Here is a 144179-nt window from a genome sequence, read left to right on the forward strand (position 1 = left end):
TAAGGCTTTAGCAGGCAACATAGGATCTTAAGCGTCTTAGTTTTAACATTCACAAAATATCCATTAATTTAAGTGAGAATGCTGAATTTACCACCTTTTGGAATATATACTAAGAATTTACTGTAGTGTAAATAATTTACTCCATACTTTGTGAAAGTAAGTGTAGTAGAAACTTATATTTAGCCTCTAATTTCTAAGCTAAAACAGCAATATTCTTCTCTGGTGTAATATATTTTCCAGTCATGTGATGAAGAGAAGCATTTTTTTCAGCTGAGCTCATTTAAAGTTCAAAAGATAAATATATCACAATGACAAATTGCAAAATGCTATTCATACATTTAGGTAAAAATGGTTCCCTCATTTGTTTGTATTTCACATAAACTGTATTACTGTGATTTCCAAAGAAAATACAGTACAAAATAATTCTGATTAAAAATACAAGTGTTGTTAATGGACCAAAGCAGAAATTTATCTTAGCTTGTGGGGGGGGGGGGGGGGGATGTAGAAACTAAGTATACTGTCTTTGGGTGAAATTAATTCCAGCAGAAAATTATATCCTAATCTCCAGCCCAGGGCCCTACAAGGGTGGGATAAGAGTGGAATACCTAGCGCAGGGTTTTCTGCATCTGTTCTGTTCTGTTTCTGTTCTCGGGGGAAGAGAACTTCTCCACATGGGAAAGAGGGCTGAATTTACAGCACTAACAGGCTGTTTCAAGACAATGAGAAATTGAAAGAAATTTGAGAGCAAATTTGCCCCACTCTTGTGACTCCATAGTGCGTCTGGGAGGACGCCCAGCCTGCTGTGAGCATCAACTGGTTTATCTGATGGGCTGTGACGTATTGATGGGCACAAAATCAGTCCATGCCTGTCTGTTTGCCACTTAAATGCATCCTCTACATGTAGAGCAACAGGCAAGAGTCAGACACCCACTGCACCAGGGCTACTGATTTCAATTTTGTCCTGGAAGAGGCATTTCTCAGTTACCTCCTCCTAAGTTCTAGCCGTACATTAGGACGCTGTGCCTTTTGGAGTGTTTTGGTTAAAGCTTATGGTTTGGCAAATGACGCTTTTCCTGCTTTTTCCTTAGATCACTTATTTATCCATATAACCTGCTGGAGGCCGTACAGAGAACGTGCAGGTCTTCAGCAGGCAATGAGCTTTTGGTATAATGAGTAAGGACTTTCAGATGCTGCCTTAGTTTAGTCTCCGTGCAGCTTACCGTTGACTGACACGTATGACTCAGGTCAAAGGATCTACACTTAGAGTACAAGTAAAAATGAGTAAATGTGACAACAATAAACCTGATCTGTAAAATTATATAGCAACAGAAGTTGAATGAGTGATATATTGGTAGAATATCTATAGTAGAGTAACATGGTGGGATCAGAAATACTACTTATCACACATAGAAGGTAATGAACTGGAGGTCTATAATGTCAGTGCTCAATTATTTTTATCACTTTTATGTTATCAGTTCAGAAATCCCTTACGGAATTGGCACACCCTGATTTCTCTTTCCAAGCAATTCTAAACACCCTGTCTTGCTTCCAACACACATGCATGTTCTCACTTTCTCACACACACAAAGGATTCTATAACAACAGGACCATTATAGAGAATGATCTAAAACATGTGGACTGCAGCCAATATTTAGATATGGTATAGTAAATTCTGGAAGGTATAAAAAGGAAATAACTGAACTCATTGCAGAGAAAAATGAGCCAGTCTTAAGTAGTTTTAATCACTGAGTTTCACATAAAGCCACAAGGGTAAGGGAGAAGAGAAATCCAATTCCGCAGGGATTTGGAATGGGAGTTGTTTAGCATTTTTGTAAGAACCCTTCAGGAGACTAACAAAAACCATTTAAGCAAACATATAAACATGTTTACCAAGCCTTATGACAACTGTGATTTGACAACCTTACCATGCATCCCCGCAGCTCAACCTGAGCTAAAGGGTAGTCAGTATGGAGCTGCTCCTTCCTTCCACAGACAGCTGTCACACCTGCTTTGCAGGCAGTTCAGTTACTGTGCCCACTCCCTTTGTCCAAAGGGAACTCTGGGAGCGAGAAACAGCCATCACACCACTTATCAGGAATGAAGGAAGAGTGAGCCACTTCCTTTCCCCTTTCTCAAAATACTCAGCTGTATCCAAGTTTCTGCCAAATCAGTTTTGCTCAACATCCCAACACCCTGAGCTAAGCTCTAGTGCTCACCACTACAGCTGGGAGGCTATGGATTGCATCTCCTCTGGGTCTGCCCCTTTGCCATTTCCCTGGGCGGGTATGTCGAGCCTCAGTAGATATTCATAGGCACATGCAGTTGCCCAGAATTCTGCAAATAGCTGTGTTCTGTATTTGCATAAGATGTCATGCGTGAATTGAAACCTGCTTGTCATTAATCAGAGGATTTAGTGAGCTGGAGTTTTTCACTGAGATTTTTGCTGAGCCTAGGTTTCAACATTTTCACACTCGCAAACTGCACTTAAGAAAACCTGACTGCCAGCATCCGTCTGATAAATAGTGGTTCAAAAGTGTAACAAATGCCAAACAACACTTCCATGTTTTAGTTAGTGTTGGACATGGATGTAGAAGAAGGATAGAGAGGGGCTTTATAGAAGTATTAGTCTTACTCAGCAGAGGGTGAAACACCCATTTCACCAGCCTGTTTCATAACTGCTTCCTAAAGTACATGGAAATAAGTGGGACTGATTCTGCCAACTCTGTTCATTCAAAATAGAACTTTACTCCCTCAGAGTCTTCATGGTGCTGCTCTGCACAAATAAGACTTTACTTGTTAAGTGGGGAAAAAAGCAAAATTTCTAGTGAACCGTAACTCCGGCCATAAATTAAAGAACTGGATCTGCATAAAGAAATTAAAACAAAAAACAAATTACAAAGTTTCCACACGTGAAATTTGAAAGCACAGATTTTAAATTTCTGAGTGTATGAATCAATGAAAAGACACTAACAGAAAATTGGCTCTTCCAACACACATCTTCAAGTCCAGAGCTAGTAAGAACTAATGAGCAGAGGCATTTCTATGGGCGTGAGAGGAACACCAGTTTGCTGAGATGAAGTACTGAGTACTTAATACAGAAATACAAAAAGGACCTTCTGGACTGAAAGAAATCCCATTATGAATGGTGACAGCATGGGTGCACAGCTTTTGAGTTGCAGTGGAAGCATGTTTTGTCCCATTAGGTGGCTGTGTTGCATTTTGAAGCAGTTTCTAGGTTGGAGAATTGTTACCAAATAATCCCACGTGGACTGATTCCACTGCAGCTGCACCAGAGTTAGCAACAATGGGAACCTTAGTATAGACAGCTTTCAGTTCCAGCAGCCGTTTTCAGCACTGTATCAGTTAACCCTGCTCTGAGGAGGGTTAATTGACACAGTACTGCAAATGGCTGACTAGATGAAAACTCATATATTATGCCTCCCAACATCTCTAACAATTGTGCAGCTGCATTCATATTGGCAGTGGTGGGAATTTGGAGGAGGGAAGAAATTCCCCAGTGCAGACAAAGCCTGAGAGTGAGCCTTAATACTCTTTTCCGGGCCTTTTTTGTCAGTCACAGTCATGCTTCCCTAAAACATTCTCAGAGCCATCTCCAGGTTGCTGATTATGAAGCAACAGCCACTGTTGGTCCCACCAGCTGGGTGAAAAGAATGGAAGAATGGTGATACACCCTAGCCCATCTCATAGGTGCATGCAAGGTTCATGTGTCTGCTTTTCTCCTCTCTCTTGTATCCCCACAGGCAGCACGTTCTAAAAGAACCAGGGAAAATCACAAATTAACTTTTCCCACAAATGTAGACAATGTTTGCAAGATGTACTTCTCCTGCACTCACTGGTTCTTTAGCAGCAGAGTATCAGGATTCCCAGGTCCCTGAGTACCCACTGCAGCCTTTAACTACATAAATATCTTTGGCCTCTCTGGTTGGCTACAGAAGTGAAATACCCACTCAAAATACAACCTTTCAGGCATGGCAGCCTGTAGCCCTGTTAGGCCAAGGCTGTTCCTCTAAGGAGTTTTCTGAGGCAGTGCAGAGCTGTAAGCTTCTTGAAATATGAAGGAAATAGTCAAAAAAATTCTTCTGAATTTTATCATCTGCTCTCCCATTCCTGGCAAGAGATCTCTTTCAGAGTTAAAAATTTGCTGCTTCCCCTGAGCTAAGGCCTTAAACTTACTATCACTGCCTCTTTTGAGTAGTTTGCACTCCATGAGAACTAAAGTGGAGAAAACAGGACCCGGTAGAGCAGAACAGAGGGGTGTCCTGACTCTGCCCTCCCATGTACACAGTGAGCGGGCATTATAAAGTTGGGGACACGCTTCCTCTCGCACAGTTGGCATCACAGAGCTTCAGTAGCAACTTGAAAAAAAATAAAGAATTCTCTCCTTGTGTGAAAGCACTACCAGCTGAGACCATCTGAGCTCACTGAGACTGGTGGAGTTAGCTGTTCTTATGTATGGGTAATGTTAGGTTGCTATCTATAGGTGACATATCCCTGTGACCATACAGCATGTTTTCTTCTGCATCCCTGGGCTTTAGAGAAAGGAAACAGATGAAGAATTGAGCAAGGGAAGCTATTTATTGCTGCTATTTATAAACTCCAAGGCCTAGTTCACCTGTAATTTTCTGTCTTTCTAAAAGATACTTTCCTGGATCCTTGGTTCTTTGTTCTGATGCAAAATTTTACTGCTGCTATTAAAATGCACAATTTAAAAAATCTCCTCTGGGAAGAGAGGCCAGTTAAACCTCTACAAGCCATCACACTGATTACAGAATAACAAATGGCCTCTTTATAAGTGTTCTGGATTTGGTAGCAAAATCTGCACATTATTTTTCATTGTCTTCTTCCTAATTTTCTAGGAAGTTCCTCTGATTTCTTTGGAAATGCCCTGAGTTTAAGACTCCTGGAGACTAGAAATCAGGCCAGATTTTAGGTCTATAAATTTCCTATATTATTTTGAATGGTTCCAGAAAACAAAAAAATAAAACCACTGACAATTAATACTTCTGTTAATAGACCAAAGCTTAAATCCTAGGCCAAAGCTGGTGAAAAGTAGGTCATGTCTACTCCAGTGACTTTGCAGTAGTTCCTTTGATTAATCATAAAGTTGTATTCACTGGTGTTTGCACTGAATATTGTGCAAATACAGCTATACTGTCAGAGAATGGATTAGAACAGTGGTAGGAACAGCTACCACATCTCTTTTGGGAAGGAACATGGAAAAAAATGAAGAGATGTTTCTGGCTCCTTAGCTTCCATCATCCACTTGAGGAAGTCAGGCTTTAGGGGTTCTGGATGTCATGTTGCTTACCTGGCTTAAGGTACTCTGTATATAAATGACATAAGAACAAGTTTTTTAATGAGTCTAGACAGCTCTGTAACCACAGGGTTGCCATAAGGAATATCACTATCAAGGAACTGATTTATTGCCCAAGAACCTTTGGTTAAGGAGGGAATCAGGATAGTTTCAAATAACTGAAAGACCCATAGTTGTTTAGATCTTGCATACTGATTCTTATGATGGTGAATCTGTAGTCAGACTGTAGAGAGACCCAAACTCTGTTGTGCTGGACACAGTGCAAGCATCAAGGCTTTTTTTGTCCAGAACATCTTTCAAACAGTGAGCTTAGGAATACTGATCTCATGTGAAAATTATTTGCTTATGGCTGTATGTAAAAAGTCTTTGAACTATAGCATTTTTACTGGAACTGCTCAAGGGAAGACTAGTGGTACAATTAATAGCCCATACAGGATGATTCTGTAGAGATAGATGTTTTGGAGCAAGAGGCTTTTACCAGTTGTATGTAACACTTTCTTCCAGAGAAATGGACATATGAATATGCTTTAAAGAGATTAATGGATGTTATAAAAGTTATGTGCTGCTGCACTTTAAACTAATGGCTTTACAACCTCCATTGGAACCCCGATGGCATACAGCAGCTTATTCTTTTGATGTATAGAATAAATGTAGGGCTCTATGGACTTCTTCATGGTGTGATGAGAACTGAATATTTTACAAAAGGCAGTGGAACTACAAGGCTTTTCTGATAGCTGTTAGATCGAACAGGTGGACTGTGTCCATCTTCCATAGCTGGTTGGTTTTGGGGATGGGAGTGAAGCAGGCTTTGGGATTCTTGTGATTGGATTAAGAACACTATGGCAATATTTTCAGCCTTAAGAAGTGTTCTAGGATTACTCTTTCTTTAGTCCATCTGTCTGCAGTGTACTTTTTCTATTCTATAGAAAATAACTCAGCTGTCTCCTCAGCACAGTCCTTGCTGGTCAATGACTGCATGTGTTCGATTGTAGTAACTTTCTGTCTGTTTCCTTATCTATCAGTAGACATCAGAATTCATAAGGTGTCAAGAAAACTGGCTGTATTTCGACAGCTTGCACAAGAAGTGTTGCAGCAGTATCTCTGCCCTCTTCAGTATTATATACGATAATGCAACTTTTCTTTCTGAGCGCTCTCCTGCGCTTGTCCAGCCCCGAGTAGGGGAGAAAGGATGTCACCAGAGAGGGTGGCTGTCAGACAAAAGTGCGAGACCTTGTGGGAGGAGTGGGGCTGGAGGAAATGCCCAAGTTGCACATGAAACCCAGGTGTGAACATTTTTTGAGAGGGACGCACAGACAGGGGGGTGCTGCCTGGCCCTTGTGGCCATCTCCTTGTGGCCACAGTGGAGCGCCTGACCACGGCTTGCACGGGAGCGGACCGAACACCGGCGGCGGGAGAGGGCTGTGCTGGACATCCTGCCTGCGGGCTCTGGGAAGAGGCGCAGCCTGCGGCCCCGCCATGCTCGTAGGAAGAACAATGTCGGGGCAGGGCTCTCCGCAAGGTCATTCCTCGTGCCGTCACCCTCCCAGCAGGACAGCTCCGACCCGCTGTCGGGTTATACCGCCCACATCTTACCGCAGTGGCGGCCGTCTCGAGAGGCGCCCAGCCCGTGCCGCGATGGCAGCGCCCGCCCGGCCGGCCAGGGAGCCGCGCGGCCGGAGCGCGGCGGGCGCGTCCCGGGGCGGCCCTGGCCCGGCCGCCTTTGTTCGGCGGGGCGCGCACGTGCAGCGGCCGCGCAGCCCCGCGCGGTGGCCGCGGGCGCGTGCGGGACGGCGAGCGGCGGGCCCGGCCTGGCCCTTTAAAGCCGCGGTGGCGGCGCGGCCGGGCCGGTGAGGGACACGTGAGGCGGCGGCGCGCTCCGCCGCCGCTGCCCCGGCTGCCGTGCTGCTCGTGTTTTATCTGGCCGACCGCCAGCCCCCCATCGCCGCGTTTTCGCTCTGCCTCCTCCTCTCTCTCTCTCTCTTTTTTTTTTTCTTTCTTTTTTTTTTTTTCCTATTTTCCCCCAACAGCCCCCTCCTGGTTTTTCCACCCACGGGTAAAGGTGGCTTTTCTTTTCCTTCGTTTTTGTTGTTGGTTTTGGGGTTTTTTCCCCTTCTTTAACCCTCATCCTAGTTTAGTCCGTGGGCAGGACTCGCATAATATTTCCAGTCCCAGGAGCTCGCATCACAGACACGAACCCAGGACCGCCCCCCCCCCTTTTTTTTTCCTTTCCAATCTCCCAAATCGTTTTATTATTATTATTTTTAAATGATCGCTCCTTTTGCGCGCTGCTCCCGCTGCTGCCGAAATCCCCGTCTTCCCAGGGTGCATGCTTCTGGCAAGATTGTGCAGTGTTCTCAGTCCATTTTCAGTGTGTCTTATCTTAATTTGTCCTGATCCGATCTAAGCGCGATAGCCACCACTTGCTTTCAATTTGTAGGACTTTTTTTCCTCTTCTTAGTTTGCTCCCGACTACCCTCGGACTATTTCCCTCTCTCCTTGCATTTCCAGGGCTGCAATTTACTCTGCCTTTCCTTTTTTCTTTTTTTTTTTTTTTTTTTTTAAACCTCTGCGCTTTTGAATTGCTTCATGTTACTAACCATTCCTAAATTGTAAGAGAGATTCATTCCCCCTCCTCTTCCACCACCACCAACACCACTACCACCATCACCTCCTCCTCCTCCTCCTCCCCTTCTCTTCTCCTTTTTGGCAGCACCAGGACGTCCGGTGTGGTGGTGGCAGCGAGCAGCAAAAGCAGCAAGAGCTCGTTTTGATTCCCCCCCTTCAAGGTGCTTTGGAGAGACTGGTTTCAGGCTGAGCAGCAGAAGTCACGATGAGTGCACAAGGTGAGGGACCCGGTCAGCCTTCCACTGCTGCCCAGGAGCAACCTGCAACCGCAGAGCCTCAGAAGAGAGGACGAGGCAGACCCAGGAAACAACCACAAGTCAGTATCGTATAGATACGTAGAGCCGCAGATCTATAGTGTTATAGGCATGTACATGTACGTATTATGCTGCAAGGAGTCCTGGCGACGGGGCGGTGGGGGCTTTGTTGTGCGCTGCTTCCCGGCGAGGTGGTGCAGAGGCGTAGCGAGGGGCTCCGTCGGGCACCCCGGCGGGGGGGACCCCGGAGCGACGGGGCGCAGCCTGCCCGTGGCTGAACCGCGAAGCTTCCTCGGGACTTTCACTATTGTGCAGGGAGCGAGCTGGGGCTTTTCAATGTAAATGGGGAACATGGAGCAGCGCGGCTCCGACCAACCAGCGCTCGCTGGGTCATTTCGAGCTGATTTTGAAATTGCGAAAGCGAGGAGCAGGGAACGGGGCTCTCCTGTCTCCCTCCTCTCTGAGCCCTCGCTATATCTCAATCTGTGTGCGCGCGTGTGTGTGCATGTGTCGGGTCCCACCGGGCGCTGCTGCCGCCTCCGATCTTGACCAGCCCAGCCCCTGAACTGCCCCTAGATGCTGGGGCTGGGGGAGAGGAGGGTGACTAGAAAGTCGCATAGGGTTTGGTGTTTTTTTCGTCTTTTTCCTCCCCCCCACCCCCGGATTCCCCCCCTTCCCCACCTCCCCCCCTCGCCCCCCTCATCGTATGGAGAGAGGTGCCCCCGTTGCTGATGGAGGTGGGGGAGGTAGCCGGAGGGGGCTTGCCCTGTATTTGCAACACCTTTTGCCTTTGCTTCGGCGTTTACCCGAGGCAGGTCGAGGCGACGGGAACGCTGCCGTGTCTGGACGCGGGGAGCGTAGCCCTGTGCTCCTTTCCACCCACACCCACAGTCTCCACCTGGGCCCCGAAAGGGGCGCGCTGGGCTCCCCTTTTTGACTTGCAAGATCTGAATTCGCGCTAAGGTTGCTAGATCCGTGTGTTATTCCCACCCCCACCCCCCTTCCCTTCCTTTCCCGAAGTGCCATTGTCGCATCGCCTGGAGCTGCCCAGCCGCGCTCAGGCCCTACCGCCGGGCGAGGGGCCCGGGGGGGCCCTCCGCGCTCTGCAGCCCCTCCGCCGGCGCCGCCGAAGGAGGATTTTGCCTGCGGATGCAACCAATTAATCCCGCAGCTCGGCGGGGGCAGCGCGGAGCCGCCCGCAGCCTTTTCCCTGCCTCCCTCGGAAGTCACGATTGAGAAGTAGGGCTGTCCGTGGAGCTCATTTTAGAGCGAGCGTCCGCGGGCTTTAAACGTGTTTACTTCCCATTCATTTGGCATCAGCCCCACTGCCACGAGAGCCTTCGAGGGGCTCGAAACATGGGGAGAGCTGAGCAGTAGAGCCCCGAGCCGGGTGAAACCCGGCTGCTTTGCTTCCTTCCCCTCCCCCGCCCCGATATGGTCCTGTAAATTTCACAGAAAGTACTTTTTTTTGGGAAGCCATAAAAGCAGAGCCCCCCGTTACCTCGCTCTGCCCCTGGTGACACTCACTGCATCGGTCCAGTAACTGCGGGCTCTGCACCCCTTCTGCTTCACCCCCTGATTGCCCTCGACCAGCCCCGGCAGCCAGCGCCCACCGACCCTGCTGGCTTGTGCCCGGGATTCTTTTTCTTTTTCTTTTTCTTTTTCTTTTTCTTTTTCTTTTTCTTTTTCTTTTTCTTTTTCTTTTTCTTTTTCTTTTTCTTTTTCTTTTTCTTTTGTCTATTTTCTGTTTTCTATTTTCTTTTTTTTTTTCCCTTAATTTTTTTTCCTCCTGTAGCATTTGAATGGGTGGAAGTGAAAGAAAAACGCGTCTCCTTCAACGTGCTCAGCCCAGATGTGCAGTGCCTGCGGGGCTCGCCACTGAGCTGCAGCACTTGGGGAGTCCCCTTGCCAGCCTCCCCTTAACCTACCCGGGAATTATGAAAGCTGAAGGGCTTTAAACTGGTTTAAGTTAACAAACTGCACTTAATTAGTTCTACTGCATCCTGTAATATGAATGAAATGTATAATATTCAAGACTAGAAGAGTTTTATAGTGTTTATGATTCACTGAATAAATATTTGGAATCTGAATTCATAGTAATTCATACCCAGTTTTAAGAACTGGCTATTTACTGGCAGGCAAAGGAACTAGTTAAGAAAATAGTTAAAATCATCAGTGTTGACTCATTTTAGAATTGGGGTTTTGTTTCAGATTTTTCTTTGGTTGAGTTTTTTTGTCTTACAAGTGTTCTATTTGAAGAAAAGTTTAAATTTGCATGTTAATACAAATCAGTTTTCTTTAGAATAGGTGTGAATATAATGCCGACTGCAGAACAACAAAAAAAAATTTCCCCCCTTGAGAGAGAAGTAGTCTCATCTTACTTTACAATATTCTGGTAGTAACTTTTTTCTCCAAAAAAGCTTGTGCTAGAAACTACATGTGATAATTGTATCTTGCTATAATGCAATGCAATTGAAATTAAATGGGTAACTGTGTTATTTTTTAAATAACTGCTCTTATATGAGGGAAATCATAGCCATCTTTAAAAAATGTGTTTCCTGCTATAACTTACGTGTTAGAATATTCACACTTTACCAAGTTTTTCTATGCAATTGCAAGAGAAGTTAAACTCATTTACTGTGCAAAACATATCTTTTCCTCTATCTGTAGTTGCTAAATTTTTTATGTTGCATTATTTATATTATGTTATTTAATGACACTGTTAATTCCTATGTTTTAAGCAACTTCTCAGTTCAGTTTATCCTTTGTAACATCTGGGTTAGTTGTAGCCTCTTGCCACAAAAGCATGTTTTCCTGTATTTAGGAACCAACTGGTGAACCATCTCCTAAAAGACCAAGAGGAAGACCCAAAGGAAGCAAAAACAAGAGTCCCTCTAAAGCAGCTCAGAAGGTGAGATTATTAAAGAGAAAAAATTGCTAATGCTGTTTTTTTATCAGCTGGTAGCAAAAAATCCAGTAATTTAGGCTGTGAAGTGTGGGATTGGAACTCTTTTAATAATGGAAGCTTCATAAAGCATGAATTTCATGAATTTTTTAAAATTGGAGTTAACATCAAGACCCTAAGTAAAGAACCTATAAGGGCATCTTTTTTAGTAGTCTACAGATTAGTGAAATAACAATGTATTTCACAACAAACCATGAGATGTCCTGTATCTAGTAAGGAAGTCAGTGTTAAGGATATTATTTTCTTCATTAAGATTTTTGGAAGAAGAAGATTAATTTCTTGCCCACTTAACAGTTGTTACTACTACAGACCAAATCTGTATATTAAAGCTAAGTGCTTTGTCAAACATAAGTTAATTAGGAGTAAATCTAATTATGTGTTGATGGAAATAAGTGCATATATTGAAATTTACAGCTTTAAAATGTGATGGTAAAGTAAACTTCCAGTTACAGTAAAAGCCTGTTATATCTTGTTTAGTAATCAGTTTCAAAGAGACTTTTACTTGAAGTGCTTTTAGTCTTCTGAACCACTGTTTCTGCTTGGTGATGGGACCAGACTTTATTCTGGTGGTTCTGATTGCCTTCAGCCACAGAAGAAGCTCCCTGAAGTCACTGCATTTAGTGCATGGACTTGACATCACAAATACAACATGAAAATTTGACTAGATTTTATTTGAATTGGGGAAAGCACCCCATTAAAAAGCTGAGTTATCAAGGCAAATCACGCATACCTTTCTGTAGGAAATATTTTAGTGAAGGCAAATTGTTGTGTATGGGCTTAAAAACAAATATGGGAGATTTGTTTATGTTGTTGGTTGTACAGCAGTTAGCACTAGTTTAGGGGTACTAAAGCTTACAAAATCTGGTAGTGAACTGTAGTCCTAAAGTGTATCAGTATCTTTTAAGGAGGTGCGTGACAAAACGTGTGGAAGGTATTTGTGTCCTCATCTAATTATGGCTCATTTTTCAGTATGCCTATGGTACTGACCATATTAAGTTTGATAGTTTTCAGTGTTATAAATTACTATAGCAACTACTGATAAATATTAAATCATTGAAAGGTGTCTATGGTTTCATGTCTGTTTTGTTTAAAGTGTTTTCAACATTTGTTTGAGGTACTTTTCCAACTGTCAATTAAATTCAAAAATTAGTTGGTTTTTTTTTTTCACTTTATGGGCTGGGAAAAAAGCAGCATGTTCTGTCAAGAAATCCATGAATTAGTAAAAAATGCTTTACAGGTTTAGTATTAAAAATCTTTCAAAGCCATTCTGCAAGGTAACATTCTGCATTACCTTGCAGAATGTTAAATGTTGATTTTTTTTTCTTTATACAGTTGTTGATTTTCTTTTCTTTATACAGTAAAAGCATTCTTCAGATTCATGTTAAAATAGTTTATATGTCACTCTTCAAAAGAGAGGGAGAAGTTTTTTATTAGTCTAGCAAATCCAAATGTGAGCTTTAGTATTTTAAATATTGCTCCTAGGAGTGTTTGCTTTCCTAGGAAAACATTTGCAGTAAGATAAAATTTTAAGTAATTTATAGAAATGTTTTTAAAAGATGCCTCTGCAAGGAGTATTGCCATTGTTTCATTTAAGTGATTTGGAAATGAGTATAAATGGAAAATAATTTTAAAACATTAATATATGTGTAGGTTTATCGAACCAAGAGTTTTCCAGATGATTCTGGTACAAAGTTCAGCTTTCCCAGTCTCATTTACTAATTGAGTAATTTAATTGTAACATTTTGATTTTCAGAATGCATCAAGTTGCTGCTCTACTTAAAGCTTTTGGGTGTTGCTAATGTAAAAAATTGACCAAAGACCACGTGTCTTTTTTTATAATAGAAAAAAACCCTTTGAGGGGTATGTAATTACAAGTCTTACTGGTTTCTAGGTTTATAGATAAAGTATGTAAGTGATAAATCCTCTAAAACATAAAACACTTAAAAGGCCTCACTAGAAGAACAAGACTGGTATCACATTTCAAATAAATATTTCAGCCCTTTTTCCAAATTGATAATTAGCCCTCTCTAAAATAGTTCAGCTTTTCACCAGGTATCTCAAAGTATCTTTTAATGTAATATTATTTTCAGTATTTTTTCTAACTCTTATATGGATGAGAATGTTTTGGCACTGAATGAAGAAAGCTTCATTTGGTGGTGAGGGTATCACTTCTAAAAAGAATGAACTAACTATATGTTCAGTTTTGTGGTACACATATTTACACATACATATGCATACATGCATTCATTAAGACTTGCTCCAGCCTGTCTCAACTCCCAGAGAGAGCTCTGGGTATCTTAGCTTAAGCCCCTCTCCATGTGAACCTGGGCACTATACACCCAGCTGGAATGGGCTGGAATTCCTATAGAATAGTTCGTGCCCTGTGTGTTTCAAAGGGAGCTCATTGAAATGCTCCAGAGTGTTCACAACATGTTAGATAAACGGCGACCAGGAGAACCCACCGAGCAGCCATGAGAAGGCACTCATGATTAATTGATTGGGTGTTCTCTTGCAAAGCATTGCACATCACAATTAAAAATGTATTGCACAAACTGGCAGTGAGTTAAAAATACTCCAGAACTGGGGCTTTGTTTTGTTATACGTCAAAAAGGAAATACCCTTAAATCACTTGATGGAAAATTTTCCCTGGAATTGTGGTTGTGTTGAATATTTAAAATTTCTTGGTTCACAGAATTTTTTTAAACTTTTTAGTTTGGTTTTTATTTTTTTTTTAATTTTTATTTTAGCTTTAAGAGCTTGTGTTTGGTCTTAGTAAACTGGCCTTGGGGCATCGAAAACAAACTGTGCTTGTTAGGAAATTAGCAATGTGAAACTTGACAATGCATACAAAATGTTGCAAAACTAACTGAACAGCTAATAATGTGGCAATTACTCTAATTTTGGGTAATATGCTTTCTTTTTTCCTTAAAGCCTTGCATATCACACATGCCTAAGTTTTTATAAACTAGACACAAGAAATAAAATGTGTTTTATAGAAGACCTAACCATTTCTTCATTGTTTAATTTTCACAAACAGGAGGAACACAATGTGTTACCAGATAGATAAGAAGAGGTAGAGACAAAAAAGTCCTGATCACCTTGCACTTGAGTCCCCACAATTAGGTTGTTACTATGTAGTCTGCATCTTTAAACAAGTTTTTCTGTCATTAATTTAAAATATTTTTTTAAAAATAGCAAAGTGTGGATTTGGTTTGGGGTTTTTTTGCTCCCTAAAGAACAACTGTTTTTTCAGGAAATCATAGTGGGGACTCTTCCTTTTTAATTTCCTGGGTGTTTTGTGGTTGAATTTTATTTGTTTGGTGAGCTCTGTTCCCAGCCCATCACATTTCCTTTTTATTTATTTATTTATTTATTTATTTATTTATCTATTTATTTATTTATTTTCTATAGTTTGGCTTGACAAAAATACCATGTAGGCATAAATACTTTCCTGTTTGGGAGCAGGAAACACATTTGTGACATTAGAAAAAAGAGTAGTAGCTACTATATAATTGCCAGTAAAGGAATTGTCAGGGGATGTCCCGGGAATATACAATGGTCAAAATTCTTTAGTAAAATTTCCCTTCAGCTAAAATATGTTGAGTTTTGTTGTAGTTATTGGTATAGTGAGATTCACTGAAAATACCTACAGAGCTTGATGCATCATCCTCTGAAAACTAGAGCTTGTGATCCTGAGTGTGACTACCCTTGCTATTGTCTCTACCTTAGATGGCCAGGTTGGTATGTAGAAAGGCATGCTCCTGGGTTAAGCAGTCCAAAGGTAAAAGAAAAAAACAAAAAACAAACCAGAAAAATGCATGTGATCAGGACTCTGCCCTGAATTGGGTTACAAAAATCTAGTTGGCTTCTCCATGCTTCATTCATTTTCATCAACACCAGTCATTACAAATTTAAAGGGAAAACAAGATTAAATCTATCAAGTGATTGTAGCATGGTTATTGCATTGGAAAAATAAGAGACCTCAAAATCAAATGTTTTCACCAAGATAGGAAAAGCAGAAGATTTTTGTTTAGCATTAAAATGGATAAAACAGGACATAGAAAGTGTGATGGTTTTGTACTTAGTCAATGCCTAAGGTTTATTTAGGAGTATTTTTTGACTAAATAACTATGTGGTTTTTTTGAGAGGGACACATTCCTGGGCTAGGTCTTTTGACTCTGTTTGACATCAGTGATCTTCCTCCTGAGAACTATCACTTATTTTTCCTGGCTTACAGCTCTGACACATTTTATCTGAGATCTCCAGCAGATCATTTTGCAAAGTAGATTGAATTCTTCAAATTTGGATTCTGTTGCATTTGAGGTCTTACTTGACAATACATAGATGCCCACAGAGCACTTTATAGCCATTCAATTATTTATATTTGTCTTGTCTTGTTAATTGCTTTCAGTGGTACAGCCTTGGTTTCTGGCTGGGTACAGCACAATTTTGCAATAAGGAGGCAGAGATCATGGCCAGTCAAGTCCTAGAGTTGCTGAGAGAAGCTGTTTGGAAGCAGGGTTTGATGGCACTATGGTACAGGGCTTAAGTGGATTGCAAATTTTCTGGGGACTGTTAGCTCACTTCCAGATAGCAGTGACTGAATTATGATCTTTCTCACCTGTGATAAATAAAAATAACTTCCCATATAGATCATGCTTTTAAGTGTTAGTAAGTTTAGTTCTGTTCTTCAAACAGACATAGCAAAAATGGTGTGCTCATATTATTAATGAAATACACTTAGTGTTTGATAACATACCTGACCCCTGTTTAAGCTTTGGTGATTTCATGTTTTAGCTGTAAAAAGCAAGGTCATGCCTCATAGCATAGTAGCACCAAATGTTAACAAACCCCCTGACCAAACACCACCTCTGGGTGGCCTGGAGCTCTGTCAGGATTTGCCCCTAGCTTCAGAGGCAACACTTCAATTAAAGCCAAGAGCCAACAGTCTGGAGTGTTTCTGCTAGTGCAAAAACATGTTCAAGAGGAAAGGCAATGTCTTAGTGCTTTCATGGAAAACCAGTTTATTACCTATCTTATACACAATGCAACATTTCTTCAAGGCTTCAATTAAAATAAAGTCTTAAGCTGTTGGAGAAAGTACAGCAATTTGCTAAAATTCAGTATTTTAGCAAAATGCAGGCTGAAAAAAGAGGGAAGGAGTGGAATATTTTCCTGAACTTCTTGTATTATCATTACCACTGTGCTGCTACTGCTCCTTTTGTTTGTTCTCGAAGTGTTTTGTCTTTCTCTTCTCTTGAAAAGGAGATTAAAACTTCTACTTTGGAGGTTCTTGTCATTCATTTTCTGCAGTTTAATCTGTGAAAACCTTGCTATTTACTTACAGAATCTCTCTCTACCAAAACATCACCTTTGGCATGCCTGGCTGTTTGCTCAGCTCACCTCTGGGAATGATTTGGTTTTGATAAGAGCTATGGAGATGTTTTTCTTCTAACATGAGGTGGAAGTCATATACTGCAGGAATATAGTGCCTTTGAATCTGCAAGGTCCCGAAGCACTTGACAAACCATTACCCAAACTTGCCAGCAGGAACACTGGCCACTTCTGACATGGACCTTTGGCGGTGGTAGACCTCAGCACTGCTGAGCTGCACGGGAAGCAGCCACCCTGTGGGACAGTTTATGGCAGGAAGCAAAGATTAGTTATTCAAAGAAATCTCTCATGTTCATTATAATTTGTAGCTAAAATTTGTGTCAGGTTTGTATGGACTTTAGTTATTAGACCAAAGTCGTTTTGCATTCAAAAAGTTAATTATTTTTTAAATAGAGTTTTGGAAAAGGATCTTTCCTTAGATGCAGTAATACACACAAGAAAATAAATAGCCTTAGTGCTCTGATAACATGTGGAGTGTTGATTTGTTAAGACCAATTATAACTGATATTTCTTTTTAAGATTTATGCCCTGTGTTTCATGAAGTAAATGTAGAAGCAGGGAGCTACAGCTTATCAACACTAAACCATATCTGGTTTTTTGCATCCTTCAGGTTACAAGGTATAAAGAAATTGAATGCTTAAAGGAAACAAAACTCTGAAATAGACAGCCACAGGATATAGTAAATGCACTTTAACAAGTATTCTCTTAAGAGGGTTTCACCTTACATGTAACACCGGTAAAAACTATTAAAGCTCAAGTTTACTCTTTTAACAAGTCTGAGTGATAATTTTGCCCTTCAGGAGTGTGAATTTTATTTTTCACAGCTTTCTTATTGTGAGGTATTTATTTCAAAGTAATTGCATTTAACTCACAGGGCAGGTTTTTTTTGTAAAGATTCCTCCACTAGTTCCTCAGCTCAAGTTCTCTTTTAGAGAGATCCGATTTACACAGCATTGGGTTACAGTATATGTTACAGTGATTGACCAGCAAGTGATTTATTTAATGGCACAGTTGATTTCTGAGGGCAAATCAAATACTCATACAGTTAACTGGGAGGGGGGGAACCAAAGGAACACAATTCATGTGTACTAAAAGTCTTTTTTCTTGGGGACGTCGTATCTGGCAAGTCCTGCCCTGACTACAGGTGGTGGCAAAATCCTGAGTATAGCAGGATTATTTACCTGGTGAAGTGTATGGATGAGCATAGCCTAGCTAGAGAGAATAACCTGGAATTTATATTTTAAACTCTGTAAGTTTTTTAGTGTACTACATAAGTACTGTTATTAGTAGTAGTATTCACAATGTCATGCAGTGGAATTAGTGGAAGAGCCTATGAAAGGACCCATATTTCCTTTAAGCTGAGCTCCAGGAGCAACTGTTGGGCTTGCAAAAACATAGCTGTCACTTCTAGGGCCTCTTCCACTTTGTTTCCTTAAACCTAAAAAAGGGAAGGTGTGTTTTGGGCCTTGAAAGGTTTACTTATAGCCTAAAGGTGTGCTTTTACGTGGAAAACTTCATGTGAAAAGTAGAGAAATTGTTTCCCAATAAGAACACAGACATGTTCATGGTGATACTCTGTCCTAATTAATTTAATGCGTGAACATGAGACTAAAAAGTGAATTGTAGCTGCTGTAAACTGCTTTGATCAAACTTGAAACAGCTGTACTTTTAATTTAGTATCTTCAAGTACTTTTTGATGGCATGTGAAAGACTAGATTTGATGTTCTTGGAGATTCTCAGGTTGCCCAGTTGCCCTATGTCCCCACCGTCAGCCGGCATGTTGGATGGCTGGCCAGGGCAGCCCCGGCTCTGCAGAGGGCTTTGGGCAGCAGGGGCTGTGTGGGCACACTCCTCCATGCCCCTGACACAGTGTGGCTCTGCAGAGGGCCCTGGGCAGCAGGGGCTGTGTGGGCACACTCCTCCATGCCCCTGACACAGTGTGGCTCTGCAGAGGGCTTTGGGCAGCAGGGGCTGTGTGGGCACACTCCTCCATGCCCCTGACACAGTGTGGCTCTGCAGAGGGCTTTGGGCAGCAGGGGCTGTGTGGGCACACTCCTCCATGCCCCTGACACAGTGTGGCTCTGCAGAGGGCCCTGGGCAGTAGGGGCTATGTGGGCACACTCCTCCATGCCCCTGACAAAGCGTGGGTCAGGGCTGGGGACACCCTTGGGTGCAGGTGAGGCACTGCCTAGGAAATGCCAGGAAAAGCAGCATAGTCCCACATTCTGCCAAAAAACACACAGCTTAGCTGGGGGGCCTGGTGCCACCCAAGAGGTATGATGGTAGCTAATGTTACAGGAAAGGAGTTCCTAGTTACTGAGGCTGTTAAGTAATGCTGAGGTATAAAATATGTTGTGTTTCTTTTACAGAAAGCAGAAGCCACTGGTGAAAAGCGACCTAGAGGCCGGCCCAGAAAGTGGGTAGGTATTTCAGTTCCAGATTTATTTGCTGTGTTATAAAGCATGTTATAAAGTCCATTCCTTTAGAGAACAGTAATTTCATTTGTAAGAAAAGCATCGATCTTCTGTGTCTCTTTGTTCTGGTGGATTGACTAAAGGGTTAAGAGAGCAAAGAGTTGATCACTGCTTCCTACCTTTAGACTCTGGTAGTTTGCTCAACACACTTTACAATTGAATGAGTGAATATTTATGCCTATCTTATCAGCATGAAAAGAGCCTCAACTCTTCCTTCAAAAGAGAGTAACAATGAGATAACTTGTTCAGTAATTGAGTAACAAAGGTTATAAAGGGGCACTATGGGACATCAGGGGGTGATAAGACTCAGATGTAGGGTGCACGAGATAAAGTTTGAAAACCAAAATGCTTTTGTTCTACATTGCCTGGAGACATGCATATTTCCTTAAATCCAGTGAGAAAGAGCACAGATGATCAGCAGGGTACTTGCATTTAGAACTTAGTTTTTCCACTCACAGTCATTTTCATGCCTCATATATTTGTAGTGACTGGTAATATATTTCCATGTTTCCTGACCCCATTTAGTCTTTAGAAGTGTCTATCAGAAGTGTGTTTTTATTCTTCAGCAATGGAAGTATTTCATTCTTAGGTACTTGAAATGTTGTATTCTCACTGATGTTTACAGCTAATGAGCGTGGTGCACCTCTCATCTGCATGTTTTTCACTTGTGTAAGGGCTTTCATATGGGGTGTCACTGGGAATATGGGATTGAATATTAGATGATAAAAAGGTGTGGCTGTGTGCTTCATCACAAGTTAACATTTCTGATTTCCCTTTTCCAGTTACCTTTCCCTGCTCAACATTTTTCCTTAAACTTCTGTTTCAAATCCACCCCAACCATCTCAATTTCAAACCCTTATTTCACTCTGCATTCTCTTTCCTCCTGTCAGTCCTGTTATTTCCCACTCAATTTTGTTCAGTTCTTTTGCATAACTGTTAAAAGAGTTGTAAAAGTATACGCTTGCAAAAGCTCAAACAGCACAAGAAGGTACTGAAAACTCCAGCTGAGGTTCCCCAGAGTATTAGCCACTAAACACAGGGAAGCTGGCTTTAGCAGTCCCTTTAAGAACTAGTTCTATTGCATTTTCCAGTGGATGTTCCACAGGATATTTCTGTGGAGAAAACAGACTGATGCATACTAGATGAGTGGTTTATACCTGTAGTTTTTAAGTCAGGCACTTTTCAGATACAGGAGGAAGCTTACTGCCATTAAAAAAGTGGCTTTTTGAAACGTATCTATGCTGGTGATCTTCTCATAAGCAGCTTGGGGAAGGGAAATGCCAGATGCAGTAAAACATGGGTCAGTTTCTGTCTGCTTCCTCCCGTCTGGCTTGAACCTTGCATATCTGGACACTGAGTGTTGCTTGCTTGATCCTCACCTTGGGTGCAATCCCTGGGAAACAGCAAAAATACTTGGTTTATGAGAGTAATTAATTTATAACAGTCAAGCCATCCCCTCTGAGTTAGGAATGTGTGACAGATGAACAGGGATGGTTGAAGAGTTTGGGGAAGAGGGAAAAGGCAGCAGCCTGACATGTTAAAAAGGTTTTCTCTTCCAAGTACTCATGGTCAGAAACTAAGGTGAGTTTTCAGTGAAAAGGGCTAATACAGCACTTTTGGCACCTTGTAGGCTAGAATGTTTCCCTTCTATGTGTGGGGTTCGGCTGTTTGTCTCTGTCCCCACACACGCTTAAGATGGTTCTGGCAGGCTGCGTCTCAAAAGATGAGTCTGGACTCCAGGGTTTTTCGGTCTTCAGAATTGTTTATTATATCTTATCTATAAAGTCCCTTCTCTGCCCGACTGGGATCTGACCAGCACGGCAGCCAAAGGCACTCTGGCCACCCCCAAGGCGGGCACGTCTTTTATACCAAAAACTACGTATATCATATTTACTTTTTATCCTCAATACCTATCACCCTCGTCACCGGATACACTCTCACCCCAGACCAATCCTCAAGTGCCAGCACCACACCAGAAGATGGATGACAAGAAGAAGAAAGAAGAGTCTTGTGACATGCCTTGTTTCCTCCATCTTGTCTCCATAACCCCCCTGTACCGAAACCCCAAAATCTGTAATTTACCCTATAACTACGTTTTCCCTTCACCATTCACACCCAGGTAATTCCCACAGGTTCCATCTCCTCATACATTGGTGGCACATCCCTAGATGGATCAAAATCAAGCCACCAAGTGCTTTTGGCAACATTCCAAGACCCCCGAGCCCCCCACGGGTTCTCTCGGTAGCTCTGGACATCAGGAGTGATGTGCTGGGTTCCCACATCTATGTTTGTATTTTTATGGGGAAGAAAGAATAGGCAGTATCAGTGGAGCATTCAGTATGGAATGGGCTATTTGTCAAGTCAAGAATCTGATTTTCAGAAGTGGGAATTACTGAAATGGGTTGTATGCATTACTTTATCATGAGACCAATACTTTTGACAGTTTCACTCATTTTTTTTAACTTAATGCATATTTTGCATATTGGTATTACTTTGCTGTTGCAGCCGTTGAAAGCATAGTCTTTTTACTTCATTATTCCTATGATAGGATTGCTTCTTGTAATTTTTAGAGATAATTCTCCAGATCTGCAGCTTGCATTGAGATAATGGCATGTTTGATTCTCATGGTCTGAAGAATTTTCCCCCTTCTCTTTTTTTTCTCTTTCCAGTTTAACTTAAGTTCACAGGCTCCTTCTAGCTTGTAGTTGAAATCAGGGGAGGAGGTTGCCTGAAAGCAACAGCATCATCCTTTTTGTTTAGACCTCCAACATGTAGTTAGAAAATGTCCCTTTTTATCACCCATGTTTCAGTTTAATCCTAATGATGATATTCTTCCCCAATCCAATTTATTTATATGTCAGGCCTTACTGATGATGGTTTAGTATCTGTGCAAGTAAGGAGCGTGTAGGGTTTTTTTCTTGGAGAGGGCAGAATTCTACATTTTCATAAGTTTATAACCTTTTTTTGGGAGTCTAGAGGTTCTGTGTCATATGTTGTTCATCAAATTGTAAAGTATTATTTCTGCTGTTTCCTTCAGTATGCACATGCAGACACATACGAGCTAACAGACCACTGTAGAATTCTGGTAGCTGGTCTTTCTGCTGGTTCAAATTAAGTATTTAATGTTTGTGATTCACAGTGTATTTATTTATATATTATTTTTTAGAAGAGAAGTAAATCTTATTTGACTAGTATAAAACTGAGAGAGGGAGGGAGAGCCCGAGTGAAGAGTGCAAGAAGCCCAGTTTATCACAAGCATATGAGACATCAGATGATCTTTTTAATGGCATAATATGTACTTTGCAAAGCTGTCAGGGGAAAGAAGGAGGACCCTTGTCAATAGAATAGATGGTAAAGATTCAATAAAACCTTCTGAAAATAAAATATTCAGCTACATAGAAAAGCTTTCTAAATGTGGAGGGCTAATTGAATGAAAGTCTGAAGATAAGAAGGTCAGGCAGGTGGGAAATGAATGTAGCTGAAATCAGAAACACAGTGCTTACTGCTCTAAAACTCACCTTCACTGTAGGTTGCTGCACACGTGTGAACACATTGAAGGCTGTGAGTCTATTACCTATTAACCCTCTTCATGGGGGCCTCAGTACTCCTTAATTTTAGATGTTTTATTGCACAGACTTATTCTAAGCTCCTTGGATGCATCTGCATTAATGTGTTAGGTCAAATCAGGAGTATGCTTTAGGAATGCATCTCCTAATTTTCCCCACTTACTGTATGTGTTGTGTAGCAGTCCCAGAGATCATTGGTTGGACTCCTTGCAAATGAAACCAAATTGGAAGATGTGCTGTAGAAGTGAAGTCTGTGAGACATTCAAGCCACAGGACTAGGCTAGAGTGAAATAAAAACCTTTTGAAAGGTGTGTGGTTTGGACCTTAGGTCCTCAGCACCATCCTGTGGTCCATGTTGTAGACATAGCCTTTGATGCTTAAAAAAAGCCTATGAAGCAACCTGTTTTTTATTAGCAGAATTATTTTATGTAGCACAGGCATAAAGTCAAATTCACATTCACAGGAGTCAGTGAAAGGTTTGTCATTAACTTCATCAGGGCCACGTGTTTGCTATTGAGGTCGGATGCTGCTGCTCATGGACTCAGAGACTGTTTTGCTCATGGCTTCATGTAGCCCTTTGTAAAGATCTATCAAAGGTTTTTTTTATTTTATTTATTTCATTTGTGTATGCCTATAATTTGACTGAAAGGAAGGGACTGAAGGTTTATGAGTAGAGCAGAGGACTAAGTGATCAATTGTTTTGCTGTTTGTTCCAAAGAACTGCACTGGAAAGCCCTGGAAATTTCATAGTCTTCTAGTGCTCTCAGGCATCAGTTTAATGGAGGAATCTGAAATCCAGTTTTGAAGTTGATGCAGAAAAGGGTATTTGTTTTTTATTTCCATTGGTTCTGTCGAGTCTTTAGGAAGAATTATTTTGCATTTCAAAATTGTTTGACTTCAACCACGGACTCTCTGCATAGCATGGCAAAGTTGTTCCAGGGAAACAGTCCAGAGCTTTTTACAGCCTTGAGCAGGACTTTGGTGAGGAGAAGAGATGGCTCATTCCTTGCCTTATAGCTGTTTTAAAAGATGGATAGATGCAGTTCTAGAATTTGCATTATTGAAAGAGCAGAAGATAGTTGGTGACCATCTGAACAGGGACATGCAGGATGCATGTGAAGCATCTGCTTGTGTGTCTCATCACCAAAGCTTAAGTAAGAACTGTGACCTGTTTAGAAAACTTCCAACAATTTTGGTTTTTTTCTAGACAGTATAGAGAGCACATTTCAGTTTGGTAGGAGTTAAGAGATAATAAGAAATTAATTTCCTTAAGCGGATTTTTAATCTGATCCTAGTTGTGATCATCTAGACAAGCTGAGAGGGTAGGGGCTGTTCGGCCTGGAGAAGGCTTTAGACAGACCATAGAGCAGCATCCCTGTAACCAGAGAGGGCTGCAAGAGAAATGGAGATGGACTTTTTACAAGGATCTGTAGTGATAGGACAAGGGGAAATGGCTTTAAACTGGAAGAGAGTGGTTTAGGTTAGAAGTTTTGTCTCATATGAAGTCATGGTCTAAGAGATGCTTAAATTCATGCAGTCTTAGTCACTGGGTGACAGAGAGAAAGAAGAATGTTCTGTGATCATAGTCCATCCTGCTCCAAAGAAGGCTTTGTTATAGCAGTGGTGAATTCTCAGCTGGAGATATTAATCTTTTAATGCTATGGAAGACAACCTAGACAATAAAATAAAACACATAATTGGCTGTTAGATAACAAAAGGTTAATGTGAGACTTTCCCACACTCTCTGATGTGGTGCTTACCAGTGTATCCTTAAGCTAGGCTAGAGATTCTGCTGTTAAGAGAACGTGTGTTTGTTTAAATTAAGTATTACCGGTCCATTTGGAGCAAGACATGGCTGAGATAAAATTTATATTTTGTATATTGGATGATGAGTGAAAAGGTTACTATTTATGTAATTACAGAAGATAGCACTGATAAAAATTCTGTTTCTTGTTCTTGGAAGAGTAACATAATTTCAGTTATTTTGAGTCTTTATGACTTTTGACTGCTGTATCTGTGGTGTTACTGCCTCATGTGAAGCACATCGTGAAAATTTACACAAGCTGCGGTTACTTTAATCTTCCAAACAACCTTTGCTTCCTTCTGGAGGTCATAGGTACTATTTTATAACTTGGTAATATAAAATACCTTCTTTCACCTGAGAGTGTTCATTGTTTCAGTGGTCTAAAGAGCCTGAAGGGGCTTTTATAATTATGAAAAAAGGACTATTGACCTCTCTGTAAAATTCCTAAAATTAGGAAGTGGATTGAGGACATGAATGAAAAGCCTTAAAGTCTTTATACCTATACACATAGTTTCCAGTTCAGATGACCTGTAAAATAAATTCTCTCTCAAAACATGAACATTTGAAAAAAAAAACCAGTGGTTGTTAAACTTTTCTTCTGTGAATAACAGATGCTCTTTTTTTTCTTTTGCCAGTTTTTGGTTGTTTGCTTTTTTTTTGCTTTTCAACATTTCAGGAAAGGAATAAAATCATCTTACATACTTGTACCAAATGCATTAAAAAAATCCCTAAAAATATATTCTGTCTCCTCAGTGTTCAGAGAGGTATGTGTCTTCATTTCTTTAGACATTTGTCTAAGCAAATAGTGTCCTTCCTTGGAATTTCAGAGTCCTCTTCTTTGTTGGTAAAAATGGATGTGGTAACATTTATTTGAGAGAGACCACAACAGAAAATTTAGCCATGATATTTGTTTTCTAATATGCATTTATATTAGCAAACTGTTATTTCACTCATTCTCTAATTCAACTTCTTTTAAGGTATATTAAAAGATATCAGCTAAAAAAGAATTTTGATTTCATCTGACATTTCAGACTGCTTAAGGGAAAATCTTTTCTTCTATTTGGGGTCCAAAGAGGAACTTCTATTGGGTAAAAAAATGCACCAGGTAAAATTAGAGCATCTCTAAGGAAAGGCAAACTGAAATTCTTAGCAATTCCCTTTTTATGATCTCAGATAACAGGTGTTCAAGAACTTTAAAAGTCAGTTTTCTGCTTGGCTGTGTACTTTGGCTTTAGATGCCCCGCTGCCCATTTTACGTATGAGCAAACTGAGCACTGAGGTTGTTTGTGGCAAGACCTGGAGGCGTTTTTATGCCTGCAATGTTTGAATTCTTAGGGTTTTTTACTAGCACAGTTATCAGCAACCATGCATCCAAATACCTGACAGAAAATCAGGTAAAGAAAAGTGCAGGCACTCATTCTTGGTCCTGCATTTCCATTTTCACCATTGAAAATGTTATGAAAGCAGAAAGAGAAGCTGGGCCTCACCTCCATTGAAAGTGTACTCCACAAGGTTAATTGCCTTGCCCAAGGAAATCTGTAGGAGAGCCAGGAATAGAACTCGGATTTCCTGGCAGCCTGCCCCATGCCTTCAGCTCAAGGCCATCCTCCTCCAGTAAAGCTTGCTTGAGCGTACATTGGATGAGGCAGGAAAGGAAACATTTCACTTTTCATTCCTGTATTTGAAACCAACAGATGTTTTTTTACCTGTTCTATAAATTCAGGTGTGACAATTTCAGTATCTCTGGTGAGCAGTGAGGAGTAGGAGTAAGATATTTAAAAAGTGGATGTATCATCCCTACAGATATTTGAAAGACATGTAGATGTGGACCTTAGGGCCATGGTCTAGTGGTGGGCTTGGCAGTGCTGGGTTAATGGTTGAACTTGATGGTCTTGGAATTCTTTTCCAACTGAAATGATTCTGTGATCATGTGATTCCATATACTGGATAGAATGAAGAGATTCTGGACTGAAGGGTTTTGAACCAATCCTACATACAAGCCTGAAGGATATTTGATGCATAATGATGATATTTTTTCATCTTTGTACCTTGATTACTTAGAAGTCCAGTACTGATTGATTAAATGACATACATTGTCACAAAAATGAGGTGTCTGGTTCCTTGAATATTTGGAATATTGTCACTCTCCTTTTGAGGATTAGCCAGTCTGAGTCATAGCTGTTGGACAGGGCCATTCCCAGTCACCTCATCTAGAAGCAGATGAGTCACTTCATCTATTTCCATTCCTTGTCCTCTTGAAAGGTAGTGCTGCAGATGGAATGAAAACCCATGTTTTAATGTGTGATCCAGAAGAGAAGGTCAGAGTCAAGACTCCTAGGTTTTCTTAAAATTTTTGACTAATTGTGCCTCTCCTTCAACACAATTTAATTTAATTTAATTTAAATCTGTTTTATACTGGAAGCCCCCATAGTGCAGTAGCCCTACAGGAAGATGTCAAATTTTTTCTCTGCAAGAAAAAGCCATCTTATAAATGGCACTCAGTCCCTGTGTGGGTAAGTTTACTCCTGTCAATTAAGAGTTACCATAATAATTAAAGGCAGGTAATACTTTTAGCTTTATTCTGCATTCTGTACAGATCCAAGCAGGCAGTTTGGATGCCAAAGGAATGCAGGGTTGATCCTCTTCGGGAAGAGTTTGGGAGAGACTGATACTGTGATAATTGATATTTGGAGATTATTTTCAGGTGTTTGAATGAAAGTCATTATATGCTTTTAAGTGCAAGTATTGTTATTTCCACTTCCTTAATCCTGACTCTAAGCCTCACTTCAGATTACAGTTCAGTGTTACATTTTAGGTATGAGGCTAGATTTTTAACAAGAAGGTGGGCTTCCTCCATTAAATAGCAGCAAAATATCCACACCAGGAATCGTCTTCTAATTCTGTAGCACACAACACTTAGTGAGGAAAATTATTTTTTTTTCTTTTCTGTTTTGAATTTCTTTTGTGCTAGTTCCCATTTAAAATATACATGAAGCATAGTTTACTACAGCGTTTACAAGTCCCTGAGTGAGATACTCATCAGACTGCAAAGGAAAACCAAAATAAAAATAGATGGACAAGACCCTGACATTTGAAAATTGTGGCTCCATAAACTGAATTGCCTAAATAGTCAGATTGGGATATGTTGTTTGATGATTTAAAGATGCAGTAGTGACACTTCTGCTAGAAGAGGAAGAATTATCTTTTCAGGTCCAAGAGAATCCAGATATTTTCAGTCTTGAGGGAAAATGGGAAACATGGAGGCCTGGGAGGATGACAGTCTGAATGAAAAAGCTCTATGTTGAGATGCATGTAATTGTGGAGTGGAGGCTGATAATGCTGACAATACTGTTTGTTTTGCATTTCTGTGTTCTCTCTGTTCAGAATGGTTCTGGTTGCACAGAAGATGCTAAGGAGCCGTGCTGTTACTCTAGGCTGTTCATGGGATATGATTTCCTTTTTTGCAATACAGTGAAACAAGGAGGCTGCTTCTTGGTTGTTTTGATGTTGCAGTGATTTCATTTCAGGAAGGAAATCTTGCTTCTGCTCAAGGGCAGCCACCAGCCACCCTGTGCTGATGGGAGGGGAATGTGGATTTATCTCTCAAATGCAGGCATCTCTGGGTTTCATCCTTTTTCTTTCATGGCATAACATTGCAGGGAATCCATTACACCCAAGATACAGCCTATGTCATTAGGGTTTTAGGTTCTATCATCCATTCCCTTCCAGGACAGGCTCCTAGAATATTTAAAAAGTCTATGTAGCATCTCCAGAGATATTTAAGAAAGATATAGATGTAGTCCTTAGGGACATAGTTTAGTGGTGGACTTGGCAGTGCAGTATTAATGGTTGGATTCGAGGACAGAAGTCTTTTCCATCCTAAATGTTAAAAACTGGCCTTAATTAGTATACTCAAAAATTGCGTGGCTTCTTCTCTGAATGGCATTTCAGCTTCAAGAGAAGGGTTGGAGAACGCTTCTCATCCAGGAGAACACAGGAGCTTGTGATTAGGACAGTTATATGGGAGGTGTGGATTTAAATCTTCATCACATTTGCTAATAGATAGACCCCCTGTGAATGGTCTTGCTCAGAGATGCTGATGCCCAGGCTGGACCTGAGCACTGTGAATGGTGCTGTGCTCTGTCCTGGTAATTCACAGCTCTGAAGGCTTCCAGGGATGGAGCTAGATTTTGGATGGCTGTTGGCTGAAACTTGAAACGGAGTGGCGTTTTTGTGGGGAGGCAAGGCTAGCTGCCTTAGATTACCAGTTTTGCACATGTTCACCTAATTAAACAGAGAGGGCTTGAAGGTTAGTAAGAAAATACTAGGCAACAGAGGAACTTCCAGAGATAGCTGCAGAGAATATATAGATCAATCCCCACTCTAGTGAAATCTCCACATAGATAAGATGTTATTTGTGTGTTTTATAGCACTGATGTTAGAATTTTGCTGGCAACAACTTGCTGCAATCTATTTGGATGTGATATTAATTCCTTCTCTTGCCAGTTGAAAGTGTATTCCCTGTTATCGTTGTAGGTATTGTAGAGTTTCAGGGGTTTTTTTGGCAGCTCAGTTATATATTTTTATGAGTGCTATTTCCATAGCAGTTTTGGGAGCCTAGTAATGAATAATGTATGTCTTTATTCTGCTTTTTCTTTTCAATTCTTTAAAATGAACTCTCTATTTTAAGTTTGTTTTATTCTAGTCCTTCAATCCTGACAAGTGTTGAACTGTGGAACTGCAGGGTCAGGCTTCGGTGTTACTTATTATGATTTAAACAATAGTACTGATAAGTTAAATTTGATTGTATATCTGTGTTGGTGCCAGTGGGAATGGCACTTGGTCCGCAGAGGTTGGTTTGCTTTGATTAAAGGTTGCTTGCCAATGGTGGCAGTCTCCATTTTGGACACTCAAAGATAATGAGTGAATTGGCACAATTTAGGGTTTTTACATCCTGTCTGTTCTGAATAACTGCTGAGAGCTTAAAAACAGTCAGACTGTTTGTTTCTGTATGGAGCAGAATTCATGACTTTACCTAATATATTACCGAAATCCATTTTGACTGTTATCAATTATCCTAATAACAATTGGAGCCTTTTACAAGATGCAATAGGAACACATATGTGAGCTTCAATGTTATGATCTTTTAAAAATTGCATTGTGTTGACATATTGTTTGGGTTTCCTTAGTATTTACAGAGCACCCATTCAGGCTATGGCTGCTTCTCCTGCTTTGTTTCCTGTTAATGATGCTACATGCCTTGAGAAATCTGCTTGGGGACCTTCCTTCCACATTCAACTGTTTACTTGGGTTTTGAAAATTACACACTTGACAAAGTGTATACAGTACTTGGATCAAAGTATTGAATATGTAGAGGGGACAAGGTGCCCTCTGCCATGGCATGCACTGTTGCATTCATTAACTTTCATTAACATTCATAAACTATTTGGAGTTGTTAGAGGTGTATCAAGTTTTCAAGGTACTTCTGCAAGCTTCCCATTCAAGTCAAGAGTGACTATTCAAGCAATTGTTTCATTAAGCTTTATACATAAGTCTCATTGAGGTAGGTAGACTGAAAAAATGGTCTACCAGTAAGATATGATGCCCCTGGTCTTGTAGATTGAATATGTATCCCGGAGATGTGTGATGAAATATTAGGTTTGTTGAGGTCAGTGGCCAAACTCCTAATGAAATCACTTGCCTGGATTTCAGCCCTTTTCCCTCTGCCACTAATGTGGTACATGACTGTGTCTGCTCCTTGGTTACAAGCTCTATAAATTGTGTCAGTAGCCCTGTTTGCACAAAACTCAAGTAATTTGAGGCAGACCATTTGTACGTGTTCAACAGAAACTTTATGGTGACTTACATAACAAGCACTATTTGATCAAATCTATGAATACAATAAATTTATTATTAATGTCAGCTAAGTTTTGAGCAGTCACTGCAGGAATAACAGGTGGACTGGACTTGTACAGACATACACACAGAAGATTTTTTTTTTACTTTTTTAATTATAAAGCAAATTGTATGCCACATGAACAGTAATACTTCTTAAAAGGATAATTTCTTTCTTCTTTAATAATTTCTGTGAACTGTTTGAAAAGTGAAATATGGACAGATCTGTACTGTAACCTTCATCTAATTTTTTAAAGATATTTAAGATGTAGTTTTGAAAATGCCTGAATTATCTTGCTTTTTCTGCATGCATAACTTTCATTAAGAGCTGTGGTCCTAGGTAGATACATACTGAGGGCATATTAGTCACTGAAAGAAATTCCTTTTAAGGTGAGTCTGTGTAAAGTTGTGCCTCCACTGAAGTGAATCCAATAGCAAGACTCCAGCTTACTTGGTTGAAGTCAGGATTTCTCTCTCCAAAGGCTTGTAAATGGTGATATATAAATTGGAAACCCTTTCTTAGTTATGATAACAAAAAAACACCTATTATGATTTTGAGTAAGGGAAAGAATTTGCCCTTTAATCTGCACAATATTTTGAAGGAGAAGGTTTTGCACATTGTACTTTGTTTAAACTAGAACAAATCCTTTAGGTAAAGACAATATCCACTGTGCAGAGAACAACAAAGAAAATGATGCTACAGCTGAAGTTCACACATGAGCACAGAAATGTTTCAAAATTATATTCTTAATAATAATTTTGCTCCAAGCAGAAAGGTGCTTTGTCTTTCACTGCTAATTTCAGGAAGTAGGTCTCAGAACCTTTGCAGGCAAACCAGATGCAACTGCTTTCCAAGCAAGCGGTTGTTAATTCAATTGTGCCAAATCACAAAAAAGGCTATTTACGGGAGAAGTTAGAGTTGACATGATATTTTTGCTTAATTATAAATCACTGTGGGTTTCTTTGCATGGTTAAAACTTCAAATAGTAATTAAGTAATGTCCCAGAACAAGTTTTGTGCATTGCAAAGCTCCATACACCTTTCTTCACATCCCTGAAACCATTATCTTGAGTGTATAATAAATGAGAAGCAGAACTCTAGTGATTTATTTAGCTTTCCCATTTTTTTTATGTGTTGGTTTTCCAAAAAGCTTTTAGTGACCTTGAACAAAAAAAAAAAAAAAAAAAAAAAAAAAAAAAGTGGAGGAATTTTGCCTTTTTTTCTCACTTCTGTGAGCATTCTAGACACTTTGCACAAGTATAGAAGCATGGGTGAACATAGCTGTATCCATTTTGTGTTTGTCTTCTCTGGGTAAACATTTGAATCCATAGCTTGCCTTCCCTCTTCATAAATGTCATGGATAGAAACTTTGAAAAAGTTCTCCTGTTCAGTAATTCAAACTTGATAAGGCTGTTGAAAAATTGGAAAAGGCGTTTATTTAATTTAAAAAAAAATGTGTGATGGTTTATTTGGAAGGTATCTAACAAAATAAATGTCTAATCCAAGACTAACTATGAGAATATGAGAAATATGAGAAATTGCAGGTAACCTTTAAGAAAATCAAACAGTAAAGAGTAGCAGACAGGCAGAAAGAAGGAACAAAGAGCCCAAGTCTCCATAAGACCTAGAGTAATGGGGAATTGTCACTTTTGGATTCTTAGATTGAATTTGATCTCACCAGCTGTCTGCTCAGTTGTGTCCAAGGTGCTGGTCTCAGAGTTTTCAGTCCAGGATAATTGAGTTTCTAAGTTACCCATTTCTTATTTTGCATGCTGTCATAGCCCCTCTGCCGCTTGCGGTCTAGGAAACTGAAAGGAAAAATAATTTTTCTTCTTTCAGAAACAAAGGTAATATGTAAAGCTCTTTTGTTTACAGCAGTTAGGCTCTGTATATCAAAGCTCAGGGTAACTCTCTTAGTACCTGGGTTAGATGCAGTTTAGGAGGTTAACATTCCTCTTTTTGGATTCTGTTGCTCAGCCAGATACCTGGGGATCTCCCAGTAACTAGTTCATTATGGTTATCTTGCTTTATTGGAGACAGAATAGCCAGACCCCAGAGACAAAAGCCATGTCAGCTTGAGGGGGAGGGCAGAATCATGGGAAGTTTGAAGGTAGCTCAAAATCACTTCATTTCCTTCATATCCTGTCTTGAGCTTATGTCTGATTTTGCACTTCCAGAGAGTGCAAAGAGTTGGACCCACAACTTGTGATTTAAACTGCTGCTGACATCAAGATTGAATTTGGGTGGCAACACATCAGCACCATGGATGACTTGTGAATAAAACAGAAATTTTAAGGGACATTTTCATACTTGGCTTGAGTGAAAAGTAGAGAATATTATTTGTGCAGATGGAAATGTCCATGCCACTGAGGTGCAGTGTTGTCTTTGCTAATCTCAGATATATTTGTGTTTGAGTGTGAATTTTCTCCTTTGCACAGTGGTTCTCCTTTAGCCAGTCTGTCGGTGAAGTCATAACCCCACAGCTGACCTCATAGTCTGTAATCATGGAAAGTATTGCAATCTCACAAATACAGTCTCTGAATGATGGGAAAATGAGCTGTAAGACAGGAAGTTGCTGTTTAAACTCGAACCAATGGCAATTATCAGAAAGAGAGAAAGCAATAAGACAGTTCTGTAGGGCCAAACTGATTTTTGGAGTAGTACTGCTGAAGGCACTTGAGTTACCCCAGGGAGGAACTTACCCCCTGTGTCTGGAATGACTTGATGGCAAGCATAGAGGAAGTGAATTTATGCTCCAGTTTAATACATTGGAAGGTTTTCCCTTGTCTGAAAGTCTTTCTTTATCTCTGAATTTCCTGGCTTTTGTGGATTTATATTAGATCTTTATTGTTATTTCAGTGTACTTTTTCTGGTGTTTGATGTCTTTTGAGTTGTTTTTACAGATATGTATTTAATGAAAGAAAAAGCTGTCTTCCATTAAGGAGGTTGCAAAGCTTTCATGAACACCGAATAGCTACCAAATGCAAGGTGTCTCCTTTTTTCAGATTTGTGGCTGTTTCTTGTGTGGCTGAAACATTTATTTCAATAAGAAGGTGCAAGATGTTCCTAAAGAACATTTTAGCACCTCTTTTCCAAGGCTAAATATTACTGCAATTTACTTTTTTTACCAGAGGATTGCCTCACCAACTTTATATGCAGAGTGTTTGTAACCTCTTAAAATTAGTGATCAGCAGCATAAATAGAACATCAATACATTGTGCTTGCCAAACCTTGACAAATAATTATTTGTAAGACATGGAAAAATGGAATAAGTTACGTGTTGTACCTATATGCAATTTTCTCACCCTTATTCAGAAGATACCAGAATTCCCTGTCAGTCAGGCCATGGGGAGTGGAGGCTTTGGAGGATGCCAAGTGAATGAAGGGTGTTATTTGCGCACAAGCCAAATTCTCAACAGAAACAGAACTTGGTTTTCCCTCGCTTGCATGGTCTCCTGAGTCCATGGCATTTCCCCAGCTGTGTCATGGTGTAAGAGAACAAGGTCACGGGCCACAGGTTTTGGCAAGGGGAATTCCCATGTATTGAGGAAAGGAAATCCACCACAGGGGGTGGGGGTAATGAGGGGACATACTCTGTAGAGAGGCTGAGGAATCTCCCTCCTTGAAGAAAGGCCAACCTGATCGCTGATTTAGAAGTCAGCCTAGCTTTGAGAAGAAGGTTTGATGAGATAAGCACCAGGCACTTTTCATACCAAAGTGTAGATGCTTTTGTGCTATACCTATCAATGTATTTGAGCCTGTTGTATCTCAAATATTTTGATGACTGAAAACACCACCAAGGTGTACTTCTTTCTTCACCAGTAGTGAAGTGGCAGGCATTTGAGCTTTGATTAGTTACCAGTTTTCTTTTGTGGAAGATCAATCCTGGAATGAATAGTAGAGTTGCCCCAGCTTTGCTTTAGCTGCCCATCTCACTTAGTGCTAAGTGAAAGGAGGAGGACTATGAACCTTAATTCTGGAAAATCCTGGTGAGAGCCAGCTGGCATCCCAGTACTGTGTGTGCTCTTGCTTCTGAGAGGAAGAGATTTTTCCTCATTATTAAACGGATTTTTACCCCTTGTGCTGAGAATCCACTGCTCTTTGTCTTAAACAAAGGTGAAGGGCAATCTCATCTGTGTTTCTGATGTGTTACATAGAAAAGCAAAACCAGGGACAAAAATCTGTCCAAGCACCCTGTGCTTGTGTGCTCCTGGCAGTCTCACAGGAGGCGGAAGAACAGGGGGCAGCCCATGGAGGGACTGTGAAAATGGGAAAACAGCATGGATCTGTGCCTGCACAGCCCATACTGATCACGCATGTAGCCACAGCCTCTCTGCTCTGACCTCACCTGCTACAGCTGACTGAGGGATCTGCCATTCCACTGCTGCAAATGGCTACTGCCAGACTGGGACAGGGAGGTTGCAGAGGTCAGTGGTCTGATGGCAAAGGTCCTTCCTCAGGCCATAGCAGGCAAAAGTTTCATCTGAAAGCTTACGTCTGTACTTCCATGTTGACCTTGCAGCTGGCCACCTTGGCCATATCCTGTGACTTACTGCACCCATGTGACTTGCCAAAGAGAGACAGTTCACCAGTCTGAGAATTAGGGTGTTTCATGGAGAAGATGTGTGGGGACCAGTTGCTCTGATGGAAGCTGGAGCTGGTAGGCACCACAAGGAGCTGGTTTTAATTTGGTCTAAAGTCCATCAAGAAGCTTATTTTTACTACTTGGCCAAATGCATTGTTTTCCAGGGGAAAACATTATCCATCCATAGATTAGCCACAGAATAGTTGTTTTTTTCTCTTTCTTAAAAGAGAGAGAAGCATAAGGTTCACAGTAGTTTGAAATTAAGGTCCTGTGTTCTGTATCTTATCAAAATGTAGCAAACATATTCCTAGGCAGTAGATTTTCCAAATATTGCCCCTGGACCAAAAGTCATGAAGGAGAATTCTTCTGTCCCTAGTCTGTGTCAGCACTGTGTGAACATATGTCATAGATCAGGTCTGGAGGAAAGTTTTTGTTTTCCCTTTTTTTTTATTTCTGTGCATACTTGCAGTAAAACCTTTTTAACAGTTCATCTGTTCAACTTGTTTATTCCCTGCTTGCAGTTTTACTAATCCTTATTTTTTGTGACATCATAATGATTTCCACAGCAACCAATTGTGAGATTGCAAACAAAGGGTTATGACTTCAGGTGCAGAATGAACAGACAAACTCTTAAGAAACAGGTTTTCAGACAAATGAGCCTATTAATAAAGAATAAGAGGGTTGGGTAAAAATCCCCTAACAGATGATGTGCAGTACCAACAGAGGTGATTCAAGCTCAACCATTGTTAGGATTTCCTGTGAGACTATAGTGTTGTTTAAAGGCCATAAAAACACATGAATCTGCAAGAAATTATTTTTTCATCTCTTTAGAAATGCACAGTCAAGTTGCTATTTAAAGCTGCTGTGTTTCTCAGAACAAAGTTACCTCTTGACTGTGTGTTGTTTCAAAAAAACACAAGCTCCTAAGTGATAACTAATGTTGAAAAAGGCACTATTGATTCTTCAAGGACTTTATTCTGTGTGTGATCCATGTATAGGTGAGTTTCTTGCAAAAGCTTCCTCAGATTATCAGCAGCAAACATTTCTGTTGAACTGCACTGCATTCACAATTGGAATGAAGGGACATGGTGAAGGAACTCTATTAGCAATTTTATGCTTGACCATGTTTCCTACATCCAACTTCACTTTTGGATTTACAGCTTTTCTTCCAGTTCTGCTGCTTAGTGGGACTCATAAACCCCACTTGAAAGAGCAAAGAGTGCTTCTCAGTGTTGAGGACTGTCCCTCATGTTCCCACCAAGCAGACAGATTTTTAATTCCTCCCCAATACAGTGGACCTGTTAGTTTAAACAAGACAGGAGATGCAGGAGTCTATAACAACCAAGTAGTTTCTGGGCTTATGCTTTTATGTTCGTATCCCCATAGTCCTTGTTCTCCTTCCTGGCTTCTGACAGAGATGGAAACCTGTCTGTGTCCGTGCTTTGGCCTTGATTCAAGACTCTCTGCAGAATTCATGGCCTCAGCTCAGTTCAGACAGGTACCTGTTACCCTTCAACCGCTTCATCTCCCTGTGGGATCAGTCTTCTCCCCCCATCCTGTCTCTGGGCATTTTTATCAAAATGCACCTGAAAAGAAATAGCAAGTTTGTGGAGATTGCATTGAATGGGCAGCATATCCTGTGTGGAACTTTCCTCTTTCCAGGCTTTTTCTTCAGCATCTTCACATATCAGACCTTGAATTTATTGACATGTCGATTAATAAAGTTTCAGTAGGTCTTGCTTTATTTAAGTGTGTTTGTGTTCTTCTGACATCCTTGTCTTACCCTTGTTTCCCTCTTCAGTTAACAACAGGAGGGATTTCTGTGTGGGCCACTTGTTCTAACTCTAAATACTTTCCAAATTTCCTTTCCCTTATAGTTTCCCACAGGCACTATTTCTTAGTTTCTCTAAAATATTTCCCCTAGGATTTGTCTCTTTTTTCCCCCTAGCATTTCAAAGTTTGGACAGGGATTCTCTGCTTCCTGGAGTTTTAATAATTACATCCTCTGTGCCCAGCCATGGCCTGTTAATGGAGTCATGCGCACTGGGTTTCTTACAGGCATTTTCTGTTTGCTGCTCCCAAGAGCACAGAAAGTCTTCTCACAACTGGTATTGGAGTAAGAACAACAAATGCCTTGGGCTTTTCCTGAGCACTAGAAGTGGCTGGGAGGGGCTGCTAAATCTTGATTTCTCCATCCTGAGGAAACAACCATGTAGGTTTGCTCTTCATTTTGATGAGATGAGATGAGAACAGTCATTCTGGGGAGTGGGATGTATTGTGCATAACATTAAAATCATATTTCTTGCGTAAACCTTACAGTTTTTTGTCAAGATGATACCTTTTCCCTTTTGAACAGTGAGGCATTTTTGGTAGCTTTGTCCCCAGTACAGTTTCTTCATGTGCTTGAAAATTAAGTTTGTATTAAGGTGAATGTACTAGATTATTCCAGACATACTGACAGCTTTTCAGAGATGTGGAGTATTTTCAGTTTGTTTGGGTGACATTCAGCAAACTGGGATAGGTTTGCAGAGGTTAATTTCTTTTCTCAATGAGTAGTGAGTCAAGATAAGAGGTGATCCCTTGAATTGTCTCTATGTTCTGAATATAAAGCCATACCACAAAGAAATTATGAGATTAGTTGTGAGGTTCTTGTTCTGTTTTTCTGCCCCCTGATACCTATCATGTTTTCCGTTTTGTCTTCTGGGCCAGGTCTTCCAGCCTGATGCAGGTTGCTGAAGGCCTCTCTTTGCAGCTCTCTAAATACCCTGCTTTACCCTGCTTTCCCAAGGAGCCTTGTAGACAAAAGAGCAAATCCTTTCACTTTGGGAGGAAAGGTACAATATATATAATCAACAGCTGGTGTCTGCTGAGGTTTTTGTAGGCTAGAAAGAACAAAGTGGATTAAAAAAAAACCCTGTTGCATTTATCAGATACCTAGAAAACCCACTGTTGTGGGTGGATAAATGCAAACACACACTCTTCACATTCCTGGTGCAGAAGCGCTCTGAAATCCTGCTGCAATTCTTGTGAAGTCACCCACCTTTATACACACTGAGCCATATTCAAGTCGTGTGTGTGGGTGGTTATTTTAGTCTCAGTTTCACAGTAACTGTACCTGGAATGATTACACCAGCAACAATGTGAAACATCTTAATGCAAAAGGCAGCAATGGGGGGCAGTCGGCTGGAATCTTCCATACCCCCACCTGCATTGCAGTTGGGGCTTCCCACAGCTGGGAGTACTTAACTCACAGCCTCCAAGTAAGTAGCTTCTGTTTGATTTTAAGCACCAAAATATCTCTGCTAAAATAGAAACTGAATTTCCTGAAGCTTGTGGAGCTAGGATTGGAGACAAACACATTCACTAGGAGGTCTAAGCGTTAAAAAAAATTGAGATGAGTTTAATGTTCTGGGTTTGATTTTTTATTTTTACTCTCTCCTTATCTGATTTTCTTTCTTCAGTGAGTATTTTATTCCATTAGCCTTGGGGAGGAGGACCTGCAGAGACTGATGGGAATGTGTTTTAGTTTTCATTTTTCGTTCAGTTAAATATTCTTCAAATGTTACATATGTAAAACAGCCATGGCTGAGAGTGCCCTATAGTATATTTATGTAACTTGCAAAAATACTTCAAGGGTATATAATACTTCAATACTTTTTGTAACACCTGAATAATGCCTTTGTTTGAGGAAATCGGGAGGTTATGAGTGGCTGTGGTGAGGAGTTGGGTAAGAATCAGTCAGATCTGATAGGGTCATAAAGAAATGGTGAATGAGAAGTCAGAAAGAGATGCCCTTTGTGTGAATTGGATGCCATCTGAGAAAGAACAGATTGACCAGTATGTAGCTTGAGAAGTTTTTTGAAGTGCCTGTATTTGAGCAACTTTTATGCATACAGACACACTCAGACGTTCAAACCAAAGAAGTTCCAAGGCAAACACTTTTTAATATTGATAATAGAAAATATTAATATAACAGAAACATAAAATATTAAATTATGCATAAAAATAAATTTTAATCAATTGTATATAAATAGAAAACACTAAATAATATAGAAACTAGGACTGCAGTTAAAACTTTCCAATTTAATGTTTTTAAGACCAAAAAACTGAAAATTCAGCTTATATTTGGAAAAAGATCCCAAATAAAAAATTAAAAACGTGACAATACATTATTTGCCAAAGCTGAAAAAAATATGTGAACATTTACAGCAGTCAAGGTCATTTGGCTTTGTCTCCTCCTGATGTCCCTTTCCTCACAATAAGAACTTTCGTGACCTTTCTTGTAGAGACTCTGAAATAGTGACCCCTAATACTAAAACCGTTTTTTTTCCATAAGTTATTTTCATTGCAGCTCTGACAGACATCAGTAGGGAGAAAATGTTAGCCTCCCCAATTAAATCACTTGGTTATTTTTCTCTTTTTAATGGTGATATTTTTCTGTCATTTGAATTGTGATTTTTACTCCATCCTGAAACAGCTTATCTTTGAATCTGAAATGCATACAGGGATATCATTTAAAGAGAGCTGGCCAAGCTTCTGACTCCATTTCATCTGATGGATTATGTTTTGTCTGTTGGTGCCCAGCTGTGTGGGGAGTGTGCTCAGGTCTGGAGACTGAGTTTTCTGTGGGTTAGGTTCAACCTGCTGGTTGTGAGAAAGGCATCATTGTTTTGTACCTAGTGATAGCAAAGATACTTGATTTCATATTTCTTACCAAAAAAAGGAGTCCATCGTGCTCCTGGAATCTCATACAACCAAAAAGCATTCATCAATTATTATTTCTGTGTCCGTAGTCACCAAAATGTTGTCCTTCTGAATAGAAAATGATGTGAAATAAATCCTTAAATAATGAAATAAATAAAACAGAATGTTATGTACAAAGTGCAATAAGTGAACTGAATGCACTAAGAGCAATATTTAATGATTTTGCAGACAATCCCACTCTCCCTGCATGCGAGCTCGAGCTGCATTTCATGTGGCATGTCCTACCTGTGCCATTCAGCTCCTTGTGAATTTTCCATTCAGTTCACTGATATATGCACTGGTTTTCTTGAAGTGCTTAGGAAAAGGAAGCTTTGCAGCAACTAATCTCTTTCAGGAAAATAATGATAGTGTAGCACTTTACAAAACAAATATGAAAAGTAAATGTTTGGCAGGGTTAGTGGGAAGAGTTAAGGTTAGGTAGATAATAAAAATTGAACAATGCTGTCTTTTACTTGTTTGCATATTTATAGTACTAATTGCTGCCTCACTTTTATTTTAAAAGTTGCAAGTTGATATGCTGCTTTAAAAGGCATGAACTTATCTTACCAAGTGAATCAGCAGTGATACACTTTTAAGAATACTCGTTAAAGAGTCATTTCCTAGTACCACAAACTGAGGAAGTCATTTGAAATGAGTAACTAGTCGATTTAATAAGTCAGCTAATGTACTCTTGAAAGGAATGGAAATAATTTAATATCAGACTAAAATATTTGATAAAGAACCTATTGTACTTTCATCTCTCAGGCTTGAATCAAGTATTTAAAATTTGTGGAAGTGTTTTCTATGACTTTAGTGTGGTTAATCAGATTTTTGCAAATACATCAAACAGTTAGATTGGTTGATCCTTTACAGCGTGGTTCTTACAGGAGATTATGTAGATAGATGTTAATTTTGACCTTTATTAACACCGATGTCTGTGGTGGTCAGTGAAGATTTGTGAATAGCCATGAGGTGCTGATGTAAAATTGTCGGTTTGCTGTTACTACAGAATGTCTCCTCGTACTAGAATGCAGTTAGCAGAGCTGAGCAGTAAGAGCTGTTTGTTCAGCTAAAGTCTCAAACTTTGATTTTAATATGTTTGACAAGGTCTTTCACAAGAAAACCATTTCCCTTCAGGCAGACTTCCAAGTGGGGTTTTTTTTGTCTCTTTTTAAATGGCATTTGTAGGTCAGACAGAAGTACTGCCAAGCTATCTTAGCCTGTTGCAATTATAATCACCTCCTTCACACAGTAGTAACAGAATTGCGTGTCTTTAAAATATTTTCTAGATGAGTATAACAACAGGAATAGATGCACTTGCAGTAGTGAGTCATAAAATTAATGCAGAAATCCCCCAATGGATGTGTAGTTGCTCTTCAGTACTTCTTTTTCAGTGATCTTTGCAATTTTCTTTCCAAGAGAGGACTTTTGCATATGCTAAATAAGCAGACCTGAAAATTCACTTTCACTGGAAAGTCATTAATGATGGGTTATAGCAGAAATTGATGCAGCTATAGAGTTAAATTTGTTTCTTTAGTATTTTTTTAATACAAGAACAACAGAAAATAAAAAAATACATTCTTTTAAAGTATAATGTATATTACAGTAGCAAAGACAAAATGATTTATTTGTTTCACTACCTTTGCAGGGTTTTTTTCCTTTTGCTGCTATTGGTATTTTTTTTAACAGCAATGGAATTCATGGTGCAAAGATTTTTAATTAAAGTTGGGGTTTTTTTTCACCAGGGGCTTGAGAGTCAATATGCAGACCAGTATCTGGAAAGCTTTTTTGCCTTTGGCTACCTGTCAGATGCTCCCCTAGAAGCGTGCCAGGTTGCTGTGTTGATGCTGCCACAGGTGCAGTCCCACAGGTTCACAGTGGAGGAAGGCATCTACAGCTCTGCCTGAGGCTCTCCTGGTGTTACAGCTGGGGCTTTTCACAGATGTGGAGCCAGATGGCTCCTGCAACCACAGATGCCCCCTTACTCTTACTCTTTCTCAGGTTTGTGATGTCCCAGAGGGTCAATCCTGCGGGCAGTGTGGCATTCTCATCAGGTGCTTTATGAAAGATAATGGACATATTAGGGTTTGTGAACATAAAGATGCCATAGCTTATGGAGACCTGAGTAAATAATGAATGTCTATCATATTTCCCTGCTTCAGTTTCTCCTTAGATTTATGGGGAAAGAGAATGTGATAAGTCTACTGTGTCCTTTCTAGTGCTTCTGTTCTCTTCTGATCAGAGTCACTTTCTTTTTGTTAGTGAATTTCCATCTCAGTTAGTTCAGCAGTGAGACTTCCCCCGCCCCAGGAAAGCATGCTTCTCTTTCCTGCTAAAGGCTCCTTTTTGCATGAGACCTGTCCCTTATTCCCTTATCTTCTTATTTTTAAGAGCTTTTCCCAACACGTAGTTTCTTTGTTATGTTTCTTCTTCAGACCTGTGTTTCTTCCCAGAAACTGGGAAAAAATCTGACTGAGAAGTAAAGTAAGAACGAGAATCTGACAATGATTATGGACTGGTCTGAAAAGTCCATGGACAGTGGAACTAAGCATGTACAAAAAGAAAAGAGGTGAAGAGGAATGTGCTTCCAGAGAAAGAGAGACTGAAAGGATAGACAAAGAAAGAGTTGTGCTCTTCAGACAGTTCAAAACCAGAGGAAAGTGTGTAGAAGTAATCAGTGTAATACTTGGGGTTCCAGAGACTGTGTCTTTGATTAGGAGACTGAGCCCCGGGGTATGTAGATAGGATGGTAAAATAAGATTGAATGGGAAAGGTTTAGTGTGAGAAGGATGAGAAGAGAAAATGCAGGGGTAGCATAGGAAAGGCATCACAGAAAGAAAAAGAGGAAAAAACAGGTGGATGAAAAGGAAAGAGGAAACAGACACTAAGGAAAAATGGAAAGAAAGATAGACTGTAATCTACTGTACAACATCAAAGAAAGGAAAAGTGGAACAAAGCCAGAGAGGATAAGAAAAAGCAAGAGATTACATTATACAAAAGAGATTATAATACATTATAATGCAAGAGATTGCATTTTACAAAAATATGTTAGAAAATCATTGGGCTTTCCTGGAGTCAGGGGACTAGAAGAAGTGAGGTGTCTTCCATAGTGCAAACTTGTTTTGTGACACTAAGGAAACAGAATGAGGAAGAGAAGCTCAAAGGAGGGACAGATTAAATTACAATTTGAAAGACATAAAAAATGCAAAATTCTAGAGGAAGCCTTATAATTTATGAGTAAAGCTCACACAATTCTTGTGTTTATACTTGTGCATTTGAATGGAGATTGAGTGAAGCTATCCACTGTTTAAGATTATTTGTGTGGGAAGCTGTACTGAGCAATCCTGAAGACAATGCTCACTGCCTGACCAGGAGCTCAGTGTGGTCAACAGAATTGTCCCACTCTACACTGGCTTGTTTCCAGAGCCTCTGACCACTCAGCCCAAAAGGCAAATGCAGAATTTTTGCCATTACAATTTGGCAAGTGTTTCTGAAGCAAAGGAAGTAGTCATGAGCATGTTTTGCCCACTGACCCACCCTCTGACTAAATTGTTGGTGTAGGAGGAGAACTCTATATAATAGCAATGAGACAGAATATTTCTGCTATTAGTGTCTCTGGTTAAGGGGTAAAGGAAATAACTCAGAACTTGTTCAAGCATCGTCACCCAGCAAACCACACATGAGTGTCATTCTGGGAGTGTTTAGATGGCATTCCTATCTTAGGTACTCAAGAGTGCCACATACTTCTGTCCCTTAATAATACCAGCTAGAAAGGCTGACTAAGAGTCTAGATACTATTCTCCAGTTTTAGTTTGTTTCCTTCCCTTTCAATAGAGATGAGTTGATTCTTTATTATGTGTTTAATCCTAATGGATACCAGATAAGCAACAATTGTAAGCAAGTTTAGGTCTCTGTAACTAATCAACAGTTGTTAAAGTGCTGTCATTCCTTGACCATATCTGGTATGCTGTGAGTCTCTACCGTCGTGGTTTGATCAGTGAGTTACTCTTCATGGTCTTTTCTGAAAGAAAACTGTATCTGTGTTTTCACATACAAGCCCTCCACCCACTTGTGCCATATGTTCCATTTAAAGTTCCAGGACAGGAAGTATAGTAGAGATACCCTTCATTTTAATTAAGTGCTTTACATTGAGTCAGACTTTCAGTTTTCCAGTTCCAGCATTCCACAGATGAGACTTTGCGTTAAAGAAATTAAAGAGAGCTTTGCTTCTCTGTTCAAGTGTTGATTCTGTAATTTCCTTTCATTACTATCCAAGGCAAAACCAGGCAAAATGCCTTTTGTCTTTTGTGGATTTTTATTCTCATGGAATGATTTGTAGACACAGTTTAATGTTTTAAAATAATCTAGAGGTCAGTGTTACTCTGACCTTCTGTTGGCAAAGGTGCTAAGTTCTATGAGCAGAAGCCAGGATATGATTAGATGTAGAGAAGGATTTGCATAAGATTTCTTAGCTGCAGCAAGCTGCAATACCTCTGATAAGGTATTAAATTTTATACTAATTGAGGATTCCAGCATGGTGCACTCATTATTCAAAAACAGTGTTGGTTTTCATGTTTTGGGATTTTTTACAAGTTGGAATAAATCATCAGAAAACTGAAGAGCAGCAATGCTGAGATCTACCAAAATTGTAGTAGGTGCTACTGGCAGGGTCATTAGTCAGTTCCCATAACCAAACCTCATCTTTTTAGGAGTCTTGATGTCCGTGCAAGGCATTATGTCATGTGCAGCCCAAATATCCTGTAGAAGGAAGACTGTAACAGAATGTATATGTCTATATATCTGACATATATGACTACATTTGTCTCTGACATATATGACTACATTTGTCTATCTTGCATGCTCTTTGCTTTTTATTTTTTAATCTACAGAATATAAAGACCTGACAATGATTGGCCAGAGCTTATGATGCTGTTGAAATTGCCAGGAGTTTAAAGGGAGTAACTCAGAGTAGCATTTGTCCCAGACTCTTGGTTTTCAAACCTCACGGACTTAGAAGAAGCGGAGGCTGCATGTTCATTCAGTTTTACATGCAAGAGACTTCATGCAGTGAAGAACAAATAGGCAAATGGATCTTAGGTACATTTGCCTGGCTTTTATTTTTTAGTCCATAGCTTTGAAAAGGCCAAGCCTAAAGTAATATTTATCATAACATAACATTTACAGCTTCATTAAACATAGCCAATAGTTAACAATTATGAACCTAGCCTTTGCCGCTTTGGATATGATACCTCTACTTTTCTTTTAGTCCTGCTGAGGATGCTTTTAGGTACAATTAAAAACACATTTCTGGTATGATTTTTAAAAATGGCCTTCCTTTTTCTTTGCCTCCAAATTTACTTCAGGGAATAATTGTGTTTGCCATTTATGGTACTTAGAATATGAAGTACCTGATCACATCTACAAATTACACAATTAAACATATAAGAACTAGAAAATGAACCCCTGAAATAGTCCTCACAGGTACTCCTGGAAGCAGAATTCCAACCAAAGAATTTATTAGGTCATAGTCTTTGAGTAACAGCAAAAAGCCCAAAGACACTAAATTAATTTTGTTGCAAAAGTTATTGCCACAGTCTGTGCTAGGTGAACGATGATACAAATATTTGACTATTATAGAAAAGCAATGACATAAAATGGTGATTAATAGTATTGACAAAAACTACAGTTGTTTAGAAAATAGGTATCTTAATGAAACTAATGGTATTAATTAAAGGTGATGGATAAATGGCTTCTGAAACAGTATTTTGCAGGGAAGCAAAAATTTGATCATGGCTAGAAGAACCGCAGGTTGTTCCACACTGCTCCAGTTGTTGAAGGGTAGATTTAAATACTGGCTCTGGAGACTTTTCTCTGAAATCCTCAAAAATGTGTACTTGAACCAAGAAATTGTGTCCATGAGGAGCTGAATTTGATGCCATGGGCTTATTTAATGGAATGCAGTCAACCAGCGTTTAAAGCCCAGCAATACTCAGTCACTCTTCATTTCAGTCACTCTGCATGTGAATGCACAATTCCTGAGCAAGGAGCATTTTATTTGTCCTTTGGAAAAGGAACCTCAAATTCTCTTACATAAAAAGACCATATATAAAATTCTTACAGTCGTAGTTATACTGGGCAAAGATGTCCTACCAGATCATCCCTGTTCTTCTACTTCACTCTAATTTCTCCATTGTCATATCTGAGTTCATAAGTAGGTACAACATAACACTGAGGTTAAAAGGAAGGGTCAGTAGGGTGAAGTGACTTTCACTCAGCAAGAAGACTGCTTACAGACATCTTAAGTGTTCCAAGTATGTACCAACTATCAAAATTACTTTAGAAGGATTATGAAGAGGTTGCCTTTTTAAGGAGAAGTAGTAAGCTTTTCTTGGAAAGGAATTGAGTGTCACAAACCTGTTGGAATTCTCTGAGAGAAAACCATAAGTATATGGCTCAGGATGGTTCAACAATGGGATGTGTCTTGTTTTCCAAAACAGTCAATTTCAGTGCTATTCATGGAGTGCCTAAAAGGAATTAAATGGTCAGGGAATGAGAGAGAAGGTCCCGTCCTGGGATATTTTGACAGTGGAGGAGAGATACCTTTATATTTCCAGCAGGACTTGTGATGGGATATATGCTGCTCAGAATTATTGATATTGAAACAAATAATGCAAAGTTATGCATTGATGATGCTAAAAAAATCAGTTAATACTTAAATAGATAGTGAGCAGATGAAGAAGGAACTCCTGGTACTGAAAAGCCTGGCAATGCAGTGGCAGGCAATGCTTTGTGTTGTGTTCAAGGGGATGAGAAGCATCTCTGGCTTGCAGAGGGGAGCCCTGAGGCAGCTATTGCCAAACAGGAAAGAGAACTTGGAGTCATGATGAGTAGTTCTTGCAAAATGTCAGTTTTGTGATGGCACTGGTCAGAAGAAGGAATAAAATACTAGCAGTAGTTACAAAAGGGTAAGAGGACAAAATGTCATCTATACTTCTGGAATAGGTAACTCAGTGGCCCACTTAGATTTTAAATGGATATGAACTCTCCATAAAATAATGAATCTGAAGAAGTGCAGATGAATGTTAGATTGTTCAAAGGTACAGATTTATTTCACCACAAGGGGAGATAAGCAGACTGAGTCTTCTCATCTGAAAATAGGAGAGAAACTAAGAAGAAATAGGACCTAGACCTGTACATCTAATTAATTCTGTATAGAACATGAATGGAAAATAATTATTTTTTCGTATTCTGAAATATAACAGCTAGAAGACCAACAGAAATTATTTAGGTAAAACAAGCAAAAAGAAGGTTTTTCTCACACAACACCTTTAAATTGTTGAGCTTATCATAGAGTTCCTTATGTCAGATGTGTAAATTGGCTTACAAATCTGTTAGACAAATTAAAAGAAATAGGTAAGATACAGAAAAAGGATTTTTACAGGCCTTGTACAGAAAGTGTTTTTGAACTCAGTGGACTTAATGCCATCTCCCACTTTAAAAATGCAGGAAATATCATTCCATATTTGCTTTGTGTTTTTTCCTCAGCAACCATTATTAGCTGCTGTCTGAGTTGGCACCACTCTAGAAATAGATTTCTATTCTGACTCACTGCTCTTAAGGTCTAAATTTTTAGTTCAGTATGTGTCTATGTTATAGTTAATATTTAAATAATAAGAAATTTCATCTGAAATAGTATTTCTAACATATCCTACAGTAAAGAATATGTGTTTTGATGGCTATAAAGTATCTTGGACCCCCATATTGGAGTTGTATCTCCCAACTTTGATATCTTTTTACATGACACAAATCAAGATTATAATTTCTATTGTATGCAGAGAAACTGTAGTTATTTCTGTGTGCTTTTTGCCTGTTCTTTATCTGCTTTAGATATGCCAGTATATGGTAGTGTGCTGTTGGAGAAGTTTTCTGAGCACTGAATGAAAATATTAGTATTTTTAATAAACATGAGTATAGGATGATTTATCCTTGAACAGCACATCTTCAATTCCATAGAAGTGTATCTATACCTCTTTTTCCATTATCCTACATATATATGCACCCACATTTATGTGTCGGTGAGAAAGAACAACCCTTGCTTAGCACACTGCAAATAAGTTCTGTAGGTGGAAAGTTTTTGCATTAATACTCAAACATTTCCAAATGTTCAGTGTTAGATAAAAATAGTAGTAAAGTGTACATTGAAAGACTTGTGGACATGGTGAATTTTAGGTATCATTTCAGTAGAAATTAAGCTGGGATTCACTGAGTTTCATCCCAATAGCATGAGGTATGGTGTAATAAATACAGGCATAGCAAGAAAATACCTACTGCACTGCTGTCTTTTATGGTTGGACTCAATGATCTTAAAGGTTTTTTCCAACCTAAATGATTCTATGACTTTATTCTTCCTCTCACAAAAACAAAGAAAGAAGAAATCAAAAACCCGCCCCAAAACCAATATGTGGGTCCCCAGGCAGATAGGGTGGTGAGATATCTCTGGCATTTCTCTGGGATATCTCTCCTCCAGGCATTACAGAGAGGGCAGCAGCAACTTCCTTGCAGAGGCTGAATCCTGCTGGCATCAGGGATGGCAGGAAAGGATTGCTTAGAGCATGTTCTGCAGAAGGGCACAGTTAGTGTCCCCACCTGATAGGAAGGTTGGGCTTCTTTCCTTTTTCTCTGGTTTATGTCAGTGGAAAGTTGCATGAATTAGAGATGTTTTCTAACATATTCTACCAGGCCCTTTATGCCATATAGCATTTGAAAACATAGTCTTTACCTACTGCAGTAAAGTCTGAGCACTTCTATAAAGGTTTGTGGCCGAAACTGGAATAGATACAAGGCAGTAATATCTATTTCTATAGTAAGCAAAAAATATGTTCACTGTTTTGCTGAGAGGAGTATAGAAAACCTTAAGTACAACAAGGAACAGCATTGAAATCTATCAGTCCTCCTACCTACAGAGTCCTTCCTCCTGCATCAACTTCTGCATTGTAATAATGAAATCTTTTGAACAGTGATTTGTGTAACTGAGCACATGCGAAGGTAGATTTATGTAGTATTTTACAAAGGTTCCAGATAAAGTTGGGGGAGCAGTTGCACATTTTTTAAAATATGTTTATAATCAGGTTAATTCAAGACTTAAAAACATTGCCAAACACTGCAGTGCCTGCCTATGTCATGTTCATGTAGCTCAATGGTGGTTTAATTTCCCCATTTTTTACTTCCTTGGAGAATAGCAGATGTTTTGTGGACATAAAAATCTATCAAGTGCCCAGATCTGCTCCGAGTTCTTTGCAGGGACAGTGTGATGACAGTGATTCCATTTTCACCACAAAATTCTACTCCAATTCCAGTTTAGGTCCAGTTACTGCAGCTGTCAGAAGGGAAACCAGATCCTTCAGGCTTCTGTCTCCTTGGCTGAAGGGGACAGCTTAACAGCAGGAAGACTGTGTTAGCATTTGACAGATCTTGGGTTTCCCAAAACAACTGGAATGTTGTGACGAGCAATTTAGACAAGCTCAGGGCAAAGGTGTGTTGCTGCAAAACTAATTTAGCTTTGCTTAAAAAGCAAGGTAACCATAAAAAAAAATTAATCATGAGATTATATATTCTTCATGCTTAACAGGAGTCTTGAAAACTCTGGTAACTCAGTGAAACAGTCACAGGGTGTAATTTTTTTTCTGGTTAATCTCTGTAGACCTATAAAGAGATCAAGACAAAACCTTCATACCTGTCTCCAGTTTTGCCTTATCTGCCCTGCCTTCTACAGATTGAACTTTTGGGGAAGCCAGGGGTCCCAAGGAAAGGTTGCAGTTGAGCAGATATTTTACAGGGATGGACAGAGACTTGGTGTGTGGCAGTTCCCGTGCATATGTTTCCAAAATGTGCTGTGCTCTGTACAGTCACAGGAAAGGGTTGTGATCAACAAGCCACAGGAGAAAAGACACGAAAGGAATCAGTCAGCCCCAGGTTTCAAGCCATTGCTATATAGTTTATGCCATGTTTGGGCCAAAGTTATGTGACTGACGCAAGGAAGTTGAGACAGCAACAGGCTTCTTCCTTCAGCAGTGGGCTGAAAGGGCGTACTGGATTTTTAGGATGCACAGCTCCATGAGTTGTAAATGGCAAAGTCAGGGTGACTTTGCATATGTTGCATGACCTCAGACAAACAGGAATTACTAACCCAAACAGCTGTAGGTGTAAAGTGAATTTCAGGTGATGAATCTAACAGAGCAGTGCTCTTTGGCCAGGAGGGAAGATGATTATGGGTAGGATGCATTTAGGGAATCTGACAAATCAGTAGTGGCACAGAGAAAGGGAAATGTTTATTCATTCTTATGGTAGCAGAACTATGAGTCATTTAATGAAAATAGTACCTATTAGGACTGAAAGAAACAAAAAAACATGGTGTGTCATATAAGGCATATTGAAACACATTATGTTGCAGAAACTTTAAGTTTTTATGGAAATTCAAAGATTAGTTGGATAGGTTCAAAGAATGTGATTTTTGTCTTGGGCTGTTCAGTACCACAGCTTAGGTTCAGGAAGTCTCAGAGCCCTAAATATCTGAAAACTGAGGTACCATCATGGGAAATGCCACTATGTGCTCATCATACTCATATGCTCTTCCTTACCTTGCCCCCATTTCAGAAGGGATACTGGCCTTGATAGTGTAACAGAAAGGCCTGTTCTCATCTTTTTAAGAAAGAGGTAGTGGAGAAAAAATAGTATTTGAGATCCAAACTATGATGCAGACATTTTACTAGTGACAGGATACTAGTAACCAGCTAAACAAGGCATTACTGTAACTGAGGGGATCAAGCATACCATATTACCAGCCACTCATTTTCATTATGAGAGACCTTTGCAGCCCTTCTCCAACTGTTTGGAAGCTCTGTGAGGTCCCTGAGCTCCAGGTGCTTGGTACAGTCAGTTGTCAGTGAAGGAAATCCATCTGAGAGCAGAGTGATTTCAAACTGGCAACAAGCAGGATTCCATTATTCATCCCCCTTCCCCTCAGATGAAAGTACTTATTTAGGTGATGGAAAATTAGTTTCTCCCTTAAGAGATGCCACAAAATGAGTACATGATAAACTGCATACCAAATTTTGTTAAATGTTACTTTGGAGTTGTAATTTTGCTAGGTGGTCAGTTGACATTTTTTGACACCATTTCAGAAGGGGAAAGAGGCAATTACCCATACTGCATATTTTGTTTATAATAAAAATGTGCATTCATTTGCTATGCAAATATTTATTTAAGTAAGATACTGCAGCAGAATTGCCCATGTTAGGTGCAGGAGGTAATGCTCATGTTAGGAGGTTACTTATTACAATTCAACCCCAGCCTATGACATCTGGTTTTGTGTCATTTGGAGCCTTTCTTGAGCTGGGAGGTTTGTGCCAAGCTGAGAGTAGAGGATGCCAAAGAGCATCTCTGCTTGTAATATGTGTTAAGACGTTGTGCAGTTGATGTGAAACGGATTAACATACTGCCTGCTAGCTAAAATGCCCTCACTATTCTTCAAGCTAGATATAGAAAAAGAAGGGATTTAATAGAAAGCTGGGGCTAACTTCAGGGGAGTTTAGGCTCTTTTTATCTTTATGTGGTGTAGGTTACCAATTAAGTAAGGTCTGAATTACAGCTAAAAGACAAAAGGGAATTGAGTACTATAAAATTATATGTTTTACTTGAAAGGGCTCTATGTTTTTGTAATTTCCATTTAGCTGGGCTAGCGGACTGTAGAGCAAATAGAGCCACTGAAGGAACATAAAATATAAATGTATAGTGATAATGTACAAACTATGTTCCTTGGTTATTCTCTTTTTTGCCCTTTAGTTGTAATTTCTCTTAAAACATCAAAAGCTCTCCTGTGTAAACCCTATAAATGTAATTTCGAAAGGTACCTTGGTGCCTTTTGTATGTAATTTCTGTACAGAAGTTCTTCTCAAAAAGAGCATATTCACCAGTCTTCATAAAAATGGCTGAAAATCATAGGAGACCTAAAGGGGAGCTGCATTTATATTCACCTTCAGGATTTTGAACTTTTCCTTTAGAAATAATTTAATGGTGATGTATTTTAATGTTTTCATATATGCATTTGGCTCCAGCATCTGAGGGTTTAAGAAACTCACCAAGTACCAGGTAATCACCAAGTGCAGGACCAAACATGGAATTTAGTGCATCAGTCTTTCAAGGTAGCAGCTCCCAACTGTTCCTCTATCAGCCTTCATTGCCACCCTCTCCTCTTCGGCACCCTGTACACTCCCAGCCAGAGCTGTTGCCTTCATAACCTACCTTGCTGGCCCCTGTAGCACAGCCTTTCCTCTCTTCCTCCATTCTGTGCCTCTTACCAAGTCCCACCAAGGCAGCACAGAGCTCAGCCTGATCATGAAAGGAAATGAGCTTGAGCTCTGTGCCATGTCTCACCCCCGTTGTTGCTACACCTCACCCATCAGAAATGCTGCATTTCTGGAATGATGATTTAGATTGGCATATCCAGCAGTATTCTTATTCATGAGTGTTTCCAGCTTAGATCTGTGCCTGCAAGTACTACTCCACTGCAAGTGGCAAGGTGAATGTCAGAAGGAAACAATTCCCATTCTGCTGGAATAATTTTTACATGGGAATCTCTGTAGGGGACATTTTCCTGACCCATACAACATGCACAGCAGACTGCAGTAGATCCAAATAAGCCACATCAACCCAGCATGTAAATTACTTACTTGAATGCTTTGGTATGTTGTACAAAATGTGAATTTAGGGCAGGGATCTTTTTTAGGGGGTGGGGGGAACATATGTGTGCTTCTTCAGATTTGTGCAAGTCCCTCTGTTAAAGGTGGAAGACAAAGTCCTGCTTCAACCAAAGCCATTTTAAGAGGTGAGCAGTAGGTAGGAGCCACACACAGTGCCACTGTCCCCATTTGTTAGGAAAAATACAGTAATCCAGAGCCATACTAAGATTTCTTATTACAGAGATGTCACAGCCTTCTCAGTACTCTGCAGCCCATTCACTGGTGCATTATCAGTTACTTGCACAAGTAGTAAAAGTTCATCTGAAGAACATTGGGCTTCATCAGGCAGATAAATTTCTTCATCCTTACCGTGTTTCTTTTGCACTAGATGGCAAGTACAGCCAAATTAGACCTAGCAAATCCAGCCAAGTCTGGTTGCCATAGGCTAATAGCAGGAGATACAGTGGTGGTTTCTTTTCTGAGGATACATAGGCAAGACAGGGATGCACAGATATAGTGTGCCTGCTGCAGCTGGCATCCCAATGGTATGTATATGGTGGGGCAGGGTAATCTATATGAAACAATCATACTTTATTCAGTGTCAGGCATCATGTGAATTCTGGTGAGAAGGCATGTTGTTCAAGCAAGGAACAGAGACATCTGCATCCTTGCACACCCTGAATATGCACCTCCTAAACTGCCTTTTTATGACTGAATTTGTTGGTCATCATTCTTTTTTTTCCCCATCAGGCTAGTTGACTAGGAGATCAGTGTTTCTTTATAAAAATGGAAGATACATACTAAAAAGCAACTAGATACAGTAACTTCAGGGTTTTTTTACAAAACTTTAGTATGATCTTAAGAGAGTCAATCATTTTTGAATGTAGTTTAAAAAAAAATTTACTCCCTGGCTGACAGCTGTGTGCACCAAGTTGTGTTCAGTGAGGCAATTGTAAACTTGCATGTAGGGGTTTATAATGGAAACTGCAACTCTGCCTTCAGCAAGGCTGTGTAGACACACCACTGTAATTTTGATTTTATTAGATGCTCAGTCAGTTATTCCTGGTAGTAAAAGCAAAGAGCATGAAGCATTTTAGCATTACATGTACTACTAATATCCAGGATTCTTGGCAGGTGAATATCTGAAAGGGAGAACTAGAAATAGAGGCTCTAAGCTGTTTGAATTCCCTCCTTGCACCATGTTTGTGAAGTGATTTATTGGAGTTGCAGCCTATAGACCATACATCACCTTCCTGGTTGGCTTTGTTGGCACCTTGTCACATTCTTTCGGGCTTGAGGAATTCATTGTTCTTGTTTGAACTGATAAGAACAAAAAAGGATTTTCTGCCGAGACCTTGGGAAAGGCAGAGGGGGAGGAATGTTGACATGAAACAGCAGGGCTGCACTTTCCCAAGCCTTTCAGCCGGCCCAGCAGCCTGCATTTTTCCCTGGCTGAGGAGCCCGGGTGGAGGTGTGATAAGCACCATTTCCTCACTGCTACTGCCCAAAAGCATAGCCCTGGGGTAGGATTCCAAGCTGCTGCTGCCCAAAAATGTGGCCCTGGGGTAGGAACTCCTCAAAATGAATCTCTCAGAGCAGCAGGAGATCAGATTACCAGGATGAATGTGTAGCATAGAGTGTGGCTTAATATCACAGAATGGGTCAGGTTGGAAGGGATCACAGTGGGTCATCTGGTCCAACCTCCCTGCTCATTTGTCGTTGTTATTATTATTACAAAGAGAGCTGATATTATTTCAAGGACAGCCTCTGTAGGGCTTTCTTTTATCCTTTCAACAAGACAGCTTTAGGAGGCTTCACAAGTACCTGGAAGGTGTAATACAAACAAAACACTCCTCTGTGCACATAGCAGGAAAAAAGCTTTGGAGCAGATGATTATCTGCTCTGGGAAAATTTTGGGTTTAATTGGTACTTCTGCATCTCCCTGCTCATCAGTACTAATACAGTTAATACTGGCACATCCTTGTAAGTCTCAAGCCCTTGTGGTGACATTTTGTGCTTTCAGGATGAGTAAGGAAACAAATCTTTTTCATAATGTTGAGGAAAATGGAAAGAAACCACCAAAAGTTAAGCTAGAGTTTTCATCCAGGATAGTGACCCCAGGAGAGTGACACATACTGTGTCTGTGCTTGTTCAAAGCCTGTTAGAAACAAAGCAGTGCTCTCAATAACCACAACATGTTCTACCTTCAAGATGACGTAGCCAGGCTCTTCTCAGTGGTTCTGAGCCACATAGGACAAGATACAACAGGCAGAAACTGATGCACAGAAGTTGCAGCTGAACATGAGAAAGAGCTTCTTCACTCTGCAGGTGACTGAGCACTGGAAGAGATTGCCCTTGCTGGAGATATTCAAGAACTGTCTGGAGGCAGTCCTGTGCAGTGTGCTCTGCTTGAGCAGGGAGGCTGGATCAGATGACCACTGTGGTCCCTTCCAGCCTCACCCATACTGTAAATTCTGTTATAGCTCAGATATTAAGGCTGATCTAACAGTGCTTTTCAGAAAATACAATTTGTGTGATACATTGGATGCTCTGGGGGATTTTTTCATTTTTAAGAGCAGGCTTGTGTCTTAGCAGACCTAGCAGTCTTGCCTCTGCACATCTTTGTGTGGACACAACGCCAGAAGAGATGAATTATGATTTTAACTAGCTTCTGTCACCCAAGGAGGCAGCTCTCACTAGTCAGGGCACTGTGGGGAGCACTGAGTATGAGCATCCTCCCCAATGCTGTTATCACAGGAGGGTGGGGGAGAAATGAGGCAGGGAGGAGAGAGCAGGTTGATGTTGACAGGACAGAAGGGAAAGTGGTGAGGGATGTTGAGGTGGCGATGGTGGAAAGCCAAGATCCTATGATAGGCAAAAAAGCAATGGCAGTGTCCTGGTAGAAGCAGGTTAGGAAGCATCAGTGTACAGTGCAAGGGCTGGCTGTCCAGCTTTCAAGTTCTCAGTCCAGAAGGTGTACTTTGTGTGCTTTAGTTTTTATCATGGGTAAAATAGGAATGGTGACTCTGTAAACTTTCACTTTACTAAATATTTTGGCATCTTTAGATGAAAAGCCAACCGTTTATTTTACTAGCATGCGGTACATAGAGGAAAACCTTTCTGTCTGGGAAAGCTGCCTTCTAGGGGTACAGATCAGTTCCTTTGGGGTTGGATATGTAAAGCCATATCTACCTGTTGCTTAGATCACAGCAATGAAATCTATCATTTAACGTTCAGGATCTTTTATTGCCTAAGAGGGGTTTGCATTTTGACTTTATTACCAGAGGTGGCTACAGAGATTATATACAAGGATAAAATACACGAGGTGTAAATGGAGAAGTGCCAGTGTTGTGTGGATGTGCCTGTGTATATGTGTAAGCCTGTCTTTGTATACATGAAGCAGCTTTATACAGGACAAAGATTGAGACAACCTTGTTGGGTTTTTTAAGTCAGTGTTGGCAGGTCTAATAAAAAGTCTTTTTCTGCCTGCAAATCTTGCCTTGCTCATAATTTGAGCTGGTCACATTCACCATGCATTTCAAACACAGTTTGTTAAGAGATGCTCTTCTCTTGGCAGCCTGGCACCTTCTTGATGTCACTTGAACAGGTATATCCATTTAACAATGGTTGCCAGAGTATTTTACACTAATTTGAAGGTGGATGGAGTTTGTGGTGCAAATGTTCCCTTGCACTGGGCTTACAGTAAAATGCTGCAAGGATTGCATCTCTGATCTCACATGAGTATTCCTCCTGAAGTGGGGGCTGCTGGCTCAGGCACTGCCTTTGTGGGTGTTCTTAATGATTTTCTCTTCAAATGACCCCATGCTGTCATCTTTTTCTCCAAGTCCAGCTCCTCTGACATTCACATTGGCAAGCTTGCCAGCTTTGAGCTTTGCCTTTTCCCCGGCTTGGAAGCTGCCCTGCCTTCCAGCACTGAGCTCACTGACAGTGTATCACTGCTCTCTGCTGGAGAAGCACTCAGCTGGGCCGGGCCTCTCTGGGTCTCCAGCTGTTTGTCAGGAATGCAGGTGTGATGGCCAAACCGATAACCTCTGAGCCTTCAAGGGCAAACTTAACATACAGCTTATTTCTGCTCCTCCTGCAGCACAGTTTAGGGTCTCTGTTTTATATACAGGCTGGAGACAAGAGTTTTCAGAAAGATGAGAGAGATAAATAGGGTGATACTAGGTGAACACAAACATCTGTGGTCACACAGACTGGCTCCTTGGGAGTGCACTCTAATAGATACTAGTGTCATTTTCACAGCTTTCTGCTCTAGCCTGGAGTATAATTCCCAGATCTTGGTGCATATAATGATCCATCTGTGAAATGTTTCTTCAGGTCAGATGGAATGACCAGTTAGGAGAGTGTTTTTCTACTCAAGGGGCACAGTAAGCATGAGGTCCTAAGAGTTCATGTTGAAGGAGACTCACTTTGGTCATCTTAATCCAATTTTGGTTGTTGTGGAAGTTACTCTGGCTGTTGCATTGAGGCATTTTTCAAAGACACGGGACAATGATCAGATCTTCCCCACAAAATGAGAATTATTTAAAATAGTGCCTCTCATTTGAGCCCACACATGTTCACATCTATATTGTGTACATGCACACATGATACATCTTCTAATTTCATATACTTTTGTAGCTCTGGCATCTTCTTTCCTGGGAAACCACTGAAGCATAAATTATAAAAAGGCAGCTTTACAACAGCTTTAAAGTGCTTTTATATTCTGCAGCATTCCATGTGAATTATTGCTGTGCTGTCAAAGAAAACAAAAACATTTGGGAAGGACTGTTTATTTTACAGTGGTTGACCAAAAGTATGCTAGTGGTTATAAAAAAATGTAGACAGCTAACAATGGGAGGTGCCATTGCCTGATTCTGTAACCCATTCACAAACCTTTGACACTGATTTTAGATCACTAGAGAAAGAACTAGGGGCTTCCCACAGGAAAACACACACACTTACAAATAACTCATGTTATGAAAAAAACACTCCACTCTCCCCTCTGTCAGTCCACCCTGACTGTTCTTCCCCACCTGCCCACATAGCCAAGCAAAAAGCATGAGATTTCTATATGTGTAGCGAAGCCTTTTTTTCAGCCGGCTATTTCTTTGGAGTGGTTTCCACTACAACAAAGTAGTAGTAGAGATGTGTATTTGAATTTGTCTTGTCTTTCAGAGAAACCTTTTTATTAAGGTGGTACCACTTCTTGTGCTGTAGGGTACCATTTCCTTTGATTAGACTCCCTGTGTGTTGAGCTCCCCTACAAATTATTGCATGCAAGTTGAATGTAAGTTGGAGTCTGTAAGATATTTTGCTTCTTGTTAGAAATAAGGCATGTGATTCCAGTCTGCTCATACTAGAAAGTGAGTGGTAGAACAGAAGGCAGCCCAAAGGATGACCAAAGAGACTGCCATATGAGTGGCTGCCCTGTGAGGAATGACTGGGTCAGCTGAGACTCTTGCGCCTGGAAGAGATTTAAAAGAGTCTACAAAGTCATGAGAGGCAGGAAGAGTTCTGGTAGGGATTGGCTCTTGACTAGTTTTTCTAAAACTGGAGTGAGTAGAATCAAATAAAATCAGCAGTAGCCTGTTCCAGAAAAAGCAGAGATAGAGTCCCTGAATCAGCCATCTTGCTTTGCTTGGTCCCAGTGTAAATGTTGGGGTGGGCAGAGAATCCTTTAAAGCAAACAATAACAGTCATAGTCATAGTCACGGTCATAAGAATAATAACAATCATAATCTTAAGAAAAGTTTATTAAAAAAAAAAACAACCCTGCAAGTATTTCTTGCAAAGTGGTTAAAAATTCAGCCTTGGTCTGCATTACTTTTTAGCTACCGATACCCTGCAGGACACCAAAAATGAGAGAGAGAAAGAAAACTGTTAATATCGTCCACCCTCTGCCCTACTCGGTGCAGGTTCCATGCAGTTGCTAATGAAGATCTGGTGATGAAAAAACTATGTGAATCCTAGTGAACCTACTTTTCATAAATGTGCTGGGATTACTGTGTCACTACTGTTGACACATTTCCTTTCCCTGTAGGTGCACACTCTTCCCCATGCATTTCTGCAGTGCATGTTTAGTTGGTCTGAATAGTCCTTCAGTCATGCCTCTTATATGGAATTTTTTTTTAAAATTGAGGTGGGGACTGTCTGCGAGCTCACTAGCAGCTGATCAGTCCTTTAGCCCTCTATTTATTACCCTAGTAAATTAAAAGTGCCAGAGGCTGTACAGTATTACCTTGCATGGCTACATAATTAAAGCTGCCTTCCCTGACCAGAGGGAAATAAGCCTGCAAAAGCCTGCTGCTGTTTGCCAAAAGGAACTTTAGTCAATGGGAGAGAGAGAGAAATGTTTTGTGCTTGGTCTTTTTGCTGCTTATATTAGAATCATGCACTGCTATTTCTATCTGTTTTGCCAATTGGCATCTATCCACCTTTTCTATGCATGCTCAAACAGCCAGGAACACTACGGCAGGAGAGGAAGCCCCTTCTCATATGTTGCTGACTGAGCTGCCAATGGCTTGTATTTGTAGTGGATCCAGCAACAAAACAAAGCACAAAGCAACCCCATCACATCAGCTGTGTGTGCTAGCAAATAGGTTCATTGGATAATTTTGGAGCAGATTCCCAGACCTTCCCTTCCACTTTAGTTGAAGCAAAGGCATTAAATTTATTTAATGCCCAAAGCAAAAGTGGCATGTTTCACTACACTTGAATAGCTATTTTGTTAGACAAAAAACTCCAACACAACAAAGCAGACAAACAAACAAAAAACACCAGAAGGAAAACCCTGAGGTGCTTACTACTCAAATGTAGGTGGAGATGAATGAACTTAATCTGAACAGATCATGTTGATTAGATGGTTTAATTGAGCTTTGGTGCAGTAGAAAACTAGATATCTCTTCTGACCAGGAAATGGTAAACCATCTTATAAACAGCCTGTCATGAGAGAATCTTAGTCATTGACTTGCATGTGCAAATGGCATATACACTTCTGTGTCTCATGCCGAGTTACAGCCTCAACAGAAATAGTTTTACAGGGACTGAATAATAGTTGGGAGGAATAGAGGGGGTAGAGAATCAAGAAAAACAGCCAAGTAATTGAAAACATCCTCCAGAGATGTAGCCAAGAAATGACATTTGGGATGCTGAATGTGAGCTGGCAAGATGAAAACAATTCCTGCCACAAAGACTTTTTGTCAAGATAGTCATGATTTTGGGACGGGTTGATTTGACAGGATACACTTGCTGATAGAAACAGGCTTGTCCTAGCCTTCCCCATTGGTAATGGGATTTATTGATGCTGGAACTGAATTCTGCTCTGGATATCTCACTGAAAACTAATCTTTCAGGTTTTTTTCCATCCACTCATTCTGAACTATCAAATTGTGTGATCACCATGGGAGTCAAGGTGCTGTACCCTGTGCTAACCCTGTAGAACCACTGGCAAGCTTTAGTTCACAGTCTCAGATCAGTCTATTAAGAATGATAGAAGGGAATATTTTTAACATAAATAGTATGATCTTGTTGTGGTTGGACACTTTTATTTCCAGAATCTGTTGGTACCTACAAATACTGCTTACTCTCATTAAGACAGAGGTAGCAGTGGGGCTGTTTTCAGCTTTGTAAAAACTCTAGAATAGGGTAAAGTAATGTAGTTACTTTTACTTTTTAATGTAGTTAGGGAAAGTTAATAGTCATTTTTTTTAAATGAACTGACCCACATTTTTAATAGTTTCCTTTTCTTCTGAATTCACTGATATTTTTGTTTTTGGTCCTCTGGACCATTCATTGGAGAAGTACTTCTTAAAAAGTGAAAAATGGAGTATCTTCTGCATGTACCATATTTCTGATGTGTAAATCCTTTGGACATTATATAAAGGAGAATGCTCTTGTTCCATATAGGAAATTAGGCATCAGAAAGTGAATTGGTGGCATATCCCTGTGCTACATTCCCTGCCTGGAATAAACTTTGCTGTTTCTGTTACCTGTAAATGTGTTTCAGGAGTTTATGTTTTGTTATAAAACACATACTGTATTTTCCTATTGTTTGCAAGAAAAACAATGTATTTTGAAAAGTTTTATCCCTTAGCTGAGAGATTATTGTGAAGGCATTTCAGAAACTAGCAGCACATTTTGTCAAAGATTGTTCCTTTTCTTATGTGCTGAACCAGCGGTTTCTGCCTCGGCTCTGTACTAAGAAATACTTTGAAAATGGAAAATCTAGTCAATGGGCTGCTCATGTTACAGAAAAAGAGCAAGAGTTGACCCCAGGCGTTTCACATGTTCTTATTCAGTATCTTTTCTCTGCAAAGCCAGTTGGAGCTGTGATCATTTCTGTGTGTTATTTCATAGAGAAAACTCAGCAAAGGAGTGGAAGCTGGGGTTGGTTTTGCCTGTTGGCTGACCTGCGGTAGCCAGCCACATGTGTGCAATTGGCTTGCTGCAGATGGAAGGCAAATGGCATCACTTAAACTGCTATCAGTGGGCCAACATGTGGGCAGTAACTTGACTGTGTGCCTGCAATTCCTGTTTTGAACTGACCCAGAGGCAGTCTGCTGGTAGTAAAGACCTACCTGAGAAACATTTGTCAGGGAAAGTTTAAGATACGGGTTTGTGATTTGGGTATTACATTTAATTAAAAAGATTACGGTATGGGAACAGGCTTAGAAAAAATGGGATTGTTAGCATAGCTGCAACGACTGGGGAAGGTGGACATTCACTTATGGGATGTCCCCAAGCCAAGGGTATCTGGGTGTGGGACCACTGCATACAAGAACAAAACACTGGAGCTCTGAGATTCCAGAGTTTAATATCCTTTGGTGTGCTTTTCCTTCCTTGCTTTTATGGACAATGAACAAACCTGGGAGAATCATATAAGTCTAGATTTACTGTTCAGGTTTTAAATCTCATATTCTTTATGGCACAAGGTAGGCTGTAAAAGTTCAAAGTTTCAGCTCTGTGAATCAGGGCAGAATAATTTGGGGAAAAAAAAAAGCAGCTAATTCAGCATTACTGAACTAGAACATTTTCGTTACCTTAAAGCAAGTAAAATTATCCAAAATTAGCAAATCTTTTACTGTGGACCAGCATTCATCTTCCAATCATTTTCCAGTCATTTAGGAGCAAGCTGGTAATCTGTAAGGCCCAGTGGAGATGCTTTCAGTTGTGCCATAAACCTTTTATGATCCTGAATCTCCAGTTTTGCTCATATGCCTGGTGTTCCGGGCTGTCTCTGTCATTCTTCGGATGAAAAGGAAATATTTTCTCTAAGATGTGCATTGATTTTTGAACTGGTAGATAATACCAGCACATTATTTGAAAGGCACTGAAAGGCAGGGTTCTTTTGTCCCAAAGCTCTGCATTAAGGAGTTCATAGATTTTCCTTTTTTTTTTTTTTTTTTTTTTTTTTTGTTTTTTTTTTTTTTACCGGGAGTATTCACTGTATTCTTTTTGCTGTAGTTACTCAATAGCACTTAGTGGATACATTCAGCTGATGATGACTTTGTGTGCTACCTTTTTTTTCTTTGCTTAAAATCCAATTTCAGGATTGTATTGTCAATCCTTACTGCAGTTCCTGGATGCATTATGCATAGAATCAATGCCAGTAGCAAAAACCCTAGAGAAGGACACAGAACCTCTCATTCATCTCTGCAGCTGAGGTAAAAACCTTTGTTAAAGGCACAAGTTTTTCAGCTGGTGGCTAGCCAGCTCAGGTGAGGTTGTGGGAGATGCGCTTGCACCTTGCTGAGGGGGCTTGCTGTTCTTGGAAGGTACCCTCAACTCTCAGTGACAGGGTTGACAGCTTTTGGAGATGAAGGAAAAGATGTCTTTGGATCTGCAAATTTCTGTACATGTCTACTGCTTGTTGAAGCATCCAGAAGCTCATGCACTTTACTTGCAGCATGCTCCCTCTCCTTCACAAGTGAAATGTATTTATTCTTGTCTCAGCTGTAAGCATGAACTTGGCACACATAACAGCATTACAAGATAGCCTCTTTTCTGTCCTCTGGCAGAGTGAAATGATATGACCTATACGCTCACGTTCGTCAGACTCGTCTCAGATAATACCTATCTTCCCACTCTCCCATTCACTGTAGACTGGGTTCTGATGGTACAGAAAAATAGCTCACAGTAGAGTTAGGCAGCCTGGCTTGAAGCAGGGCTGTACTGGTGGCTGCAGGATGGACAGATGAAGAGTGTATCTCTGAGTGGGTGAGAGGATGTGCTGCTTGGCCACCTCACAGTGCAGGTTGCAGTGTCCAGCCAGCTTCATACATCTTCATTTCCCTCTCTCCCTTCATTTCAACCTCTTCCTTGCTCCTTTTCTCCTTCTTGACTTACTCCACCATCTATTTATTTAGCTAATCTGTTACTACAGGTTCTCTAACTCTAGCTGCTCTTGCTTGTGTCCTCACAGGAGAAAGAGGAAGGAGGGAGGGAGGGAGGGAGGGAGGGAGTCCCATCTCTCCAGCTGACACTCGCCTCCAAGGTTTTGGCTGGAGGACAGCCACTGCTGGCAGCAGTCTGGGAGGAACTCACAGTGGTAGCAGAAGAAAAGAATTTGGCAGGGAGGTGAACCGCATGATTGTGATTCATCCTGCACTCTTGAAATGTGGCAGGAGGGGTAGGAAAGGCTTCGTGTGCCAGCGCTGAGAGCAGAGATACTCACATTCAAACATCACATTCTTTTTATAGTAAGGCATGTCTCATAGGAAAAATATTGAACTTGGCCTTCCAGGATGAAGAAAATAGGCCTAACTGTGGTTTTACTATTTGAGTCACTCACTTAATCAGTTACTGGTTGCATGTAGGAAACCTTCTATTAGGCTGACTTGGAAAAATTGTTTTTCATTAATTAATGGTGACATTGAGCTGTTTTTCAGTTTGCTCAAAACTGCTTTCATTTGTAGGCTCCCTTGTGCAAAAACACTCCTAATGTATCATGGTTCAGAATAGTAATCACCTTAATCCAGTCACTTGATATAGCTGCCTTCTAGATAAGGCTCTAGTTTTTATCAGGAGTTAGAAGAGGTGGACAAAGTTTTATGGGAATCATGATGACTTGTGGACCTGATTTTTCTACCTTTCCTCATATGAGATAGCCCCTTAGCCCTGGGTTGCATGTGTGTCCCATTCACATACCACGTAGGAATGAAAGCAGCAGAAGATGTCATTTAACGTGCATGGAAGTGCAGGGTGGTGGTTTGAAGATCATGTAATAAATCAGTTCCAGTACAGCTTAAAAATTCTGGCTTTCATTTTGTAGGCCACATTTTTGTGAAAATCCAGCATAACAAGACCATCTCCTTAGCCTTATTTTGGCCCAGCTCCTCTTTCCAGCAGGAGGTGGTTACAAATGCAGCTGTGGCAGTGCAGTTCAGCTGAGGAGCACCGCTCTGCACAGATCCCACACACTCACGAGGCCCACATTGGCTTAAAGGGTGATTGCTTCCCATGCACCATAAATCTGTGTTTGCATCCAAAAATGTGGAGGCCACAGTGTATGGAAGTTCCTTTTCCTCTGTGAGTGTGTTTATTACAGATTTATATTGATGGCAGCAGTGTACACAGCCACAAATGTCTATTATATTCAAGCTTTCCTAACTCAGTCCCTGTTTCCTGCTGAAGGTGAGAGAAGGTATATGAATGAGGGGTGAAATTACAGCTGAACTTTCTAATTGTGTTAGTACAGGAGAATTTTAAGAAATAGAGCAAGACCTTTTGTGTTCAGAGCTACCTCTGCCCTTTCTTTACCAGTTCACTTTATGTTAAGTTCACATTTTCTCCCCCTACAAAAAACCAGTAAATGTGTGCCTATATATCTCCCTTTGTTTACGACGGATATTTGAAAGGAAGGTCAGAAGTGCTTTGATTCTTGAAAAAAGCCAGCCAGTTTCAGTTACACAGAACTTTCAAAGTGTATACAAAAACACAAATGCTGGTAACTGTTATTTCAGGCCTCAGGCTTAGACATGATAAATTAACACTGTCCAGATTTCATTTTGGAAGCAGTGCCTACTCCTGCACAGACATTCATATCCTGATGAACTCTGGGGCAGCTCAGAGGGGCAATCACCACATCCTCTGTCTGACCCTGATGGTGACTGCTTCCTCCTGCCTCCCACGCTGGGCTGAGCAGATGAGTCTGGGTGCGAACACCAGCCACAGCTATGAAAGCTAAGCCAATGTCAAGTTCAGCTCTGCAAGAGTATTATAGGACCAGATACTTCTTCATCTTGTCCTCCTTCCCCTCTGCCCTCTCCCTGTTTCCCTGTGACAGAAGAGGAAGAAAATTCTGATGTTTACAGTAAGGGTTTCAGAGGTTCCCAGTGCATTTTAGGAGTGGTACCACTGTCTTTGAGGCTTTGAAGAACCCTACTGTGAAGCACCTCTGATAAACCATAGTCCTCTCCATGGTATCATACCAATTTGACACCACTGTTTTAATTGGAATAATTCCTTTTCAATTCTAAGTCTAAACCAGGAGGCAATGCTGAGCCATAGTCAGAAAGAGGCAGTAATATCTTGGCCATTCCACTCTCCTCTGTAAATGTTTTTGCTTTTTGTTTGTTGGACAAACATCCTTTCTATTTAACTTGTTGTGGGCTCTGGTTGCTTTGCCAAAAGACTGGAGGAGAAGCATGGACATGAGCAGAACCTAACTCCTTAAGGAGGAGTTAGGAGTTAGTTTCTTCTGTCAAAGAAACTGAATCAATTCCAGAAATCATGGGGTGCAAAAATGCCTCCACTCCTATCCACTTCTCTTTTCACCTGTACCAGTTTCTGAATTTAGGCTGGTCGGTTATTTCTTGATTCAATTCTTTTTCCACTACAGGATTTAATGTCTTAGGACTTAATAGTTGTTTGCAGTGGTAAATTGCTCCACCTTTGAAAGGAGAGTTCAAAAGCTTCTGAACCAAATTCCCTCTTTAAACAGCCCAACTCTGTACCAAAAATCACTGGCATGTTATTCCCTGTGTTTGCCGTGATTCACCCATCAGCCACCTCATGCAGGGTGGTTTCACATTGTTCCTGCCCGAGCCTCTGTCACCTCTTGTGCCAGAGCTTGTACTTCTGGCTGAGCCGAGGCATCTGAGTAGTCAAGGTGTCTGCAGAAGTTTTAACACAGGTTTTTTGGACTGACATACTACTGCAAACATCTGTCTGTGCCTTTAGGTTTCTAACATATCTTTAAATGGCCTGTGTGTGTATGTCTTCCCACAGACACTGAGGAAGTCTGTGGTAGAGAAGGAGCTTGTCCTGGGTGGAGGGACCCTGACCATGCAGAACAAAGAGCAGATCTCTATGTCCTCGTTCATGGACTTTTTTGAAGGGAGCTTGAATCATCAGCTAGTAAAAAGAACATGTGTGAGATGATGTCACCCTGGCTTCAGAGGAAGAGCCCTGGGCTTCATACTGCTCCGTGGCAGCGTGACAAGTCAGGCTTCTAGTGACAGTCATTTACCCTGCTAGCCTGGACTTTAATGGATTATGGCTGAAGTTGTGACAGTCTGTTTGGTGGAAAACAAACAATCAAATAAACAGCCAAACAGATCTGTAGTTTTAGGAGGCTACTTGAAAATGTCAGCCATCTGCTAGGCAGAGGCTCAATAAATCAAGGTTGCAGGAGGAGGTTAGTGCTCACACGTGTGCGCCTGTGTTCTGCAGGCTTTGCATACTTCTCCAATGACCAGTTTTCTAAGTTGATACTTATTTTGCAGAAGATGCTTCTAGGATTTACGCAGCTGGTGGCAATTAGAGGACTATGCTGGGGAGATTATCTCTTGATTTGTTTCTTTTTTCTCTATAGCCAGCTGTCTAACGTTGGAAGGTGCTGAATAGCTGCACTTCCCATTGCATTTGATTTTCACTGGAGGTGTTGTATACCTTTGCTACAGGAATGATATATCTTCAGATCTGTCGTTTTACTCAGTGTCTTCATTAATGTTGTGTCTGTGGTGGAACAACCTTCCAGGCTGTCTGCTTTTAAGCCATTTTTGTTCTCAAGGCCCCATTCTCAGAGCAGCTCACCGATGACAGCAGTGTGGTGTCCTACTCTCAGAGGAATCCCATTGAAGAAAACAGGCCAGCATGAATGAGCGTGAGAGACTCCAGCACTCCTTTTCCTGTGGATAAGGAGATACTGTCCCAAGTTTGCAGTCAGTTACAGAGGCAGTGTTCCCGCTGATGCTGGGGTAAGCTGGAGCTCCCTAACCAGCTCCCTTGGGGGGATATTCAGGAGAGAGCAGAATCTAGGGTTAGCAAAAAGCTTTGGTTGCTTTCATTCAGTAAAAAACAAATGAGAAGAGCTCTTCTAACATGACTGGGTTTTTTTTACACATGACTGCAGAATGTGGTGGTGCTGTGCACAGCCTGGCTTGATTTGAACACCCAGGTCTTTATCCCTTCACTGCCACTGCACTGCCATATGGATATAAACCCCCCAGCAAAAGCTCATTTAAAACAAAGAGGAAAATGAACAGCATTTGCAGAGCAATAGAGGAAGCACCTTTGGAAACAATTTGCTCTCATTTTGAAAATATTAGAGTATCAGCCTCCAAAGTTGCAAATAATACTTTTGTTCGATTTCAGATGCACAGACACAAACAAGTGTAGCATGTGCCCACTTACAGAGCCCACTTCCATCTGCATGAATATTCCTTCCCTCCTCCATCATCACAGCAAATTCTTTAATGCAGGACATAAAAGCAATGAACGGTGTTTATGAGGAAGTATATTGTGTTTAAGGCACATTGTGGGGAAAAAAGGCATTAGGATTGTTCAGAGCATAGGAAGTAAGGAGGGAGGAAATTGTGATTGTTGAATGTGTTTGTGTGAGGATTACATGCAGTTTATGCAATTCAAGATTTCAGAAGCAGATAAGGTCTTTTAAATCGGCCATAAAATTTGTATCTGATTTTTCACACCAAAAAAATAACAAAAAATGGTTTTGTTTTCTCTGGAGGAAAACAGGCTGAAGGAGGCATAGGGCCAAATTCTGATCTCACTTTCGCTGGTGTTCAGTAAAATTGTTGGAAATATGCTGGATTTACACTGATGTAAGTGAGATTAGAACCTTGCCAGTGGCAGACAGAAAGTTGTCTCTGTACATCTAGTATGGTTTGGGGCTATTTTAATACAAAAACTTTGTTGCTGTAATGTAGTTGAAAAGGTCATGGTGAGCAAATACAGACAAATGTTATATAACAATTTGCAGCTTTAATATAATTTTGCTGATATTTGGCGGAGTTCTTTGGATCACTGTATAATTTTGCTGGTTTAAATGTGTTTCTTATGAACAAGTTTTTAACTTAAGAGAATAAAAGGCATCCACCGGGTGAGTCTGAAATGAATCAACACCCACATGTCATATCCCTTTCATTTGCTAAGTGGATGCTTGTCTTGTCTGATCTTGTGGATTTAATTTCTGCCAGGATGTGTTTATACTCTTAAAATGAATCTATCCAAGCAAATCTTTCGTTCCACAGCACAGTCTTAGCTGCCCCTGCATAGCTTATAGGTGATTCATATTTGTTTGGCACAGACAAGGGACATCCCACAAGATGAGATGAATCAGAGAGGAGGCCTCAATGTACCTTCTCCACTGACTGTAGGCCCATTCTGCTGTTTGAGTGCATTTATTTTATTTTACAGGCTAAATCTGAGGTCGGATTCTGTACTTCTGTAAGCCTGGCAGAGATCCTTTTATTGCAGTGGATCTGTAGCAATTTGCTCTGGCTGGGAATTTGGACCCTAAAAGCTTGTGTCAACAAAAGCTTCAACTGGGAAAAGGGGTAGAAAAAACTAACTAAGCGTAGCTGTTGCTGCCTAGAGACTTTTCTATTATGTAACCCTAAAGTAGTAGTGTTTCGAGTACAGCCCATTTGGTCATCCTAAACAGAATTAGTACAGTTGGGAAAAGGGGGGAGGTGTGAATGTTTCAAGGAGGTCTTTGAACATTTCTTCAAATGCTCATTGCATCTAAGATCCCATTTTTTGTGTGCCTTTATTTGCTCCAGAATACCGCTGGACTGCCAACAAAGGAGGGCTTGTCCTCCCAGGAATTTTCTGCATTCCTCTCTGGAGTAGGCATTTTTCTCAGCTACAAAGGCCCTTTGGCAAATTCCCTCTAATCATTGGATTTACCCTGGGCTCTGATAGGTGCCATTCATGAACTTGGTCCGCTGTTTGATGGGGCTGAAGCATTAATGGGATCTTTTCATGATAAACAAAACAGAGTAACATTACTGGAGGGATCACAAAGCTGCTCTTGTAGGGCAATGTGGTTCTTTCTCCCTCCATTCTCTCTCTGTTCCACTCTGTTCTCCACTTTCCTTTCATTTTTTTTCCTTATCATTTCCTTGCTTTTATGAACATGCATTCTTTTTTTGTCTCTGGGACTATTTTTAGTGGCAGATCTTCCCAGATCTCTTTACCTCAGGAGACAGTGGGCTAGCTCACTGCCAGTGCTTGGCCCCAGGAGGTACAATAAACCCGTACAAACAGCCAGCTTTAGCAGCTTGGTGTTTTCTCCGAGGGTCTTATACACCATCGGAGCAGAGACATCCATTGATCCTAAATCCCATCTTCACTCCTGTGGGTTTCATTCCCATCAATGGGTTTCACTTCCAGCAATGAATGAGCAGCGTTCAAATGAGGGGAGGGAAAACAAGTTGTAGAAGGGCTCACTTTTGTATTGAAATAAAAGCCAAAGTTGCCTTTGCATTTGAAGTCCATTTGTAATGGTGATTTTGTAGTCTTTTAGACAACATACGTTCAGGTTGTCACATCTAAAATGTGCTGTACTGTCCTAGAAATGGATATGTTGTAAAAAGCAACGTACACAGGGGTGATACAACAGTTTACCAAAAAAAGCTCAGCAACCAAAAATAAAGCAGAACTGCATCTTTGTTTTGAAGCTGTTTCTGTTCTTCTTTGTGGGGTGATGGGACCCAATAAAATCTAAACAATACACTGCTCTTTCTACCACCACTCCTTTCACTGAAATATCTCTCGTGCGTTCTGATGAAGTATCACACTTGGGTTTGGGTGAGCTCCTCTTGAGAAAATAAAAATTGCAAGAATTTTCTTTAAAAAACCCTTTCGTTTTAAATTTCTGAGTTTGAAAAATGCTTTATTTCCAATTGTCAGTTTTAAACCAAGTAGTTTTCACATTCACCACTTAACTTGTTTAATCATCTGTATTTAAAACTGATAATTAATTGAGTGAACATAAACAGCTGGTTTTGTTTCAGAATTTACTGAAGTTGCCCAATCTGTTTCCAGAAAAAATATTTTTTGCTGGAATCTTCTTCCCTAAAAGAGGGAGGAATTAAACTGAAGGGAAATTACCACATTTGGTTTCATGTGCTGCATGTAACTTCTCACACTTATACCCTGCTGGACAGCACTGTGTTTGCAAAATGTTGGCAGGGAAAAGTTGAATGTACTGTGAGTGTACAACATGAGAGGGCTTCTTAGACTTGGGTCAACAGGCTACATGTGAAGGCATAGCACAGTCCTCATTCTGGTACTCTGGAGTACCAGAAGTAGGTACTCATTCTGGTACTCTGGAGACCCTCCTGTGTTTTTCAGATAAGAGCCTTAACCTTAAGCACCTGAGGGGATTACGTAGGTTGAAGGAAACATATTTGCTGTAATTTGGCCTAGTTGTAGCTCGTGTGAGGAAATTTCTATAAATCTTCCTTTGTTCCTCCCTCAGTCCATCCATGGTTATCTGTGTTTCCATCTCCTTGCAAAACTATCAGGGAAGGCAGGGCTTTTCTGATCTACTTGGGAGACAAGAAAGGCTGCTGAGCTGACAGTCACAGGAATGGAAAGCCCCCATAGATGCAGCTGACAGCTCTGAAGGTAGAATGAAGGTGAACGAGAGTACAAGGTTGCGTCTTTGGCAGATGAAGGGAAAAACAGGCTGAGAATGGCTGTGGTGCTGTGTAAGCTAACCAGGCTGGGTGGCCTGGATACCTGGTGGAACACCTGCCCTGGCAAAGCCGCAGCCAGGACCTCTTGGGTGGGTTTCACTGTCTTCCAAGTGCTGTGTTTCCAAGGGCACCACACCTGTTAGTGTGTGCTTGTGGAAGTTTGGCAGCTACAGAGAGTCAGGGATTGAAGATATTGACTTGACAAAAATTGTCTTCTCAGCTGTAAGGAGACAGAAGATAGGAATGGCCTCAAGGCCCCAGAGCCCCTCAGCTCTTCCATATCAACTTCCAAACCTGAAGTGCACAGTGTTTTATTAACAGTTGCTATAACTATGAACACTTACTTGGCACCAGTCACTGTGGTGTCCAAGGACCCTCGTGCATTTTAGTGAATTAATTAAACATATTACAGCGTTTAATGCCCACGGTGGGAGATTCAGCTGCGGGCCATGGGAACTCAGAGTTGCATGGTTTGAGTGGGACGCATGATTAAAGGATGCATAGCCATAATTCCAGTTGTGCACTGACAACTTTATTCTGTATTTGTTCTCTCTTTAAATTCACCTTCCAAAACACTCATTGCCAAAAATACCATAGGGATAATGAAATAATGTGAAAGTAATGTTATGTTCAAAATTGCATGTTTCATACCTCCTGAGAATAACTTGAATGGTATAGCAATTAGAGCTACCTTTAAATAATGGACTCTTTTTTTTCTCAAAGTCTATTGGTAAAAATTAGCTTTGCTGTCCTCAAAGAACTAGTGCTATAAAATGCCAATCATGGTTTAATTGTGATTCGGTATGTTAATTCCGTGTGACAGTCTAAAAGGCTTTGAAGTCTACTACTTGATTGTGTCTAATAATCTGGGGGTTTTATAGTGTTGAACTTTAAGAAATAGGCCTGCAGATAAACTGATGCAGGAGAATGTAGTTGTGAGGTCACAATTAACAGTGATTGAAGGTGAAGTCCTTCTAGTGTTCACTTGAAGACTAGAGTCATGCAGGGGTCACTCCAGAGGTCAGTTTTCAACAACAAGCTCACATTTTCTGCAGATCTATTTTCTATGTATTTGAACCAAGAAAGGGTAAGAATAAGTCTTTGAAAACTGTGATGATTCAAATAAAATGCTTCCTTCCTATCAAATATCGGAAATTCTGACATGAGGAGGGGGAAGGCTGTGCCTGCTTGGGCCAGTTGGCATCTTTGAGCTCGCTGAAAAAAGCTGATGGCCCTTGTCTCTGCTGGATGGGTGAACTAGCAGATAAAGGTCTGCTGAAGATCTTCTCCATAGAAAAAGTCTTGCGTGATCTGATTCCTCCAAAAACTTGAAGGAGAATATGTGCTGAAAAAAGACTTGAAGGAGAGTATGTGCTCTGTGTGGGAGGTGAGATTTACACTGAGAAAAACCTGGTGTTATAGAAAGAGCACAATGACAATTGTCTCCTTAGATCTCAGTGATGCTAAAGGATTGAGGTCTTCTTCAAGGGAGGAACAGATGACAGCATGCATAAGTGCTTGTTTTGGATTTCATTCCGAGTTAAGAAATCAAAAGACATGCAACACTTATTTGCCCCCAAAAAGGTGTCCCTTTACAGCTCATTTCTTCTTTCCTGCCCACAGCTGCTGCACAGCTGGGCCATGAGCTGCCCTCTCCCACTATTGCCATGAGTTCTCAGCACCACCTCTCCCTTTCCTCTTGGTTGCAGAGGTGTAGTTCATGAGCAATACCAACTGAAGGTGAAGAATTGTTCTCCTGAAGGTGTTCTCTCCGGAAGGTGTTACGCATAGAGCCGTGATTACAACTATAGCCAAATTTGAGATGCAGTGGTGTGGGTTTCAGCTTGGTTAAGAGTTTACTGGAGATGGTTTGGAGTTTCTGGAGTTTTTTCTTCCAGAAATACTAAATTGTTGAATCAAAAATTCCGAAGATTAAAGGTCCATTTCAAGAAATTTCCCATCTCAGTTAAAACCAATTGAATGAGAAATTCCAGTTGATTAATTGAATTGCTGGGTTTTTTTCATGAACCCTTTATGTTTTACTTTTAAAGGACTTCTACTAAACTTTTCTTCCTCAGTCTTTGAAATAGCAGTTGCTGCATCAAGCAACTTCCACTTCTCCGATCCTTGGCCTGACAATTGTCACATTTTGCAAGGCAAATTCACTCCAGTTTCATGTCAGCTGCATGTCCTCTATCTGGGTTATTCTGGAGGAACCAGAGCTGGACCTGGAAAGCTCTTCGATGTCTTTGTAGTCTCTTAACTTCAGGAGCTGTCTTTTCAGCTCCAGCTGCTTGGCAGGCAGGCCAGTGTGGTGGCCAGAAAAGAGCCATGGTGTTGTTAATATCATGGTGACTGTTGCAGATGTACCTTACACAAAAATCATGCAACTTGTCAAGTCCATTTCAGTGCTTAGAAGGAAACTGTCTAAAAAGTTCTCTCAAAGCAAGGAAAAATGTTCTTCTTGTGCTAACTTCTGCGCAAGATCTTCCGGAAAGATAGTATAGCTTCTTGTACAGAGTTGTAATAACCTCATAAAACTGACAAGAGGTTCATTCTTCACCTTCTGCCAGAGGACCAAAATTTGGCTCTTTGTGTTTTCAGCTCCCATGTTCACATGAGGTATACATGAAGAATGAATACAATTGATCATGGGAACAGCTTGCTTAGGGGATGTGGTGAATTCTTCAAGACTTGCACTCTTTAAATCACAGTTGGATGTTTTTCTAAAAGATATGCAATATTTCAACTTTAAATTATGATGTTGATGCAAGAATTGCTGGGAAAATCTCTGTGACTGGGGCTGTGGAAAAGGTCAGAGTAGGTAATGGTAGTGGTGCTTTCTGGTCTTACTGGTGTCTGTTGGGTGGGTTTGGGGATTTATTAATCACCACGACATGTATGCTGCCTCAGTTCAGTGTTTTATTCAGCTTAGTGTTACTATTATTACCAAAATCAATAAAAATAAAAAACTCCTTTCACCAATGTAGTATTAAGAATCAGTCATTCTTTATTTGGCCAGAGGCACCTGGCAGCACCATGAAGACTGTTCACATTGCTGTAGCGGCAAAAATCACCTGAAAGCAAAGCTTCTTCCTTTCCAGAGCTGCCTACCTGCAAGAGCTGGTTGCCTGGGTACAGAGAAGGTGGGGTTGGTGGAGGAAAGACCGAGTCATCCTAGCTGGCCATTGCTGATGGAGGACCCCATGTAGTTAGGCTGTAGGAAGATGTCCCCATTGAGCTCCAGCTGTGCTGGTGGAAGAGGTCACTGCCCTCGGCTGCTCGTCACAGCCTCCCAGCCAGAGGTTACTGACCTCGCCCAGCTGCAGCCAGGTGCTGTCTGTGAGCCTTCCTAATCTGCTCCGAGCAAAATCAGCCGGGTTAGTTCAGTCAGTGTAAATAGCTGATTGGAGGGGCCTGGCCACTTTTGTCCGAAGTGGTGGGAGGACGGTTCCACAATGCATGCTGGTGGCAGAGTGCTGAGTGTGGCAGCTCTCATTCTCAGCTGGAAGCAGTGCTGTCCTGCAGGAAAAGGATGCATGTCCTCAGATTCAAAGCTGGCTCTCACTTTCCCTCTCCACTGCTCACTTCCCACCTTGGACACTGTCTCATCAGGAACAGATGATTAAGCTTCTCCTATTCCAGATCTAATTATCCTGTAGCATGAGGTTTTTTGTTGCTATATTTGCTCACAGTTGGCCCCTACCTGAATTCCTGTGATTGTCTTGACTGCACTGCTACCATATCGAGCCCGGGTTACAGGCACATCCTTTTGAGAAAGACTTGTTTTATTTACTCATCTATGAAACAGAAGTTCAATTCCTGTGAGTTGTACTAGCCTTGTTTTTCCTGCTCATTTCTGGTATTACTCTGCCACTACAGCAAAAATCTGTTCAAGTTTGTGAGCTCCTGGCAAGCAATAGTTGCATGATCAGCTCTATCAAGTTATTATTGAACCTATAAAGCAGTGTCTTTTCATGAACCCCTATGCCTTGCAGCCTCAGTGTTTGCAATCAGCACAGATGAAAGAGATTGCTGGGGCTGGCATTAGTACGGACTTGTGCTGAGACTGGCCTCATTTAGTGCAAGTTTATTACCTGTGGAATTTAGAAAGGATGTTCAGTGTAGCATGTCCGACAGCCGGGAAGCAAACTAAGGCTTGATTTTTAACTCTGGTTAATATCCAAGTATTTTGTTTTACAGGAACTGCTAATTTTTGTTTAATCTTTTCAACAGCTACTGAGCCAAAGGCAGCTGTAGTCATAACTTCAGTAAAGAGGCTGAGGTCTTGTTTAGCCAGCAGGGATATTCTAGGTTTAAAGTAGTGTAATCTAGTCAAATGAAGAGGCAGTCTAGTCTAGCATTCGTAATTTCTGTTGATTTGAAGAAGATGCATCAGTTTATAAATCCTGCCATTGTGTGGGAGGAATTTGAGGATGGCAGTCTTCGAGAACTGACAGCAGGCAGTCCACACTGGTTTAATTTTATTCTGAGCATAATGTTAGTTGGCATGTGATGAAATCAGAGTTTCTATTAGATGTTAGCTGAATTTATTACCCCTGCTGGTATCCTTTCGGTAGAAGTCCTGTCAATGTTTCTATTATAAGCTTTGTTTATTAGTAATAACTCAGCCATAAAATTCTCTCTAGATTGAAACATAGTGAGCAAGTTCTCAGCTGAGATCCAAGAACATTTCTCTTTTCCCTAAATTTTGAAGGAAATTGTTTTGGCTATGGATTTGTTAGAATAAGATGAAAAGATTTGGGGCATATTTTACATTTCTTTCACTAAAACACGAGCATACTTTCTATAGGCAATCATATTCTTTACTGTTTTAAATATATATATATATATATATATAAATAAAACAAAAGGAAACAGTAAAAAGATTCAAAAGATTCTGTGTACAATTTAACTAGCTATCCACATGTGACAGTATGGCATAATTCCCCATCTCCTCAGCAAAGGGATTCTGTTTTACAGTTGGCAGTGACAGTGTAGGGATTGTTACTGGCCTGGTTTCATCTGGGATGCAGTCAATTTTCTTCCTAGTAGCTGGTACTGGTACTAGTGCTGTCTTTCTCAATTTAGTATGAGAATAGTGTTGATAACACACTAGTGTTCTAGTAGTTTCTGAGTAGTGCCTACCTTAAGTCAAGGACTTTTCATCTTCCCACGCTTTGCCAGTGAGGAGGTGCACAAGAATCCAGAGGGAGTATGGCTAGGACAGCTGACCTGAACTGGTCAAAGGATATTCCATACCACAGAATGTCTTGTTCAGTATCTAGGGTGGGGGGAATTTGGACAAGCAGGGCTGATCACTGCTGGGGGACTGGCTGGGCACTGGTCTGTGGGTGCTGAGAAATTGCATTGTGCATCACTTGTTTGTTTGGTGGAGATTTATTTCTCTTTGTTGCCCCCCCTTTACATCAAAATTATTATTATAAAATTATTGTTACTGTTATTATTCTCTTCCCATCTCTCAGCCTATGGAGTTTACCTTCTTTCTGATTCTCCTTCTCAATTCCACTGGGATTAGGTTGTGTGAGGGAATGTCAGTGTGGCACTCATTTTCTGAAGGGTTAAACCATGAGTTACACTCTACGAGTAACCTGTAGGCATCTGGTTATTAAAAAAAAAATACATGTTCAATACATTTTTAGATCATGGATTCACAAATCTAATGTCCTGTATATATATATATATATATATATATATATATATATATGTATATATATATTAGTCACACCAGAAAAGGATGCAAGCATTCTCCTAATAGATGGTCATTAACACAGGGGAAGATTCAGTCCAGTTTATGGGCCTGTAGTGCTTGTCAGATGCTTTGAAAAACAAGGATGAAGATGTCAAATGACACTAACCTACTTTTTTGTTTCTCTCCAGTCTCCTTTAGTTTCTATAGCTACTTTGAATAATTTGATGTAAATAAATGACCCACAGGTAGGATGATGCCCCCACGAACCACTCTAGCTGTAGGACATTTGCAGGCTGCAGTGGCGACATAGTCTAAACCCTGGAACACAGCAATATTTGTGAACAAACAAATCTGATTGTTCAATATCTCTTTGCTTAGGTGATGAGAGGATAAAAAGCAGGACTGTCAGGGGTCCAGGTCAGTGAAGTGTTTATCCATGAACCTTCAGGCCATGTTGAAAGCCAAAATGTGTAGGGATTGAGAAGGATACAGGTTTCAGGAATGGAAGCACATAGAGGTGAGTTGTTACAGCAGAGTATGAAACTATGTTAGCTTCTGACAAGGAATATTTCTGTTGAAATATTCTCATCAGAAAATAGGGTTTCAGATGAAAATTAAATTTTGAGCTGAAACTACTTAGTCACTTTCAGATGATACTTCTTCATGGAAAAACCCAAAAAGTGACACTATAGAGTCGATGCTGGCTAATATATCAATAATCAGTTTTCCTATGAAAAGCTGATGTTATCTCTCCTTTGGTGAAAAGAAGCATCAGTGGGAAGTGTGTGTGGAGCAAGGGGAGGAGACAGAGATGCATGTGTGTTTTTGAGCTGGATTGAACTGCCCAAGACCTGAACCAAATCCAAATTGTTCAGTGGCGTACTGAGATACAGAGCACTAGCCTGTTCACAAGTTTGAGATGGAGGGCAGCACAGAGATACCACACTCATGTGAACCTTGCAGGCCAACTGTGGCACTGGTGTAAATTGGTCTGGCTCCAGTGACCTGGAGCTATGCTAAGTATGCATTCGGGGTTGGGGTGCATTCAAGCATGTGTTGCTTTGTTTGCATTCATTTGGAAATTGTGCCATTATCCAAAACATGACATGAGCATATGTGTTAGAATTTAAAAGTATAAATCTGGCTGATTTTAGATGTTCTGGGCTTTTTTTTTTTCTTTTGTGTTAGTTATTTATGACACTGGAAAGTAGAAATTAGCATGGACCCCAAGGAAGTGTTTGATCTAAAATAAGGAAAATTCCTTTAAAGGGGAATTGTTTCAGGGGCTGATTGTTATTTATTTTATTAAGCACATAAGGGTTGTTTGGATTTATGTTCTGCCTATAATTCCTGTGTTTGGAGCAGAGCTGGTGGGAAAATGGTACCAGCAATTTATGAAAGGTGATACTGTGTCAACAGATAGGCAGTGGGTTAGGATGTGTGACAGTAATCTTCCATGGCATTCAGAGCATTCAGACCATATGCTTTAAAACATCAGCAAAATACATGTCAGAACCACTTCCTCTCCATGCCATGCTCCCCAGGACCACGGGTGGGGCGGGGGGACGACACCAAGGAGTGGAGCTGGGGGGCTGCTTTGCAGTGCTCAGCACTGGGGTGCTCTCTAGAAAGGAAATGAGCTTGAGGAGGAACTGCAGGACCTTCTCCCAAATGAATGAATCAATGAAATTCAAACATGTGAGTAGGTGAATGGACAGGGCAGCAGCCATGTGACATTAGCAGGACCTGGTGGACTGCTGTGAGGCTTGCTCATGAATATTTAGTGCCTGCTTTTTGGAGGGTTTTCTGCAGTGAACTTGTGATAAAAATGGCAGAAGCATTGCCTATTGTTTCTACCCCTGCTTTTCTGCACTGTCCTGGTTTTCATCTATAGGTTGTAAGAGGCTTTTAGAAACACTGCATGTCTTAGTGTATATAGTTTGCAGAGAGATTAAATGCTAAAGAATGTTAGAGAAATCTTTTTGTCTTCGGAGGCTAGCATTAGATTATTTTTCAACTCAGTAAAAATCATGGTCAAGACATCCCATCTCTACCTGCTGCTTTTGCGCAGTGAATGCAGGGGTTGCAAGCACAAACTCAAGTCAAAAAATTCAAGAGAATAATTTGGTATCCCCAACAGCATACAGCCTGGGGGATCGTGGGAAACCTCCTTTGTACCTCTTAGGCTCGGTCTGGAAAACGGGAAGTTCAGACAGGAGGAAGCACCTCAAACCACAAATAAACTGTTCTATCCATTTGAAGGTAATTGGCCAAAACCTGGTATTTTTACTGAGGCAGAACACTCACTGAAGTCGTTAGCCAGTTTGTCTGAGGAAGGGCAGAAGGTCTTGCTCTGATGTTATATATTAGGACCAGCATTTCTGAACCTCCCACTGGTAGTTCTCTACTGCCCAAAAACCAGACTTCTTGGGAAGGGAGCAACAGTGGAGTCCTGTGTAGAGGCTATAAAATGGTCTACATTCTGTATTAATATTGATTTTGCAATCATAAAAGGAACATAAATATTTTAAAATTAAACATTTTTCTGTTTAAATATTAAACATTGGGATTTCTCTTCTGATTTTTAAATAAGCACTGCAAACTAGTCAGCTAGTTTGCAGTCATTTCTTCCAAGTCTTCTAGGCAGCTTTTTAGTAGCACAAAAGCTTCCAGGCAGGAGAGGGTACCAAATAACTAATTGTATTCACAAGGGTTGTTTTCAAATGTGCGTCACTGTTCGTTCCTGTTGAGAGGTGTTCCTCACCTTTTGAACTTTCTGACTGGCAGCCCAGGTCATCCAGGGTGTCACACAGATTGATATTTCTGAGTTCAGCCCAGCACAGATGGGAGTAACCCGCTCAGGCCTCCTCGAAAGTTCAGTGACAGCTTCCTTAATTGAGTAAGAGGTGACTCTGTGTTTTATAAGCATCTCTCAACACAGTCATAAGTTTTATCAGTACGAAGTTTTAAGAGACAGCCCTTGTACAAACAACCTCTGAGTCAGTGCCAGCTCACAGCTCACTTCTGCCAGCAAGACCTCACCACTGACACTGGCTGCTGAATCCAAATACATGGGCAGGACTCCTTGGGAGGGGGGCTTCTCAGCTGGTTTGTGATACTCCCCATATCTGGAAAAGGAAAGGGTGACTTTATGCCTCTTTATATTTTTCTCTTCTTGGGCAAGAGGAGTAAACCAATTTCATGCAAGTTTGGAAAAGTTTGGAGCTGCTTGTGCCAGTGCCTCATTGGCAGCTTGGACCTTCTGGTGTAGTGGCAGCTTTCAGTCTTGCCCTTGCACCATGGCAGAGGAGCCTGGACTACCCCTGGCACTGTGTAACACCAAGCTCCCCAGCAGCAGGATGGCTTGGCCGTGACAGTGCAGCTCCCCAGCATGAGTGGGGCTGGTCAGCTGACACAGGGAAGCTGGTGGTGAGTGCACTCCTGCCTACTCTGTGCCTCATCTGTGTCCTTCTGTGCAATCAGCCAAAAAGAAAGCTTCTCCCAGCCAGTAATACTCGCTGCCCTCCTTCAGCGAGTATTACTGGCTGGGTGAAGCTGTAAATTCACTGCTGCTTGAAATAGAGATATGTCGTGAAACACTCGTCATACAAAAAATTGCTTCAAGGCATTTCTCCTGGAAATGAATTCTCTGGGATATGTTTGGTCAGCTGAGAAGAAGCAAACTGTGCAAGAAATTTCCCACAGTCACGCTTCCTCCTGAACCATGGAGCAGGACTTGGACAGACCGCCAGAAATAAAGCCATTTTTAGGGATATTTCTGTGGTTGCCTCTGGCTCACTGTCAGATGTGTTTCTGCATGGTGGGGCAGTCACCTTGGGAGAAGTTATGGGCAGTTGTGAATAAGCCTCTGCCACTGACATTTCAAGCAGCACATGCCTCCTGACACGTGCATGAGGGGATGTAACAGGCAGCCTCACCTCTCACTACCCCAGCTGTGGCTCCTCAGAGTAGCTGCTGCCATGCTCTGCTGGGCATGGCTCTTTCCCACCAGTGTAAGCTTGGGAAGAGAAAACAAAACAGCCAAACATAAGTTTGATGTGGTGGAGGAAGGCTACTAAAGCTGAATGCACTCCATATTGTGTAGAAGTGCATCAGAAAATGTAGGATTGCAGCTTCCCTCTAACAGGTCTCCTCCTTCATGCCCAGCCTCATGGCTATGCTGAGTATGCTAAGGGAATGGAATTGCTGGGGTTTGTTTTTTGAGGTGGTCACCTCAAAATGCCTGTCTGGGAGAAAATGTGCTGAAAGGCTGAAGTTTTTTTGGGGGTACTTGCTGCAGCTGTTGTAAATATGGCAAGGCTTGCAAGCATCTAACTGGGGGCTTTTCCTTCCCCTGCTGGTGGTCCCAAAATACTACATTCTCACATCCAGTGGATGAAAGGGTAGATGGAAGACATCAAACTCCCTGCAGAAGCCATCAAGGTTGCTCAAGCATCCTGTGTTCCTTCAGAGGAATAAATGGGCTGCATCTACCAGCCCATTCTTCAGTGCTGTTTGTAGAGGAGGGAAAGATGCACTCAGGCAGCAGCCCCACTACAAAGGAGGGATGGCAAAGCAGGAGTAGACTGATGGAACAGCTGAATTGCTGTCATACTCCAGAGGAGGTGACAGGGAGGGCTGGCTGTGAGGCACACATCTTTCAGCAGTGAGTTGTTTGTCTTCTCACTCTTGATTGTTAATGACCATGAAAAGCTAGTGGGAGGCCAGCCAGGACACCCGTTCTCTCTCTTGCTTTTAGGGATCCAAAGACTTTGGGATAATGAAATAAATGTTAGGTTGTCCGTCCAAAATAATAACACTTTACAGAGTGAAAATGCAAATTTCCTGCAATATCCCTGAATAGCGGGTGGTATTTCCTGAGGTATTGTTTCTGACCTACAGGGGAATTGATATTATGAACTGACTGAGGAAAATTATTATGGTATCAAGCTCCGGCCATTAAAATAAAACAATGAGAGCATAGTAAACTAAATAAAGGAACAAGCAAAAGAAGGCTTGGATTTTGTGTAGTTGTTGCTGATTTTTTTTCCTAATGCTGTAGTCACTGAGTGTGGTTAAGATGCAGAAATCCTCTTTTTACAGAAGAGGCAGCAGCAGAACAGAAATAGGAGAAAATGTTTAAATTCAATTGCTTTTAAGGGCATAAGCAAATAATATGTAATCATTCATAGCATTAGTATTATTAAAGAAGTAAAAAATAGCTGGGTGTTAAATAAACTAATACCTCAATATGTCCAGCAAGTGAGAAGTTTACTGAAGCTAACATGAGATCAAGAACAAACATGCCTGTGTTTCTGCTAACTAGATTTTTCTTTGAAAATAGGACAATCTGTTACTGTCAGTCAAAACTCATAGTTTGGTTTCTGATTTCATATAAAGGAGACATTCTATTAGGTTTGCTGGTCTGCACTTCATGCACTGTCATTTGTATCTCATTTCAGTGAAATCCATTGAAAACAATCTTATGTACGTAATGTCATTTCCTCAAGTGTGTTCAAAACCAGCACCTACCTAAAGCAAAGACTGATAACTGATGTAAAATTGATTCTGAACATGCATTGCAGCATATTCCTACGTTATATATAATTCTATAGCTGAAAGATATATATATATATAGTGGCTGACATTGTAGAACCTCCTAGATTTATTTTCTTCTACTGCCACAGCCCTACACTCTCTGCATGGAGCTACCCAAGATCCCAGCCCAATGCATTTGAGCTTGGTCCACTTCTCTAAGATTGTTCAAATAAATTTGAGATTTCTAGTTTTGTGCATCTGGCCTTGGTGGATTTTGTGTCAACTTCTTCAGGTTTTCTTGCTCAGAACTTACTGTTTGATTTCTCTGGAACTCTCCTGTGTGTATGTTCCTGCAGAATGGAAGCAGTGCACTGTTTTCTCTGTACACCAGGGATGTGAATGGGGATGTATGTGTCCTCTGGGCTGTCAGATTATACAGGCTAACTGAGAAGCAAAGTAAATACCCCCAGGGATCCCTAGCTGTTGTGCTGGGATGCTCTTTTATTTCTGATTCACTTAGAAAGAATGATTTTACATGGTACTCAAGAAAGTGCCTCAGCACTCTCAGGTGTTACTGTCCAGTACTACAAGTCATGGTGCAAAATTTTTAAAGGGCTGTTTTCTAGGGGAAACTAGGTTAATCTAAAGCTCCCTGGGTTAGATCTTCCCTACCAAAATTCTCAACAGTGCAAAATTTTGCATTATTTTTTCTGAAGGCCCTTTTCACTGTACCTTACCTTCAAGGATGTGTAGATTCTGCTCCTCATCAGACATGTGAGCTGATGTCCATCAGTTGGTCCAGGCACAGACATCATCATGTCATGGGATGAGCACGGATATGAAAGGTTTGTCATCATGTATTAAGTCATAGTTAGAGTTGAGCCTCTAGTTATGGTTAGAGGTCCCTCTGTGAGGGACCGTTCAACCAATCCCAGCCCAAGAGTTGGGCCCATCATACTTAGGAGTAAGGAGAGGAAGGACCCTGATGCTTGTAAGAGGCATGTGGAACTTGCTTGTTGAGTAGGCTGTTCCTGAGATACAGAATATTTACTAATATTAGTATTAATTTATTAATAATATCCCAGTGTGGAGATCTCATGAGAGTTTTGGCTTTCTTGTCAGTCTGGAAGCTGTCTGAAACTGTGATGATACATCTGGAACACTCATGAAATCATCTGGTTTGGACTTGCAAACCAGTTTACAGACAGCAAAGCATTGTCTTTTCAACAGAGAATAATTTTTTAAAAAAATAACCCCTCCAGTGTTTGCTAAGTAAAATAGAGGTGGACTATATCACTTTCATGAGCGATGTATTTTCTTATCTATGAAGGAAAAAACTGCAGTAGAGGACAATTCCACAGTTCAGGATGAGGAAAATAACCACAAACTGCAAAGGGCACATGTCAGCAAGGGCAGGCAGAAATTAGAGTGAAAAATTGTGGCTGAAAAAGGCACATATTTATGATGTAAATGCATGTAAATTAGCCCCAAAGACAGTCCTTTCTGAGAGGTGATGAAAGGCAAAGGGTCATGGGCAACTCTTTATCCCATCAGTATCTCCCACCCTTTTTAAGTGCTTGTATAATAAAGAGTGAATATCCTGACTGTCCTGTTGCCAGTACCTCCAGCCAAAAAGCTGAAGCAGACCCTCTCCTGCAGACTGCTGTGCTGAGAGGTGGCTGGAGTTCTTCAGGAAGAGCACATCCTCCGGTGGATTCTTCTGTCATCGGCCTTGCAGCTGGGGTAGAATCCTCTCCTCTCCAGGGCAGTCCCAGGGCCTTTGCATTTCTGTTGACCTGTTTTGTGATCTGAGAAGATGAAGCACTACCATAAAGCCTACAAAAATGCATATGATCCTAAAATCTGAAAAACCAACTGGTACCTAAGAAGATTCTTGCTAACCAAACTTCCCAATTGCTCTCTTAAAAACACCACAAAACCCTCAAAATATGTCAGTAATGCACATGCTTTCAGAGCATGGAAGAAGCCAAAAGTATGACAACAATACAGCCATCTAGTGAGCTTGATGGACAAAGAGAAATATGAACAATGTGTTTCTGTTTTTCCTCTCAGTTCCTTGCATGTAAATGGCAGTGCAGAGACCTTGTTCCCATCTGTGTGTAAGCAGAGAAGGTGGTATGTGTTTGGTCCCACTCTTTGTTGCCATCTCTCTTTGCCACTTTTCATTCCTTCATCCCATCCCTTTGCATCTTTCCTGCTGACTGCCAACAGAAGAACCTTGCTCCACACCATCACCCTTACCTGTCAAAATCTAGAGTATCAGAGCATCCTTGGCCACATTGCTGCCAATGCTAGAATAATCTTGCAGCTGCTGGTAAGTGATCTGGTGCTGGTATACTACCTGATCTCACCAAGGTGGATTGTGTTCAGCTGCAAAACAACCTCCTATATACCCTGCGCACCTAATTCCCAGAATGGGTGTGCCTCTCTGTGCCAACTACAGCAGCATTTGGAGGCCAGCTGTCCTTCTCCTTCTTTCATCCAACAATCTGCTTTCACCTCTGCTGCCAGGACCACCTAGCCACAGATACTACCAATTTTTGGCATGTCTCAAACCCCAGAGGTTCAAAGCACAATAAGATGTCACTAATTGTAAGATGGAAGCATTTAGTTCTTTCAGTAGACTCTGGGATTTTGCAGAAGGGCAGAATTTATAGCCAAGGAGAGAATTTAGCTCTGTTTTTTGCAGCATGAAAAATTAGGTTATGTCACTTCAGCAACAGAAGCAACAAGTTACAGGAGAGTTTTCAGGAACTGAGAATCAATATTCATCCGTCCTGTTCTCTGAAACGACCTGCATTTGCTAAAATGTTCACAAGCCCTCCCTGGCAACCCTAACATGTAAAAGCAGGCAGCTCTCCAAGTGGCGGATGGAGCTCAGTGAGCAAGGAAACCACGTTAAGCTTTACAAGGGAGTGGGGCTGTAGTAGGGTGCTCCAGGCGCTGCATTCTTGATGCGGTGTCAGGTTTCAGTACTATTATGAAAAAATCTGCAGAGGATTTGCGTGCATACCTTACACACATACCTTTGATGTTCACATTGTTAGAGCCAAGCAACAAATAGGATCTTTAGGTCACATGTAGCTTCCAAAAGGCTGTTAAATAACTATGGCTAGACAGTCGGGTCTAGCCATAGTTAGTCCTGCAAAAGGTCTGTGCTGCAAAATTACAGTCAAATTCTTCTCTCCTATATTGGGTTAAATTCAGAGTCTGTTCAGGGATGTAAATAGAACAACTCCAAAATTACTAGGATTATAAGGAGCAGACTCTCTTTCTTCCTCCCTCTCTTCCCCTTTTTTCACTCTTTTGGACCAAGGAATTCATATGTACTCAAACACTATTTATATTTCTTCTGCTGTTGAGAGGCTGACAATAGGATATTGACAATAGGATAGATGTTGAGTTTGCAATCATTTATTAAACGGGTTCTGACTAGATTTTTTAAAAAGCTGTTTGCTCCTGTCTTTTAAAATACATTATAGTGTTGAATGGATTTCACAATGATACATCTGATGAAATTGCTGTTGTTATGAGTAAAATCACACCAGAAATGCAATGGAATGGTGGGGGTTTTTTCTGCTTTGCAAGATGGACCTAGGAATCATCGCTTTGGACATAATGAATGTAATTTCCATTTAAAAATAAGAATATGAATTGAGTTCAGTATTTAACATGCCACACACCAGAATGATCCCAAAATATATCAAGCCAGGAAGTGGATTAATTGCAGCAACTTGCCACCAAGCCCCTGGTATATTTCAAGTACGTGGAAAATGTATTTCTATTTTGGACACTGACTTCTTTATGAAATTATGTCAGAATGTCAGCAGTCTGCTTGGACTCTGACAGACACTCTTAGCTGCATCAGTGTCCTGGAGGCAGTAATAATTACCAAATCTATTTGATAGACAGACAGCTATCAGACATCTGTATATCCCAGACATACAAAAACATCCCCAGCCAGCCATGTGGCTACCAATGAATCTGCTCAGACAAAGAAGTTCAAGAGAAATGCCTCAGGCCAGATCCTCAGCTGCAGAAAATCAGCCAGGCACAGGCGATTTGCCTTCCTTGCCCTGTGTGCTTTTTCTTTGGAGGAAAACCCTGCCCAAGCCGTCAGAGGGCAAGGGGAGATCAGGGAGGCAATGGGTTGAATGGGAAGGGGAAGCTCCTGCAGGAGCTGAGGGCTGTGCCTGGTGCTGACCACGTAAGTTATGTACAAGATGCTTTATATCCCTGAAGGTCTAGAAATGGCTGTGCAAAAATGGCTGCCTAAAATCCCTGGTATCCTTACCCCAGTTTGTGCAGATGAGGGGGCAGATAGCTCTTTCTACCAGTACCCAGTGCTGTGTCTGTGCTCAGTGAGCTGAACAGTGCCTGAACACAGGCAGCCTCCAGCACTGCCCTACAGTTGTCTGTGCTGTGCACCTGGGAGCTTTCCTTTACCATCTTGTCCTCTGCCACATGACAGTTCCATCAGCTGCATCGTTGTGAAATCCATGCTACTCTACAATGTATTTTAAAAGACAGGTGTGGTTAAGGAAGCAGCACAACCCAGGACTCTTCCTTCTAGGCAGTCTGGAGGAAAGGTGGTGTAGATACAAGCCAGTCAGACGTCCTGGACTGGGTTGCTTTCTCCTGTTGGTGAAGTCTGAAGGTTTTCTAGGCTGATCACTGTCTGCTGCACCTGCCCTCCCACAATGCCCGCTCTGATGCTGTCCTGCTCTGGCTGAGATGTGTCTCACTAAAGCAAGAAGCACAAATCTCTGGAGGCAGCAGTTCTTGTAGAATGCAGCTAAACTGAAGAGACATGCCCCAGACTGCCGCTGGGAGATATCCAAGGGAGGTAACAGACTGCTTGGTTCAAATCTCACAGCCTTCAAGGTGGCTTGAACAGCTGCCTTTCCAGAGTGGTGAAGGCGCCTGGGGGCCAGGGGAAGTGCCTACTGTATTTTGATCAGTATTCTCCTTGAGGAGAGGCACAGGTCCAGGCTGTGGCATTGCCATTGCATCATTGCCATGGTGGAGGTGCTGAGCCAGGGACAGAGTTACCACCTGATACTGCTGTAGACCCAGGTCTGCCCAGTGAAGCAATTTACCTTTTGTTTTCAATCACTGCCACTTCAGTTCTTTGTCCATTCCTGTTTCTAGGCTTGGACCTGTTGTTAGTGGAAGCTTTCATAGGCCTGGAAATTAATTTGATTGTTTGTATCTAAGCCTACATTGTGGAAAACGGGCTGCACGTATTTCAGGTTTCTAAATGACACAATGACACTATTATTGAATGAATTGATATCTTTGTAACTTTAAAACTGAGAAGAGTGAACATCAGTGGCCATAAAGGGAAATGTTACCTGACAACAGTTACATTTTGAGCAAAACCGCTGAAGTTCAGAGTTCACTTTCCAAACAGCAGTGGATTTTGCAGCAGGTTGGCTTGTTTGGGTCTTCCCCATGCTATTTACTCTGTAATTTCACTAGAGATCCATGCAAAGGTCAAGAGTATTTGGGAGCTCCTGGCAGTCAGGTCCAGAGTTGAGTCCACTGCTGACAGTCCTGCAGCTCTGAACAGCTCCATGCAGTGGTTCCAGTGGGAGTGACCCCTGCAGCAGAAAGTGCCCTGGGGTTTTGGTTCATATGGCGGGAGGTGCCTGGGCAAGAAGAGAGAGAAGACTCTAAAACCAAAGTTGGAACCAGATTGTAATGGGAAACAGTGCTTTCCACCTCTAGGTCATCAATTCAAATCTAGCCTGTTTGGCAGTGACCAAAAATCATTTCCACATGGGCCAGGAGAAACGCATGGTGAACACAGGAATTGCTGTATCCAAAGAGACAAGATAGTCTGGAGATGAACAGCTGCACAATAGTTACTTGTCTGGACAGGTCTGCAAGGTATAAAGCTAAGCAGTTTCCGATCAGTTTATCCCTGAATAATGAGGGCTTGGTTTTTTTGCAAATAACTTATAATTTATTTCTGCCTACTAAAATGTAAGGCGTTTTCTTTGAGCTATAGCTAAGAATGACTGAAACTTCCCCTCTGGCTTTCTCAATAGTCTGTCTGTGTAGGGAGTTATAAATAGACACATATGACATTTGCCAGACAAAAGAGACAGTTCATGTTTCCTTAGGTGTATATCAAGGAAAACTTCAATGCTGAACTGTGTGCTAGAATTATTCTGAGACGGAAAATACTTCTTAATATTTTAGCAGCAAAATGTACAGGGTGCCAAACTAAACTTAAGCAAAATGCATGAGGAAAGCTTATCAAGTATGACAGATGATAATAAAGTAACAAGGAAACCTTACAAAGCAGCAGTGACTGTATGTGTTGTGTCTGAAGAAGAGCAGTCAGCAACAGCAGATACTTCTGCTGACGAGCTGTATTGATTTTAGATGAGAACACCAATTTAAACTTTGCTTATTGTATTGAAACACAGATACAAGGCCCATCAAATGGATATTTCATAAGCTGCACTGCCCTAAATATTTTATGGAAATGTAAATAATACTGGCTGAAACATTATAAAGCTTAGTAACATCTATGAAGATCACTGAACTAACTGCCACTGTGCTTTGAATTTTGATTATATGCTTGATAAAATCACTGAAATATTGTTGTGCTTGAACTAACTGTTCAGCTCGCAGATGAATAAAAATGATGGGGTTTCTCTTCCTGTTCTAAGCATTAAATTTGTACTTGTTAAGATCTGTAGTGGTGGGAGTAAGTTTAGGTCAAAGCAACTGAGAAATAGTGTATTATATGAGCATAAAAGAAAACAGAATTGGATTTTTAAATACATTTCTTTCACTGTTTTATTCCTCCCAGCACATAAAACCATTCCAAATGAAGCAGCTTACAGATACTTTGTATTGAAGGTAGCTTTCTGTAAACAAAAAATATGAAATCCTAATCCTGATGGAGTCAGTTTCTTGGCTTCCATTGGATATATACATATGTAACTGGATATATGTGCCACGGCCTGAATTTTAAGATGACCAAAAGAGTCATTTGAAGCAGTGTGCTTTGAATTTGCCAAATTAAATATAAATTTTTTATGCCAGTCAAATAACTATTAAAAGTCACTCTGTGTACTTGGAAAACTTTGATGCTCTCTGCTCTCCTCAACGACTAGAATAGAAATACTCTTTATCATCAGCTAACTGGTGCAGTTTCTGACATGTTGCAGACTTTTCCAGCATCAGTCAGGGAAGGTCAGTGTAAAAGCTAATAAATATTTTTGCAATTATTTGACTTTGTATTAAAAACTCAGAGAAGTGCCAAGTAGGATAGAAAATAAAGAATAGTTTCATAGATTTTGCCAGAATTCTCAACAGATTACTATTAGCCTCGTTTATGAGACTGCACAGAGAACTGTGAAATCTCCTTTGAACTCTAAGGGCCAGATGGTTTTGCTGTTAGATTCTAATGGCCCACAGCAGTGTGCATACACAGACACTACGGTTGCCAGTTGACTGCAAACATGTGATGGAGGCAGGAGAACTCATGACCTGTACTTCCAAAACACAAGTCCCCTTGCTGCTGATGGGTTAAAAAAGCAGTTCTGCTACTGCCTCAAAAGGGAGATTGTTCCTAAAGCAAGCCATGAACATACACCTGAGGAGTGAATGGCAGGCACATCGTCCCATGCAATTTCAGGAAGATTTCTGCTGAAGATCAGGAAGCTGCAAGTGGCTTTTGCTGGAAGGTGAGGGTTTCCTGGCAGGCTGTGTGGGCCACTGGTCCCAGCACTGAATCATTCTATGCTGGAAGAGGGAGAGAAAGGCTGGACTCAAACCAATTAAAGCTGTAGGGCAGAATGGTAATTACTCTGCTGTCATATGGAACTGTTTGTAAGACATGATTTATTTTGGATTATATTGGTTTCAACTGGTATAATATGAACTTCCTGATTTTTCAAGGGTATGTAGACAAAAAGACCAAATATGGTTTTATTAATTTTTAATTTAGAACTACAAGTGTTTGGATGACCTACGAAATTATTTTAATGATCTCTGCACAACAGAGAGCTGTCAGTACTATAAATGTCATCCTAACTGGGTATTGGTTTCCATCATGGCCATTTAGTCTCCCCAGCAGAGCTACCTCCATGCAAATCTCTTATCTGTGTGAAGCTGTTGGGAAAAAACAAAGAGTCAGTGTTGCCAAGAAGCATCAATGAGACATCTTCATAACACTCAGTTTGAAGAGGAAGACACGAACAGAAAACCTAAGAGCGCTGTGTGTGTGCAGCTTGCCCTTGGAGCTTCAGGCATAGCAGTCAGGGGATGATTTGCACTCAAACCAATGCTTTTATTTCTGATCATTAAAAATGTGTTCCAGCATTGCTCTACTAGTTGATAAAGATTTACTCTTAACTTTCCGTTTTTCTTCCTTAGCTTTGTAGCACTTGGAAAAGTCACAGGGTAAGAAGTACTTCTGTGAATGATAAGTGTGACAAATTGAATTTGTTACAACTTTAGACTGCTGGTACAAGATGACCATGAACTCATCACATGAGGCTGCTCTTTTGTTCTCATGTAGAAAGCAAAGAAATTGTTTGACCAATATGAGCTGTAAGGATCCATGTATGATGTGGACATAAAGCAAATCAACAGAATTTGAAAATAAGAAAACAAAATGAGGGATGCATGATTGAGGAGAAGTGGAAGAAGTATAGAAGATAAACAGTTGGGCTTTTAACGTTCAAAACTTAGAACAAGGATAAAGCCATCAAAATTTTGTGCATTCTCCTTTTCTGGCATTTTGTGGGTTTTTTTCTTTTCAAAGCTAGGAATATTATCCTCAAGTTTTACATTACTATCTTCTGCCTTAGCTCACATAGTCAATATTTTAAGCATGGCAAAAGAAATGCTGCTGCATTTTGGATTTGTTCTTGTTTGATAGACATTTAAATGACCTTGTCATAGGATTTTTCCAGCACTGTAGCTTGTTCTTTCTGTCTCATACATATTTTAAAAAGATATCTGGTGTTGACTTGTACTTGCATATGATGTAAAAAACCCCAAAGTTTGCTTTCAAGGATATGGAACTTCAGCTGATGTACATGCAGTGTACAATAGCTGTTTTTCAAACTTAAACAAAATGTGAAAGCACTGTGTTGCACAAATCTCCTCTTAAGATTGCTAACGTAAGTGAAAGAGCCTCTGACAGAGTAGAAGCCTTACCATCTTACTCTGCAGGCTCCTAGCAGGGACAATACATATTATTTCAGAGCCCTCCTTTCTTGCTTGCAACCTTATTTTGCCCCAGGGCACCTATTTGAAGTCTCTTGTCCATGGCTATCTTACAGTTCCAGTCTTTTCCATAACCAAGAGAGATTGTCTTTCTTTCCAGATAACTGAACATGCAGATGCAACACTTGTAAATCAGAGGTGTCGCTTTCAAAGCCCTGAAAAGATCTTTTAATGCAGTAAACACAAAGTTTAGCAAGTTGAAGCATTAGTGTCTACAGTGTGTCAAAATGGTTGCAAAGGCATCACATCCGCAATAGTTAAAGAAATTAAAGGGGTTCTAGGGAAATTTCTTGTTATTCCTGAGCGCCTCAGTTCTTCTGATCAGGGTGCTGTGAGTCAGCAGGCACTAGTCCTCACAGGACTGGACCTTACAGGATTGATATGTCCAGCCACATTCCCACTCAGCCAGGCTGAAGCATGAAAAGCAATGCCTTTGAGAATTGGCACTTGCAGTGATTCAGCTGCCACAAGCCGGAGCCCTCAGAGTGACATGAGTGGGCACGGCTCCCAGCGTGTCAGTGTGTGTGCCACTGACACTGGCTGAGGGACTGAGCCCTGCTCCTGGCCTTGCATAGCTAGGCTTCTTCCATTTAAGGCAGCAAGCATAACACATGCTGAACTCCAGAGTTCCATGTCCAGGGAAACCTAGCCGGCAGAGAGCAAGCCCTGCCAAGGAGCTCTCGACGTGAAGCACTACGATAGCAAAGGTCTTGAATGACTAAAATTCTTGAAAGCCTTGGTCAGTATCAGAGACAGTTTCCAACTGGGCAAAGTACAATATTTTCCCTCTGCTTTTTATGAATGGCTGGATAGGGTTGTGCTGGAGTCAGAGTTCCCTGTGGAAGCCATTCATAAAAATAGCAAAACAAAACAAACACATGTGAAAAAAACTTTAAAGGTCCAGTCCAAAGCCACTGGGTGCCAGAGGCTGGGAAAACATGCTGGCAGCTCAAGCCCCAGCTATCACTGAAATTATTCAAGGGGCTTTTTGGTGGTCTGAAAAGTATGAACTGCTGTGTAGAAGGGCAGCTGGTAGAATTACTGTGACACATACTAGGCAGAAAGCCAGAGCTGGCCTTGTTTCAGACATTGTCTTTCCTCTCATTGAAGTGTCAGGACCTAATTCATGGAAAATATGGTGAGTTGGCAGCTCTTTCAGAAGATTTCATTGAGTTACAGGGAGTGAGAGTCACATGAACAGAGAGTGCACAGCCAAAAATATATGGGGATTTCTGAACTGGAGAAAACAGTCAGCCTTTAAAAATGTCTGTGGATTTAATGTGGTTTGGGAGTAGACACATGTACAGGTGTAATTAACAGGCAGAAAAAAAAGAAAATAAAGTGAAAAAAAAATTGACAGATTACAGAAGAGCTCAATGAGTTCTATAATTATGAGAGATTCCTTTAAAACCATTCCTTTAAAATCATTCCTTTGTCCAAGAGCAGCAAATGTCCATTAATGAGTTCAGGGCCTGCAGTCCACCTGGAGAAAGCATCAATAAAATGTGTGCCTTGATAATAGTTTCTCCATTGCAAGGGAATTTAATGGAAAAGGAAAGGGTCCACCCTGAAGTTTAAAGACAAACCCAGTCATCAGATAGTTTTTTTTCCTCACATATTTATTTGAGAGCAGGACTTGGAGACTGTTATATACAAAAATATAACAGCAGTAGGATTCCACAGGGTTAGAAAAAGGCTGAAAATAAACAAAGCATCTCTTGTTAAAATGGGACACTGGTAGTGGGCAGCCGTATTTAATCAATTAAATTCAATTTACATTTTCATTGATCCTTCCCACTGAAATACTGCTCTAAAAGGCCAGTTACACTAAACTGCTTATTCAGAAATATTCCAGTTATTTCCTACTACACTGTCATGAAAATTAGGTTTTTGGTCATGCAGAGGGATGGCATGTTGGCTTCTGCCCAAGCAAGGCACTAAAATCATGGCTGGGATTAGGAAAAAGCAGGAAGGAAGGGCAGGAAGAAAATCACTGGGTGCAATTCATAGACTAAATGTCCGGGGGAGGGAGGGAGGCAGGCAGCAACTTTGTTCCACTGAAGTAAGAAAAGCCTTTTTGTTGTTTCTGTGTCAGGATTTCATCCTTTATCTGTGGTCTTATTGTTCCATGCTGCTTCCAGCACCCACAAGGGTCATCCCATCATCTGGGCAATGCTGGTGTATTTTAAGCATGTCTGTATTTGTTCCTTAATTGGTAGTCCTCTTCTCCTAGGTGGGGATGAAGCACACCAGCACCTGGTGGGTCTCCTGACTCATGTGAGGACTGTTTCCCAGTCCTGGGTAGGACCAGCCAGGAGAGAGACTTGCTGAGAATCCGTGGTGGTGCCACCAGGTCCTGCATAGGCACCTGGACCCACCCAGCCTGGGCCAATGATGGGCATCCCTGTAATCACATGAATAGGCTTGCATCAGCTTCATGCAGCTGAAAGACTCAAACCAGAACTCAAAAGGGCTGGAAGCACTGTCCATCTCAGTCTCCTTGGTTTTGGCAAGGGTGGCTTTGGTCAGGTGGGAAGCCGTGGCTCAGGAATGGGGCCTTTGCCTGAGCTTTGACCCTGTTTGTGATAAATAGGGATGGCTTCCCCACAGCAGGACACTCCACTCACAGCTGAGAGTGTAGTAAGAGAGCAGCAGAAGTGGAGACAACAAAGTCTAATTATAAAATCAGGTCACTCTCATGGTCTGATAAGTTAAGGCAGCAGTACCATAGAAGAGCTGAAAGATGTTAAGGCTAAATTAGGTTTCACTTTGGTTTTAATTGTACAAACTTAACATGCTCCTCTCCATCCACAGTAACAGGAAGTACTTCAGAGCAAAGCTGATAGGTGTAGGAGAGGCTGGGTGTGAGATCTGGGTATGTTCATCTCTCCATTTCTGACTGTGGGCTTTTCCTGAACATATTTTTCCTAGCACTCGTAAAATCACGGCTAAATGTTTTCACTTAATTTTTTTTCTCACTGTGCCTTTGTTTTACTTTTCAGCCTCAACAAGTGGTTCAAAAGAAGCCTGCTCAGGTAAGAAAAACTAATTTAAATTATTTAGACTACTTTAAGTGAAATAATTTTTCAACTGGCCTCTTTTACTGTAAAGAAAGAAGGGAAATGCATCAATTGTATGAGCTAGGGGACAGCTGTTGCCTTGCTGGGCACAACCACCAGAACAAGTCATGCAGTGGCCCTGGAAATAGAGGAGGAAGAAGGGGACAGTACTTGCTCAGAATTGTCCTCCTTCTGCATTGGTCACCTTGCAGTGATAATGCAGACACACATGCACAGTTCTGTGGTGTAAGTCCAGCACATAACAAATATCTCTGTGTGTCCTGAATGTGGGTAGGTGGGAACTGCATTACAGCAAGGAGGTGCATGTGCATGAAACTCATTTGTCTGCTTTTCTTAGGGTTACATATAGGTAAAGCCTTATAAAATAAGGGCCTTTGTGAAATCATGGCTCAGGCCTGTTACTTAGGCTAAGTAGAAGGGAGCTGTGGGAGAGCAACTCTGCTGGAATAGGGATAGAGTGATGTGAGAGACGTGCTGTGTGATGGCCACATGTCCACATCATGGTGTATGGTGGTTGGTGGGCTTGGGCTTGTTATGCCTTAAAACTCTGTAAAGTGGTAACCAGCCAACGGCTTAAAAAGGCCTGGGTTTTGCAATGAAGCAGCTCTCCTTTGCACTGTCTGGGACTCTGCACCACTCTGCATCGTCACACTAAAGGATTCTGTAAATCCACAAAATATAATAGGCTGAACTTGGTAACCAGATTGGATCTGTCATAAAGACTAACACCTTTTGTGTTGGGTAGTATTATTCTTTTTTAACACTTTGAAAAAAATGCAAGCCACAAGGTGTCATGAAACCAGTCAAACACTCCAGTTAAAATTCACTTCATTTTCTTCTCCCAGCTTGCCCTGTGTTAAACACCCCAAGAACCTAACTCTAACCCTTTTTATATGTGCACTAACAGAGAAAAACCTCTGGGCATAGGAGCAAGTCCATGACTGCACGGCAGAGTCCATGGGCTGTGCTGCTGTACCTCCATGTACATGAGTGATAGCTGAGTCAAGAGCATAAAGGGTTCATTGCTCTTCTGGAAAGAGGTCTGCTTTTAGAAAGGAATAATATTTCAAATTTTCCACCTTATGGTTCTAATACATTATTATACAGTGTACATGGTCATAATACCAACTGCAATCTGAATTAGGAACTGTTGCATACGAAACAGAAAACATCCTACCTATGAGTTGAAGGGTTAAAGTGGTGTAACTCTCCAAAGCATGTGCAGGAATCATATTTCTACAAAAGAAATCAATACAGTTGCAGCAATGATGAATCCACAGCACAGCTAATAATGTCTCTGAATGGTGGAGGTGACACACAGGATGAATGTAGTAGTACTTTCAAGTAAGGTTAAGTTTTGCAAGGAGAGGTAATGCCTTTTGTTAGGCCAGCTTATACAAAAAAACAGGGTAAGTCCCCAGCAACTTACTAGGCGTGATCTGACTACACCACACAATTCAGAACCAGGGTCTTCTAATAGAAGAGATTTCCTCTCCATGTCTTCCTTATGTCCTTCAAATGTTACTGCTACAATCAGGCTATTCCTACTAGAACGTGGTAGTAAACCTGCTGGTGGGCACAAAGCCAGCTCTCTCTTTTGTGGTACCAGAGTGACAGGGAGGCTAAGCCCTGCTGCAGAGAGGAGACAAATCCAGGAGGCAGAGACTCCCAGGCGGCTGCTAATGTTGCCTTTTCCTCTGGTACACATCAGAGCTCAATCCCACTGAGGTCAGCAGGAAGAAGAGGTCTAGAGCTGATGGCTGTAGCCTAGCCTAGCAGAAACCATTGCTGCCAATGGCCTTGTGGTGCTGCCAGCTTTACAAGCTGACCGAGCACTGAGTCCTGCAAGTGTTTTGTTTGCACAATAACCATGTGCAGCCCTGGGTGCAAGAGAAGAAGAAAGATCTGGGACTGAAGCTGAGCTGGGGTGTAGGAGGACAGAGAGGGGACCTGGACTCTGTTGTTTTGTAGCAGAACAAAGTAATGACAGATTTAATTGATGGCCAAATGATGTTGGCATTTGAACTGAAGCACTAGCATTCCCCATATGGATTTTCCCAACCATTTGCCAAAGCAGTGATTTTGGTAGGGATGCTGAAGCGTGTGTTAGCCAGCTGGATGCCACTGCTGCTGCAGCGGTGCCTCAGCAGCGTCTCTGTAGGCAGAGACAGAGTGAGACAGAGAAAAGAAAGCCTTTTGACATTCCCATTAGTAATTGAAGTGTTTGTGCAGAAAGTGAGGAGCCACAGAAGAATACATGAAAGGAGAGAGAAGGCTGTTTAGATCTCTCCAGTTACCACAACTGACTAGTGAAAGAACACCTTAAATTATTTATATGCCATGTCTTTACACAGACAACATTTCTGGTTTTAATCTTTAGATGGAAGGATGTTCAGTGAAATCACTGAACTTGTCTTCAACCCTTCCTGGTTTTACCCACTCTGATGCTTGCAGTACCGCACCATTGCAGTTTTGCTGTTATAGGTGCACGGCAAAGAACAAAACTTTATCACTGTGAGCAAATGCTCAGGACAGCATCTTCCTGGGGCTAAAAGAAGGAGAGGTAAAACAGTGTTATTCCTGGGATGATCGAGAACTTCATTCTGCTGGGTTTCATTCAGGTCTGGTTTCCTTTCTCTGATTTCTTTATGTGGTACCTAATTTCCCTTTAAAGTAGGGAGGTTCAGACTCAGAATTAACTACAAGAACATGAGCTCATGCAGGCTTTCTAATCTGAGCTGTCTAAGGAAATAGTGATAAATTATATATAAACATGGGCACTACATGGAAGTTCATGGAGGATAATGTAAATCTTATACTACATTCAGAGGAATCTCTTCCTTTTCCATCTGTTTCCTTCAAAATATCCTCCCAGATGGCTTTACCATGTGGCAGTCTGGATTAAGTTAGAAATGTATACTTTCTTCATTGGTGGGGACTGTGAGAGGTTACAGTCAAAAACTGCTGGTTGATGGTGAGCCTTCCTTGGTAAAAGTGGCAGAAACTCTTGCCCACACTTGGTCCTGTCGTCTCCTAAGATTTCTATGAGTGTTAGTTTGCATCACTCTTACTCTTGTTCTTGCTGCTAGCAAGTATGTCTCTTGGGTTTGTGTCACTTTTAAAAGCACAGAACCAGATAAAATTTTCATTTTGCAAATAACAGCTCTGTTCTTGTCACCATTTCCCAGACTTTAGGCATCATGCAGGGCACTGCCATGCTCTAAATCTCTTCATGGTTGTCAGCTGTCCAGTTCAGGGCCATACAGATGTTTATGTAAACTTCTACAATATCTTTAAACTTTGCCAAAGCTCTGAGGATTTACCATCACACAGAGAGTAAGTAGCACCAGTAAAACCCACTGGAAATCTACACACCCATGTCATTAATAGAAAGCTTTGAATACAGTGGTCTATTCACATCTTTGTGATGATCACTGATGCATACTCTCCCACTTCCTTGGGGAAATGAAGAAAAGAGCCAGCGTGACATTGGTAAGTTTAGCACTTTCACATAGATATTTGCCTAAACTTCAGTACAAGACTCTTTGAAATCTACTCTATCTCTAAAGAATGTACAGGTAGATCTTACAGTCATGACATAGTAATATTTTTACCAAGGTGTCCAAATACACAGTCCACACAGAAATTTTTCATTTCCTCATTTTTAAGCAATTTGTAGCAGCTGTTGACTCAGCCATATGGGGGAGTTGCACTCTAAAATAATATGAAGGAAGTAGATGTTTTTAGGAAAACACAATGAAAGCGATCAAAATTTTCTGGAAACAGGACATGTTTATTTTTTATCATTTCTGCAGAGGAGACATATCATGAACATAGAACAGCCCTTTGAAATTTTTATTTCTCTTAAAATCTCGAATCCTTGGAAATCCTTCTTTATCTTAGTCTGAAAGACAGCATACCACTCAGAAAGACAATGTGTAGATCAGAATAAAAGTGTATCAGTCAGAAGAGTGCACTTCAGTATACATAGAACAGTGTACACAAGAAAGTATACAGAAAACATACGCCAAAAGAACAAGTGAAGCATACTTCCCTACCTAATGCTACATGTAGTAGATGTTTTTAAAACAATATCCCAAAAAATCAAATCCAACAAGAATAAACACTAAAAAGTGTAGTCTTATTTTGTACAGGAAAGAAGATCTGGATTTCCTACATTTTTTCCTGCCACTCATTTCTCAGTGTCGGTATCAATAAAGTTATGCATGTGAATAATTTTTATATATATATATATATATATATATATATATACACACACAGAGTTCAGGTTGCATCTATTGCATATGTCTACTCAATGTAGGACACAGTAAATGCTAGAAGCATCTCACAGGCTCTGCAGCCCAGGAGCTACACCTGTAGGTCACCCATTGGTGTGCAGCCACAAAGTTGCAGACTGTGAGCCCAGGGTGGTTGTGTGGCAGGACCAGTGTGCTGGCAGACCCCGGCCAGTAGGCTCAGGGAGCACGTACCTCATCACCTCTCTGTGCCATGGAATAAAACTGCACTTACACAAGCCTCAGGCCTTCTGTGTATCTGCTAGCCACCATATGTGAATGCATCCTTTTCCCTTCTGGGAAATGGGAGACAGAAATGTGGTAGGAATACTCCAGAAATCCACTTTAGCAGATTGAAAAGCAGCTTCCAGTGTCACAGACAGGATGGCACCAAGCAGGTGCACATGCACATCCAAGAGAGTGAGTGCCATTGTCCAAGGCCACCCTGTGTCCTGTGAACCCAGGAATGCTGCAGTCTTATTCAACTGAGCCTTGACTCTAGAAATACTGAATAATCTCTGCCCTGGAAGTTGACCTAGTACCCTGTGGTTTCATTGCTCTTTCCACTGCATTCAGCAAGCTACCTTGTGTCTCATGAACTTTTTTTGTGTTTATTGATATGGAGAGTCAGAGGGTTCCCAGGAAAACTCCCAAAAAGTCATATCCTGGAAAGGTAAAACTTTCTTTTCCAATTACACGTGGAATTTTGTACTTTAGCACAGGATAAATGTGTATGTGTTACACAGGCCACTGTGGAACATCCTCTAATGTACTGTAGGCTCTTGGTACCATGTGAGCACTTGCTGGGCAAGCATGTATTGTGACTTATGGGAAATAAGGAGAGTCTCTAGCTTTCCTCATGGATGCAATAGATGGAATTTCATGGAGGGTACTGGGCATTACATCTTTATCTTCTTTCTGCATTCAAGGAAAAATAGTGGAAACTGGTGTGGTTTCCAAAGGAAGATATATTCAGTCTTCCTTTTTCTTTTATAACGGGTTTATTGTGACAGGGAGACACTGAATAATTTGTCTGATGACTTTGAAAAGAAAAAAAAAAGCTATTTTTTTGAAATAAAATAAGAAAAGGAATCTGGGAGAAAATATAGAAGTTGCAATCACTGCTTCAATGAACAGATGAAGTACTAACCTGGGCTAAAGAATGATGGCTAGAAGGGGAGGTCAGGTATATTTGAAAGAAAATATTTTCTTACTTACATGACATAACTTCTGAATAGACTGAATAATGTAGATCAATGATGCTGAATACCTGAATCAGTGTAAGACTGAGGTAGCTAAGGTTTTAAATATTTATGGTTGTCATTTATTACATAGCTATGATAGAGGAATATTTTTGAGATGGCTACTTCCAGAAATTTGGCTGTAAATAAATGAAACAATTTGATTGGATTAAATCAATGGATTAAAAAACTCCTCAAGACAGGAGTATATTCAGGCATTCACTTTTAAAGACTCAAAATTTGGAAATAGCTCAGCAGCAGCCCAATTTCCTATCCTAGCAAGCTCTCCAGGCTATCAGGATAGAAGTGTTGCTAGTGCTGCTCCCTAAACCTGAGACACAGTGCAGCTCAGGATTTGAAAGTCAAAGAGCCTGAATGATCAAGCAGGAGAAGCATGGTTTGATTTGACTGAGCCACAGATCTGTTAAATTCAGATGTGCAATTCTGACAGTAGATGCTGACTGAGTTTTACATCCCCATGCTTAATGCTCCTGTGGTCCACAAGGCAGGCTAGGGTGCCTGTCACTGTGCCCCATGCAGTGCCCAAGGAACAGAGGTGCCCCAGTCACCACTGTCCATGGACAGCACAGCTCCCTTTGAAACCATGACTTCTGACAACTGTGCTGTGTAAGTTCCATTTTGGGAAAGTCTCACAGTGCCTTGATTCCCCTTCCACTAAAATTGACGTGCTGATGCTCCCTTCTTGCATAAGGGAGTGATCAACTTTCACACACTTATAATCTGATATGACAAAAAAGGAATCGGATTTAGTGAGATTTTTTTTTTTCTTCCTGGCTTGTGAAGGACAGTCTCGAGGATTCAGTCTTGCCTGCTGCAATATGCCACTTGAAGGTGTCATGTCAGCCAGTTTATGAGTCAATCAAAGAGCAGGAGTGCTGTGACTTCGTTCAACATAAGAGGAGCCTTCATCTCTGAACAAGAACAATAATGGATTCCTGACAGCTCAAACATACAACATTTATTTCCCTGAGGCAAACTAGGGTGGGAGGCAGCTTTCTGGATGAAGCACTGGTCATACATTTGCTCATTCAGAGCAAACACAGATATACTTTCAGGTCCCTGCTTTTTTTCCTGTGGGCTGGGCAAGACCTGACCCTAAAAGCAGGGATGTAAAACTTCAGGGAGTACAGCTGTTGAGCCAGTCCTTGCATAGCACAGGGAGTGGGTGTTGCGGTTGGTGGTAGAAGGCTAAAGGATTCAGGGGGGAGCTAAAAGATTTCCCTAAGCCAGCAACACTCCTCTTCAGCCTCTCCCTACCTCTTCCCTCCCCGCTCCTTGCTTGTGGAAGAAGCCTGAGGTGGTCAGGCAACATCTGTGTGCAGGGTGGCTGTGTGTTTGACCCCACTGCTGTGGCCACAAATGGTGTTTAGGGAGGTTCTCCCTCTGGTTCAGAACCTGGCTCTGATTTGACACGAACTGGAGTCTCACTAATAATAGCCAGAAGAGAAGGGGTTGTGGTGTGTACTTGGGAAACACCATTTAGGAGCATAGCTAGGCAGTGTTTAAAAAAGTGCCAGTCAGGAGTAAATTAAACAGTGCTACTTTTGCATACACATGCTACACATTTTGGCTGAGATTTTCAAGAGTAGCAAGAGTCAGTGCTGCTAATGCTTGGGTATCTTACTTCATACAAGACATGCGAGACATTCAAGATTCTCAGCAGCAAATGGCTACTCTCTGAAAATAAGGAATATTTTAAGATATATCCTATCTGATACTCAGAAAGCTGAAACTACCAGCATGATCACTCTGTGGACTTACAGTAATGAAAATAATCAAAATGCTAATTAGCAAAGATGAGGAGCAGAGAGCTGCACAGGAGGAAAGTGCTCTTTGGTGAGAGCTTGGTTCCTGAGCTTCTCATAAAGGGCTCTGCATTTTCAGTGGTCTGCATTGTTGTAGCTCCTCCACATCCAGATGAAGCCACTGAAGGATGCTCTATTCCCTGACTTAAGGATTACTACAGATAGTTCAGGGTTGTATCCTTGCTCATTTGTTACACCAAAAAACATGGGAAACAAACCTATGTAACCATTCTTGGAAATTGCTCTATCTTTGCTGTTCCAATTCAGCATATCAATTCTGCTGCAAATTTTATTTTAAAGATTATGTATGCTGCGATGGATGTGTAATAAGGTAAGCACAAATAGAATCAAAGTTAAGGTCAATGAAAATACAGTTTTTGTCTGTTAAATAATTTGCTCAGATAGATAGTTACAGTCATCACCTATCAGCACTAATAAAGTTTGGCTAGGAAAATGAGCAGTATTCTCAGCCCTTATATTTAAATATGTTATGGAAAGACGCAGTAAGAAGACAATATTTTTTTTTCTGCATAAATGCCAGGGAAACCTGGTCTTTTGTGAATTTAGTTCCTTGAAATCAATGCTGCCATGCTACCCCAGGGTGACATCTGGCCTCCCTGGGCAGTCCCTCAGCTTGTGACACCTGTGCCAGACATTAAGACTAGGGTGGACAGGCTGAGCCTATGAGCTTGCCTCCTCCCTTGCAGTTCAGAGAGGACAACTCAGGTGAAGGATTCATAATCAGTGTGAAACAGTTGTGATAGACACTTTAAAACCATTTTTCCTAGTGGAGCTTCTATTTTATATCATTTCAATTGATGCTCTCACTGTACTGTTCCTCAGTGCTGAGATGGAGTGAAGCAGCCCAGACCACAAACACGGTCTGTGACAGCTGTGCAGTTTGGGGCCCATTCAGAGCTCATGGTCGTTGATTGCTCATTGGGTATTTTAGGCATGTGACTGCTGTGACAGTAGACAATAAGAAGTGTAGGAGTATCACAGCCTCATGTTAGACCATGCAATGAGAATTATGGTCCTAGGCACTTCATGTTGAAGGCTACAGAAGTGTGTAGGTGGTTTTAAGACATCAACACTTTGCCAAAGAGTACATGACTGATCTAAATCTTTGCACAGCCTAGTGTTTGTGAGCATCTTGAGTTCATCCTTACAGGACCTAAACAAATAAATTTTCTTTTCTCACACTGAGGAAGGAAAAAACCCATAAAAGCCACTGCCTGGCTGTTGGGCATTGTAGCAGTCACATTACCATAGCAAACTGTCTCTCTTTTCATTGGGATCCCAATACAAGAAATTTTAAATTTTTTATGAAGTCAGCTCCAGCAGATGGTGAGCATCAGTGTTGAAGTTCTGCTGTTGGTCCCACTGTAAAGCATTCCTGGAAATTCCAGAATGTTTTCACAAAACGTTGGCTGAAATCTCTCTTTAGAAATGACTAATGATTATATTAGAGAGGGATATAATATTGCCAGTGTAGTTCTTGCTTTTCCTCTGCTCTGTCAATGTAGTCACATTATTCAGGGCTGATCTCTGATCTCAGGTTTGAAGAGTTATTTGCCACACAACAACCATGGGAAAAGAGAAGGAGAGAAATAAATGAATCACCCACATTCTGCTTGAATTCAGATCTCAGATTTCCCACATCCTGGTATTTAATTTCTCACAGAGTTACCAATGGTTGATCTCACGGCAGGATTAGTGGGAAGAAAAATGAGAGCTCCATTGAAACCAGACTTGAGTCTGGAAGGAAGGAACATGTGAGCTCTAGGACCCCGGAGATATCAGATTCAGGGTAGTGAATGGCTTCCACCCCCTCCCCTTCCCTGATTCTCAGGCTTCTTTTGAAGCAAAATCTGGAAACTGAATTCAGAACAGCAAAGACCCAGTTACAGTAAGTTAAGGGGCTCACACATCGCTTCAGTTGTCTCTTGAGAACTGTGTTATATAATGAGGCATTAACTATAATTTATGTTAGTATGTTTTTTTATGTTTAGAAAGGAGAATAGATTAACATTGAGCTATAAATTGCAGTAAATCTGTCTCAGCTGTAAATTAAACATGTTTTGAACATACATTTCCATGAGGATACCCTCTCTGATTTGATTATAGAATGTATATGTGTTCAATTGGAAAAGAAATTCCCGTAAAAGATTCTATAATCAAAAGGAAATCATCAGTATCTACTAAATTTGAGACCCTCAGTCACTTTGAATCAGGTTATCTTGGTTTGAGAAATAAAGAGTTTTGTCCTATGGATCGCTGCAGAGACAGATCTAGAAAAGTTGAATCGTTGCTCTGTGCTGAGGAGGCCAAACTTTCTCTCACTTTCCACCAGATTCAGAGTGTGAGATATTCAAGAAGTAGAAAAAACCTTTAAATGCATCACTCTAAATCCTTTAGGAGTTGAACATATTAAGATGACAAGAAGAGTTTGTCGTTAAACTATAACTACCCTTTTTGGATTACCTGGTATTTGTAGATTTATTGGCAAGGTGGCTTAAATTAGGGATTTATTTTTAGCCTGCAGCATTACATAATAAAATAGCAGCTGAATTCTTGCAGTAAAAAAGGGAAGGGATGGGGGAAGTTTATTAAAACCAACATGAATCTCTGATTTTGCTTTTTTGTCTGCACGAAGAGGTGCTCCATGGTTACACAATCAGTAAAGTTTGCAAGGGAAGCATTTCCATTGCCCCATTGTGCTTAGGAGCTGTCGCCTGCCTTTCACTGCAGACCTGCTGTTTAGTCTGAAACTGAAAATTAAACCCAGAACCTCAGCTCTCTAAGTTAAATACTCTGCATTGCTGGAAGCACGCAGCCTTGCCAGTATCTGTGTGGCAAAATCCATGATCAAAATCTTCAGACATTTTTAAAAGCATTTTACTAGTCTGTTAAGCTTTACTGGTTTTGTTTTTATTTGGTTGGGGGGGGGGGTTGTTTTTTGTTTTTGTTTTTTGTTCTGGTATGTTGTTGTAGTTGTTCTTGTTGTAAAAAATAATTTTTTGAATTATACTAGAAAGTCTCATGTGAACTATGCTGAACCAGCTCAGGGAGCCTGGCTCACTATCTTTAAGAAACATGTTTCTCATTTTGGAGGGCTTTTCTGAGAATGGCCAGGGCAGGGCAGAGCCATGTATGTTAAATTCACTTCTTCGGTGAAACGAGAAACAAAAAAACAAGGGATGAGAAAAGCCAGGGGAGATGGCGGAGAGCAAGGGTGGCGGTGGCCGAGCCCACGCGCCCTGCGCTGCCGAGGCTGCACCGGCAGCGTGGCAAAGGCCGCTCAGCCCTGGGGCTGGCGCTCATAAAAATGTCACCAGCGCACTTCCACTGTGAAAGGCTCTTTTATCTCCCCTTCCCACAGCCCCTTTCCAGAGGGTACGTGGGGCTGGGCCGGGTGGCTGCTGCTTGGCCTCCCTGCATGGCTGGACCCTAATGAGGTGTGTGCGGCTCTTGGCTGCAAGTTTTCAATCTCTTTCTTATTACTTCAAAGCTGCTGCTCCGAGGTTCAGACAAGTTTGATCACTTGGCAGAATCTCTCAGCTGGGATTCTAAAGGGAAGATGCTTTATTTTATTATTTAACGCAGTAGACAGATAGCACTTCCCAAACTACTCTTCCCAGTGGCTTCATGGTCAGAGCCACAATGTTTTTTTAAGTGATAAATGATTGAAAGTGAACAAGTTTTGGCAGTTGCTTCCTGTCTGTAACAAGTGGTCGCTTTCAGGGGGAGAAAAAAACAAGAATAGAAATATAACAGGCCTTACTTTATTTTCCTCTTCATGCTTTATATTTGGTGGGAGTGGAGGGAGGACCAAAAAGTAAATGTGGGTTTGACCTCCATTTCAATGCCCCTCTCCCATTCTGGGAGACTGTTGCTATAATCCTTCTCTGCCACTCAGCATAAAATATGCAGAGAAACTGGTGCTTTTTCAAGTAGCTCAAGGGCTCAAGGGGAAGGCAAATTCACTCAGGTTTACCTCTGTGGACTCCAGTATCCTTTTGGGCTTTTCCATCTCTAGTGCCACAAGAAAGCAGAGCTAACACAGTCACTCACAGCATTTCAGTGAACTAGGCAAGTCTAAGGATTTCTAAGGTTGGCGTCCATCTTCTTTCATCTAATTATGGACACAAATATTAGTGATTAGAGACTATTATTAGAGCCTCTGCTTGCCTTATGCTCCAGTCTGGATTTTGGCTCTGAATGCAGAGCAGTTTACAATTCCTCCAATTTACAGCATCCACAAGAGGTTTATAAGAGCAGCTTCTCAAGGCTGGGGTCAGTCCAGCTCAGTTGTATATGTTTCTAACAGCACCACTGCCTTCTTTTTCTTAATATTTTATTTCCTTCCCACCAGAAACGTTTATATATTGTAGGGTTGAAGCTCTCCAAGACAAAATACATCTCTGTCAGTGTTGCATAGCACCCGCAATTGCTTTAAGCACCATTTTCACTTTAGGTCTGTGCTTTGCAGACTTTAAATGGTGTTTCCTGTAAAATTCTTCTGACCAGTACTGAGATTTTGCTGAAGATTTTCAGTCTCCTTTAATCACATGGGGAACAGATTTTTTCAAAGTGTTTTGACCTGCTTAGGTCAAAAAGGCACTTGCTGTAGTCAGATGCCAAAACGCGTTTAAGAAATCTGGCCTGACGTAACTTAGACAGCTGAGTCTCAGTTTCAAAAGGTTCAGCCACACAGGCTTTAGCACTGAGTGACTTGCTGCCTTGCAGGAACCTCATTGCTGAGTTAATTTCAGGGCTGCTTTAAAATCCATGGCAAAGTTGGGCACCTAAAGCTGAGGTTCATTCAAGATCGTCTGTAAGAGAAATTGAGAGGCAGAACCTAAGGCAGGTACATTTAGGTTTTAACTAAATGTCAGTCAGACTATTTCCTGTTTCTGGAAGTTCTCAGTGTGAGCTCTCCTGGATTTAAAACTTCTGTGTCAGATAAGCCCTTTCTTTCAAAGTAACCAGAGAGATTCATTATCACTCCATTATATCAAACTGTTGTCCTAATGAGAGATAAGCTAGGAGATGGAGAAATGTTTTTTATTCCCCCTTTATCTAACAGGAAGAATAGACTTGAATCTATATTTTAAGTAAGCTGTTCTGACTTCAAGAGGAATGTCTTTTCCTGTCCTGTCCTGTGGGAATCCTCCTAAGCAATGTCTTAGCCCCTCCAGTTATCTGAACCTGTTGCTTAAGGACCAAAACTTGGCCAAGCCTGCCAAGATACTTCCTCCAGCAGAGGAAGGGGATCTGTAGTAGTGGTTTCTCTGTGTGTAAGGATGGTTAACTCTCTCTAACCTCTACCAGCTGAGTCCCAGCACAGCCCCAGCAACTTCACTTAGCTTCCTCAGCTAGTTCACTTCCTCCAGCAGCTGGGGATGTGTATTACCCAGTAATCCCCATGAGCAGCCTTTTGCTAGTCAAGCAGTGCTATTCCAGCCACAAAAGAAGAGGACACACTTAATTTGCTTACTAACTATGCAGGTAAAAAACCACAGGCTGGTGACCTGCAGGAGGGAGTCAGGTTTTGGCTGTATTTTCTGTACTCCCTTTCTGTCTTTCATAGAATAATTAATTATTTATATAAAAGTGGCCTGATTTTAACAGAAGAAAGATGCATCTTCCATACACAAAAGTTTAGGGGGGAGCCTTCTTCCTAGAAGGTAGAAAACCCATCTTGAATACCTACTTCAAATCAGAGAGCATGGGGATTTCAAAACAAGTCCATGTGTGAATTTCCAATCCAGTGCTATTGTGTACATATACGCAATTTTATTAAAATTAAAAAGTCTTACTTTTGCTGTCTGTTATACATTGCCTTGAGTGTGAAAACTTTGAGGACATCACTATGTCAAATTGATCTTAAGGATACCTTATAGCCCTTAGACTGCTCCAGAGAGTATTAGGCAGCTCTGCACATGCCCACCAGTAAGCACTTGGGCATTGGGAAAGTTCAGCAGCAGCTCAGCAAGGCTGCTTGCTGGTATCTAAATATTGCTGGTATCTAAATAATATGCCATCATGCAATGGCCAAATCTGTGCTCTTTTGAAGGCCAACATCTTTACAAAACGAAGTGGGCTGTTAGAGGCTAGGTCAATAGGAACTTAAACATTTAAAGCGAGAATGTTGCTTTCCAGTCCCTACATCTCAACCCCAAACTGCCCCATCAGCTGCATCTCTCTCTTTGTCTCTTTGTTTATATTTAATGTCATTAAAGTACTGAAAGTTGTACTTCCTTGGGGGGGAACCTGTCTGCTCACGTCTCCCATGGCTGTCCCATGACTTAGTCAATGATTGCAGAAACAGAGGTAGGAGAAGGCAGGGGTCTCAGAATTGCTCTGTAGCCAGAGTTTTTGACTGTCCTGTTAGGCACCAAGCTAAAGAATTTGTGCTCCTTCTAGCATGCAAGCAGCTGCAGTGCAGAGCAGTTGCTTGCTTGTGGTCTGGTTGACTTATATGTGTTTAGAGACACAGTTCCTGTACGAAATAATTCCTTAAAATAATTTTTTAATCCAGCAGTTGGAAGGGTTGTATGGCCTTTTCTGTATATGGTCATGGTGATCTCTTCTGCACTAATAAAGCCTTTCACTGTGACGTGGGAAGTATACCTGCAACAATTTGAGTTCTGAATCCAGCTTCTGGAGTTAAACTTTGCCTTGCTGCTGAGTGACACCTGTCACTGAGCTCGCTAGTGTGCTTTGCAGAGAGTGCAGAGCTCGAAGCAGCAGATTCCACCCTGGGCTTCACACAGAGCAAACCTGCTCTGAGTGTGTGTTAGTGCTGTAAGAATTTCTAAAGCAGTTTGGTGCTTTGCCTGTGAAGCGGTCGGGATGGCACTGTCTCAGCTGGGCAGAGTCAGGGCCCTGGCCTCTGCTCTAGAAGACATCTATTCCTATTCCTCTCCCTGTATATAAGGGACTCCTCTAAAAATATTAGCTTGCATGCCAGGAGATTTCAGACATGTTAACAGCAGGCAATGGTCCACAGTTTGCAAGTTGCTCTTGTCAGCAGTTCTTTTTGACATATCTATTCAAGCATACCCTCTTGGGCTTAGAAAGCAGCCAGCAAAATCTGTGCCAATAGCTAATACTTCACTATAAAATAAAAGCTGTAGCAAATTCAGAGGCTCCATATGTAGCATTACTGTGATCCTGCAGTTCATTTCAAGATGGGTTTTTGTTTTTTTTAATCTGTAGGTCAGAAATTCATGAGCAGCAGGTGAAAAAAGTGAATTGCCAGTGAGTTTCATGGGGGCAAGACATTTAACCTTGAGGTTTTGTTGAGGGTATTAGAACAGAACAAACATTTTTACAAAAATGCCACAGTTACCTTGCTACAGGTGGGGGAATGCTCCTTCCAACAATTGTTTCATCATCAGGTTTTGTTTTTATCAGTTTGTGGGGTTCCACCAAAAAAAGAACACAGGGCACATACAATGACCAAACTAAGTATGTCTGTTCTTCAGGCCACTAGCTGCTTGTAATTTCAGAAAAAAATGGCCTGCACCAGCCAAAGGTGGATCACCAAATGGAGGTCTTGGGCAGCAGGTAGAGTTAAATTTCACCTGCACAGGATGTCGTGGGAAAGAAGTCTCTTGGGATCAGGGGGTGACTTGGATGTGAAAAGATGGTGACATTTAAATACAATTGTTTGTGGCATAGCTCCGGTCTGGATGGTACCACCTCTGAGGTTTAGCAGTGAATCACAGAATTATAGAATCATTTGTGTTGGAAGGGAGCTCTGGAGATCATCCAGTCCAACTCCCCTTCCAAGGCAGGGTGACCTGGAGCAGGTGACACAGGAACATGTCCAGGTGGGGTGTGAAAGTCTCCAGAGAAGGAGACCCCATCACCTACCTGGGCAGCCTGTTCCAGTGCTCTGCCACCCTCAGTGTGATGAAGTTCTTTCTCATGTTGTGGTGGAACTTATTGTAGTTTAGTTTATGGCCATTTCTCTTCATGAAAAGAGTCCAGCACCAGTTTGTTTTTTCACTGTGCTGAGACTTCCAAAGCAGAGATTCAACTTCATAGTTCTGGAGGGGCTTCATTGGTCCACACACCTTGACACAGTTGATCTGTGCCCATTGGGTGTCCCAGGGGATCACAAGGATCAACACAGAGAAGGAGGGCATGACACAGGAGACCAGCACCTTTCTGGCTTATCTTACCAGATGAGATATCCAGGGTATCTAAAATAGCCTCAGGTGCTGTCTTCAGGCAACCAGATCTCACTAAGGTTGTCATATGTCAAAATTCTGTGTTGCTAGCCCAAATAAACATACTGGCTGCAGACGGCACTTCTAACTGAAATCTGCTGTCCTGCCTCCTGTTCCTTTTTTGTTACCTTCACCAGTGTTAAATCAGGGCTAACAACAGTGATCCCAGTCCCTGCAGAGTAGCCCCTTCAGAGGGCAGATACCTGCTGTGAGTCATTGCAAAGTATTTGTCCTTTCTCTCCTGTGGGAGGCCAGCCTCAGTGAGAAATGAGGGTCCAAGCTAGTCCACACCTGCCAGCCCCTTGCCAGTGATGCCCCTCAGGAAAAGGCTCCTTTATGAGCTTTGGAGAAAGCCACCTTGCAGCTCTGTTGTGGGAGAGCCACCAGCTCCCTACCACTCCCTGGCTGACAGGGCAGTTACAGCCGCTAAGGGTGGAAATGGCTCAGTGCTCTGCCTTTGTCATACAGCATCATGCTATGTCCTGTAGCATCTCAGGACAAACATACCCATATGTGGGACCTGTGGATGATTAAGTGTGCCAAGTGAAACTGCCTCTGCAGCTGGTCCCTGTGCCAATCAGCCCCTGAGGATACTTGTATGGGGATGTACACATGTGGATGCATGGGAAGTCACCTGGGATAATGTTGCAGCAGCAGGAGTAAAGCCTGAGCTATGGGTGTGGGTACTCACCCTGTTCTTTGAGTATTTGTCCTGTGCTTCCTGAGCTCTTCATGGCTGTGGCTTCCCTGTTAGCCAGATCCAGCCTAGTTTGAAGCTTTCTTGGGTTTCTCTTTGCAGTCTGCTGGCCCAACCTCTCTCTAGTTTGCTGCAGCAGAAAACAAATAACCTGGGAAGTAGCTGTTCAAGGCACACCTGGGTTGATGCACATTTATGGTCAATTAACACATGTCACCATTCTGCCTCCACAACTAAACTGAATGCACCTAAGAAGTGAGAACACCCTCAATTAAAGCTGCTGTGTAACCTGAAACTTTTGCTTCTTTGCTGAGTGCATCCTATGAATGGTGTTGCTGAATTTATGCTCTGCATGGCTATCACACTTTAAGTGGCTTGGATTTCTAATGTCTGCTCTAATGACCATGCTTTCCTTTTTAATTTGTTCCCTTCTCATCAAATTTATTGCAAGCATGTCTGGACTTGCAAAGTATTTAATTCCAGCCCCAGTTCCTCCTTCAACTTTTGACTCAGGGACTATGACACATGGCTTTGCCATCGACCTTGGCCGGTCTGTGAGGACTTGCAAGTGCCTGGAGGGTGCTTACTACTGGTAAGCATCCTCCCCCTGAGGTGTCCAGTGCCCTCACAGTGCCAGCACTTCAGTGAATCTCTGGCTGAAGTGACTCAGCACAGAGCCAGTTTTCAACTTCCAAAGGTTACACAGTATTTTCAAAATGCCTTCCCCACCCTCCATCTTTTGGAAAGTGTGTGTGCAGGGGCAGCCAGTGCTGTAGAGGCAGAGGTTGGGTTGAGGATCCCAGCTGCACAACCTTCTGATATTTGCAAGCAGTTTTTCACAAGTGCAAAAAATCCCTCTGTTCCTGCATTATACATCTGTATTCTGTCTTTCAGAACCTCTGCTCACTTCTTCCTTTGGGTCCCTCCCTGCATATATGTCTGATTTGTAGTGTCCCTTTGTTTGAATGGTAAGCGCTTTAGATCAGCAGTCATGTCTCCATCAGTGTCTTGACAAGAAGTTTACATGATAGGTTGGCTTAAAACCACTCATATGCAACTGAGGTATGGTGGGCTTTTGCAAGGAATGAACAGTCTGATTCCTTTGAAAAGCTTTTCTTCATGAAAAAAGTACTTCCCAACAGTGATGTGATTTTGAAGTCTGTCAGTCTCAATTTTTTTTTAAGAATTAGCTTATTATTTACATATTTGGGGTGGTTAGCTTGATTTTTAGTTTCTCATCCTTCCCAGTACTACAGGTACACATATTTGCACATACATGTGCAGGTGAGAGAACTTTCCTTCATTACATAAACACATATAAGTGTATGAAGGAAGAGATTCTCATTTATTTTCTTGGTCACTGCAGCAAGGGTTACTAGGAAAAAAAATACTGTGAGATTCATAGTAAAAATCACTAGAGTGGACAACTTCTTAACTAGAAAGAGCTCTCTTGTGGCTGCCCTGGCTGAGCTTTGAAGTATGTCCTTTCACATACTTTGCCTCTCCCCCATCCTTCTTACTTTGTGATCGGAAGTGTACCTTCATGGAAAAATGATTTCATCAGGTTTCAGTAGTCTCCTGACAAGCCAAGCATAAAACAAAGAGAGCTGCCGCTCCGCACCCACACATGTGCTGCTGTCTTCCAGGAAACGATAATCAGAGGCTGACCACAGCACTGTAAGAAATTAAACATGTGATCATCATCAAATACCAAAACACGCCTACCTGTATTATGTTAAGAGCACGGAACCCACAGTTGTAATTTTTTAACTGGAATACTTGGCTTGGAGGCAGAGCTGGGGTCTGCCACAATCATTCTGAGTTCTGAATTACCAAGGCTCAAACCGACATATTTTGCTGTGTTTCTCCACATGCAGCCTAAATTAGCCCTCTGGTAGGTGCCTGAAAATACCATTTTTCTTCTTGACTGAAGTGTTATAACAGTCCTGTTCTGCACAGAAGATAAGCAGGAAAAATGCATTATGCATTAATGGGTTTTGGTGGAGTGTGAGCTCAGTTTCCCAGTGCCACCAGAGACAAAGTAAAATTTGCTTGATCATTTCATGAGTTGAGAATCATTTTTGTTGCAGCGCTCTAAATATAACCCAAATACAAGTGGACAGTTGTTGTTGTGAGGAAAAAATTGTTCATCTGTATGATAGATCAGTGTCATCTGGAATTTAAGAATTGAAAATTCAAGGTCAGAGGGCTGCTGACACTTGATTTTGCTCTCTCTGCTCTGTCCATGGCTTTGATCATGCTACGTCTTTCTTTGTGCCTGGTGCTCAAGAGAGTACCCCACGGTCATGGCCTGTTTCCTTGTCAAGAGGTATAAACCTACTGGCCTAAATAGCTGAGGCCCAAGCTTTAGCAGGGTGGGGGCATGAAGGAAGAGGGGGGGGGAGCATTTCCTTCATGCTTTTCACTTTTCCCACATAACCCAAAGCAGACTAAACAAAACCAGTGTGAAATCTCATGGCTTGATGCTGCTATGGTTATATTTTTTAAGCTGTCATCCATTCATTTATAGTTATGTTTATTCCCTGGATTTACAGCTTTCTTTTGGCCTTTTCTTGCAGGGAGGTGCAAGGGGAGGTCGAAACCTTTTGAAAGGGGATTGCAGTAAGCAGTGGCCTATGATTAAAGCACTGTGCTTTTCCTTGATGGTGCTCCTCTGCAGCAGTGTCACACATGGTAGCATTTAGGAGCCCTTCACAGCTGAGGTGTTTCAAACACTAATGAATGGAAGTTTGGTCGTATAAGGCAGGCAAGCTTTAAGGCAAGCTTTGCTGAATGGTGTACTGTAGTGGCCTGGGAAAGGAAGAGAGTTATAAATTGTGTCAGTTAGCCACCCAGACAAAATGAAGCCATGTGGAAAATCAAATCTATTAAAGTATGAAGACTGTTATAAGCTGTTTTAAGCTGGTCATTCTTCAAAGGTCTCAGTTGGCTGAGGGGGTGAATTCCTCTTCTTCCTAGATCTTTTTCACGTGCTGTCTTAGGCAATGATGTTCACTGTTTGATAAAAAACAGCTTTTCATTGACAGCCCCTTTTATTAGAAATGCTAGTTGACCCCAGTTCACCACCCATGTCCTGAAAGGTACTGAAGATTTGTTTAAAAAGCAGAATAAGAACATCACATTTGGTCAGGCTTGCTGAAGGCAAACGTGAATCAGCACTATGGGCAATGAGGAGGAGAAGGCTTCCCAGAGCAGCTGCTTAGGATTGGATATGTGCTCAAAATGCTTTCCATTTTCTTGCTGCCCATGTCTGGTGGCCATAAGAGGCCTGTGACAAAGCATGGCATAGAATGCTTTTTCTTGACATCTCCTGGAGTAGAAGAAAAACCTGGCAAGGCAAGGTGGGGGGATCAGATAGCAGGCTACCTTCCTTCCACCCCAAGGTGGCTTCTTGAGACATCACAAGAACTGTAAAGGGCATTTTATTAGCTCAAGAGGCAATTGTCAGCTGCGTGAGGGACAGCTGAACTGGCAGCCTAAGATGTGTGGTCACCATGGTATTTATCATTTCTATTTGTGTTTTCTAGGAAGAGACTGAAGAAACGTCCTCACAAGAATCTGCAGAAGAAGACTAGGAGATCATACCATGCAATTTCTACCTCATCAGCAGTTGGGTCTTTTGAAGGGAGAAGACACTGCCTTGACCACTTACTTTCTATTGCCATGGTCTTTCCACTTTTGCCTGGGGGGAAAAAAAAAAAATCACGTAACCTTAAAAAGGATTTGACTAATCATCTTCTTTGTAATCCCTTCACAGTCCCAGGTCTAGTGAAAAACTGCTGTAACACAAAGGGGACACAGATTAACGATGCAACTTTTAATTACTGTTTTCTTATTTCCTAACCTACTAATAGTTTGTTTGAGCTGCTAAGTAAGGGTGACTGGGTCAAGAAGAGCTCCAAATCAGGTTTATGTCATTCACTGCACTGCGTATAAACAAGAAACTTGTAACATAGTCATTATAATGGGCATTGAAATAGGAAAGGCTGGGTGTGTAACACTTATGCCTTGCAACACTTCCAGCAACCCACTCCCTACTTAGTGAACTCCCTGTTTTAGAACACCAAAGATAGGGGATAGATACTATTCTTTTTCTTTTGTAACCTTCTTGTAGACTTGTACTTGATTTTTTTTTTTTTTAAGACTTACTATTATTTTGGGAAAAAAATGAAAGCTGATCTTTCATTTCATTCATCTGGTAAGCAGAAGAAAGAAGTCAACATGAAAAAGGTACTTTCATTTTGCAAAAGGGAAGAAAGACAAAGATGCATTGTATAGTTTTAGATACAAACATATCAGCACAAGCAGTAGTAAACCAAATGAACAGTCCTTATCATCTGGATAATAGGGAGCCAAGGAGTTGGCTTTCTTAGAGCCAGGAGTTTTCTATGGAAACAAAAATGACTGACACCACTCTTATGCCTTTAATGAGTAAGTCTTTATTGATAAGTCTTTTAAAACATACAGAAAGGTACCTAGAAATTAATCATAAATTTATCTGAACAAAAATAATCCAGATTTTTGCTTAGTTTCTTCTAATTCCACTTGCCCTGTACCAGTATTTGAAAGAATTGAATCTTTCCTCATTACTCATCAGTCACAATGTAAGAATGAACACCATGTACCTCAGCTAAGCTCGTGCATTATATTAAGCAATGTATTTTGACATAGGATGGTTCACTGAGCACCTCTGTGCCAGTGGCATTTCTCCATCTTTTCATTCAAAGCAGCACTTTTAGCACCAGATGCAATATTACCCCACTATTCAATACTACCTCTGATTTTTACAAATAACTCAACAGACTGATAAATACATGCTGCTATACACATTCAATGCAGGAAATTTTTACTGGGTAGATAATCATGAGTATCTGCATTTTCTCCCTTATTTCTATTTCAACCTTTTTTGCAGTTAAGGAAGCAATGTCTTTTTTGTGTTTCAGCATGACTATATGTTTTTCTTTCACTTGGTTTGTTTGATTTTTTTTTTCTTTTTTTTGTGTGGGTTTTTGGTTTTGGTTTTGTTTCGTTTTATTTTATGTACTTACTCTACTCTCTGCTAGACTTCTGTGTAATGTACTGTTAACTTGAATATATTTTTGTATTGAATTGCTGATAGGTTTGTGAGGATAATTTTCTTCAAGGACACTACATGACAGAAAAAATTTAGCTGTAAAGTTTAAATATTACTGTCCAAGTTTGTACCTCAAATGAATTGTTTAAAGAAATGGACTAATTGATTGACAAAGACCTACCTCCAGACTTTAAATGGAATGAACTTGTTACTTTCAGCATCAGTTTTGAGACGTTTGAAACAGTTAGGACTGCAACTAATCCCTAATTCAAAATTATTTTTGTAAAATAACTTGTGGAAAATGAACACATTTTAAATTACTTTCGTATTAAAAATAAAAAAAAAATGAACAAAAAAACCTTCAAAGAAACTTGAAGCTTTGTAGGTGGGAAGCAACAAGCTCAGCTTTTGCATAATGCAATCACAAATATGTGTTTTTTAAAAAAAATTAGTAGATTGTAAGAAAATACTTGACAAGTATTTTCGTGTATTTTACACAAATGTGATTTTGTAATATGTTTCAGCCAGATTTATTTTAAATGCTTCTTATGTAGAGGTTTTTTATTCTCCCCTCTCTCACTTTTGTTGTTTGTTCTCTCTCCCCCACCTCTGATTTCATTTTCACTATTTCTGTTTGATTTCCCTTCTTCCTCTCTTTCCTAGGCAGTACTTTGTACCATTGTATTACTAACTGGGCCAGGGGTAGTTTCTCAGGAAGGCGTTTCTCTGTTGGTATGGCTTTAGCGTGGAGCCAAGTGCAGTTAAGGATGATGACTTACTGGCTTCTTCCAAGGGGCAGTGTCAAGGAACACGGACCTCCACGAAGGACTGTGCGGGGTTCAGTGGCAGGAATTGCTGGGAAAGAGCTGATTGGAATATTATAACTAGACATGATAATATCAAGTGAAAGAGAAATAATCCTAGCTATAAGTAGCTCTAACAGGCCAAATCCAGTGTCACTTGAAGGCAGTAATAGGAATTTTGCTGACTTCAAAGGGCATCAAATCAAGCCTTAGCAAGTCCCTTTTGGGGTCTGAGGGGTTTTGTTGCATTTTTTAAAGCCATGGTATTCAGTGGATGATACAGAAATAATTGCTCTCTGTGTGTCACTCTTCAAGCTCTGAGAGACTTACCACTCTGATGAACTGAATCTTACATTTTCTATATATTGTAGTACAATCAAAACACATTACTACCTCTTAGGGCCTACTATACCTCATTTTTTCAGACGGAAAAATTGCATGTGGCCATTGAGTCAGTGAGAACATCATAAAATTTTTTTATATATATAGTTTATTTTTGTGGGAGATAAATTTTATACGACTGTTCTTTGCTGTCATTGGTCACTGCTAACTATGACTGGACATGTAACTCTTCTACCATTTCTGCAAGAGAGGTATGTTTGCAGGAAAAAAAATTGCTTCGAGATGTTGAACTACAGTTTACTTTTCCTTTTGAGTGTCTTCTAACTTTTTGCTTTGTTCTTCATGTAGAGTTGCTGTCTATGATTGTACTTCAAGTCGCTTGCTTGTTGAAAATGTTTCTTTAATGGTTTATCACAGTCTGTTCAGCACAATAAACATAATAGCCTCTGTGATCCCCATGTTGCTTGATTCCTAGACTTTGTCACATTTCCATAAAATGGGTAATAAAGTTTGGTCACGATGACCAAATTTGTAAAATCTTTGCATGCAAGTAGTCTTTTTTTTTTCCCCAGGACCACAGGCATGTGCCTGAGAAGTTAATTTGCTGTTAGGGGCCCTGAGGATGGGCACATAGCAGAACTACACATATTACAAGGCTCCCCAAAAGTTGACACCCCCATTCCTGGCCCAGGACTTACTGTGCTGAGATAAGGGCTAAATTGTGCACTTGGGGACCAGCAAGCACCCACCAAACAGGGAACACCATAGCACAGGCCAGGCTGATAGGGTTTTTTTTGCCTGGTCCCAGATCTGTCTCTTGGGGGTCCACCAAGATGATGAGCCTTCTCTTCTTAAGGAAGATTGCATTTTGCATTCAAGTCCATGGAGTTTCCATTATGCAGGCATTAGGTTAGAAAGAGCAGGTACTCAGAGCAGCAGACACAGGGATATGTCTTGGCACTCTCTGGGCACAAATTGAAGAGCTCAGGAAATTGTAATAAAACTAAGCTATCCCCAAGATTCCCTCAGGTAAGTTGGCAGGATTCTGTCTTCATTTGCTCTTCCATGGTCTCTTGGCCTGTTGTTACAGTAAGACTTAAAGTCATAGAATCATAGAATATCCGGAGTTGGAAGGGACCCACCCCCCCAAGGACTATCAAAGTCCAGCTCCTGGTTCTGCAACAGGAGAACAGCCACAAGAATCACATCATGTGCCTGAGAGTGTTGCCCAAACACTTGTTGAACTCTGTCAGGCTGGTGTTGTGTCCACTTCCCTGGGGAGCCGGCTCCTGGCCTGACCACCCTCTGGGTGAAGAATCTTTTTCTGATATCTAACCTAAACCTCCCCTGACTCAGCTTCATGACCTTTTCTGGAGTCCTGTACCTGGTCATGAGAGTGAAGAAATCAGTACCTGCCCCTCTGCTTCCCCTCGTGAGGAATAGAAGACCACTATGAGGTGTCCCCTCAGTCTCCTTTTTCCAGGCCAAACAAGCCAAGTGACCTCAGCTGCTCCTCATACAGCTTCCCCTCAAGGCCCTTCACCACCCACCTGGCCCTCCTTTGGACGCTCTCTAACAGATTTATATTTTTTTTAATATTATGGTGCCCAAAACTACACACAGGACTTAGGGTGTAGCCATACAAGTGCAGAGCAGAGTGGGACAGTCACCTCCATCATCTGATTAAGTTGTCTGTGGTGCATGACCATTGATTCATATTGGCAACCATTCCTCTCTCACCTAAGGGGATTGATTGTGCAGTTATTTCCTGAGATGTTCTTTGTGCACACTCATTTGCAGACTCTCCACTCTCAACCTCTGTCTTCCCAAGGGCTTCACGACACGTTTCCTTTGGCCTCAGTTCCTTGTAAAATAACCAAAATAAGATCACAAAAAAAGCACTAAGTAACAACACCCATTCCATCCTGAGTCAGATGTGAGTAATTGCATTCATCACATTATGTCCTCTTCTGCTCCATCACCCTGCTTAGTGATATTAAAAGATCATTCCAGTGTTTAGTTACCCTGGTGGTCATCTTCCCTGTATGTGCCATCACTTGGCTCTTCCTGTTATTTTATCTGGTGTGATGCTCCAGCTGCAACCCACTCACCTGATGGGTCAGCCAAGTGGCTCAGCTTCTGCTACTCTGTGCATAACTCCCCCCTACTTCTTAGTCATTTCTCCAGCTTGCTTCACTTCCACTTCCCTTCCCAGGGAATAAATTTCCCAATAAATTTCTGCATGCTTTATTCCATGGTGAGATTATTTGGGTGTACAAAACTAATTGGCTTCTGCAGGATCAAGGCCTGCCTTTGTCCAGCAGCCAAGAGTGCTTTATCCAAGATGCCTGTGGCAGGTGTCATATCAAGTTCCTGGTTTTGCTTTCCTCTGCCATCACATCTCATCCCGCAAATATGGGGAGGAAGTACTGAAAGCTGGTGCTGCCAGTGCCTTGCACAGCTATTTAATTGTCCATACCTCTTATCAAAACCAAACCATCTGGTCTGGTCATTATTAGAAACACGGCCCAGAGCAATGGCAGCAACGTGTTCTCCTGATCACACGAGAGGAGTCAGATTTGTCATGCCTCACACTTCACCTGAAGCCTGAATTATGCTTTTCACCCCGGCACCTCTGCATACAAGGATTTAGAATTTTGTCACTCAGTTTTTCCTTTCTTGATGTCCCACCATCTTTGTTATTACATTAATTTTTAAATAAGCAGAAATACTTAAGCATTGTCATGGTTTAGGAACGACACTCCTGCTCCCTCCCTCAGGGCCCTCCAGTGAGAGAGACAAAAGGCAGAGATTATGAGCTAAGAACAACTTACTGGAAACAGCAGTGAAATAAGAAAATAAACAGTAATAACAACAATATTGATAACAACAGTGTACAAGAGAGAGGGTGTTTTACATGCAAATTGCTCCCCCACTGACCTGATGCAGCAGGACCCTGAGACAACCAACAAGATGGCCAGACCCTCTGTGCACCTGCTCTGACTCTGACTGCAATGCCCTCCTTCTCAGAAGTGAGTGTCTCTTAACTCCACCTGCAAGTGATGATGTGCATGGTATAGAATGACAACATGGACATGCCACATGGCTCCAGGCTCTGCACCCTCTCGGCTTCTGAGAAAAATTAACCCTGTCCTTGGACAAACCAGGACAAGCATGTAGTTTTTTGCACAAATAAATGTCCAGTTGCTTTATGCCTCCTCTTTTCAGAAGTACTACCAGTTGAAACTTTATTGAACAGGTTGTCCCCTGGTCAATAAAGCTGTGGATACTCAATCTCTGGAAGTGTTCAAGGCCAGGTTGGATGGGGCTTTGAGCATCTTGGTGTAGTGGAAAGTGTGCCTGCCCAGGGCATGGGGCTTAGAATCAGATAATCTTTCAGGTCCTCTTCAACCTAAACCATTCTGTGATTCTGATTTATTGCATCTACTTGCTCAGCCAAATGAATGTCTGCCATTGTGTGTTAAATGCATTGTCTGAACAATATAGACATGGAAACAGTGGAAGTCAGATGGGATAGAGCTCTGAACTACTGGATCTAGTTGAAGATATTCCTGCTCATTGCAAGAAGTTGGACTTCTAAAGGTACTTTCCAACCCAAACTGTTCCATGATTCTATTATCCTATGATCCTTGCTGCCTAGACTCTTTGCAACAAGCAGAGTCAATACAGGTCAGTGTTCTTCTTGCCTGGATCCAGGATCCACAGGCTTTCTGCCATGCTAGGACATGCTAGCGATGGGGAAACCTTGGTCCTCCTGCCATACCACCTCACTCTCAAGTGCAAAAGGAGGGAGCCATCCTGAGCATGCACTCCACCTTGCTTCCAGATGTCCCTGGCATGCAGATCCTTCTCCAGCCAAGTTGCTGTTCCAACCACCCTCATGTCCTTCAGTTAGAATGACAGACACTGCTGCTCTGGACTGATTCACCTCCACGTGACAATAAGGTTTAACATGTCTTTTTTCTTCATACCTTTTACTTCCCTTCAAATAACCTTTTGGCCTATTGGATGTGCTTCTCACTTCTTTCCTTTCCACCCCTGATTTAATGCTTTTCCCCTCCTTAATCACTCTAAACTTGCACTGCAGTTGTTCCTGTATTCAAGAGAAAGAAAGCATCCTCCTGTAATTAACATCCTCTGAAGATACATGAATGTAATTATTATTACCCTGAAGATAGCAGTCTACTGCGGTAGCAGTTTAAGTGGGAAGCAATCTGCCAGTTTAGACTCTTAAATGAGACTGCAAGTGATTGTGCCCCAAACCTGCCACATGGGATTACAGCCAGCTTTTATCCGCTAGAAAAAGGGGAAATTGAAACATTAACAGATAAGACAAAAGCTTTAACAGTGCTTCCCTACTGAGATAGGGCTAATTAAGCACAACTAAAAACATTAGCACTGTCACATAAAGGAGGAGCTTTACATTGTTAATAATGGCAAGGGTAAAACTGGAGCTGGAATCCAAATATATGCTACATTAAGGCATGCTTTTAAAATAATCACTGAAAGAAAATAACAAATGAAATTTGGGTGGATCTGAAAAATCAATAGCAGGCAGAAACATTAATTAGCCAGAGAGGAAACTTAGCAAAGACAGAAGTCCCATCAAAAAACAAGATTACGTTACATTATACATGGATGTCAGCTACAAAATATTACGTGGGACCACCAAAGATTATTATTTTAATTGAAGGGGGTTTTAATTCAGAAAATCTATTAAACATATATAGTCCCTCAAGGCATTTTGTTCTTAGTTCAGGGAGGAGGAAAAAAAATAAGCACATTTTTATTGAACTGGAACACATTTGCCATAAAACCATAGTTTTAGCACTATCACATAATAAAAAGTAAAATTTAAATCAACATTTGAAAACAAATCAGCTCAGCAGATGCACTGAAGAAGTTGCTTTGGTCCTGCATAACACAGAGTATTGTCTTTGAAGCTACATCATGGTATAAGATAGGGGTTTTATGAGTCCTGATGTGCTCAGGAGGTGTTCACAAGAAATTACTGCTCCTGGACTGCAGCCACACTTGGGTCCAAGACAAATTAATGTCAATCAAGGGCACAGTTAATAAAATTATTTTTGCCAAAGGTTCATAATGTGCACACTTTGGGATGGTTTAGGTTTGCTATTTTTATCCCAACAGAGAGTAAAGTCGATGAGATTCAAGCCCTGGGGAATGTCATCCACTGGAGTTCCCCATGTGATCCAGACTTTCGGTGTCCCCACATATGGCTGTTGTGTTACAAGCAACACCCTTGAGATCCACCTCACTGTCCAGGTGTATTCCCCACAGGTCCTAGAGGTACCACTGACTGCTCAGAAAGCTACCCTACATCTTTGCAGAGACAAAAGGATCTTGCCCTAAACAAAGCTCTGTGTGGCAAAATCTAATGATATAGAACTTGTGTGGGAGGTGGTCATCACACAAACCCCACTCTCACTCTTGCAAGCAGTTTACAATCATGAGGTCCATCTCTGTTTGGTTTTGGTTTTATGTGTAACTATACAGCAGGACCATAACTGCATCTATATTTTTGTAATGCTTAAAAAAAAAAAAAAAGACATTTTTCAAAGGCTGCTGGTGATTCTCTATCACCTATGTCCCTGGCACACTCAACAAAGTGTTATATTGTATTTACAACAACAACACAGCAATTGCACAGCACAGAATGAATGTCAGAAACCTTGTGTTATCCAGACCAATAAGGACATTTTTTTCATAAACAAGTTTCAGTGCATCATTATTCAGAGGTTAGGGGGAGGACTTGTTTTCCACTAAAATCTTTAGAATGAAATGGTTTCATCAGCACTTAATTGTCTGTGCTAGGAATGAAAGCTGTCTTCCTTCTATCAACCAAGCACTTTGGTTTGGTTATATGTGGGTGTGTCTTACAAGAAAGTAGTCCCCATCTTTCTTAACCAATACACAAAATTAAATAGTATAGCACTTGATTTCAATAGGAAATAGGCTTAAGAAAAGAAGATTTCATTTTCCGTGGAACACAGGAAGCATTTATAATCTTCTGTCTATCCCCTTTCCCTTAACAACTTCAAGGCTATTTCAATTCTTTTTGGCAATTAGCCTTGACCTGTAAAGGATGACCTCTACTATTGTCTTTTCCTCGTGAGGGCTTGACTAAAATCAGCTTGTAGTGCACAGATTTACCTTTGCACTTCTCTGAACTCTACATGATGGGGAATCTCAAAGCCTTAAATAAACTCTTTGGATTTGCAGCCCTGAAAGTAACTGGTTGTGGATCAGTAATGGCTTTGCTGGTAACACAAAAACCTGCAAATCATGAAGCTAAATAGGCACAGTTCAGCATGCAGACAAATGACAGATGCAAGGAGGAAAACAGTGATGGGGAGGTGGGTGAAATTGGAGTGGCTTATGGCAATGAGTTTTAGGGATAATTGATCTATTTCATGGAAGTGAAGACTAGTTAAAATGGCAGCCTCTGCTCCATACACAAAACCTTGTGATTCTAGTAAATTATATGTGAAAGAAAAGCAGCAAGACAAAAACAGAAGTGGAGAAAAGAGAGACAGAGTGAGGCAAATATCAGTGTGAGCATGGCCAGAAGAAAGCTTGGCAAGAATGCTTTTTGCCCAAGTGCTGACTACAAAGACTACGTTTATGAGCAAAGAAGGTGTGTGGCTCTGCTCCTGCTCTCCTCAGGAGATGAGACTCAGGGTGCTCTTCATGAAGAGCAGGCTTAAGACAAGAATGCCCAACTCAGTTTGTCTTTCTAAATGGAAACTACATCCAGGACTCTGAAGTTTGGTTAATTGCTTGGATATGAAAAGTGTTCAAAACCAGCCACATGCTCCAAGGGGACAGAACCCCTCACCAACAGCATCCTGCAATAATGTCAGCATGAAAGCCTTTAGGAGATCCTGTCCTTCTCCACCATGTGCACAAGGGCAGTTCAAGACACTTTGAGAGCATCAGTACGACCAGTGGGTGTCCTCATAGTCTATGGAGGTGAAAAGGACTGAACTAGAGCAGCCACACCATGTTTTCAATTGAGACAAACTCCCACAAGCTAAGGAGGGCTGGCCCCGGGAAGCAGTGGGACAGTAGTAAATAAGAAAATAAAGTGTTTGGTATTGATGAAAAGTTAGCATGCTTTTCTTCAGTTAAAAGTCAAAAGAGTAGCCAAATTAACAGGTTTTCTGCATTTAGGCAGAGATCTGTGTCACCAAGTTTTAGTAATTGAAAACTTAGATGTCTCATCTAAGGTTTTCATCAGGCAGAGGGCAATTCCTTCCTTCCTAAAATATGGGTCTAAGCTGGGTGGGATGAATCACTCATCCCTCCCTACTGACTGTTCAGGAAGCTGAGAGAGTGATGTTAACTTAGCTCAAAAAAAGTGAATATGGGTAGTTTCCAATTACATTGCTGAGCTGAGCACTCCCACTCATGAGCAATTGCTCTAACCCCTGCACTCCTCTTCCAGATGTGTCTCCAAAGGCAGATAAGTCAGCTGTCTTCATCCCATGCACAATGTAGGTGCATAAAACCCAGAATGAGATTCAGGCTTTGTGTCCCAGTTTCACAGGAACAATTCAGGGCAGACTGGGAGAGGGACAAGGTCAGTATAGACACTCATGTTCCCTCTGAGCCAGCACAACCCATTGCCTGAAGCAGTCAGGCATTCCTACACCTGTCCCTTGAATGTGACTCATCAAAGGCTAGGGTAAGGTGCTGGTTTAACCCCAGCTGGCAACTAAGCCCTACACAACTCACTCTTCCCCAGTGAAATGAGGGAGACAAGCACAAGAGTAAAAGTGAGGAAATTTGTGGATTAAAATAAAGAGAGTTTAATAGGGGAAGCAAAAGCTGCCTATGGAAGCAAAGCAAAACAAGGAATTCATTCACCACTTCCTGTGGGCAGGCAGTGTTCAGGCATCTCCAGGGGTCCTTTGTGCATAGTGGTGACTTGGAAAGACAAATTACATCACCTCAAATGTGTGTCCCCCTATTGTCCTCTTGCTCCAGATTTCATGGACTGAACATGATGCCCTATGGTAAGGTATGCCCTTTGGTCAGCTGCTGGGTCCCCTCCCATCTTGTATATCCCTAGCCCACGTTCTGATGCAGCAGTACAAGAAGAAGAAAAGGTGCTGATGCTGGGCAAGCCCTGCTCAGCAACAAAGGCTTTGTATTCTCCACAGTTTTCAGCACAGATCCACCACTTGTTCCCAGACAGCTACTACAGAGAAAATTAATTACACCCCTATCAAAGGGGTAGCACAGGTAATTTCAAACTAAGATCTTAGAGGTATTCCCACCCACCATCATTTCTTTGATGTCCCTAGTATGTTAGGAGCACTAAGGTCACCTGTGTTTGGGGGTTGGATGAGATGGCCTTTAAAAGTCCTCCCAACCCAAACCATTCTATGATCCTGTGCTTTGAAGTCCCTCTATACAATGCTGTCACATACCTGCAAGGAGATGTTATATGGTCAGTTCAAGCCTCGAACAATTGTAAGTACACATCTAAAACATGGAAATAAAAGGCAAAAATACAGAGTCATGTTGTCACTACACTTTCTTATAATTTTGTATTTACTTATGGTTTGTCCAGCCTGTGGTATGGCATTTAAAAAGTGAGGGGAACAGCATCAATGGTCACAACAGATATTGGAGGAAGTTTGCAGCCTCACCCAAAGGATGACTGAGCCAGGGGAGCTGCCCCAGCTGAGCAGTCAGAGTGGGTGGAGTATGCAGCAACAGCAGCATGACCACAGTAAATTCTGGGGTAAAGTGCTTGAAGGAGCACTTGGAGTATTTTAAATTCTTGGTGGAAAACAACCATCTCAGCTGAGACTTGCTGATTAGTGAGTGCACTTATGTCACAGACACCAAGGACACATATTTCAAATTAGTCAGCAGCTTCTTGGGAAGTTCATTAGTGCTGCTCTTTTTGATTTGGAGCAGATGTCAGCATCAGGGAATGGGAGACTGTGGCCCAAACCTGATCAGATTCCCTCACCTACAGATTATATTACAAATAAACTTATCAAAACAAGCCATTTCCTGAAATGGAGGAGTTCATTAAAGCCAATGGTCAATTTCAACCTACAGTGTCATCAGTCTCGGTCCTGCTGCACTGGTTGCTCCTGCTGGATAGAGTTTGAGTAAAAATTACACAGCTGAGCCTTTGGATGGAGCCTAAACTTCCATCTGTGCAGCCCTGTAAAAAAGACTATAAAAGAAGCCTTTTGAATTACTGTTGTCCAGACCCTGATCTCATAAGAATAAAACAGCATCAGAAAATAGTAAAACTATGATGCACCTTTTTGACTGTAAATCTTTTGTGTCGGCTTCCCAGGTGGTGTGAATCTCTTTAGCTCTGGGAAAATCAATGAAATCACTCTTCCTGATGCCACTGAAGAAGTCAGCCAATCAAACTCTGGCCAAAACACTTTCAGAACCTCCTTGTCTGAAAGAAGGAGAGGGAAAATGCTCAGGAGCTGCAGAGGTAATGTCTGTCAGCACTTCTCTGGAACTTGGTGCTGGTGGTCTAAAGGCCCATCTGAACACAGAGATTAGACCTCAATGACATCCAGATAGGTACATTCTCATTACACCTGGATAAAGGAGGAATGACTGCAAAAACCAGACTTGCACTCATTTGAGAGTGATATGAATGTGAAAAGCCTAAGGCCTTCTGAGATTTTTTTTTTTGTTCATGGGTTACACAAAACACATTCATGCAGCCTTAGCTTTCTCTTGGGTTGTGGTATCTTCAAAACCCCATGAAACATTTGTTCTGCCTTCAAGCATTTTTTTGGAGTCAAGGCTCAAACTCGAAGGTACGCTCCACACTGAGTCTTACTCTGTGGAGACAGAGCTTACTTCCCCACATGGAATTAATTTCAATAGATGCTATCAATTCTGTAAGAATCAAGAGCCTTGCCTTCTCTCCAGCCTTGGCATGGTCTGGGTCAACAGGCTGGATGTCCACAAAAGCCATAAACCACAGGCACAGGGTCCCCACCCCCCTCCTTGAAAACCCATTTGAAAAGTTTCCTCACTCATACACTGCATCCCAAAACTATGTCTGGGGCAAACACAGGGATGGCACTGACCCCCCCACTAGAGCCCATGCCTGTGTTGTTCCCAAAGCCGTGCATGCCACCCGTTCCTTCCCATCCTGAAGGTGATGGTGTGCTGGGGTGCTGCCATGGAGCTGACCAGGCTGAGCATCCCCCCAAAGGCACACCCAGGAGGTGGTCTTGGCTGCCCTGGCAGCCACAGAGTCAGCACAGCCATGCTCTCACCTTCAGCACTTTGCTGAATCAGAACCTTGCAGTTCAGTTCAGTCCTGCAAGATCGCAAGAAAAAGCGCGCATGGGAAAGAAAAGAAAAATATGAACAGGAACACTAAAAGTAATATCTAACAACCAGCTATCACTTTCCAAATATTTTTCTTCTATTAATTTTAATGGCAAAATCATTTGGTGGTAAATGGGGAATAAAGTAAAACCATCTGCACCCTGCTAGGCAGCTGTCAGAAAGCCAAGCAATCTCTTTGGGTATATAAGCCTGATGTTTAAATCCACTGAAGCTACTCCAGCAGTGCCAAGCACACTGATGAGAGCCCTTTTCCAGAGCTGAAGAGGCCAATTCTAATGGCATGGTATTGCTAAGATTAGAAAGGTGCATTAGTGACCCCACTAAAAGGATACAGTTTTGCAAGAAATTGTGTTTAGAGATTACTCATATGGCACCCATCTATTTTAGAATAAAAAGAAAACAGGAGGGCAAGAAGAGATCTCATGCATTGATGGGATAAGATACCTGGCACAGTATGTAATTTAAACACCAGAGGTCTGGACTGGAGCAGAAAGGGAGGGGAGCAGCCTATAAACCTAATTTGAGAAGAATGCCTTAATCCTAGAAGTAGTTAACAGATAACCTGGTGGCTGACTTTGGCAGTTTGATCTAAGCAGCGAACACCAGCAGTCCTTGGAGGAGGGAAAAGCTTTTTGAAAAAAGGAAAAAACTTAAGGCTATGTCCCATCAGCTAGATTTTTGAGATAAGATTAATAAGAAATAGGTTGATTTGTACTTCCTGAGTTTAAAAGTGCAGATCTCCATGGATCATAATGTCCTGCCTGGCTGTTAATGTTTGCTTGTGGAAAAAACACTACTTCTCTTTGGGAGGGAAAGTGTTGCACATTGGGATAGTGCAACAGTATTTTTCCAGGGAAAATCTAAAATGTATTTTCTTAATTTTATAGGATTGGAGTTATCTGGGGAGGAGGCAGAAGGATCAGCATTTTTGCTGCAAGGTACTGAAAACAATTCATCTGGAGATTTTGTAACTTTACTGAGACAATCAGCAATTCAACTGATATAAATGCATATTTTTATATACTACTTATGATTATACTATATCTTTAATAAATATGGATTTATTATCCTTAAGTTTAAAATTTTTGTCCCACTAAGCAATTTTTGCAGAGGATAAAAAGGATGGATGTTCTTTAATCCTTTTTAGATCTCCAGACACTTCCTTTCTCCTTGCTCATACCGTGTGTAGCAAAGGACAGATGGAAGTGTTGAGCAGTAGGAGGAGGGAGCCAAGGTCTGTGCCAGGTCTGAGCTCCCAGGAGCAGTCAGGGCTGTTCAGTGACTCCTGTGTGGCTCAACATGACATCCTGAACCTGCAAGTGACCTTTCTATCGCTTACTACACCGTCCAGAGAAGCCTATCTTAGCTGGCACCTACCCCACTGAAAAAATCAAAGCTGGTGTTTGAATGCAGTGACTGCTGGCTGAAGGCACTTGCCTGGATTTTCCCAGTGAAGATCTTGGGTTCTACAATTACTTCCAAAGATTATCCCTTTGGATATTCAGGTAGTTTCCCCTGGACAACCTCCTTGGGCACACAAAACTGAGCATATACCCCAAGTCATCAGCACTGCCACCCTGGAAAATTTCACAGCCACATTTTCAGACCACCCTGAGCCTGGTGTCATGCAAACCTGCTGAGTGCCATGAAGAAAGATGCTTTCTCCAGTGCTTGTGAATAAGACTACAGCCCTCAGCAGGAGACACAAATGTTTCTATTAATTTCCAGGCAAAGATTACTTAACTGCAGGGAACTCCAAAAACAGAGCTCTTCTCTGTTTCATCCTGTACAGCCATGGCATGGGAAAGATAAATATTTATTTAAAGGGTTGTTTCCTTTCTTTCTTCATCCCTCTTTTGCTGGTGCATTTCCCAGAATAGATGCTTGTTTCTGGGCCAAGAGCACCTGTTTAGCACCCATGTGCCCTAACCTACAATAGGTATTGCAATCAAATGAAAATCTCACATCAGTTTCTCTAGTCAGTATGAGCAGCCAAAGCCACAAGTGGGCAAGTGGGGAAGGCTGAGAGCCAGCTTGCATAGCACCTGGTGAGATCCTTCCTGGACATGCTGTGCCTCAGCTTTGAGAGACCTGGGTCAAACCTTCATTCAGAGGCTTTAGTATAGGATAAAACTGAAGAAAAAGAGCCACCCTCCTTGCCTGAGTTCTCCTGTGGCCTTCCACACTGTCCAGTCTCCCTTTCTTCTGCATATGCAAAGAGAATTATCCCTCATGAAGCTTAAGTGTTAGAATACAAACAGCATCAGCACTTCAGATCTGTGCTGTAATGCACTGTGTTCTCATTATTGCTGTTATTCTATTTGCTCCTAGCAGAAAAAAGGAAAATTTTAAGATATTTAAGAAATTTTAAGGAAAAGGATTGAAATAGCATGGGAGAGAGAGAAAAAATATAGACACAGTGAACTTTTCTTCATGAATTTTATTAGTCAATTACAGTAATGTCAATTGAAGTGCTAATTATTGAGAAACAATCTTTTTACTCTTAATTTTGTACCCCTGAGCACAGCAGAAATCAGCACTGAAGAAAACAATTAGTTCCACATCAATCTGTGATTTGTGGAGACATGCAATAAAACTGTATTAATCTTGGATTACAGCTAATTGCTAACTCTCACCCTCCTGTTCCATGGTTGGTTCCTACCCTGGAGTTAGGGCAGCTGGGGACTTGCTTGTTTGTAGCCACAGGGTTTGTGCTTGTCTGAGCTGGGGGAGCTTTCAGAAATGTTTGCATAGACTTGCTGAAGCACTCCTGAAAGCTTTATGATAATTGAACTACACGAAATCACATTTGTACTTCAAAAAACCACAATTTATAAAGTGTGGTACAAACATAACCAAAATCAGAATAGGCTCCTCTGTGTTAGAAAGCATCTTTCTAAAGCTTTGGGGAAGTGAATTTTTTTGTTCTGGTACTCAGCAAGTGGGCTCGTCTTCCCAAGTGCTCCTAAGACAGTTTTGCTACAGATACGCCATATATATTGAATAAAGCTATAAGCCAAAGGGGCCTTTTTGTCAAGGTTTATGAGCTTTTTTTCAGAGAAGCATAAGTCACAAAACAAAGACCGAAGCAATACACTGAAGAGAAAAATAAGTTAGTGGGAAAAGAAGAACAACATGTTTTAGGTGGGGAACCTTTTGAGAGCATTTTAGAAAAATGTTTTAATAAAAACTAATTACTTAATCCCAATAGACAGTGTGCATAAATATAAAAATTTCTGCTTCATTATAAATGCTGGTCTTGTAGTACTTTAGCAGTCACATCACAGAGCAGTTTGAAAGGAGGTGTAGGACTTCGTACTAATGGTGAAACCCATCAAGCAAGTGCTTTTAGAATAAAGAGTAAGACTCTGAGATTTGCCTGCCTGTAAATTCACTGGACCCAGGACTTTCTCCTTCCTTCCCTGCAGAGACCAGGGTACATATTGCACCAGTGGGTTCTGAGTACTGACCAGACACAGGGTGAGTGGGGGAGCCTTTGTTCATGGATGGGAGCAAGAGACATTGGGAAGTGCTATAGGAAAGCGTGCTGGGATACAGGATTTTTCCTAGGCTCCTTCCTGCTTCTATGCTAACAAACCCAGGAGAGGATTGTCTGCTGCCCATCCCCAAAACACAGCCCCTCCACCCTTGCTGTGTATTGTTGCAACCATCAGGGTGATGGGAGCTGAGACATGTTACTGGGGTCACCTGATTCGTCATGCACATGGAAGGACCAGCTGGTGGGGGATCCACACTGCTGGACCAAAGCATGAGGGCAGCAAGAATGCTCATGACAGCAGCAAGGTCCAAAGGGGGCAGTCAGAGAAGCACAGGGCAGGATCTGTGTTTTCAGATTTGCATTTCCCATTAAACACTAGTTCAGGAAACACATACAGTATCTCACCTGTAGTGGGTTAGGATAAAGCTCTTGGATGCCTCCCCCAGATGACTTAGGAGCCCTCACTGCAGGCAAAGGGGCTAAATTTTGCAATTTCCAGTCACTGCCAGTCTCTCACACACCCTGTCATAAGCCCTCTGCTGAGGATGAGTGGTGAGCTCAGTGACACTTCATCTTTCAGGGCTTGGGAAAAATCTTCCCTTTTCTCCTCACTCTCTGTAGCATATCTGTCTCTACCCTGGGCCTGTTCTGGTGTGTCCCTGGGGATCTGCAGCAGTGGATCTCATTGGAGGGACTTGAATCCACATCAGCAGGATTGGGGTATGTGGGTTCTGTCACTTCAGCACAGCTCAAGTGACAAGTACAGGTCTAAAGGGATATGTCTAAAGATGACTGTGGTACCAAAGTTATGGCACTCTCCTGCTTGGGGTAGGTTTGCATTCAGGTCCCTAGATGATTTCTGTTTTTTTCTCTCACGACTCACTGCTTGGCATCTGATCTGGACACTTTGCAAATCCTAATCTCGATATGCCTAAGCACTCACACACCTTCCTGACATCACCTTCTGGGAGGGACCAGGGATGGACAGTGAAATAGTGGGGCTCTGACTCTCTTATGCCACAGGAATGGCACTGCTAATGTGATTCGTAAAGCGATTTCATATACAACAACTGTTTGATTGCTGAGCATATCTGGACTGAACACATATTGAAACAGCTAAACACACACCAAATATGGCCAAGAAATGTTTGATCATAAATACATCCATTGGGGAATAGTTTCATGACTGTGTGGGATCTTAAAGTTTTGAGGAGAGGAAGGTTATACACGGGATATTTAATCAGCTGTAAAGGAATTTCATTTCAACTAGTAATCAGAAAAATAAAGCATGTTTCTGCTACCATAAAATTAAAATTTTAAAACAAAAATGGTGATGAGTCTATTATGGGACGGGAAGAGGATGAGAACACGGAGTCACAACAGAGCTGGTTTTAAAACATTTCTAGCTGAAGCAGACACATACCATTGCCTTAACTTGGCAATATGTGCAGAAAATGGCTCCTACCAAGGACTAAAGGCTGGTTGCAGTCTGGCACCGAGCATGCTTGAAAGGATGTCAAGGTCTGGATAGTCACAGTTAATAAAAGTTTATTCCAGCAGGGCTCAGGGATGCACCCAAACATGCCCCACGAATCCTGGTCTCCATAAACCACTGAACTCCTGAGTCAGCCCTTTGGACCAGACAGCCCAAGGGAAGGTGTTCATTGCCATGAGCCATCAGAATGATCATCGTGCTGCCCCTTTGCTCCAGCCCACAGAGTCTTTGTGGTCTTGTCTATGAGACCCTCAGCTAATGGGACTGCCCCATGCAACCAATGCCTTTACTGGAGACCACTGTATTTTAACATATTGTAACACTTGTAAAGCACTTTGCAACAATAAATCTTTTCATAATTTGTGACATTTCCCCCACCTGCTCTCCCAGCGTGATAATACACTTTAAAAATAAATATTATCAGTTTATACCTTTATTAAAACTCTATATATGCTCTTCTATGTCCCCAAGGCATTTGCTGAAGTCATGATTGCTACCAGTGCGTGACGTGAGAATTCAAGCTCATAAAACCCATTCAGAGACACTTTGCAGCATATGCCATTTATTTGGGCTTCCATTAAAAGTATTATGTTGCCATACACTGCAATCATAAAACAGTAAATAATTTCAAGGCATTTCTTGATAGGTCGTTTGTGTTTTAAATGGACTTGGGCTATGTGGGAAATTGCTGGCAAAAAATGTACCTAACTGAGCTGTTGCTGTGTCTGTCTTCCTGAGTCTTGCTTCAGCTCTGCAGGTACACTGCTCCCCTGCAGGGTGGCTTGACTGGGGTGGAGAAGGAAGCTCTTGGAGATGACAGCTTTCAGTACAGTCACCAGCAGAAGGCTGCCTACATCCAAGGGTTTTCCACCAGACCCAGAGCAGGGAAACAACGAGCCATGGGAAATGTTTGGCTCACTGTGCTAAGCACTAAAAAGACAGAGGGCATGCTGTTTCGTTATTCCAGCAGTTTTAGTTTTATTCATCATTATATTGCTACCAGAGATAAGCAGAAAACAGGTAAACTCACATGTAAGGACCAAACTATGTCCCTGATAAAAAACAGAGCACGTTTGCTATGACTTTGATCCATTTGCCATTTTTAGTCTGAGTATTTCTGAATATTATAAACCAGGAGTTTATAATATCTCACCTTTCTGCTTCCTACCAAAGAAAGTCACAACACTGCAGACATTGAACTGTATAACTGAATGCATATGGATAATTCCACTGAATTCAATACAGTAGGCCCTTCTGGAGGCTAATGTGCATTAAAAATGCTTGCAAATGGGAGCTTACACTAACAGACTTATCTTTCAACAAGATTTAATAAATAGCATTGCTAATACTATCACATAAAATCACCGTTTTCCCCCTTCTCTATTTTGGAATGAAGGTATGCATAGTAGAAACCAAGCAGAAATATGGTGCATCACTGCCCTTCTTTTGCCAGATTGCAGAAATGTTCATTGTAAGCCAACATTTTCCTCGTTTGCTTTTGTTGCGAAGGGTAACAGATGAATTTTGTGGCACTAAATCATGAGAGAAAACAAACAACATTGAATTAGAAACCCAACACTTACTGCTGGCACCAAACCCAGCATTTCAGCAGACAATTAGGACATTTGGTGTTTGCAGCTCCAGATATATTCTCATTAGAAACTGGTTCCAAACCAGCATGCTGCTCCAACAAAGGCAAGTTAGATACAAAGAGGACACAATTCTAGCCCTGTTGTAACTTCTGGCAAACTCCCACAGATTTCAATAATCAACTAGATTGAGTCCAAAATGCAGACATTAGATATACCATGAAAGAATGACTGTCTGGAATTTATTATGCAGCAGATATGCCACCAAACTGGAAATTTCACATAGGGAGAAAAAAAAAATCACATTGTGTATTTAGCTCGGATAGGTTGGAAATGATGTAATAGAAGCATTATGATTTATAACAAATTTATGAGCTATGCAGGCATGCTGTTCTCTGGGGATATATGTGGTAAATGAAGAATACCAGTGGCAAATAGAATTTACATCAAAGCAGCCCTGCAAACCTCAAACACTTATTACTCGATTCGTGACCTTTGTTAGTACACAGAAGTAGAATACAGAGTAGCATAATGTTAACGTTTACAGAAAATGAAACATTTCTGTTTAAACAATTACTGAAAATGAGATTAAAACTTGATGTAAACTACACAACATATATTTCTGACATTGTGCACCATTGTTTGAAAGCAAGTTGCTTTTAAAGGAAGATACAAGTTTATTGAATTGCTACACTTCAATGCAAGGCATTGCTTTTCTGATAAAATGTCTGTGGTGTGCCTCACGGGGCACTAAGTATGTGCAATGTGACTGCAGGCTCAGGCAGGTCTTCACCCCTTTTCTGTGGATGTTAGCTCACATAATAGAGAGTACCATGGCATTCCCAGCTAATGGCAAACTCCTGCAGAGAAATGGATTTCTCTGTGCTGTCCCTGAAATTAAATAACTTCATGCCCCTAAAAGGGGAACAGCAGCAGTCTCAGGGTAGTTTCCAGGGAATTCTTTCCTGATATTCTGCAGGTTTTGTATGACCAGACCTGATCTACGAAGAAATACCATGTAGTAGAAAATACAGACAATCTCCAGGGTAAGTCCCTGCATGGCACTGGCACACAAGGCAAGTAGGGTTTTGTGCTGGTACTCAGCCATGGAGGAGTGTGGAGGCAGAAAGAGGACTAGAGGGGTAAGGAGGCCTTAGCAAGGTCATGCAGAAGGTCACTCTCTCCTTTGGCTTGCACGGCTTTTCTATGAGATAACCAGCAAAAATACTTATCCCTCACCTCTTTTCAGCAGGGCTAATTTATTAAAGTTTTCTGGGCATTGCATCAACCCACAGTGTCCAGGAGACCATGGCAGCTGCCAGGCTGGAGCAGAGTCCTGGCTGTGCTCCACCACTGGAAGTTCTGACCTCATGCTGAACAATCAAAGGCCTTGCTTTTACAGGTGATGGATATTGCCCATCTTGCTTGCATGGGCTGAGCTTTGCTCAGAAAATTCTAGGAATTCTGCTTCCTTTTTGCCTCCCTGATTACGTTTTCTAGGTTAAGAGGTATGTCTTGCCAGTGATACTCTAGTTTGTCCAGCTATCACTGGATCCAGGATTTGCTCTTTTTCTAGGTATGATCATGAGCTCAAAGTATAAAACTGGATGCCTTTGAAAACACTAGAACACTGCAAACCCTGTGGATGATAAACTATGTCAAAAGAAACATGGTTGTAATAAATGCACCCAGCATGATGCCAGCAGGTCGAGGCAGTTCCCACAGCACCTGTGAGGTCACACCTGCAGCACTGGGTCAAGATCTGGGCTCCCAGTAAAAGACAGATGTGGACATACTGAAGAGAAGTTCAACCAAGGGCCACAAAGATGATAAAGTGATGGGAACTTTCTTCTCTGTGGAAAGGCTCTGAGATGGGACTGTTCAGCCTAGGGAAGAGAAGGCTCGGAGGGGGGATGTTATCAGTGTGTATAAACACCTGAAGAGAGGATGACAAGGAAGACAGAGCCAAGCTCTTTTCAGTGGTGCCCAGTTATGGGACCAAATTGAATTTGGGAGATTTCTCCCAAAAATTAGGAAACACTTTTCCATTTTGAGGTTGACTGAACACTGGTATAGGTTACTCAGAGAGATTATGGACTCTCCCACCATTGAAGATATTCAAAAGACACCTGGACACAGTTTTTGGCCAGTTTTCTATGTGGCCCTGCTTGGGCAGAGGATGGGTGGATAAGGTGTCGTTCAGAGTCCTTTCCAACCACAACCATTCTGTGATTCAGTGACAAGCCCTAAGAATGTACCTCATTCAGTGACCCTGTCAGCATCTCGAGATTCCCAGTCTCTTTGAAAGCCCTTGGGGACTCACTGAGCTTCTAAAACACTGAGTCCTTTACACACCTACATATCTTAATGTCTGTTTCTCTTTATATTTGTGCATTGTATCTCTTTAAGCCCATGAAAAGCACTGTTGTTTTCACTTTTAATTTTCACATTCAGAAGAGTGAATTGGAGCTGTCTCAGGTGATCCCAGACTCCCTTTACTTTTGATAGAAGTGAATATATTTAAAAATATGGTTAGGTGGGCAATATCATAGAATCATAGAATGGTTTGAGTTGGAAGGCACTCCAAAAATCACCAAGTTCCAACACCACTGCCATAGGCATAGGGACAACTTTCACTAAACCAGGTTGCTCAGAGCCCTATCCAACCTGACTGTAGTGGGTTTTTCCCACTTGTAGTTTCTCCCCCCTCAGCAAAAATCAAGCTATTTAAAACCACCACATTGACCTTGAACACTTCTAAGGATGGGGCACTGGTGTCCATTGACATCAGAACTCAACTGTTTCTCAGCAGCTGCAACATAGTGAAGGATGTCTGCTAACTAACTGCAGCTGTTTTCCATGGAATAAAACTCTGACCTGCTGTGCCTTTCACATGGAAGTGGCAATATATGGTCAGAAAATCAGATGTACCGACAAAAAAATGCAAGCAAGAACCAATGTATGTATTCCTTATTCTAAACTTCAAGTATTCCCCTGAAAACCATAAAAATGGAACATTAAAAACTACCTCATCCCCTACATATCCATGTTTTTCTAAAACTTGAAATACATTCTGAGAGAGTCTCACACATTTTTCAGCAGAACCTCCTTGATCACCTTCCACAGGAGACCAAAAATTATTCATTTTGACCCCACAAGTCAAATGAAACCAACTGTAGGACGTTTTATTCATCTCAAAGTCCTACAGACCTGCCCCAGGCTGCAAATTCCTCCTCAGAGGAGGAGTTGGGTAGCAGTGAGATTCCTACAGTCAGCCAGGATCTCCAGGAGCTGTGTGCACCATCCTAGGGCAAGGGAATGGAAGGAAACCAGATCAGAGCACTGAACCACGGTCCCTTGGTCCAAAGAGAAACTGTCCGAGTGTGTTACTCCACTAAGATCACTCCAGCCATTCTCTGAATAATCAGTCACCCAGCAGGAGACTGGACAGTTTTTATACACCATGAAAGCAATGGTATATTTATCTCTGAGTTAATCAACAAGGGCAAGGAAGGATGTTACAAGGGCAAGCTATTCAAACACAAGTGTAATGCTGGATGTCAAACAATAGCAACACTTAAAGCAATACCAAAAAGGGTCTACTCCTATAGCAACATTTAGGAAAAACATACGATAACAATAAAAATTATTTCCACAGCCTTTTCACCTCCCATTCCATGTGGGAATGATAAGTGATACTTCTGCTTTACATTTTTAAAGAAATATTCCCTGCAAATTATACATTACAAGCTTTGTTCACTGAGCCTCTACTATGCGTGTGTTCTCACTTATTACTTTTCTGAGACATGAATTGTATTATGAACATCAATGTGTAAACTCCACTCAGGCTCATTTAAAGCCATTTCAAGGGGCTGCTTCTTAGCCTTGAGATCTACCAGAACCAAGGGAACAGCTCATTTTGAGCCATCTTCCCCTAGTTGCCATTTGAGCACAAATATTCCAATTTACTCTTTTCTAAATCAACACCGGATGGATCATTAAATAACATACATTCATTAAACAGATCGTGGTCATGATCTGCATCAAGGCACTGCCAAGAACATATATATGTGTAGCATTGCTCTGTTCTGTGCTCTGGCTTAGATTTTTAAGCCTGCGTCAATTCACAGCAATAGTTTTGCAGCCAGAAAAAAGTGGATGAGCAATGGATTTTATTTTATTAAAGGATTCTTCCAGCAGCAAGACACATGGCTGTACCAGTAGGTTCAATAAGCAGAAGTATTACAGCATCTTTCATTTCTATGCTTTTCATCAGTAGACCACAAAAGCTTTTGCAAACTTGGATTACGTCAGTCCTTGCTGCAGCCTTTAAAAGAGGTAGAAGTGTATGATGGCTCTGGTACAGATGGCTAAACTGATGCAAAGAGTGCTCGAGGGCATGAATATATGAGCTGCAATCACACCTTTGATGGCAGCATGGACATAAAGACTTGCTCCAGCTCACACAGTCAAACTGTGGCAAAGCTTGACACAAAATCAACAGCAACTCCTTTGTTCTAGTCTGGGCTATTTGGGCTGGGTTTCATTATGCTGCTTTCCTCATATCTCTTTCTCTTAAATACTGGACTAGATCTGGCAAGGAGATTTTTATGAAATATAAAGTCTTTTTCTCAACTCCGTAAATAATTTTTAAAAGATGGTTGGTTCAGTGCTGGTATCCTCTGTTACTAACCTGCCCTCACATTTCAGTTAGCAAGGCTGCTGTTTCTTTCTGCTTGTCCCTGTATTTCATGTTGCTGAAAATAGCTTTTAAATATCAGATCTTTTCTTGCACAAAAAGCAGCAATTTTAGCAGGGCAGAAAAGCACAGAGCAAAGAGGCATTTTTCCTCCTCTACTTTTCTCTTCACTGCTCTTAGTGTTAGACCCAAGTTTATCTGGATCTGGGAAGTGTAAGGGAGACTAGGCTTCATTGTTGTAACATTGCTCTCTATTGCTCCCCTTTTTATTTAAGATTTTGAGCTTTAAATCAAAGCCACTCATTTTCAAGTGGCCAAACCTAAGTGCCCCTTAACCTTCCTAGCCTGAAGTAATCTGGCAAAAGGATCTTCACACTATTTTTTTTATGGTTTACATTTAAATTCAGAGTTGATAAGGTGTCAGTTTTTTTCTACTGTAAATCAAGATATCCTTGTCTTTGGAATTAACTCCAAGTTGTTGGTCTGAATGTGAACTTCACACTGATTCCCTCCTCTATCCTGGCTGACATTTTCCTATTAATTTCTTTTTCCATTTCATCATTCATTGGCTGATGAACTTATAAATACACTTCATCTGCTTTTACTTTGCTTTTAAAGCATAAACCAATACTGAACATGTTGACTTGATTATGTCCAGAGGCAAAAGAGTTGCATGCTTCTCAAGTCACAGCAATAGCTTGAAATTTGACTTTCTGCTCCTTTGGTCCATCTGGATAATCAGTGGGTCACCTTCTCCTACACCCAGAGTAAACAGTGTCATGCAGAAGAAATGCCATCTTTGAAAACTGATTAACACCATCACTGCTCACAGCCAAGTGGAGCAGAGGGCAGAAGAGTGCAGGAAAGTGGTAAATAGCGACCAGGTGCTCCCTTGCTTCCTTCCCTGCTGCATTTCACAGGCTGAAGGGTTTTCCCTCCCTGCCCTTCACAAAAGACCTCTGCCCTCCCTGATTTCTACTGCTGTATAGCAACATATTCTTTCTGGGAGGTGCTGTCGGTTTACCCATAGCCCATCCATGCACTGGCAGCCCCTGCCTAAATTAACACTTCCTTCCTCTAACCTTACTTTCCAGGCACCTTCCTTGAATAGAGCCACTTGGCTCAGCTCACACAGTGGTTTAGAACTCCTGCAAGGGTCTCAAGAGAATTTTTCACATCTAAATTTTCTCTGGTGGCAGAGGCTAGATATGTCAGTGATTTTTAAAAGGTGCAGTTTGCCACCACGGCCTCAGCTTGGGCAGCAGTCCTTGTCCTTGCCCTGTCTGCAGCTGCAGTGGCTGGCCAGTGAGCTCCAGATGGACAGTGCTCTGTGCAGCCCCCATGGCCAAGGGGCTCAGAGGGGTGGCAAGGCATAATGACAGCACTCAGGTCCTCTTCACTTGCAGGAGGAAGCTCCTACTTGGGCAGTGTTCCCAAAACTGCTTCAGACAAAAACTCATAGCAGCCAGCACCTGCAACTCAAAATTTCTCAAAATGAGATGTGCTGAGCTAAAAAAAAGCTGTGTACCCTGGTCTGTTGAAGCTTTCGTCTGCAGGGGTCAGGCTGGAGAGGTAATTCCTTCTCCAGCCCAGCTACAGCCACACTAGAATGGCACACAGAGTAAAGCTGAATGTGGCAGGCTGTGGGAACATAACCCTGCAGTGTGTTATCACAAACTCTTCTTCTTGCCTCCCTCCTGAAGCCTTTTTAAAAGGAGAATAATTTGAAAGGGGCTGTCCTAAAAGAAGAAATGTAAAAGCTGTGGTACATTATTCTTAATAATTGAGGATAAGAATCAGATTGCAAAAAGTGATTCACTTCTGACATTGGTTAAAATTACCTTGTGCATTACATTTACACACATTAAAATTACATTTTGCATTATCTTCACTTTCCCAGATGGTTTGGCAGATTTAAACCTTTCAGAGAAGTTGTGTCTGTTAGCAAACATATTGCAACAACCTTGATTAAATGATAGCTCCAGTTTAATGCAAGTACCACAGCAAAAATAACATTCCTCCTATATCAGCAACTACAGACAGAGAAATTGATCCAAAGCCCAGAGAAAGCACAGAAACTTTACCATTGGTGACAGGGTTTTGGATTAGGTACTCATTTTGTACTCATCAGCCCTGTGCAATGTTTCTATCAGAAAAGATGATTACAGCTCTTCTCCAAATGATGTTTCCCAGGAAAAGCATCAGTTCAGCCTCTGTGATAACAGCAGTGCTGCATCCTGCTCGAACAACTGGATACAAAACATCCTCTGGAAAGTGTGTGAGTGCTCCTTCTCTGTTGCGAGTTTGGCAATGTATGTTTAAGCTGCTGCTGAGAGCTTTCCTCCAACTTTCATCAAAGGGGACACTAAGCCCTAGGAACACTAAGCCCTTTTTTTTTCAAGGAAAAAAATCTAAATCAAGCCCCTCTTCAGATTAGCAAACTGTGGTTTGTTTAACTTTGTTTATAGTTAATTACATGATCGGTTGTATTCTGGTCATGAATGGCATTAAAATAACCTGCCAGTAACAATACGCAAATAAATCAAAAGAGGGCAAAAAAAAGAAAAATGGTTCCAAACTTCTAGAATTCCCAGATGAAATGATAAATAAATTCCTTGTCCTGCCTTACACAATTTTGCAGATTTCAACACAAAAGGCATATGAGGCTGAGGCTCTGATAGGGAGCTTGTCCCTCTTCCCAATGGCCTTCCCAGTACTGGAAGTTATTTCTTCCAGCTGCTTGTCAGTATCTGTAGCACGGTGGCTTCCTTAAAAGAAACTTTCAAAGAGAAGAAGAACTAGATTTGTGCTATTTATCTTTATTTTATTGTGTGTGAAGATTATTTAGAAAGCTCCGTAGCTTCCATTGTTCCCTCCCATCGGTGTGACCAATAAAAGTCAATACTTAACCCTATCCCAGCAAAATGAAAGGGGCATTGATGCCTTTCCTAGATAACAAAAGACCAGATGTTTTGTGGTACCAAATTTCCACTCCCAGATTTCCACCCCAGTACCCTCTTCTCACAGCAAGGAAAACATGCTTTCACCATCCCACTTTGGCATAGCTGCACTCCCATCCTCATCACCCTGTCGGCAGTTCCTCAGTGAGAGGTCCCAAAAGGGAACTTCAGCTCTTTCTAGGACATTTATTCCATACAGTTGTTGTTTGCCCCTCTTCCTCCTCTTCTTCCTCCTTCCTCATCCCTTCTACACCTGCCCTCTTTTTCCTGCCCTATTCCCCTAAGCACTCTTTCTTTTCCACTTAGCTGCTCCCTTCCTAAGTAGAACCATGACAAGGGGAGACCCCAGTGTGGCTTTTGCCACCCTCCTTATCTGAGTAGAGGGTGCCTGCAGATTCCATTGCCTCTTGCTAGCCTGGGTGAGGTGTCAGTGTGAGTGCAAAGCCCTGACATGGTGGCACAGGGCTCTCTGCAACAAAGGCTCTGACATCTCACCCACAGGCAGGGCTCTGGCTGCCAAGACAACCACCAGCAACAGGGTGCAAGGCTGGCTGCTGGAAGTACCATGGCCACTACCAAGGCAGCATGTGGTGTTGTGAGGTCCCCAGGACGAGGTGAGAGATGAGAATTTGACTCCATGTTCTCAGAAGGCTGATTTATTATTTTATGATATTTTATTATATTAAAAAAATTATACACTAAAACTATACTAAAGAAAGAGAAGGTGAAAGGATACACCAGAAGGCCAAACAGGAATGATAATGAAGGCTTGTGACTGACTCCTCAGAGTCTGACACACCTGATGGTGATTGGACATTAATTAAAAACAATTCCCATGTTTGGAGAAACAATCTCCAGGCCACATTCCAGAGCAGCAAAACATGGAGAATCTGACGCTTCCCATCTTGCCAGGAGAAGAAATCCTGGCAAAGGGATTTTTCAGAAAATGCCATGGTGACAGCAGCAGGTTCCTAGACTTTCCAAAATGCATGATCTGAACAGGACTGTGCCTGTGAAAGCAGATCAGCTTTGACAGCAGCAACACAATTATGGCCACATGGTCCAGGATGCAACAGAGCATCCTTCTGGAGGAGCTCATCTTGTGATTTAAGAGCATGTGTCTCACCCATCCCTACGGTTACCACTGTCCTCAAGGGAGACTTTTAGCTTTAATATATCTATAAAGCACTTGCATGCCAATACTGTGGCTTTACAACAGGGCTGTTCTCCAGCCATGCAATCCCAGGTTGTGAAACAGCATTAAAATCCTGTGCAGAGAGAGGGGCTGAGTGCATTCTCACACTGACCGGAATATGGCTGGCCTTGGAGGGTGGGTGGATGCCAAGTCTGTGGGTAGATTAAAAACACAATGTACCCAGTATTGGTATGTTCTTGCACTATACAAAGTGCAGCAGTATGTCACCCTGCCCGGCTGCTTCACGTTATTTATATCTGCCTACGTGGCTAATTCATGTCTCCTGTAAACTTATTGCCACAACCTGGTTTTGAAAGGAATGCAGTGTCCCACTCCCCCAGCAGCTCCTGCCGGACCTCTCCTTGTCTCATTTATTAATTCATTCCTTGCCAAGAACAGCACGGTGATGTAATAACGAAATGTGCTTTGAAATCAACATGATATAAAGGACTTCTGCAAGGCTTCAGGCCGGCAAAGCACTTAAACACACGCGTGACTTTAAGCATGTGAGCAGTAGTCCCGTTGGTTTCAACAACACTACACATGTGCTTAAGTGCTTTGCTGGATCGGGGCCCACATTTGACAGACAACTCAGGTTATGCCTCAAACAAAGAACCTCTTTGACACAAGATTTTTCACGGAAAAACTTGGAGTTTTGTGCAACCCTTGGAAGAGTCAACACTGAGCCCACAGGAGCTGATAGAGGAGCTCCCATCAGTTGGGGTGAGGTGGGGCTTTTGCTCAGTGATTTGGAGCTGGGTGCATGTTGGCTGTTCTGCCCTTCTGACTAGGTTAAAAAAAAACCCAAAAAGACACCATTAGTTTTTGTCAAAAGATCACAAATAAAAATAGCTGACTTTTAATGTTTACAGGCCATGTATGTGGTAGCAGTGCAGGTTTTAGACATGTTATTCTTGCAGGAAAGTCTAAAGAAATTATTATCTTGTCTACAAATATAGACCTGTCAAGGTTGAACAGTTATGTTCAATGTCATCGTAAGCAAAACTGACGTTTTATTTACTCATTTGTACCACCAGAATGTCAGCTCAGCAATGATTAAAGCTGTCAGTAGAATCAACAAATAGTGTAAAAACAGAGAGCTGCCAGTCCAAGTTCCTGTTTCGCTGAACATGTTAGTTTGAGTGAAGCTTTGCCTGAATGTTTTGATGGCTTTGTAGCTTATTTTCACTAATTAATTTGCTTGTCTATTATCCTCTGGAGGAAAACAACATAACTGACAAATAAAATGGCTCTCAGTCAGTCAGTCAGTCAGTCAGTCAGTCAGTCAGTCAGTCAGTCAGTCAGTTCTCCAGAGGAAATCCTGTGTGATTGCTTGTGAATTTCCAGCTGATCTGTAATTTTGACCAGAACCATTTTTTATGCTGTTCAGATTTCTGTTGGGGAGTGGAAAGTCACCTGTCTAAAGAAGAAATTAATCCAGGTTTAATCTCAGGAAGATTACATGTTTGAACGAAATGACCTGTAGTGTTTACCTGTAGAGATGTACACTGCAGTGTCTGTTGGAAGATTTGCCTTGTCTGCTTACTAAAAAGAAAGAGGAAGTAAAAAGAGGAAAAACAAGGAGAAAAACACCAAGGAGAAAGAAAAAAAACACCTGGCTTTTCAGACTTCTTCTAATACCTCAAAGTTTAGCTCAGATTTTTACTGGTGTTTTTACACACAAAATTTAGTGCTGGAAGCCCTTAAAGTCAGGTTGACATACATTGTTCTTGTTGCCAATGAGAGAGAAGATTTTTCCTTTGATTACATGGACACAAAATGTAATACCACTAAATCCAAGATGCACGAAAAGGCTGATATGGGACTATTGCTCCAAATCAGTTGTCAGTGTGGTGTTCCTAGACAAAGA

The 144179-nt window shown here is 41.4% G+C and overlaps 1 protein-coding gene across 1 annotated transcript; it reads left to right on the forward strand.

The window, feature by feature from the left end:
- Positions 1–7191: 7191 nt before the first annotated feature.
- Positions 7192–117014, forward strand: HMGA2 (high mobility group AT-hook 2). Its single transcript, XM_030238529.2, has 6 exons — positions 7192–7388; positions 8046–8276; positions 11039–11125; positions 18943–18993; positions 93858–93890; positions 113786–117014. Exons 2-6 carry the CDS (start codon positions 8166–8168, stop codon positions 113831–113833), a joined length of 330 nt encoding a protein of 109 aa, XP_030094389.1. The 5' UTR covers positions 7192–7388; positions 8046–8165; the 3' UTR covers positions 113834–117014.
- Positions 117015–144179: the final 27165 nt, after the last annotated feature.

This window comes from Serinus canaria, chromosome 1A, assembly GCF_022539315.1.
Source record: "Serinus canaria isolate serCan28SL12 chromosome 1A, serCan2020, whole genome shotgun sequence".
Lineage (NCBI taxonomy): Eukaryota > Metazoa > Chordata > Aves > Passeriformes > Fringillidae > Serinus > Serinus canaria.

Coding starts and splice junctions, on each gene's coding strand:
- HMGA2 (XM_030238529.2), top strand. CDS start 8,166: ATGAGTGCACAAGGTGAGGGACCCGGTCAGCCTTCCACTGCTGCCCAG. Junction 18,994..93,857: donor GAGGCCGGCCCAGAAAGTGG/GTAGGTATTTCA, acceptor TTTACTTTTCAG/CCTCAACAAGTGGTTCAAAA. Junction 93,891..113,785: donor TTCAAAAGAAGCCTGCTCAG/GTAAGAAAAACT, acceptor TGTGTTTTCTAG/GAAGAGACTGAAGAAACGTC.